The sequence below is a fragment of the Acomys russatus genome, chromosome 13 (genome assembly GCF_903995435.1).
Source record: "Acomys russatus chromosome 13, mAcoRus1.1, whole genome shotgun sequence".
Classification (NCBI taxonomy): Eukaryota; Metazoa; Chordata; class Mammalia; order Rodentia; family Muridae; genus Acomys; species Acomys russatus.
In genome coordinates, this window is record NC_067149.1 from 19,178,914 (window position 1) to 19,322,638 (window position 143,725).

At 49.3% G+C, this 143,725-nt stretch overlaps 2 protein-coding genes across 2 annotated transcripts in view; one reads left to right on the plus strand and one right to left on the minus strand.

Moving 5' to 3' along the window:
- Positions 1 to 6,991: 6,991 nt before the first annotated feature.
- Positions 6,992 to 97,300, minus strand: Nup210 (nucleoporin 210). Its single transcript, XM_051154908.1, has 40 exons — positions 97,105 to 97,300; positions 86,310 to 86,446; positions 83,649 to 83,780; positions 75,344 to 75,440; positions 73,053 to 73,203; positions 71,345 to 71,477; positions 64,281 to 64,439; positions 63,670 to 63,738; positions 61,996 to 62,102; positions 61,135 to 61,275; positions 59,823 to 59,960; positions 57,763 to 57,918; positions 56,755 to 56,953; positions 52,745 to 52,890; positions 50,138 to 50,359; positions 48,694 to 48,867; positions 43,099 to 43,291; positions 42,299 to 42,405; positions 41,480 to 41,584; positions 41,281 to 41,382; positions 34,679 to 34,807; positions 33,415 to 33,542; positions 33,163 to 33,298; positions 31,714 to 31,776; positions 31,418 to 31,597; positions 28,795 to 28,875; positions 27,576 to 27,707; positions 26,043 to 26,201; positions 23,749 to 23,840; positions 22,305 to 22,479; positions 20,938 to 21,113; positions 19,070 to 19,290; positions 17,304 to 17,440; positions 14,284 to 14,407; positions 13,044 to 13,190; positions 11,712 to 11,962; positions 9,871 to 10,087; positions 8,588 to 8,683; positions 8,426 to 8,509; positions 6,992 to 7,107 (listed from the first exon to the last, which is right to left on the minus strand). Exons 1-40 carry the CDS (start codon positions 97,272 to 97,274, stop codon positions 7,010 to 7,012), a joined length of 5,664 nt encoding a protein of 1,887 aa, XP_051010865.1. The 5' UTR covers positions 97,275 to 97,300; the 3' UTR covers positions 6,992 to 7,009.
- Positions 97,301 to 138,750: 41,450 nt separating this feature from the next.
- The window catches only part of Hdac11 (histone deacetylase 11), an 18,085-nt gene continuing 13,110 nt past the window's right edge, over positions 138,751 to 143,725 (plus strand). Inside the window, exons 1-3 of the mRNA XM_051154911.1 lie at positions 138,751 to 138,888; positions 139,448 to 139,596; positions 141,199 to 141,299. Of these exons, the coding sequence (XP_051010868.1) occupies positions 138,887 to 138,888; positions 139,448 to 139,596; positions 141,199 to 141,299 (252 nt within the window). The 5' untranslated portion in view covers positions 138,751 to 138,886. The remainder of the gene's footprint in view (positions 138,889 to 139,447; positions 139,597 to 141,198; positions 141,300 to 143,725) is intronic.

Consider the following 143,725-nt stretch of genomic DNA (forward strand, 5'->3'; position numbering starts at 1 on the left):
CCCAGCAACCACATGATGGCTCACAACCATCTAGAGTGAGATCTGGTGCCCTCTTCTGGCATGCAGGGGAATAAGCAGGTAAAAACACTGCATACATAATAAACAAATAAAGCTTAAAAAAAAAAAAAAAAAAAAAGAACGTAAGGGCAGGAGCTGAGGATGGCCAGTGGTTAAGAGGACCAGAGTTCAATTCCATGCACCTCCATGGCTGCTCACAACCATCTGTACTCCAGTTCCAGGGGCCCAGAAGCCCTCTCTGGCTTCCACAGGCAGCAGGCATGCAAGTGATGCACAGACAGACATGCAGACAGTTGTACATATAAAATAACAAATGGGCAAGGAGAAGACAACTACTCAGATTTTCCACAATACAGCCCTGTCCCTCTTCCCATAACTGACCATCCATGCTGTCCACTGAGGAGGTCTCTTTCACACACACCTCCCCCCAAATAATCTCCCTTGTCAACAAACACTTCACATCCAGGCCCCAGCACCATCCGTGCTTCCCTATTGCCTAGAGGGATTTAACAATCGTCTGTTTGCTCCCTACAAACTCTGATGAAACTGCACCCCCTCACAGCTCCTCTCAGTGGCATCTGTAATTTCTCTTCCTGTGTTTAGTGGTATATTTTTATTAAAAGGAAATAGAAGCTATTGAGCCATTGACAAGTTGAAACACAATGAGGATTAACTGTGATTAGATTATTTTATGACATGACTTGATAAAATAGGTTTTAATTATCAAATTAAATAACCCACTTGGTCTGAAATCATGTGGAATTTTATCGAGTGGGTCTTATCAGCCGTGTGTTCTGAGAACGCGCACAGGCTCCCTCTCCAGCTGACCTGCTCTGTGGGCGTGTGTCTGGCGCATCCACCTCACCCTGTACAAGTCAGGACTGGATTGGCTACTATTTTACTTCTGTGTGTCTGGTAAGTGGCTCAGGGTACCACTCAAGGAACAAGTCCTGAAGAGGGAACTAGGGTACTGAGGCCTCAAAAACTGGGGATGGTGGTCCTGGAACTCCAAGGAAGAGGAAAGAGAAAAATTCATATTCAACACATGAACAGCCCTATGCATCCGCTTACAAGGTAGACAGGGTTGTGAGGGCTCATGGCTGTAGTCTACGTCACTTGACCCACTGTGGTAACATGAGGTAGAGCAAAGTAGCTCACCTCATACTGAGGGGAAGGGGAGGGGGAGGAACACGGGTCCAACAGCCCATTCAGAGCACATCCCCAGGGACCTAGCTTACTTCCTCTGGGCCTCACCAGGTGTGGATCTACTACTTCCCGAAAGTGAGTGCCACAGGCTGACAACCAAGCCTGTACCACATGGGCTCTTGTGGGACATTTAGGATCCAAACCACGAGACCCACACAGAAAACTTACAAAGGAGGGAAACTAAGGCTCGGATGGAAAGTGCTCAAGGACACCCACCTGATAACAGAGACCAGACTGTTACTCACACCTTACAGCCTGCCCCACAGCCCTGCACCCCAGTTCACCTGGCCTTCACTGAGGACTCCAGAGAAGCCCCTGTACTGGGAGACTGGGTAAGTGGCCGGTCTTCAGATTTCAGTTTCCTGGGTCTTATAATTTGCTTTTATTTGCTTTCAGTGAATACTAAGCCACTCATTTCAGTAATGAAAGTGGTCACCTGATGAGGCCGCTGCTGAAATCCTCCACAGACTTTTATTTGCTAACTACATACAACATAAAACGCAACAAAGTAATAGCCAGTCCCAAGCCACTGCCCGGCTTTGGCTCCCTGTGCAATGGCTCCACATTAAGAACTCAGCTCTTGTGCCTGGCATGGTGGTGCATGCCTTTAGTCCCAGCACTTGGGAGGCAGAGTCGAGTGGATCTCTGAGTTCTAGGCCAGCCTGGTCTACAAAGCAAGTTCCAGGAGAGACAGGGCTACACAGAGAAACCCTGCCTCAAACCACACCCGCTCCCCCCCCCCTAAAACCCCAAACCAACACAGACCTCAGCTCTTCATCAGAACTCAATGCCACTGCACAGCAGAGCTTGCTCCCTAACGGCTGAGCTTTTCTCCATCAGCCTCTCTCCTTCCTTGATTGGTACTAGTTTGTGGTCTGCTCTAGACCTTGAACAAAAAAAAGGAAGCCCACCAGGAGGCTCCTGAGAAGCTGACCTCTGACCTCCACAAGCACCTGCAGCCACAGGTACACCACCCCACACACTATTAAAAAAAAAAAAAGAAGAAGAAGAAGCTGGAAAGATGGCTCAGTCATTAGTAACACTGGATGCTTTTCCAGAGGAACTGGATTCAATTCTTAGTGTCTACATGGCAGCTAGCAACCATGCCGATTCCAGTTCCAGGGGACCCAATGCCTGCTTCTGGCTTCTGCAGGCACTGGGCATCCAGGCACAACACCTCTACCCATAAAAAATAATTAAAATAATAAAATAAGTCTTTGAAAAAAAGAAGAAAAGTTGCTTTAGGAATTCTGGCCCAAATTTATTAGTTAATGAGAAAAATGAGACAGAAGGCAGATGCTAAATGAGATTTAAGTTATAGTTTCCCATCTGCCTTTAGGGGAAAAAAGCAAAAAAAAAGTGCCAAAACCAAACCAAACCCCACAAAACTCAGAAGCCCAAGGTTGTACTACCAATTAGCTGTCTGCAGAGCGCGACAGACACTGAGTCTATCACGCCGGTATTTGTGTTCTTCTGTCACTTTCTTTTATGAAAAAAAATTGCCAAGGATAGTGGTGCACACCTTTATCCAAGCACTCATGAAAAAGACTCATGAGTCCAAGGCCAGCCTGGTCTACAGAATGAGTTCCAGGTTATGCAAAGCTACACAGTGAGATCCTGTCTCAGTAAAACAATGAAACAAAAAAGCTGAAAGGATCCCCCCCCCCCCCCCCCCGCCCTCCAAATTTTGAGACAGGGTTTCTCTGGCCTAGACTTGGCTGTCTTAGAATCACTTTGTAGACAAGGCTGGCCTCGAACTCACAGTGATCCGCCTGCCTCTGCCTCCCAAGTGCTGGGATTAAAGGCGACTGAAAGGCATTTTAACGTGGAATTTTACTGAAAAAATTTCATGCTCCTTGACTAAAGGTACTCACTGCAAAGCCTTGGTGACCTGGGTTGGATCCCTCAGAACTCACATGATAAAAGGACAGACCCATTACTGTGTAAGTTGTCCTCTGAATCCCTCAAATAAATACATTTAACAGTAACATGTTCTTATTTTTTTCTTTTCTTTTCTTTCTTTTTTTTTTTTTTTTTTTTTTTTTGAGAGAGTTTTTGTGTTAGCCTTGGCTATCCTGGACTCATTTTGTAGACCAGGCTGGCCTTGAACTCACAGCGATCCGCCTGCCTCTGCCTCCCGAGTGCTGGGATTAAAGGCGTGTGCCACCACGCCCAGCATGTTCTTATTTTTTCATGAAAATGTTTGGGGAATTGTTTCTTTCATAAATTAAAATCGTGTTTCATCTGGCCACATGGTCCTCCTGAGCAGCCTAACTAGAGACTATGATCTGTGAGCAACCACCCTCTCCTTCCCAGGTACTATCTGCAAGTAGGCACATGGGACGAGGAGGGAACACCGGAGTCCCATCTGTCCATTCCACCACCACCGGGCTTCCTGCCCATGGCAGAACCTTGGGACAGACCTTGCGCATGCCAATGAAAGCCACGTGACCAACACGCAATTTCTCTGGGTAGGAAGCCCTTCGTTCTCTGCAGAGGCTGCCACACAGAGGCCAAGAGGCTGGGAAGAGGGGTGCAGGCCTGCACTGCTGCCCATCTCCAGGTTTTAGGTTCCTCAACTTAGATCCTTCTGCTTAACCTGTGTCCACATTTCAGACTCATGATGAAGGGTTTCCAGCCAGCCTGTGTGCTGTTCAGGTTTTCTGTCAACGTGATATTTATTAGTCATCTGGGAAGAGGGAAACCTTGAGAAAACACCTCCATCAGATTGTCTGTAGACAAGCCTGTGGGGCCATTTTCTTGATTGATGATTGATGTGGAAGGGACCAGTCCACTGGGGGATGGCACCTGGGCATGTGATCCTGAAGTATATTTTGAAAAGCAGGCTCAGAAAGCCCTGGAAAACAAGCCAGTAGCATCATTTCTCCATGGCCTTGGGTTCCTGCCCTGACTTCCCTCTATGATGGACTATAACTTATAAAATAAACCTGTTCCTCCTTGAGTTGGCTTTAGTCATGTTTTATCGCAGCAATAGGAAGCAAACCAAGATATAGCCAAATATATCCAACAGGTGAACATGCAAAGAGCAAGGCTTTGAGGGTTAATTTTTGTTCAAACAAGAATTCTAGAGAAAAACACCTCTTTGCAATTCTGTATCTTGGTGCTAAAAGCATCTGCTGGCATCCTCAGTGAGCACTGCTCAGCAGGCGTGGGAATCCACTCAAACTGTGTGGGTCCCTCTGGGCTGTCAGCATCCCAGTCAGATTTACTATTACAAAGACTTGGCTGTGTTCCCCCAATGTGTTCTGAAAGGCTGCTGGCCCCATCAGGTCCCCAGTGTTCCAGATGGGCAGAGAGAGGAAACTCAGTACCCTAAAACAAAGGTGACTGGTGGACACTGCAATTTTTCTGTTTCATCTGGGAGGAGCCAGTAGTCAGCTTCGTGACATCTAGAGGCCCTCAAAATATGGTCATTGCACTGTACTCTCCAGCCACAGACTTTAGTGATGGTGATAGTGAAACTGTTGAGCCCTGAAGAGTACCTTCAGTCCTTAGGAGACAGGAGAGTTTCTGTTCTTCTGGACACTGTCATGTCCAGATGTGATGTGCTTGCTGCCTGAATACTGGCAGCCATCTTGTGTTTCAGAGGGGTCGTACCTAAGGGCAACACCAACACCATGTATGTTGTACCAGGAAGGCATGTGTACAATCAGTACAGTATCAAATGTACTTAACGTTCAATATTGCAGACCTTCTCATGTAGTGTCCTGGAGATGACAGCTGTCATCACTCACATCGAAGTCCTATTTGGGAATCAAAGTGGGGGCCACATGATGTTTTTAGCATGGGCAGTGCTGTGGTTAACGGGTTCCTGAGACTGAAGAAGCACCTACACCGCTCCGCCCTGCCCCCCAACACCCAAACAAATGCTGCACGAAATGGAAAGAGGAGGGAAGGCAAAGCACAGGGAGACAAGGACACAATGGAGCAAGGCCTGCTGGGATCCTGTTTGCTGTGTGTGGTGGCCAAGGTTGAATGGGCAGCACCCAGCTCAAGTGCAGAGGCCCCAGGAGGAATGTGACAGGGCCAGCACTGGATCGAGCTGGGCCTGTGAGAGCTCCAGGAAGACAGGTGAGACCAAGGGTGTGTGGCTGTGGAAGAGAACAGGGAGGGTGGCAGTGTTGATCCTTTGAGGCATTCAAGGTCTTGTGAGCATACCCGTGGTGGGCAGGATAGGGGAAGACATTTCAGATGGCACTGAAGGAAGGCAGGAGATGGAAGAGTGACAGGTGCCTGAAAGAACTGGCAGGCAAGAGATGGAGGCAAGTGGCGGGGGGTGGGGGAGGTGTTATGCAGTCCTCCTGCAACAAGGCCCTGCTACTGTCCCAGGCCTCTAGGGTAGGGAGGCTCCGTGTCAGAGAGGAGGGATGGCACCATTGGAAATAGGTCATCAGTCACAGTGGACACCTAGGCAGAGTTGGCACCCCAAAAACTACAGCATTCTTAAGAAACTACACAGAACTTTATTAAACAAACAGAGGGAAGGCTCCATAACAGCTCCAATGGGAGATTGGGCGGCAGGCTGGGCACAATTCCTCTGTCCCCAGCTGCAGACAAGTCCATGCCGTGGCCCAGGCTCAAATGATGCAAGGGATCACACACAACCTTCAAGGCCAACTGAACTCCTAGAGATGTGGTGCCCACACACGTCCACTTAGAGGCAAGTCTCCGGCTCTTTCTGATGGTGGTGCAGCATCCAGGCAACATCCGGACCCAAAGCAGAGAGGCCATGTCCCTGAGCTCAAACGTGAATGGAAGTTGTGTTCCCCAGGCATCCCCTTCTATTCCTGGGCCAGCTAGGAGAGCACTGACGGCAGAGAAGAGGGAGAGGAGGGCCAATGGGGTGGCTCAGATCTGCTGAGGTACTGTATTAGGTGTCTTCCAAGAGAGAAGAGCAGGTCACACTGGGTCTCTGTGCTCCGCCAGGCACAGCAGCATCTCAGAACAAACGAGAAGATCAGAAGATCCCCGTCAGTGGCTGTATGGCCAGGGCTGACGATGCTCTGGCTATTCCCAAGCTGCCCCAGGGAGAAGGAGAGGCACTCCAACACGCCAGTGACCCTTCTGCCGTGAAACAACACTAGGATCCTCACAGGGCTCTGAGGGGAGGGCCACTCTGCTGAAGCTCAGTAACTATCACAGTAAGAAGGCTCAGACAGCACATGGCTCTGGGTATAGTGTCCCCCAGGGGACACCCACACCTGCTTGTCCCCCACACTTCCTAGCAGTAGTAGGACAAGGAGAAGAATGGGTTTTCACGAAGGAAAAAGGAAAAAAGCCACACAAGAGGGCTAACGTGTGCATGTGCCCATGGACAAGCGCTTGCCTAGCAGACATGAGACTCAGGCCTCCACGCCCAGCACCACAAAAACCCCAGGAGTAATGAGAAAACCCTTTCCCTGAGATCGCTACAGTGACATCATCTGTAGACAATGTAGAAACAGCTTCCAGCTACTCAAAGCCATGAGTGGGGAGAGAGCTTCCTCTAGCAGGAGAATAAACACAGGACTAAGCAGCACCCCCAAATCCTGCATGCTGCTATACGGGAAAAGGGGATCCAGGAAGGACTAGCCTTCAAGACTGGGAAGGAGGTTTAAAAGCAAACAGATTAAAAACCCTTGCTCGTGTGAATCAGGCAGTGGTTCATTCAGCACGGCCAGAATAGTGAGGATGACCCAGGGCCCACGTACGGTGTGAACACGACCAGGACACTTCCACCAAGGTGTCAGTTTAGCTGCGCACCGATACCAGGCCTGCACATTGGCTAGTGAGAGGCATAGGCTGGGCTCCAGAGCCCTGAGGAAGGACTGGCTTTGCGACCAGGAGGCAGTGTGTTGAAAGTGGCTGGCGATGAGGCAAGATCTAGGGAGGAAAGGGAAAGTGAGCGCGGAGGAGTAACAGTCAACATCCCCACCACATTCCTCAGGAAAATACATATTTAAGTACATGCAGCATGCCAGGGGTTTGTACCTGAAACAGCAGAGGGAAACTGACAGGGACAGGGGAGGCATGGAAACTACACCGCTCAACCTGTGCTTCTGTCTCTCTCTCCTGACTCCCACTTGAGGAAGTCTGTCTCCAGTGAGGAATCTATGAGTTAGAGTGGGCTAATCCTGTGCGGGCAGTGGACGAGCTTTACAGGGATGTGTAGGGCTTCTCAAAGAGGATAAAATTATGGTCCTTGGGACCAAGGCCATATATATCCACCCAGCCTGGAGCTGACCCATGACCTTCCTGAGCTCAGGACATACTTGTGTTATATCTCTCTGTAGGGCCAAGAGGATGGAAAGGCCAGACTCTTAGGCACAATGCTGTAGTAACAAAAACCCGGAGGCAAGTGGAGGGTCCTTTGAGGGACGGTACAAAGACCCCATGGTGACTTTAACAAACACTGGGAAGAAAGGTCAGAAAGGGCTTGATATTTTAGCAGAACAGCTGTGCAACAAGCCAGAACCACGAGGACAGCCACCACGCAGCATGCTGGGGTACTCAGGAGTCCAGCCTTCCAGACCAGAGGCAGCAGGAAGAGGCTCTGATTCTAGGGTGTGTGGGTGGGTGATGGAGTCTTGTCTCTCAAGGACACTGCTTCTGGACATAAAACTGTCCTCTGTCCAAAACCCCATAACAGAGATGAGCAGACAATAGCTCAAGAGCCTCTTACACAGACTCCCAAATGGGAATCAGGACGAAAGGCCTGTTGGGTACTGTGGCATGGGCAGGTCACTGAACTGAAGGCTCCTGGAGAAGAGGTACTCCAGGTGCTGTGGAGGGTGGACAAGCCCTTAGGCTGCCAGAGACAAAGGGATTCCTGAAAGGAGTGGGCTTTCCCAGCATTCTCTGTCTCTATGTCTAGAATCTCCATCCTCCCACCCTAGCTTGAACTCTCAGTAGTCTGTCTGTCTGTCCGTCCTGGAATCCACCTGCTTAGACAGCACTGCCTCTACCAACTCCTCCCATCCCACAGCCTGCTGGGGAAGCCTTCATGGAGTCAGGACTAGTATCTGAATCCACGTAACACCCCCTTCCCCTGCCACATCTGTCCCTGGGGCTCGGCTCTAGTTGTCCCTGTTGCTCTGACACAGACAGCTGAGACTGGGGTTCAGGACCTGGATCCCACCCTTCCCCAGGAGATGACTATTGTGGAGGCTCTCCAGGCTGTGCCTGCGGCTGGTGTACTCACAGTGGGGGCTGTGCTGAGGGCTGGCACGGGGTGTGAGAGCCAGGGGCGGAGCAAGTTCCCGGGGTGCACAGACTGTATGGTAGGCTGCAAGAGGACAGGCTGGTGAGGGTGGGCAGGGTGAAAGGGTGCAAAGTGTCAAGAAGGATTCGTGGTTGGCCTCACCTATGATGGTGACCGCTGTCCCAGCAAGCAGGGCAAAGAAGGTGAAGAACATGACCTGGTAGGAGTCCAGGAAGTGTGACAGGAGGCTGGCTCCATCTGCAAGAGGGAAAGGGCAGATGTGAAATGCCAGGGCCATAGCTGGGTCCCCCTGGATTCCTGTGCTGCTAGACATCTGCATGGTCCTCCATGCCCCACTGCCTGGGATGCAGGGGCAAGCCTGTCTTAGATGTGAGGTGTCTCGTTCTGTCTTCGTTGGAACATCTCCATCCTTCCTTCCAGAAAGTATCCCTAGGTTCTGGCTTGGCACTTCAGGTTTTGGCGCCCGTTCTGCCAGGGGGGCATCTAGGCTACCCCAAAGAAAGAAAAGAAGCTCTGAAAAATGCCCTGTGGGCTTTAGAGCTTGAGGGATTGGTGGGACAGAGGCTCACAGGATAGGAATCCCCGCTTTGATTCCTTGCTAAGAGCCTCAGGCACTTCTGCCCCAAAGCCATCCACCTCGGTGCTGGAGCGGCCTGAGTCCCAGATCCCTGACACCTATCTGTCACAGTGTTACACCCTCCATTCATCCCCAAGTACTCTCCGGCAGGGAGACAGCGGGCCGCAGGGCCTTCCGCTGCGTACTGGTCCCTTTGATCTATGCCCTATCCCTCTGTAGCTCTGTCCTCTCCATGCCTACAGGTGGCTGAAGCAGGACAAGCTTTGAACTCAGCTGGGTAGGAAGTGAGTAGCTCTTGGCATCAGGAGGACCCTGAGGTGAGTGCTGTCCTCACACTGGACTTCCTGGGGCAGGAGTCCCACTCATGAATAAAGTTACTTTCTCATTGGCTAACACATGACTGGGAGTGAGACTCTAATCTCCCGAGTAATACTTAAAGGACAGTCAGCAACAGTTGGGGATGCCAGTCATTGGGTCCTCTGAGGAAATTGACATTGTAAGCAGAGGAAACAGCATCGCCAATGACTCAGGTTGAGGACTTTGTGTCTCAGAAACAGGCAAGAGGTTAGTGCTAGAGCAGGAAGCACAAGGGGAAGAGAGACCATTGGAGGGATGTGGGCTGTGCCCTTGAAAGATGGGGCCATGGTAGGATGTTGAGCAGAGGGCCTTGTTGAGGATGGGGTGATAGGGGGAGTGATGTGTGGTGTCGTGACTGTCACCTTGACAGACATTCTATGTTTCTGACTCCTCCAATTTCCACATTGCTGGTGCCTACCGATACCCAAGCCCCTCTGGCCTGTCTCTCCCTGCCAAGTCTAGGTCAGGTGATGCCCCATCCGTGACTCACAAGGACCAGGCCCACGACGATCCATCACAAAGGCCACAGTGACTGGAATGGTGATGGCCTGGTTAGTGGCTGGGCTGGAGAAGGTCAGGCCAGTGGACAGAGGGCCCTGGCTGCCAGCTGTGGGATCTGAGACACCAACAGTGTACGTGATGAAGCTGGGCAGCCCAAATGACTTCTCTTTCACAAAGGCCAGCACTGCTGGGGACCCGGATTTCACCTGGGGAAAAAGGCAATGGTGAGAAAGCATGCTCTGCAGAGGCTAGACCGCAGGTGTCCAGCTCATCTCTGACCGCACATGCTGGACTTCTCTCTCAGGACCAGGTGGGACCTCAGGCCCAGAAGCATGGTCCACATTCAGGGTCTGCTAAAGAGGACACAATCAATATTACTGAATTCTAGTTGAGCACAACAATGTTAAGCTAACCCAAAGCAGCATCTAAAGCCAAGTCCCCACAAAGCAGCATCCCTGGCTCATCTGGCTACCACAGCAACTACACACTTCTTTCTCACCTCTTGTGAGCAGTTGGCCATGGCAAGACAAGAGTAGCAGGCAACAGCACCCCTAAACTCCTCCATCCACACATCAGAGCTCTCAGTAGAGGCTTTCTGGACTGAAGTCTCCAAGACCAGTCATACATCAGCCAGAGGAAGGAGGAAGAGGAGGAGGAAGTAACACTAGCAGGAAGGCCTAGAGGGAGAGTGGAGGCCTAACGCCCACAGGGGACAGGGCACCAAGCCGGAATGCGCTCCTGCTCTGACTGTACCAAGCACATTCTACGTATGTGTGTGAAGTAGAAAATGAAACCAAAAGGACAGGCAGAGCACTACAGTACTGTGTAATAAAAAAAAAAAAATAAAGATTATTTCAAAATTTAATTTTTAACTTTGAAGAGCTGGACCCTAGGGCGCACGAGCTCCTTTTTTAGCGTCTTTCCAGATCTAACCCTAACACAAACCACAATCTTCAAACTCGAAGCCTGACCCCAATTTTTTTTTTCAATTTTGTAAATAATTTATTCAGATTACATCCTGATTGTTATTCCCTCACTTGTATCTTCCTATTCCCACCCTCCCTCCCTCTTTCACCCTATTCCCCTCCCCCTGGACATGTGACAGAAGAGGACCTCCTCCCTCACTGTATGATCACAGCCTATCAGGTCTCATCCAGATAGCCTGCTTCCCCTTCCTTTGAGTGCCACCAGGCTTCCCCACCAAGGGGAAATGGTCAAATAGGGGGTACTAGAGTTCATGTCAGAGGCAGTCCTGCTCTCCCTCCCACTATGGAGAATGTTCTGTCCATTGGCTAGATCCGAATAGGGAGTCTAGGTTTACTGCATGCATTGCCCTTAGTTAGTACAGCAGTTTGTGCAGGCCCCATGAAGCCTGACCCCAATTCTCATCTGACCCTAAAACCAACATCTAAATCTAAGTCCCCAACTCCAACCTAAACCTTAACCCTGATCCCAGACCCAAGTTTTGTTCCCTAACTCTAATATCTAACCTAGCTCCAGCATATAACCCTAACCACTAACCCCAGCCACTAACCCAGGCCACTAATCCCAACCACTAACCCCAGCCACTAACCCCAGCCACTAAGCCTAACCACAAACTCCAGCCACTAACCCCAGCCACTAAGCCTAACCTTTAACATATCCTATACTCTTAAGCCCAAGCTTTAATGCTAACCCCCCTCTGTAAACCCAGCAACTAAACATATTTCTAACTTGAAGCCCCAAACCGTAGCCCTAGCGTTAACTCTAGCCCTAGCCCCAGAACTCTAAATCCTAATCTTAACTGTAGCCTCCACTTCTGCCTGACCTGCAGCCGCTGCAGCCACTTACCTCCAGGTTTTCCAGAATCTCCACAGCACCAAAGATCTTGACCTCAGAGCTGGTATAGTGGTTGCTCAAAAGGATTTCTGCCTGGTTGGCATAGAGCCCTGGACTGAAGGGGACCTCAGCTCCCACCTTCTCTACAGAGGCGCGGCTGCTGGGCATGGAGGCAGTGACGGCCAGTGATGTCTTCTTCATGCTCAAGTGCTTCAGCTGCTTGTCTGTCAGCCTGTGCATAGTAACCAAGCAGAGGTACTGGCCTGTGGAGACAAGGCTTGTTCTTCTCCCGTGTGCGCACTTATCGCCTCCCTGGCCCCGCTCCCTGACAGAGGGCCTCCTAGACACACTTGAGAGTGAGCTGACAAGTCCTTTCCTCCAGGAGGCCTTCTAAGAATGCCCCTTCAGAGGCTCTGGGACAGCCTGGACACCTTCTCTGTAACCAGGGTCCTCTCACTGTCTCAGTATCCTCTGTGTGTGAGGTTTCCATCTTAATAGTACTCTTGGGGCAGGCATCATGTTGGGGCCAGCCTAGGCCAGAATGAGGACAGATAATAGCAAACAGACATACAATCCAGCCCTGGACTACAGGCCAAGGAAGAGCTGACTCCAAGATGCCCCTGTTCCCAGTGTAGCAGGAGGCTGTGTAGACAATGGATGTCCCAGGGCAGGTGAGCCAGGTGGAATGAGCAGGGTCTCGGGCAGCTAGGCAACCTCAATCTGGACTTATGGGCCAGACTCCATCAATAACACACCACTAGAGGCACCTAGACGAGTTACCTTCCTTGCTCAGCAAGGACCTCCTCTGTGCTAGATGCTGGGTGGGCCCGAGTGTGCCAGTGGGAAACACCTGCATACTCTCTGCCAGCAGCATCCCTTGCATGCAGTGGGGCCAGCAGGCTCACCAGCCTACAGTGCTGGTCACCAGCCTGGTCACTCTAGTGTCCTGAGCTGTGTCTCAGTATGCTCCAATAGAGCCCACGACTATTTCATATGATGCTAGTCACCTCTCGCTCTGTGCAGGCAGTGGAGGACAGGGCATCCTCAGTCTAAAGAGGGAGGTTTAGAGGGCGAGCCTCTATCCAGAGCTGAGTGGTGGGATTATGGGAGAAGGCTCCAGCCTGGGTTTGGTGCTGAGGTCTGCAGGGTGTGGGAGATGCCAAACACTATTCCCTCTTGGCAGGCAAGAAGCAGCAACAGAGACACTGCCTGTTAACAGCCTCAAGCTGGACTCCCAACAACCTCTGCCTGTCTGGACATATGGCCATCATGAAGTACACACTTATGTCCGACCCCAGACATCTAGCAGGCACTCATTGCATTTTAAATTATTTGCAAATTTACCCAGAGCAGCATCAAATCCTGGCTCCACAGTGAAGACATCACAAGCAGGAAAATCAAAGACATCTTGCTTGAACTGGAGTTGGCAGCTGATGAGGGATTCTGGGTGTAAGGTTTCAATGACTTCTCTCTGAGCAGGGGAGCACTCACCTAAAGGCACAGGGTGGAGGGCAGTGATCAGGTGAGAGAGAAGAGCTTGGACCAAGCACAAGGCCACCACACCCAGAACCACCTTAAGTGAGGGAACAGGCAAGCCCTGTGGAGGCTGGGCAGGCATGAATGGCACCGGTATCCCCTAATAATCCCATGTAGGGAGCCATGGAGCTTAGTAAAGGTTCCATGTCTTTCATTCAAGCTAAGGACCCTGACTCAGAGGATGGGCTATTCTGAATGCCAGGGCCACTTCAGATGACAATTCCTGCATGGGCGCTGAGCCTGCATAGCAGACGCAGTGACAGGCAACCTGCTGATGCATGGCCCTGCTGCAACCAGCAAGGAGAATGGCCACTGGGAGGGCAGAGGCTCTTCATAAACACACTGCACATAGTTCTGGCAATAGTAGACTATTTTCCCACTTGCACTAAAGGAAGAAAACAGCATTTCTATGATGTAGTAAGTGTGCCCCATTAATCACAATGAGAATGGGGGAACTTAATTCATCCGTTAAGTGGTCCAAAAAAAAAATCTGTATCGACATATTTATTTCTGGCACTTGCCATCCAGGGCTGTCATAGGCAAAGAGTGAGATGGAATGTTCTATGCATGACTTGGGAGAGGTAATTATAAAAATCAAAAGCAGCCACCAGTCTGCGATGTCATTAGTTTCTACCATCAGCTGCGGTGGACTGTGGCTTGCCCTGCTCAGGCCCTAGGGCTGCAATCACAGCTCTGACTCAGCGCAGGCAGTGTCTTGGAGCTGTGCTCTTCTGAAGGCACCTTTCATGCTTCAGCTTATGGAGGCCTCAAATTTCTTACAAGCTGCAAGGAGCAGATGAGCTGGGGCTGAAGGCTTTCTCTCTGGAGTTAGGGGCGAGTCTGAATATGGAAAGCAGGGCTGTGGATGTGATTCCGTGGTATAGCATGTGCCTGCGGTGTATTATGGCCCTGGGTTCCTTCAGTCCCCAACACCACAAAACAACAAACCCCAAACAGATGAAACCCTGCTGAAAGGGCACAGATGCTACTCCCCAGTCCCTAAGCCTGGCCAGGTAAGCCCAAATACCCGAGCCCACTCATTCTGTACCAAGCAGGTTAGAGCTCCTGTCTCCCACGCTGACGGTCACTTTGGAGGCTGTGGCTTCCTGGATACTGGTCCGGGCAGAATGGAGGCGACGGGCCACTATCTTCTGAGGGGTGCTGACAACTACCTACGGAAACAAGGCAGTTATGCTATATTGTGTGGGGTGTTTTTCATGACCTCACCTGCAGCTTGCATCACCTGTACCCCAGGCAACAAACCTAATGAGCTCACAGCTTAAACTGCTAGGTGGACTGTGACAGCGTGTCCAGGAGAGCCCAAGTGGCACCCCAACTCTCTCACCCTATGATGGCAAAGCTGGAACTGACAGCAAAGACCCGGCATGTGGTAGAGCCAGGACACCAGGAATAGCTGGGAACAACAGCGGGGCTAACAGCAGGCTAACCTACTTAGTGGTCCAGGCCAGGCTGCATGCTCCTGACATCACCTTTCCTCTGCTTACAGATCTGGTTAACTAATATTCCAACAAGGACAGAGGATGCATTTAGTTTACTATGCTTATTCAGAATGGATCAATCAGACCCAAATACCTAGAGAACAAGGGCCCCAGAGGCCAGTCTGCTCAGACACATCCCACCTGGCACCCCTTGGACATACTCTATCTCATACGCAGGCCTCACACCACGGGGATGCCCCTTTATCTGCAAGGCCCACAGCACCATACCCCTGTACGGCTAGAATGTTGGCTATCCTTTCTTGGTGAGGGCAAGTATATTATTGGAGGTGCTTCTTGTGGGCCTCTTTCTTGCAGCATAGGAAAGTCACGGCAGCAGGAAGGGGTCCCTTAGCCTGCAGCCCACAGCCCCACTGTACACATGCCTTGGTCTCTTCTGGCCTAATTAGCACTTCCAGCCATGACTGTACTGCCTCCTCCAGGAATGGCTGCTGCCCAAGGGACCAGCAGAGGTGCCCACCACTGCCCTCCCTGGCCCTGTCTCCCATTTTTCTCCTTTCGTCCTCGCCTCACTGCATCTTCTCACACTTTCTCTTCCTCTGTCTGGCCTACACCTAGTATACTCACCCCACACTCAGGTGTCTAGACAGTCCAGTGTGGCTTCAGCCTTCAGGGACTCTTCATCCAACTGTGCCCTACCCCCTCAGCTCGGGGAGCGTCACCCATTTCAAACCTTCCAGGACCCACTCGCTATCTTCTCCCAGCACCAGCCCCTATTTCTGTTCCCTTTTCGGAGTAGAGAACCATCCATCCATCACCTTTCAAGCCACTGGTGACAAACCCAGGAGAGTTGTTCCAAGCCCTCCTCCACACCATCCCAGTCCATCCAGTGCACGAGCTGGTCATCCTGCAGCAATGCCACCACTGTATGCATGGCCTTGATCTGCACCATTCTGATTTAAAAACCAAAGCTCTGTGCAGTGTGAAGTAAACTACCTCCCTGCCCTCCAACAGAAACAGCAGCACCTAACATAGGTGGAGCAAACCCTTGTGACACATTAAGTGACGTTTCCATTTGTCCCCTTCTCCATGTTAGCTCACTATGCTACATCACAGTGTGGTCCCTGTCCCTTGGGCACAGAGGAAACTTGCCCAGTGTCTGATCTTGGATTTATACCCAGACAGGACCACTTGGGTGTCTACGTTGCTACAGTTTCAGCCTCGCAAGTAAGTGACACTTGCAGGGATACGCCTGGCTGAGGCCACTTGTAAGCCACTGCACCCAGCTTCCTGACCTCCCCCAGCATCAGACCTTAAGTCCCTCCCACACGTTCTATGATCCAGCTCACCCAGGCTCTCTCTCAAACCCCATACACTTTGGTGCCTGCTGACCTCTCTCCTGACCATTCTCAGGGGCCTCTCCTGGGGAGAAGAGCTTTATTAATCAGAGTGCCTGCCTCTATCTGCAGCCACTCAACCGAACCGCAGCACTAAATATGCAAACTATTAGGTTAAACTGCTGGATTCGATAAAGCACATGCTGACTTTAAAAATGAGACAGGTTTGGAACTCAGCCAGAACAGGCCCATTGATTCATTCTTGGCTGGAGAGAAAGGTTTTTGTTCGTTTTCATAAAGCTCAAAGCTGACTTGCTGGGGGAAGTTTAACTTTGCTGGTGACACTAAATCACTAGGGTGCCTGTCCCATGGCCTGAACTCCCTCAGGGAAATGGCCACCCCAATGGCTGCACAGTCACACTGGCTGCCAGACGAGCGTGGGTGTAGGTGGATGGGTAGAATCAATCGACCAGATCTCTCTCCCCATGCTGGTTTGGACATGAGAGGGATGCTGGGGACAAACAGAAAACCAGTTCCTGTCTTACACTTGGTGGGTGGCTGATTCTCCTAGATCTTGACAGCTGCAGACAGCTCTGGCAGGAGGCCTGGTTATTTGTTTCTTAAAGAAAAGGGAATCAGAGGTACAGCCAGCCTTTGTACCTGCTGCGTTGGCAGCTTTGGATTCAACCAACAACAGATCAAAAATAGTCAGAGGAAAAAGTGCGTTTGTTCTGAGCAGGGACAGGTGCTTCCTAAACAGCACAAGCTAATAGCCACTCATACAGTGTAGCTCAGTTAGCTATTGTATGTCATCAGGGGCGATGTCAAGCATATAGAGTGTGGCAAACACTTGAAATGCATGCACTTGGGAGATTCAGTTCAAGGCTAGCCTGGGCTATACAGGAAGACCATCTCAAAACAGACACACAGACAAAAGACCATAAAACAAAACAAAATAAAAATAAGGTCTTATGCTTTTGTGTAAAGAGATCTGGTCATGATCATTTTCTGATGCCAAGGGGCAACATACTATGATATCCTGGGGATACAATGATGGGCTGTATATGTCTGTTTGCTTGCTTGCTTGCTTGTTTCAGTCAGTCTTGCTATGTAAGCCAGGATGGTCTCAAACTTAAGATAATCTTCCTGCCTCAGCCTCCCAAGTGCCAGGATTGCAAACGTGTGTCTCCAAGCCTTGTACAGACACACACTGAAGCTCTTACTGTCTCCAACAGGGTTGGCCACAACTGCCTCTGGCTGCCCTCAAGCCCTACCTCCTTGAATGTCTTCAGATGTCCAGCGATCTCGTAGTAAACAGTCACAGACCCTGCCTCTCGGGCCACAGCCACACCTGTCTTGGGGTCGATGTAGAGGACATTGCTGGCTGAGGAGCTCCAGGTCCCTGAGACACCTGGGACAACAAGCCCAGATATCATCCATTTTGTTCACATTTGAACACCACAGCCCAAACCTAGCTCCCCAGGTCCCTGTGCCTGTGAGAGTTTCCATCTTGAGCCTCAGGGAGAAATCCACATTGGCCACCTCTAAAATGGTCCCTCCACCTTCCCAGCTCTGGCCACCTGCAGCTCTTCCTCTGTACCTGTTCTCAGGGGGCACTAGCTCTCTCTACCCATATCCTCCCATCTGGAACTTGGTTTTCACATGAAGCTTTCCCAGTTCCGTGTACTGGGATGGACTGGGTGTTGTATCTCTGAGCCCCTGTCATCTCCCAGCATTATCAGTTCCTCTTTAGAAACAGCAGACCTCACTGGTGATGTGTTGATGATAAAAATGAGAAATCAGGCGGTGCACGCCTTTAATCCCAGCACTTGGGAGGCAGAGGCAGGTGGATCCCTGTGAGTTCAAGGCCAGCCTGGTTTACAAAGCAGCCGAGGATAGCCAAGATAACACAGAGAAACTCTGTATGGAAAAACTAAAAAAAATAATAAACAAATCAGTCTGGAGAGATTGAGCAATAGTTAAGAGTGCTCATTGCTGTTGCAGAGGACCCAGGCTTAGTTCCCAGGAGCAGGCAAAACACTCATACACACAAATAAAAATAAATAAACCTAATAAACAACAACAATAATAGACCAGCCCAAACCAACTGAATATTCATAAGATTGCTATTTGGATTAAATAGATAAAAATTTTAAATTTACTCTGTAAGGACTTGATTTAGTAACATTTTTATAATATATATTAACATATTTTAAATGCTGATCCTAGGCTCAATGCCACACAGCACAATAAACAATAAAAATTCAACAACTTCCTTTTATCTGTAGCAGATAACAGTTTTATTTCTTCCTTCCTTCCCCTACCTTCTCTTTCTTTTTTTACTCGTTTTGAGCCATGGTCTCATTGTAGGTGAAGCTAACCTGGAACTCACTGTAGTGACCAGTCTGGTTTTAAAGTCATGTCAATCCCCCAGCCTCAGTCATCCCAGTGCTAGGATTACAGATATGAGCTACCACACCCAGCTGGGAAATGTAATTTCCTTTGGAAATGAACTAATTAATAAGGCTAAAGAAAAAGAACCAATCAGGAGGAAAGCAGGTGTCTGTGTATGAATGATAGGCGTGTGGGATGGGGTAGGCACTCTGTTCTGCCCAGGTGTCCCACAGCCACACTGCTTGCGTGTACCACTAGCCACACAATCTACCTGATAGCAGATGTGTTCCCTAGCTACATCAATCACACGGTAAGCATGCACTTGCCAAGGCAAGTGGGTGACGTAGTATACATCCAGACACTTCCCCAACAGTAGAAAAATGCTACTAGGCAGTGCTCTCCATCTCAAGGCAGGGGCTGGCAGACTTTCCTCACAAACTACTAGATGGTGAACACAGAGGGCTACATGGCCAATACAACCACCACTGCTACCTAGCCACAAATGAACAGGCATCGCAGAGTGAAGGTAGCCTTTAGGCAGTATCCTCCAAGCATCCTTTAGGTTCCATTTGTCACCTCCCAAGATGTGGTGCCAAGCACCTTCTGGGAAGCCACGCCCTAGCACGAACCGTCACATCCCTCTTACCTCCCAGGCTAATGAGAACACTAGCCAGACAGAGGATGTCACCCACCACCACAGCTCCAGACAGCTCTGGGGTGATGGCCTGTAGGACGGGTAGTGGTACGAAGTCGGAGAGGCCAGGGTGCTCTACGTCCCACACACGAAGCAGAGTCAAGCCCACACTGACTGTGCGGACGATGCAGGTGCTGTTGATGGCACCCTTGCCAATCTGCACAAAGTCATCCCTAGGGACAGGGGAGAGGAGGACTAAAGCTCAAAAGAGAAACCGGAGCGAAAATATGGAGAACTACGCAGCCCTTCCCCCGACTAAGTGACACTAGGGCTCACTGACGCCCCAGATGTGGCTCTACTGCAGGGGGCACCGCCTTGACACCCTGCTCCTTGTCATTCTTGTGATGCAATCCACAGAACTCAGCAGGGATCTGCCAGCGCCATCATCCCCACACTCAGAAAGAGAGCAGAGGCCCAAGGAAGAAAATGACCCTCCGAGGACAGAAGTGCAGGCAGCCTTTCACCGTGTGGCTGGCTAAGTACCGCTGTGCTGTGCTGTCTGTCTGGTCTTGTGAAGCAGGAACAAGGATGGACATAGTGCATCTGCTATGGGGATCAGACAAGGCTGGCAGTGGGAAGGCACACCTGCTCAACCCTCACTGTGAAGGATGCCAGAGGCAAACTTGGAGCAGTTAGGGTGAGGGCCATGTTGTCTCTTCCCAGTCCTCCCCCATGCCTCTGATGATGACTCTAAGTTGGTTCCTATGAGTAGGTGCTCCTGGCTACACAAGGCCACAGTGACTTCTTTGGTATAGCAATGGTGGCCAGACCTGGGTTCTACCTCCCCCAGGGCAGACAGACAGATGTACTAAGTGCAGAGCTCCATAGCTGTCCAGAGGCCCTCAAGACCACTCTCCCTTATACCTGTCCTTCAGGGGTCTAGGGCAAAGGGGACACAAGCTTTTTCAGGCCCACGGGAGGCCCAAGTTGGAATGGTAACCAACACTTAGATAGCTCAAGAAGCCCCACCCTCCGCCAAAGTGTCTCTCTCACACTTCTGTAATGTCCCAGGGCAGTGGCCATCCACCTTTAAAATCATGTAGAAATGTATCCTTAAGCACCCACAGAGGATGCTGATGCCAGACTGGGGACCACACTCTGAGAGGTACTGCTATCTAGTGGACTCTGATATTTGGCAGGCCACAGTGAAGCCTGGGTCCTCTTGTCACCCTCACACCAGGACTGAGGCTGCAGCAAGGATTAAAAAGAGCCAGCCTAAGAAATCATGCTCGGAGCTGGGTAAATATGATATTCAAACCCCACTTCCTGGCTGCATAGCTCATGGCAAATGGCTTGACCCCTCTGGCCTCTATAACAGGGCTAGGTGAGGAGCCAGAGAAGTGTAGCAGCTGGCTAGTGCACAGATGCCCAGTGACTGCAGCTTCTTTCTCATGCGCATGCAGTGTGGAGTGATACTGTGGTCTTCTCCACCCACTGATGACAGGACCAGAGTGGCTGCAGATGCTCACATCTCCCTGTATTTCCTTTCCTGGTCACATGGAGAGCCTTCCACAAACCCTCCAGTGTCAGCTCTCAGTAGCTGTGCTCTGCTTCCTGCCCATTAGGGAAGTCATCACCTAACTACTTCCTGCCACATATAGACAGACAAAGGCCTGGGCCTTTCTTTGCCCTCACCCCCTCTGCTTCCTGATTGCACCGCTACTTCCAGACCTGGCCTGTGTGGTGGGTGCAGCAGGCCATCCCTTCAGCCATCCTTGCACAGCATCTGCCTTTCTTTCCTCACCCCTCTGTACCTAGATATGAAATCCAGACACAACCAAGATCAGCCTCTTGAGAAATGAGGGATTCCCATGCCCTACCTGTTAGTGGCAAAATTGAGGACTGAATTGTGGGCATGGAAGACATCTCCAGAGTTGTCGTGGAAGTGGACAGTGAAGGTCACGGTCATCCCCAAAGGCAGAGCCGCCAGTGCCTCTTTGTGCTGCGTGTGCAGGACTGGGCTCATGGAGATCCTCAGGTATGAAACAGGAGAGACCTGGAGGACACCATGCAGTTGTGGTGATATACCTGCCTGAGTGGGTCCCCATCTCGGGGACACTTAGGGGATGGGCTGACTTTAGGGTATGGAGAAGAAAGACTTTGTTTCTTAAGAGATCCCACCTAGTGACAGAGTTCCCATCGCCCAATACAGCTAATCAATCTCTAAAAGACCCAGTTGAGCCAGGATCCATGACTGAAAACTTAGGTCATGGCAAGAACACAGTCTGGGCTGTGCCTGTGAATGTTCAGAATTGTGGGAGAAGCACCTGAAGTAGAAGTAATGCTCACTGGACAGAGAGGAGACATCACTTGCCAGCCAGGGTGCTGATGAAGGGCAACAGTGGGCCTCTAGAGCCATCTCCGAGCCCTGTCCTCATGAATGGCAGGCAACAATTATCCTGACTCTAGATAAGAACCCCCGACCTGGCGATCGAAGTCCAAAGCCCACTAGGCAGGCTAACTGCGGCAAGGCTGGGCTATGAAGAACACCTAGTACTCTCTGTTACTCAAAAAATAGGTGGGCAGCACCTTCCAGGCCCACTACACAAAACACAAGTTACAGTCCAGACCTGAATCAAAGCATCCAGTGACTGAGTGAGTCAGGAGGTGGCTGCAATGAGACAGGGGTGCCCAAGGGGCAGGTGGAAGGCACAGAACGTCTCGTAATAAGCCCTTGAGCATGGTGGACAGAGCCCAGAGCTATCCTGTAGCCTTGAGAGACACCCTGAGTTAGTTTCCCTGGGGCAAAATGAGCTGCTATGTCCTCAGAGTTGATTCTATCATCTGCACATCTGGTACTGAGTGCACTTCTTGCTGGAAGGAGCTGAGCATGCCCAGGTACTGCGCTGACCTGGGCAGGCGTCCAACAGTGGGTGGTAGGAATGTCAGCGCTCAGTGCAAGGAAGAACATCAGCATGCTTGCCAAAACTGCAACTCTGGGACTTTTGTGGACTTCACAGTGCCTCAGTTTCCCCTTCTATGAAACAAGCTAGGTGGAATCAATAACTCTCTAGGACATTTGGCTCCAATGGCTCAGCATCGAGCCAGGGCTTCTGTCTGTGAGTGATTCCTGGATAAATTCCGAAGTAGAATTCCTCAGCTGGAGGGTGAGTCACTTTTACACCTGAGAGGAAAAGTGTCACCTCTGAGCGACTGCTCTTTTACCCAGTGTGAAAGGCTGTCTTACCTTTACAGCTGAGATGACAGTCTGGTTGGTGCCAAAAGGCTCCTGTGCAATCACTTCAAGGGTGGACACCCCGATTCCAGAGCCGGACACCAGGAACCCCTTCTCATCAATGTGCACAACAGGAACCTTCTCAGGCCCATCCAGGACACGGTAGCTTAGCACGGCCGCACCATCCCTTTGGGAAGCAAGATGATCTGTTTTTATGATGCATGGAGCGGCTGGGGCACAGGCAGGAGCCTAGCGTATTATCTTGAGATTTCACATTTGTGACTCTGGCCGCTTCTGACCTTAGTATGGCGGCTTAGCATTACCTCACACTGCTGCTATGCAGCCTGTCAGTCACCCACAGAAGCCTCAATAGAAAATTCACAACTTAGAGGAAAACAGAACATATCCAAGGGTCAACCAGCAGGAGGGGAGACCATGAGACCGGAGTTTCATCAACCACACTTTGTAAAAACCATGGCTTCTATGGCAAAGCATTTTCCCTAACTGAAATGAGGCAGCCTGGGTGGAGGAATCTGTCAGGGCTTTGAGTTGTATGGACCAAGGGCTAGCCTCTACTCGCAGGGACTGCTAAGGAAGTGTTCACAGCACTTCATGTGCTCTTTAACATGGTAACCAAGGAGAGATGTCCAGTCCCACTGTGAGCTCCTGCAGGCCCCTTGCCTGTGCTAGCACCACTCCAGATGAGCATAAGCAAATGTTACAGCCTCTCCCTGAGCTTTCTTACCATCCTTCTGCTGCCTCTGAAGGCACTGTATGCCCTTCACCTCTGTGGTCATACAGCCTCGCACAGCATCTGGTCCTGAGTTATTTCTGGCTGAATGAACCCTGAGTGCCTCATGCAACATGGTCGTGTGGCCCAGAGTCACCACTCACCAACTGCCGCTCAAGTGTAAGTCATGTTAGGAAAGGCGTCGTCCCTGGTGAATCCAAGGTGGAATCATATTTGCAGTCAGCCTTTAAAACTACATCATTGGCACTGACATGTGCTCACACCACCTGGGGACTTTGTTAAAGTGCAGCTTTTCCTCCAGGAGGTCTGGGGTGAGGGCTTAAGCTTTGCATTTTATCCTGCTCCCCAGCGCCACTGCTATTGCTAATTCATAGGCTCTTCTTTAAGTGGCAAGTCTTGAAAACACAGGCATTTGAAAAATTTAACACTTCTAAGTTGGTACTTTGGTCCGCTTTAAAGACTGAATTCAGCAGCGTTCGTAAAAACGATTTTTGGTTGCAGAAGAGAGATCCACGAGGGCTACGGTGGAGCAGAGGGTGTCCACAGGGAGAAAAGAGGGGCGCAGAAGGTGCCCTAATTGATGCACATCACCCAGAAAACTCCCTACATGCACCCAGGGCACCTGACGACTTTGACAAATGGCTTGTCGGATGGGACCAGAGTGCAGCTCTTGTCCTCACAGAAAACAAGAGCTGAGTCACATACCTGTTTGTCTGCAGCTTTATAAACGAGTTGGGTGACATTAGTATTTGTTCTGCTTCTATTTCAGGGTTCAGCAGCCGCAGCTTTTCAAATACCTGGGAAAGAGTGAGCCATATTTCCTACCCCAACCCAACTCACACCCAGTCTGAGCATACGCTCTCCCTCAGTGAGGGCTGGAAGGAGGCCTGAAGGCTGTGACAATGTCAGACCAGATCGGATCCCTTCCCTCATAGATGTTCTGAAGCCTTGATGGGAATCTGATCCTTTCTCCATATAGCCCACTGCCACCTCAGTCCTTTTGTTTAAGGTCTCCTAGGGCTGTTGGGTTCTAGACTGCTTCCAGCCTGGCTCAAGGTGCACCGAACTCCCAGTTTATGCTGAGACCAGATGGGCCTCCCTAAGGGTGTAAGCATCTGTCTGGGACAATCTGGATAATCCGGATTCTGAGCAGATAGGCAGCTCTCTGAGGAGAAACAGCTCAAGTTCTCCCTTTGGCATCTCTACGCTCATCTTCTACAGGGGATCCCCATATTCAGAGTGTGGGTGCTGGTACCTGTCTCTAGGAGCTGGGCCTGAGGCAAATGGCAGCGCATCCCAAAGGGAGAATGAAAGGGGGCTTTGGTGTCAGGTGCACCCGGGGCAGAATCACAGGCCGTCTCCACACAGGCAGATGGTCCTGAGCATGGAGTGGCCTCACTGACTGACTAGGACAGTGAGAGCTGTCCTGAGACCGCAGTGGGACCATCCACAGCTGGCTTTTCCTGTTCCCTTAGAGCATGTCCTTTTTCTTAGATGGAGGTGAACTCACTTTACCATCAACTGTGAGTACCAGCACCTTGGGAAGCGGCACCTATTGGTGCCAGAGAGTGGTGGGACCTTGTGGTAAACTAGGAAGGCTGGGTTTTACTCATCTGATGATTCTGCCATGTGGTAAAACCATACTGGCAACAAATAAAACACATCTTTTTGGGCTATCCAAGAGAGGCATGAACCTTTCTTTCTTTCTCCTGGTAGTTGGGATACCTTCAGTCTTTCTTTGCAGCCTACAAGGGTTCAGGGTTACAGAATCCCAGATCAGCAGCAAGATGCCCTTGAAGCAAAGCACCTTTTCCAGAGGCAAGTTATCAACTCCTCTATTAGTGATGTGTGTGTGTACACATGCGCACGTATACGTGTGCATGTGCCTACGAGGGTGTTTCTATGTAGGTTCATGCATGTGTTGGTGCAGAGGTCAGAGGTCATCTTCAAGTGTTACTTCTTAGGCACCATCAACATTTTTTTTTTTAAAGACAGAGACTCTCACTGGCCTGGGGCTTGCAGATTCAGAGGCTGGCCAGCAAGTCCTAGGGATTCCCCCGTCTTCACCTCCCCAGTACTGAAATTACAACCACAGCTGCCACCCACATGTACGTCCTACCCACATGTACGTATGTGCACTACATGTGTGTCTGGTGCCCACAAAGGTCAGAAGAGGGCATCAGATCTCCTGTAACTGGAGTTGCGGCTGTGGTGCCGGGAACTGAACCTTTGTCTCTCTAGGCCCACACTTGGCTAAGGATCAATCTCAGGTCCCCATACTTGCACAGTAAGCACTTTACTGACTGAGCTATTTCTCCAGCCCAACTCCCTTGCTTTACAGGGCCGAGAAATACAAAGTCTCTCATTGAGAAACAGGAGGGAAAGGTCTAAGAGAGAGATGGGAGCAGCAGGCTCAGTCAGGGAATTCTCTGGGCCAGACTGAGTTGGTGTCAGTGTTGGCCAAAGGCCCTCCTCCCTCTCTACAGGACAGAACACAGTTCCTCCAACCCTGTGTGCCCTTGGCTCTGTCCCCTGGGCTTCTGGTTCATTCACAGGTAGCCTGCCTGGGGGAGAAGTAAGCCTGCCTCTGTTAGGAAGTCTAGGCATGATTGTTAAATAGATGCACATGATTGAAACTCAGACATAATGGGCTTCTGTCCCTATCAGCAGTCCCTAAGACCAGATACTCCCAGGCCTAAGAGCAAGCTGCTCTTTCTGGAATGCTTCAAGATACTGCCAACCTCCAGGCCTCTGCACAGGCTATTGACAAGCCAACCCCTCTTTGGAGCTGAAGTCAGCCCCCATCTCTGCCTCCCCTGGCACCTCTAAACATCCTGCTCTCTATCTGCCTCCCTCCCTCATCACCACATAGGGTGAATGTCTCCAATTCCTCAGCAATCTAAGCGGCCCTCAGGGTTGGGGTGGAATAAGGCCCCTATCAGGCCACTGGTACCCCTCCCCACTTCCTTTCATGCGGCTCTCACCAACCCACCCCTTACCTGAATTTGGATCTCATCTGAGAGCTCCTTGCCAAGGCCATGCAGCTGCCCAGCTGTGGGGTCCAGAGCTTTGACCACCACCCGCAGTCCAGTCCGACCTTTCACCCGACCATGTACATTCATGGCAAAGTTGTATTGAGGAGGGAGCCGGATTGACACCTGGGAAAGACATCAAGTGTGTTTCCAGGACAGGGGCCTGGGGCCCCAGCATACCTAGAAGGTGACAGGTGAACACACTGGCCCCAGATAGGTGTCTGACTTTTCTCAGAGTCTTGCTGCTAGGGTCAGATGGAAAAAGCCAGAGTGGAACAGACAGTGTTCTTTCAGCACCATGAGCCACATTTCACCATGTGGGGCTGTTTAGAAAACTCCCTTCACACAAGAGCCACTGTCTTTAGAGCAGCATGTCCCAAGCCTTCTGTGTGCACAGTATGTCAGGAGTCACCCAGAGGCATGCTGGGCCATGCAGGGTTTCTTGCAGAACCATGATTACAGGGTATCTGAATAATCACACCGCTGGTGGCTAATTGAAACAATCTGGGCAATATCCTGGAATGGGTCCCATGTTGTATAACCCTGGGTGTTCGGAAATCCTTCCCCTGGCTTTGGCCTTCTCCTACCACCAGCTCCACCATCTATGACAAAGAGCAGAAGGGGTCTTCTAAAGCAACCTCACCCAGGACACTATAACCAAGGCTGATGTGGCCAGAGCCTGGAACCATAGGAGCCAGCACCCTGTTCAGTTCTCCCTAGCTCAGGCAAGTCCTTCCCTGTCCATGGGCTTTAATTCAAAGTCTGCCCTGTGCAGCCCCAAGATTTCAGGGGCGGCTGGGAAGAGGGCTGATGGACAGGGGTTTACCTTGAACTAAACCAGAGCAAAAACCCAGGGCTGCCTGGCACCATGACAAAAAACAGGAGCAAAGTTAGAGTCTACCCAAGAACCTTCTGGAACTTGGGTGACATTCCTGCAAGGTCAGCAATCTTGCTGCTTTCTGTTGTTAACAGTCACCTGCAGCTGTAGTTTGGCTACGGTTGGCCCCCCAAGGGTTCTTATATTGTAAATTTGGGCACCAGAGATGATGGAGCCCATGTAGATAGGGTCAGAGCAAGGTGACTGCTGTTGTGGTGGGCACTCATCATAGACTTCGAGGGATTCCTGTTAATCCCTAAGAGTGTGTTGCGATGTGTGTGTGTAGGTACACACATGGGGGTGGGAGTAGGGGGAGTGCTGTGTCATAGACTCTGCCCAAGCCCTGGCTTCCTGTTTCATCACACCACCTTTCTCTACAGATCTCATACCATAACATCAGCTGGCCTTCACCAGGGCAGTGCTAATACTGGTGCTATGCTCTGAAACTCTCCAGGCTAAGAATGAAATAGACTCCTTTTCTCCATAAAGTATCCCACCTCTGGTATTTTGTTTGGAAACAGACCAGAACAGCAATATGTAGACTCATGTGAGGCAATGTGGTAGGACCCTAACCCAGGAGGGATGCTGATTCAGGCAGGAAGTTGGGATTTCTGGGTGGTTACCTCATGGTGCCGCCCTCGGAGGTCCAGGACATCCCGCTTGGTCACAGACCAGTGGAAAGTCAGGCCTGGCACAGCATTGCCAAAGGAGAAAGGGCTCTGGTTGCTGGTGATCCCGGTGACGTAGACAGGCATCTGAGGGGAAGCAAGCTCTGTAATGCTGGTTCCAGCACTGGGTACCTCACTCCCCCACATCTCCATCCCCACTGGCCCCAAGCTTTCCTGACTCTCTTATGTAGTGGGAACTGTACCCTGGTCTTTCTTAACCTGACAAAGGCAGGGCAGAGGACCAGGAAGTCTGACACAATGCAAACAACATACATAGTTACCTATGTTAACCCCCCACCTTGTCACTGTCACAGGGGGCTGTGCAAGTAAGGTTCCTTTCTGGAATGGGCCCTGGAGCTCTAGGATGCCCAATTTGTCTTACAATACAACATACTGCCTCACACCCTCAGGCAGGCACTTCTCCTGCTCTTGGGGATGGGCACAATGGGGTAAGCATATCAACCTGTCTGCCAAGTGCCTGCTGTCTGGTGAGAGTGATGTGGCCAGCAGCCAGGAAAGGACACCAAGCCAGGTTGCCTCAGTCATGCACCAAAACAGCGCAAAAAAGACTGAGTCCATCAGGGACACTCACAGACTTTTCCTCATCTTTATTACCCGTGCAATATCGTCTGACAGCCACACAGAAGCACTTACAGCATATCAGATGCTGTAAGTCACCCAGGTATAACTGAAAGCACTCAGAGGAGATGGAAGAGAGTGTCACTCCGTCGTCCTTAGGAGACTCACATGTCCCCAGACACCAAAGAACCATACCCAGCTGTGTGACCCTGGGCAGAATGCCACCTTCTGCCCATCTGTGCCATGAGCCAACCCCACCTCGAGTACTACTACGATCACCCAATGGGACAAGTATATGGTGCATACACTGTGGAGCAAGTACCACAGACCAGGGATCTACTGTGCCAGGCTAGGTGTCAGCCTCGCTGCTGAAAGGCAGTAGCTTTAGGAACAAGCAGGTGTCAGTAAGGAAGGCCACAAACATGGAGCTTGAGGGAGAGTGTGAAGCCTGTGCCGCAAGTGACCTGAGCTCCACAGATGAACATGCTCCACAGATGAAGGGTAGAGGCGGCTCCCTCACAAGGCACGGTGCTCCAGCAGGCCTGTGAAGAGCCTGAGCCCAGAGCCTAAGGCCTCCTGACCCATCAGGCCTCACCTGGGTCCCGGTCCTCATTCGTGTGATCGGGGCACGGATCCTCACTGCCTGGAGCTGCAGCACCTCTACTTCCACGTGGTCCTAGAAGAGAGCTGGGGTTCAGGCTATCTGGGGTGTTGCGAACCCTCCAGGGGAAGGAGGCATCTGTCTAGATACAGGGCACCAGCAGCATACTCATTTGCTTGAGGAGGTCTTGCTTTGGAGATGGCTTACTCCATGGGACCAGCCTTTTCTTTCCCCACAGCCTGGGAGTCTAAGCTTTGTCCTGGGCCTGCAGCTTGATCCTGCAGGTTAGCATCATGGGCTGCAGACCACGACCTGGATTCGTTCTTCTCTAGGCTAGGTGGACCTCTCAGGATAGGCCTCCGACACTCCCAACTTCATACTCAGCCTATCTGCCTTTTGGACTCACCAGGATACGGGGATGAATAGAGGCGCCAGGCCATCTATGATAGACAGCAGCAAGTGTTGTACTTCCCTTTATCCTTAGCTCCATACACCAGCAAATCTGACCAACTTCGCTGGCTTCTTCAGATGCTGCTAACTAATAGGAGACTTGGGCTAATAAGTGTTTTAGCCCTTGGAGTCCACATTCCTTCCCTGCTGTGGTGGTTTGGTGAGAATGGCTTCCACAGATCCCTGTATTTGGTTGCTTGGCCCCCAGTTGGTGGAACTGTTTGGGAAGGACTAGGAGGTGTGGCCCTGTTGGAGGAGGCGTGTCACTGTGGGTGGGCCTTCAAGTTTCTAAGGCCCATTCCGTTTTCAGTCTCTCACTCTTGGCCCCATGGTTGTGGCTGGCTTGTAAGCTCTCAGTTACTATTCCAGCACCATGTCTACCTGCTTGCCATGTTCCCTGTCACAATGAGGATGGACTCACACTCTTGAAAATTAACCAAACCTCCAATTCAATGTTTTCTTTTAAGGGTTGCCTTGGTCATGGTGTTTCATCACGGAAATAGAAAAGCAACTAAGACGTGGACCTAGTGCCATTTTAGGCAACAGCTTGCTTCATAGGAGGGGCCCAGCAAGTCCTTTTCTCTGATCTTTCTCGCTGTTCAGTTCCAGCTGTTTCTGGGCCACCCGTTGGCCTTGGGAGGCTAGTGTGCTCCAGATTAGACAGATGGAGCCAGCAGCATCTGATAGAATCATATGCCTAGGATGGACATGGAAGCTACAGGCTGAGCCTCTCAGAATAGCTGGGGACACAACCCCCACACCCTGCCAAGGACTATGATGGGAGGGTGAAGGAGAGGGCCCAGCAAGGTGAGACCAGCGAGAAGGCACAGCTGGGAGTGCCAGGGCAAGAGTACAGAGAAGGGCCATGGGGAGGACCAGCACATCTGTTTGATGGGAGGAGAAAAGAAGAGCCCGTTTCTGAATCTGGTCTTTTCTACGGAGGCAACAGAGCAGGGGTCTTCCATTTTACTCTCTGGGATGCCTGCCTGAGCCCAGGCCCCACCGGGCTCACTGCTTCCTTGCGATCTCCACAAAAATCGATACACCGAATTGGGATGGCTGCCTCTGCCATTCAAAAAGACTTTGTGGTTTAACTTGGATTCTTGGAGGCAGATACTGAAACTGCTAGAAAAGGGATCCAATCAATGAACTCAATGTCGGATCAAAGTCAGCCTCAGGGTACCAGGATTACTAGGCCCATGGGGGTGGCCACTCATCAGGCCCCCAGGCATATGCTTAGAAGCTCCCAGTGTAGAGAGTTGCACAGGCTGCCCACAAGGGACCTCCTAGAGGGATGGGGTGACCGACCGAGACTTGAATAAACTACTTGTCACTGCACACCACAAGAGCCCTCCTGTGAACAGAACCACAGGAGCCTTCCAAGATGCCTGTGTGAGCCTCTGTGGCAAAGGAGGTGGTGGTAGGGAATCCAGATACGCTCTGGTTTTATCTTCAGGCCTTCCTGGGAGTAGAAATGATCCCCACTGCAACCCTGAATGGGAAGCTGTCAGCCTTTGAAAACTTGACTTTCACCTGCTGTCAGCAATCCCACTCGTGTGGGTCAGGGAAAGCCTCCAGGGGAAGACAACTGCTTCAACTGAGGCTCCAGCTGGCTAAAAAAAAAAAAGCCAGGCGTAGTGGTGCACGCCTTTAAGCCCAGCACTCAGGAGGCAGAGGCAGGTGGATCACTGTGAGTTCGAGGCCAGCCTGGTCTACAAAGTGAGTCTAGAACAGCCAAGGCTACACAGAGAAACCCTGTCTCAAAAAACCTAAGTAAATAAATAAATAAAATAAAAAAGCCCTCCAAGGAGCCTAGGCAGCCAGACCCCTTCCATCTCATCATCACATGCTCAGGACCCACTCACTGTTGGCAGTGCAGGAGAGGATCCAGAACCCTGACCTCAGGCAGTCCTGGGCCACGGCTCAGAACCACTACGATAGCCTTGGGCCACTAGCAGGTTTGTTATACAATTCATCTGCAAAGGAGGAGGGTAGCAAAACAAACTGATAGATCCAAAGTACCGAGGTCAGTGTTCCCCAGCACAAGTACCCTCGTCACATACCACAGAGCCTGCCTGACTGGAGACACCAGGGATCCTATCCCAGAGAGCAGCTGCAAGAACCCAGCAGTTACCCGAGAGCCAGTTACCAACAGCACATGTGATACCTGAGAGACTATGATGACCTTGCCAGTCTCAGCGTCCACAGCCTGCACAACCCCCAGAACAGAGCTGTTGCCAACTGTGAGGCCACGCACCAGTCCAGCGCTGCTCACTGCTGCCACGCTTTCATTGTTGATGGAGAACAGGATGTTAGACTGAGGCTGTGGGCCACCCTCGGAGGTGATCTGAGAAGTGAGAAACAGTGGCTCTGTCAGCACCTGCCATGCTGGAGAGCCCTCATGTCCCACTCAGGTGAGGATGCTAACAGTGAAGGCTTGTGTAGACCCGCAATGGCTCCTACCTGCATCATGGCTCCAATAATAAGTGTTACCTTCCTGGGTATCAACCTGAATGGAGGGAAGACCTGGATGTGGAGAAAGAGAGAAGGGACTGGCATCTGTAACCTGACATTGGCTGCTCATGACTGCACTGAACAAGGAGTATGAACATCCCTCTCAGCTGAGGGTAAGTGGCAGGGGCTGGGGTACTAGGCAGTGCTGGGGAAACCTATGGCCACAGAAATAAGGATCTCTCCCCTCCCCCCTCTGTGCAGGTCTCCACATGTGGGCCCCATGCAGCAGCACTTCCTGGTGGGGATCTGAAGACACACCAGGAACTTTCTGGTCTTATCTACCTGAGACCTATGGAGCCAGAGGCAGGACCCTGTGATGTGAGGCCTGACAAGTCCTCTGGTCATTGAGACTATCTTTCTAAGTTGTGACTGGCTCTCGTCACCAGCATTCTGACTCCTCTTTGAAGAAATAGGCCCCTGGCACTACTGAAAGCAAACTGTCTTGGGATGGCGCTCTACCTCAGCAGCTGCACCATTTCCCTGCAAGAGGAAGGGCTCAGGAGCAGTCAGCAGCCAAGGTGGATACCACAGCTCTAGAGCATCCTTGCCCCACAGCCCCCACAAGTTCCTGCTTGTCAAACACGTAAGAAGTGCTTCAAGGAGAGCATGGAGACGGCTCAGCACTGAGAATTAGTCTTGGTTGGGCTGCGCTATTTATAGGCAGCAGCGAATTCCTCACCACCAGTAGGAGGAAGGCACACTTCCATCTGGAGGCACAAACCGCCTCTGCCCCGCTTCTGAAGGCAGGTCAATGAAGCCTGCTACCCCTGTGTGGCCGAGGCGGCAGAAGATAGTGCTGTTGTTGCTGCCAGTGGGTATCTGGGGGATTCTCGGGTAAGGTGGCATGACCCTAGCTTCCCTGACCTCTGCCTACAGTGGGGTACCTGTGAAAACCTAGATGCAGGATAGCCTACATCACACTGAGAATGTGTAGGGGCCTTAGAGCTCAGCTGCTCCTGTTGAATAACATGCCATAGGAAGCCCTTTCCCACTCTCCTGACAAAGCTTGGCGGGTGCTCATGACCCTCCTGGACCTGGGCTAAGGCTTAGAACCGACTGCAGGAGTTAGCTCTATACAAGCTAAAAATCAGTCTACGGCTTCAGGGAAGATTCTTTGCCTGTCCCTTTGGCATGGGACAAAGCACAGTGTTTCTCTGAACTGCCTGGGCCCCTGTGGCACAGAAGGAAGTCAACATCTCATGCTCCCTCTGGTTCTGCATCTAATTGCTGCCATCCACATGCTTGGGAGCTGGTGACTATGCCTTCTGCTCACCACACATGATAAGGCACAGATTTCAATGTGGCCTCTCCTTGTAGCTGAAATCCTAGCCTGTTCTGTCACCAGAAAGACTTGCCCACCAAGATGCAGCCCACACAGAGCAAAAGGAGCAGAACTACCTCAATCTGCTGTGGGGTGGAGCTGACTCTCTGCCCAGATTTGTCCGTCACACTTGCAGACAGGCTGGTCTGGCCAATGGCCACACCATGTACGAGGAACGTGGCCGTGTAGCTGTCCAGAGCCTCATCCAGACTCCTGGGATAGAAAGACACATGGAATTCCTCCTCCAGGAAGGGCTGCTTGAAAGGCTGCAGTGGGAATCAGCCCTATTCTGGGACACCCCCCGCTCCCCGGCTCCCGTGAGGACTCACACCAGCTTGATTATCTGGGAGGCGGCTCGCAGCTTGAGGTCCATGAAGGTGAAGTACTTGGCCAGGAAAGGCTTCTTGTAGAAGTCCAGCACGCGGACATAGGCCTTGACTGCCTTCCCGATCTCCACCTAAAGCACAGGCTCAGGTGGTCTCTCAGTGATCACTGCCCCCAACGTGTAGCACCCAAGGCTTTCAGACAGCATCACCAAACTCCAGCTCAGAGCTTGGGAACCGGGGGTGGGGGTTAGGGATGGGGTGGGGTGGGGATGGGGGCCGTCACCCAGAATGACCTCTGGGCTTGGCGAGTCAATGAGTGAAAAATGATGAGCTTATAGTATACGGGGGCTAGGGAGTGGGAGGCTTGGCTACAGAAGAGGCTTGGACTCTGCTCTCCACTCGGGGGCAGCCAATGGAATTTAGGGAGACAGGACGCAGCTTAGAGCAGCAGGGCCCCAGAGGCGCTCAGAGCCTGAACAGCCCACATCTGTGCGATATATCAGCAGACATTTAGGAAAGGAGGACCTGGAGCGCCTACTGAAGAGGGATCTAGTGAGCAAGCTGCAGGGAAGCTGGCTGTGGTGGCACTCAGGAGGGGTTAGAGGTCAGCTTGGGATACACAGCCAACCTGTCTCCATAAGAGGATGCTAGGAAGTATGTGAGGCTGGGCGATAGAAGCTTACGCCACCTGAACATCCCTCTTTCAACGACTAGCCTTTCATCAGCACAGGCAAACAGGGACTGGGCGGCAAGCTCTGGAAGCCTCGCTCCAGCCGCCTCAGCTCTAAATCAGATTCCCGTTCACACAGAAGGGAAACCGGGGCCTGCTGTTTATTCACATCCCAGGAGCTCGTGGCACTACTGAGCTTTACTCATCTGTCCCCCAAATTCCTCATCCTACATCCTGGGGTGGAACTCCATGCTCAGCAAGCTGTAACGGCAGGCTGGTGAATAACCTATGTGAGCCGGAGGACATGTATTCCCAAGTCAAGGCTAATTCAGTCAGTCTTGCAGACAGGAGTTACTGCCAAGCTCTGCTGAGGACAACTGGGATGAAGAAATACAGCAGGGACGCCAGCCTGCATTGTCCACAGACGCACAGGGATCGTCAGAGATGGTAACCTAAGTTCAGCCACTCTGGAGGGGACCGAGGTGGGCAGGGCCCAGGAGGAAAAGCAAGGGACATGAGGACCCCCCCACAACCAGGACACATTGCCCCTGCTTTGCATCAGCGAGAGGGGGGCCATTCGGAGAAGCGTCTACTGACCTTGTCCACCACTCGGACATAGAGCTCTTGAATGTCAGAGACATGAATGACGGCCTTTGCTGGGGTTGGGAAGGCCAGGCATAAGTCATGGACCATGACAGTTGATGAGCCTGGGAGCAGAGGGTGTACCTATTAAACAGAGGTAGACAGGGTCACAAGACTGCAGGTCCCATCTCTGCTTAAGGGGTCATTAGCAGTATCTTGCCTCCTGAGATGCCAATTCCTGGGAACTATCTGACCAGAACTTCAAAGAAGTGGACACAGAAGATCCTCTGCCACCACTCCTCTGGCACCCCAGCAGCCAGGGCATGAACTGCAGAGGGGGGTATTACTGCTAGGGGACCTCAGGCAGTATTCATGTCAACTTTATGCATTCTACAAAAAGAGGGGGAATTTGACCAAAGTACGATAGATGAGAACACACACGGTAACCTGGAGGCAGAAGATCCAAGCCCAGGACCTAACATGCTTGCGGTATCTACTGCATTACACTTAGGGTTTCTTCTTCATTAGCTATTTAATAATGCCATGCATTTTCATAAGGTTAGATTATTGTTTGAAACATCTGTTTACATTCCAAATTCCAATCAACTTGTATTGGTATTGGTAGCAGGTCCATTTCTAAATGCAGATTCTATCTTGTCGTTCGGTCTGTGGGAACTTAAAAGGCAAATATGACTCTTCTCTTGATAGGATGGAGTTGAGTTCATAGAGCAAAAAGTAAGATCTTGGGCCAGTGACATGGCAGGTAAAGGCATTTCCTGCCAAGACTGAGACCTGAGTTCAGTCCCCAAAACCTACGTGGTAGAGGGAGAACGTGCTCCCATGATTTGTCGTCTTCCCACACCTGCGCAGTGGCGTGTAAACACACACCAATAAATAAAAGTTTTAAAAATCTTAAAAAAAAAAAAAAAGATCCAAGCCCAGGCTGGCCTGACAAGGTGGCTCTAATAACAACTCGGAATCTCATGTGAAGCTTCAAGCCAGAAGCTGGTAGCACTGGGGGAAGCTGCTTCCAAAGGAAGCTCTTGTCTGAACTCACAGCATAAGAGACCTGAGAACAAAGCCGGGCGTGGTGGCGCACGCCTTTAATCCCAGCACTTGGGAGGCAGAGGCAGGCGGATCGTCTACAAAGTGAGTCTGGGACAGCCAAGGCTACACAGGGAAACCCTGTCTCAAAAAACCAAAAAAAAAAAGAAAGAAAGAAAGAAAGAAAGAGACCTGAGAACAGACCACCCACCCAGTCCTGGGCTCCAGGGGGCCTACCCATCTCTGCAGCCCAGCTGGGCTTAAAGTCATGACCAACTAAGAAGTTCTAGGTGAATGAATAAACACAGGCTTGAATTTCCTAGTCTTTCAGCTCCACAGCACCCCTTTATCCCTTCCTCGCCACGCAGCCCCAGGGACTCTCCTAAGCAACTGCAGCTCCAAGCATTGGCCAAGCTGCAGTGGCTCCTCAGAGGAGACATCTGACTATCAAACACGAACTTGTCACAACATGTCCCCTAGGGGTGTGTGTGTGTGTTTCAGCTAGGTGGCTTCTTAGACTGAGCAGGCAGGGGCAGGGTGGGGAGCCCGTGACTGGCTTTGCAATTACATCTTGTCTTTTTAGTGGGGCTTGTGGGTATAAATGCATTCAGCAAGCAGCTCAGCTTTTGCAGAGCTGGAGTTCTAATACCAAGAATCTGTGTAGGGGTTGGGGGGTCGTGCGGGCAGGGGTGGGGGGAGATACAGGTTCTCCACCAAAAGGGAAATAACCAACTTTCTGCCTCTTCCTCTAGCCTTCAGCCGCTGGCTCCAATTTCAAGCCTCACTTCCCTCACCGGATAGGCGTGATCTTCCCTCCACTGGGCTGACTTCCCCTCATCACTGTTTGGGATTTTTCGGCTTGCCTTTCCCCCTTCCATGCAGGCCTTGGCCTTCCAGAACACTTGACACAGTCTGATGTCTGGCCCACACAGCTTTGAGCAAACTAGCTGGGTTAAGAATGTGACATTCTGAAGGACTCTGCAGAGACCGCAGACCCTGTGGATTCTAGCCCAACAGCTTCAAGGCACAGAAGAACAAAGCATGCCTCAAAGGGGAGCTGGAGACCCTACCTAAGTACCTCAGTTTCCCCACTCGGGGCGCTACCCCCTTCACAGGGAAACAGGGCCTGCAGCATCCAGGACAGGAGCAAAGGAGAGGAGGGGGGCCAACAGGGAAAGGCTAAGCTGAGAGAGGCCTAAGCCCATAGGTAGCAAGGGGTAGACAAAATTGGAAAGCTGGGCCAAGCTGCTTCATGTAGGTGTAACTGAGCTCCAGGGCACATCCAAGCAGATGAGGTGTGCCTGGTTTATTTAATAGGATGGCTTAAAGTAGATTAACAAAGATCCCAGGACGGGAAACATACGTACGTTCCGAAATGATGGCTGTGGGATTTGAGCTGTTGCTATTAGCCAGCCTGGCATTAAATATGGGTGGAGAAGCTACCAGTCATCTGGCTTTGCTGTGGTAGTCATTACATTTCCCCTAAAGAAAGTTCATGCAAAATTGCAGGGAGGAACAAACACCTCTGCGAACATGACCTGGGCCTTGGTCTGACGCTCATGCCGAAGCTGCTGCTGTCAGGAGCTGGCATGTCCTCTATAACCTGAGGAAATTACATGGTGCACACATAGCCGACAGACCCACGTAGGCAATGCAGGCATGAGTGGGCTTTTTCGTTTTCATTTTTCCCCTCTGTCCTTCAGAAAAAAATCACTTTGCACATTTTAAACAAAGGCATAAAATGGCAGTGGGAAATCAATTCCTCTTCCGCTTGGTTTCCCGGAGGACGGACTCTCAGCCACCTTCCGGATGACAAAGCAGGGAGGACAATGCCAGGCTGCATGTGTGGAAGCGGTGTAGTCCGGCCTGCTCCGCTCCTGGACTCACTTCAGCCCACTTTCCCTGTAACAAAGCTTTGAGTCCAGCACATGAGGTCACTTTGAAGACAAAGAAACAGCATGAAGGGCAGGAGAGAGAGAGCTGACCACTCGCTGGTAGCCACACGGGGACCCTGGACCACTCCTCACTAGACTGTGTAGGTGGGTCACCACACGCTTCTTGATGGACATTCAAGAACACCGAGACGAGGCAGTGGGGGTGTCTGGAACAAGTTCACATTTCTGAGTGTTGACAGTACCACTGAGAACATCATCAAGAACTGAGCCCGAGGGAAAGTCCTGTCATCAATTTGGAGATGATGAATGCATTACCACTCATTAAGAAACAGTATGGCCTATGAGCTCACCAGCCCCGCCTTCCCGGGCCCCATTCACACTTCAAAGTTGTGGTGGCAGGTGACATTTTCAGATGAATAAAGACCTTAGTAATGTTTCTGACCATCACTGGGGCCATTAACTCCTCTCACTTCTGATGTGCTCATCAACGCCGTGAAGTAGGCCAAGCTAGCATGTAAAAGGACTGGGACCTCTATCTTCAGTCTCTCACCCCGCCATCACAGGGATGCCCAGGGATGCTCACATGAAAACCACAGCTAGCTAGTTGTCAACCGGGATAAAACTTCACACTGTGGTCAACTCTGACAGTTCCCCAAAGGTGAGAATGGGCAAGGCACCACACCATCCACAGCCAGCCTCACAGAAGATGCGGGACACCTGGACTTACTTCAAGCCAAACGACCTCCTACCAACTCATCCCCGGTGTGTTTCTGTGTATGTCCCTGGGCATCCTGGAGATAGAAAAGCACTACTGTGGCTTACCAGAGCAGAGCCTGTGAGCCTTACTCCTTGTTACTGCAGTACTCTGCCCTAAAGTTTTCTCAAATGAACACAGCAAAAGAAAGTGTCAGGTGCTCAGGGCACACCAAGCTCTCGGTGACAGGCTGAGCTCAGAAGAATCATGAAATATGAGGACTGTTGAGAAGGAAGAAACTCTAAGTTTAAATCAGGTAAATATTCTTCTGTGTAGGCCAGCCAAAAATAAAATAAAGGCCCCTTGCTGAGGTTTCTGGGGGCTGTGTAGCAAAGCTAATCAGCCCTGCTCAGACTGGAGTTCATTGTGTGGGCATGAAAACCTCCACCACAGCCTGCTGTATGCATCACGCACTCATATCTCTCCCAAAGACACTGAGAAGCCAACTACACACATACAGGAGCCACCATGGAGCCTCAGCTACCTATCAATAGGGAAGAAGGAAGCATTGTCTCAGGAGCTACGTGAGAACGGCTGTGGGCTTTCTTGTCTGCGAAGAAGAGAAATGAGAATGCTGCTAATTAGCAGCTGCAAAATGCCAAAGAAATGTGCAAATGTGTCCTTCAGAGACAGCCCTCTGGAAGAAGCTGGGAGCACCCGTCACAGCCCATCAACACTCTGAAAGATCCTGCAGGTTCTGGAGGAGAAGGAGAAGGAGAAGGAGATAGGACCCGATTTCCCCTTGAAGCAGTTGGAGGAGAACGCAGAGACCCAAGGTCAGTGTTCCACAGAGCCGCCGGGACAGAAGCCACACTCAGGAGGCCTGCCTCCAAAGTGCTGCTTCCCAGGGTACCAGACTGGCCATGGGACAGAATGGCTGCAGCCCACTGTGACCCTGTGAAGACTGGGAGGGCGCAGATAGCCACACAGAGGTAACCCCAGATGACAGTGTCTGAAGGAGCTCAGAGGTATTCTAGAGGAAACTGCAGTGCTGGAATCCTTGGGTCTCTCAAAGATTCCAGCTTCGATTTGAATACCTCCAGATATGGTGCGCTCACTACCCACACACGGAGCAGAGCCCTAGAGTGACTCTCAAGAGCACTTGCTCCTGGATGAAAGGTCTTTCTTCTCGCCATAGGTTTACCCTCAGCTTACTCAAGAAGGGCAGCCTAAAAGAAACTGTTGTTGGTTGCTGTGGCAACAGACATACCTCTCCTGATTTCAAATTCCCTTTTTGATAGTGGGAAGTTATTTTTAATCTCTAGAACACAAAGATAAGGTATGTTTCCAGATGTGTGGATGAATTTCAACTAAAGCTTTTCCTTCTAGTGTCAAGCTTTGACAAGGCACAATCAGACCCAGGGCTGTGCAATTATTCCTTCTTTTATAAAGGGAACAAATGAAAATGCTTGGGAAAAGCACGGGTATCACACCTACAGCTCCAGCTACTCAGAAGCCTGAGGTGGGAGGAGTACTTGAGTCGAGAAGGTCAAGGTCAAGAAATGTAGGAAGACCCCAGGGTCTTAAAAAAGCTGAGCTAGGCACTACGGTCCACATCTGTAATCCCAGCACTTGGGGAGGCAGAGGCAAGCAGATCTCAGTGAGTTCAAGGCCAGCCTGGTCTGCAAAGCGAGTCCAGGACAGCCACAGCTACACAAAGAAACCCTGTCTTGAAAATACCATAAATAAATAGACAGACAGACAGGTAGATAGACAGGCTGGAGAGAGGGCTCGTTGGTGAAGAGACTGGCTGCTCTTCCAGAGGACAGAGGTTCTATCCTCACCACTCACATGGTAGCTCAAAGCACCTGCCACTCCAGTTCTAGGGGATTTGACGCCCTCCTCTGGCTTCTGCAGGCACTGCATGCATGTGGTGCACACATACATGCAGGCAAAACACTCACACACTAGACTGAAAAAACAAAAACCAAAACTTTAGAAGCAGAGTTTGGGCTCAGAGGTGTCTGGTGGCAAAGCCCTAGCTGGCACGTGCTGACACTGTGTGGGTGGGTGTCACTCTGGACCTCCTTTCAGGAGGAACTTTCCATTGAATGACTGCATAGACAACCCAACAGACACATATGTAGACAAATAGAACAGTTCTCTGGTTCCATTCTTTGGCTCTACTACAAAAAGAACATTTAGGGGCTGGAGAAATGGCTCAGTGGTTAAGAGCATGGCCTGGCTGTTCTTCCAGAGGATCTGGGCTCAGTTCCCAACACCCACATGGCCTTTCATAACCAGCTCCAACTCCAGTTCCAGGTGATCGGTCGCCCTCTTCTGGCCTCTGAGGGCACTGCAAGTACTTGGTACACATGCATGCTGGCAAATGCTCAAACACATAAAATAAAGCTAAATCATTGAAAAGAGGGGGAAGAAAAAAAAAAAAAGAGACCCTAAAGAGTTTTCTCTAATCCTGTGTAATAAAATGGGGGCTAAAGGTACAGGTAAAGTAACTGCAGGCTACACAACAATGTGACAAGAAAGAGCGACTCGGAGCATGAGGATACCAGGGTGCTCTATTCTTTCATGCCAGAGGTCCGACCAGGTCCTTGTCTGTAGGAGTGGGAGAGGGTGAAGTTGAGCACTACAGAGATGAAGGAGACGGTGAAGAGAGTACTGGAGAAGCTTTGAAGTGCAAGTTTCTTAGGGTTACCACAAAGCCGCTTATGTAATAAAAGAATAATTAAAAGACGAATCAGAAGATTGATTGAAAGGAAAGAATTAGGTAATTAACAGTGCGGGTAATTGTAGATACGGAAGAGAAAGCACAGAGGTGGTGGCACGGGAACGGCAGAGGCTCCCGAGCAACTCAGAATCTCAAGGCCCTGCTCAGTACACAGTGGGTGTTATTAAGTGCCTGCTTACTTACTGGAATAATGCCAACCTGACTAGATAGCTGGAACCCCAATGCCCAAGCTTACCATAGCCACGCCTCGGGCGTCCTGGTAGGCCACCTTGATGATGTCCGGGGTGCTCGTGTTGAGGAAGAAGTAACCAGAGCCTTCTGTAATGTGCAGTTCTACCTGGAGGGAGATGTGGGGATGAGAGTGGTCGGGCTGGGTAGCACAGAGTGCACGGAACCTTGCTTGGAAGGGTGGTGGGGACAGAGGGTCCTCATACCTGGACACCAGGGTGGTTATAGATGGTCATTTCTTCTGGGCTGACCCTTACATCCTCTACAAGAATAAGCTCGACAGAGGCGGACACAGGTACGAGAGGGTCATGCTGAAAGAGAAAAGACAACACTGTCAGACCCAGAAGAGCACAGACAACACCAGCTATCTCCGAGGAGAGCTGGGCTAGATGCTCCAGGTAATGGCCTCGTTCCAGGAAAAGAAGCTTCAAGCAATATCAGGACCCAAGGGAGGCCTGAAAGGCAGAGAGCCTCAGAGAGGTCAGAACCATATGTAAAGGTCTTAAAAGGGCATTTGTGGGGTATAAAGCTCCAGTGGAGAGCCCAATGAGGCCACTCAAAAGCTAGCAGGCTCCTAGAAGAGGTAAAAATAGAACGGAGTGAAGACATTTGGAACAGGGATAGGTGACTATCTGCCTTCAGCAGGCCACCTCCTGCCAAATGGGGCCAGCTTCCTCTCAACATCTGGGCTCTTAGGGGGCAAACCCCCACTTTCCCTGCCCACAAGTGTCTACAGCCTCCACACTATTTCAATAGCAGCTAGGAGGTGGTCTGACAGGATGGGTATCATCCAGACAGGACCACTCTTGGGGGACCATTCAAATCCCTCAATGTATCCATTGCCCCCCTCACTGGCCCCCCCCCAAAGCAGCACATCTGCCTGAAGCCCTCGGGAGATGTTGGGGGAGGGGAGAAGAAATCAACCAGGTAGTGATTCCCCAGCAAGGGAGGTCAGAATCTACATAAAACCAGGAGACCTCCTGGTCTTGCCCATGGCCCCGCCCACTGTGTCCTCTGGGAGATACCTGCTGTTCCACTCTGGCTGCGCTCAGGTGGGACTGCTGGTAGCCAGTTGCCGTGGCAGAGATGGCTGTGGTTCCTGACGCCTCATGAACTGACACTGCCTGCAGACCTGAGGGCACAGATGGGAAACAGATGCTGGTCACAAGCCCCTTGGTTACCTTGGGGCTACCTTCTCCTGCTGCTGCTGCAGACTCAGTTTTGTTGTTTAGAAACAGGTAACTGGGTTTAGGGAGGCTATTAGTCCTGTAAAGATTAACAGGGCCAAAACAATTGCTGAGGCAACAATGGGCTGCTGAGGAAGTTTGTCAGCTGTCACAGCACAGCAAGAGACTTGGGACTGGATCTGTGTCCTGAGACCCTGGTTCCTACCTCACATGCTTATATGGGATTAAAGGGACACAGTGGAGCTGGGTGTACTGGTATAGGCCTGGGATCTCAGCATTCAAGAGACAGGAAACCTCAAGTTAGAGACTGTATTAGAAGACTTTGTCTCAAAACTAAAAAACCAGTAGCCAGCTGTGGTGGCATGTACTTAATCCCAGCAATCAAGAATCAGGTGAACCTCTGAGTTTGAGATCAGCCGGTCTATGTAGCGAGTTCTGGGTCATCCAGTGTGACAGTGAGACTATCTCAAAAGAAGGGGGTGGGGGGGGGCATGGGACACGAGCGCTCTCCGCAGCCCACGCTCCAGCGCTGAATGCAGGGAAGCCTCAGGCACCTGTGGTTCTAGGCATTAACTTAGAGCAGATCTGCTTCCCCCATCCTCTCCACCCCAGGCCCTCTGGCTAAAGACCTGGCTTACCATGTAGCTTCTTTTGGCCATTCCCATCATCCTGAAATACCAGCTGCATGGGCTGCTCGGGCTCAATGCTGGCCAGCAGCGGCCGGGAGGACTCCCACCGGATGCTCAGAGAGCTGAAGTTATCGAACCGCCGGCCCTGTTGGTCATAGGCACCCAGGTCTAACAGGGGATTGCGGTGACTGGATACCGGAACCTAAAAGAAATGACAATCAGATGCCGTGGCTACGCCCAGGCCTCTTACACTCCTGTCCATCACAGGTACGCCATGAAGCAAGCGGATTCCCTAGTGGGCTCAGACAGTCCCATTGAAGGGGTGGAGATGGACCACAAACCAATGCTCAGGCATTCCGCCACTAAAGTGCCCAAAGCCCTGCTCAAAATGGCTCCTGCTTGTCCATGGGTGATAAAGATTCCCTTTTTCCCTAACAAAATGACACAAAGAGTACATGGCAATGGCAAGGAGGCAGCCAAGGAGAGGCAGGAGCATCTCCCCAAGCCAGGACCAACCCTTGGCTCCAGCTCTTCCTACCCAGGATGACACAAAGGTCTCCATCTTCAGCTGTTCCAGGCTGGGTAGGGAGCAGAACCCATCTGCTGGGACTTTCTTTTTAAAAACATTTTTTTTTTAGATTTACTTATTTTATGCGTACTGGTGTTTGGCCTGAATGTACATACGTATGCCTCATGCCTGCAGGGGCCAGAAGAGGGCACCAGATCCCTTGTGACCCACTATGTGGGTGCTGGGAATTGAACCTAGTCCTCTATAAGAGCAACAGTATTAACCGTTGAGCCATCTCTCTAGCCCCAGGACTTCTTTTTAAATGTGAATCCTGCACTGTTGTTTTGGAGAGACAAATTCACACTGTGAGTCACACTGAAGTAGCTGGACAGGATGGGCTCCAGTGTAGTTTGCAGATGAACTAATCTATTCAGGTACCACCCAGAAGGAAGGACTGTCCCCTCCAACCTCAGGGTAACTATCACTGAGGCTGGTGAGTGAGATGTGACAAGTGATTTGTGACAATTCTGGAGGACCCTTTGAGGCCCAAGCACATCTCTCTGCACAATGGCTCCTAGTGATGGACACGCCGAGACTCTTGCGGCACACGGGCAAAAGCAGAGCTTGCATTCCATAGTTAAGATGTGGGGCTACAGGGGTGGGGGCTGTTACTGCAGCACGGCCATCCTGACTGACGTTCCCACCAAGCTCCCTGCCTCCACCTCGAGGGTCCCTCTGTAACCTCTGGTAGCTCTCCTGGTTCCAGACAACTCCTGACCAAGCGCGTGGCACCTCAGAAGGTGCTCCTTCATGCCAGCAGCTCAGCTCTTCACCTGGGCACATCAAGTGTTTTAACTGTACAGGACACAAGCTGGGGAGCAGAGCATGGGGAGGGGCTGCAGAGATCTGTCCCCAGACATCTTGCCCTTTCTCCCAACCTCTGGTAGAAAATCAGTGCTTTCCCAGGAAAGACATCAGCTCTTGGCAAGCATGCCTGCAGGCTGACTGGAACTTTCCCACTTACAACAAAATGAAAAGCTGTGGCTCAGCCACTTTACAGTACTTGCTCAGTCACATAGGCTTAAGGCAGAATATGGAAGGTTGGATTCTCCAAGGACTTCCTATGACTTTGGTTTCTCCTTAGGCACTAGCCTAGCCCAATCCTAGATGAATTAGTCCCTCATACACAAGCTTGGTGAGAGGAACATTGGCCGACCTGCCCGGAGGACCTAGTCTGACTGTAGTGTGCCATTCCCGCTGGTGGACTCCATTCTGGTATCTCACCTTGTCAATAATTTACTCTGCAAACCCATCCTAGGTGGCCTTTGGATTTGGAGAGCTATAAAATTAAATTGATACTGCACCCAGATGCACCTCAGGGATATATCTTCTTCAAGGTCCCCTAATGAGACCATAAATCGCAAGGGGCCACGCCTGAATGGCTGGCTCATGGCTCAGGAGTGCAAGGGCTGATGGATCACATGGCAGTTCTGTGTCCAGGGCCCATTACTTCTTGCTGACACCAACAACACATAGTCCATTCTGATTCAGGCTCCGAAGTCACGCCGTTACCTTTCAATCCACAGCAGCTCTGCGCTACCCCAATCTGGCTGCAGAAAGACCAGAACCCCTTGCAGCTCCTTGCCAATGCTTAAAGACAGGGAAGACACACCAACTTCTGGTTTGGCTTTTACCCTGCAGCAGCTCAGTGGCACAGACTGCCCAACACGAAGGCCCCTGCGCTCCAGGCCAGCACCCACTCCCCACGCTCTTGCTGTTTTAGTGTGTCTCTCAGTCTATAAGAGGGTGCCTCCCAGAGGGACTCAGCCACAGTGTGCTCCTGGGCTTCTCACTTGCCCAAGGTTGTCTGCTGAGCTCTTGGGAGAAGCCAGGCTCTGTTCTGGTGACTGGTAGAGACTAAACTAGGCAATCAAAGTCTACAGTGATAGGTCACCGTGGAGGTACTTGGGAGCAGGGGAAGTGGGAGGGCGATCAGGTATGCTGAAGCAAGTACATTTTTAAGTGAAGCCAAAGACAAAGGAGAATCTGGATAAAGAAATGAGGGAGGGCAGGGCAGGGGCAGTGGGGGGGGGGGGGCGGCGGGCATGGGGCCAAGGCCCAGGGCTCAGCCTATCTAAGCCCCAAGCTCTGATAGCAGGAGAGGGGGATGACAAGGCATTCAAGCATGAGAGGCATAGAACCACTGGTAAGAGTAGCCAGGGACCAGAGAAGCAGGGTCCCACAGGCCACTGTAAGCCTCAGGCAGGTTTAAGCAGAAACCCCAGACCATATAATGGCCGCTCTCTGAACTTTGCATCCCAGTCACATGACCCACCATCACTGGCCTCTGTCACTACCAATAGCTGTCTCCCGCAGCAGGTTGGGCTTGAAAACAAGCCAATGAGTGCTGAGCTCATAGTGGAACTTCTGTGCTGACTCTTGTTCGTTACTTCTGGCAGGGGACCCAGCAGGCAGGTGTTTCCTGAGGATCCAAACTTAGCACAATGCTGTTCCCTCTACCACGGACAATTGCACAAAGCAGATGTGAATTAAAAGGTAAACCTTGCAGACAAACCAGGCAGAGAGAGAGAAAGAGAGAGAGAGAGAGAGAGAGAGGCTGTCACGCATGTGTGGTAGCTAAAATGATCTCACAGAAGCAGAGTAGAGCGGGTGTCACTAGAGGCTGGGAAGAGAGGGGAGGGGCAGGAGGAAGGGAAACAGCTCGGAACACAGGGAGCAGTAAGCTCTGGGGTTTGGCAGTACACAGGGGGCAACCAGGTACCAGAATAATACACTACATAAAGAACGGCAAGGAAACAGTCTGAAGCCTCCCAACACAATGGAACCATCGATGCTTGAGAGGGAGGGCTCCATGTCATGATTTGAGGGCTCACATACATACATGCATGGAATTAACCACAGTGCGTGCTGTAACGTGCAATAATGTGGCAATAAAGAGCTTAAAAGGCTGGAAGCAGGCAGCAAGTTCCGGATTTCATCTCAACAGGTCTCCAAGTCAAGATGGAGAAATCTTTCCCTGAGCACCCCAATCTAAGGCCAGAAAAAGACGATCACTCACTCTGCAGCAGACACTGTGGGGGCTCTGAGCGCATACACACAGACACACACACCCCACCTCCTTGGTGAGAGGAGGAAGGTACATAGTCTACAGGGTCCCTGTGGGTTCAGTGGAGAGCGTACAGAGCGGGACCTCTTACTCCACACCACCCTTACTGGCCCAAGTAAAGCGAGTGGAGGAGATAAGTGCGGATCTGTGGAGTGTTTATTCTCAGCTCTGTTGACAAGCAAGGGCCAGAGAAGACAGAACCACCCCACAGATCACACCACAGCAGCAGGGGAAACAGCTGTGCTTGACTCCAACAGGAGATATGAAGGTTTGGCCCTCAAGCCCCAGGCATTTCAGCTGTGCAGCTCCCCTAACCAAGCTTTGAACAGATGGGTGTGGCTCAAAGCTATCCTTCACCCACCAGGGACAGCACCTGCCCCACAGCTGGAAAGGCTGTGGACATACTCAGTATCAGAAGGGTCATTCAGGTGTGCAGGAGGCCTGGGTGCACAGACGTGAGCAGTACCTACTCTGAGATGGTTTCAGGGGAACACAGACCGTAGGAGGGGTTGCTGCATTTGGAGATGGATAAAGCTGCATCTTTGACTCAGGCCACCTCAAAGATGGCTATGGGGATGGGTAAAGGAGGCTAAGAGGGGAAAGTTCCAAGCCACCAAGTGAACAGGAGGGATACTGGAGACCATGGCCTGACCCTAGAGTTGTTGCTCTCACTGCCTTGCCTCCCTGGGGCTTTCCTCTGACTCTGCTAGGCTGGCGTCTCCTTGTCCTGCTCCCCCTGCCACCCCTCTGTGGCCCTCCTCCCTGCCTGGCAGTACTGGCTCCGTCCAGCTGAATTCCCTGTAGCATTCCTACTCTGGCCCTCTTGTCTCCTGGTGCCCCCTCACCCTCCTGGTGCTGAGGGGACAGGAGGACCTGCTGGACAAGTATGTGCTGGAGGGAATGGGGGATGACGTCTTTCCTCCATTCAGGGCTGAGGCCACTTTCTCCTACATCCCTGAGCAGGATACATTCTGGGCCCTGGGCTATGGCGCTCCAGAGCTGAGGATTGGATGGGTCCCGGCTTCTGGGGAAGGCAACCTGTAGGTCTGACCCCCATAGTTGCTGTTTGAAGGCCCCAGGAACTTTCTTCCCATCTTGACACTCACTTTGGAATCCCCTGCCCCATGACTAAGCAATGCTGGCAGATGCCCCTTCTCCTCATGGCTCCCAATGCCACTCTGACCACACACAAAGACAACACCCCATGGGAACAGACAAAACCACAGAACACTCCACAAGGACTCTCCAGCCCCTCACGTGCCCAGCAGAGGGCAACAGCGAGCCCATAATCAGAAGTGGCTGGGAGGAATTGCATCTTGCCAGGCCACTGCAGAAGCTCCTGGATTTAGGATGAGGTCGCACTCCAAAGAACCCATCATGAGCTAACGGGCCACTCCATACACAGCCTACTGTGTCACCCCACACTAACAGACCATTCCATACACAGCCTAATGTGCCACTCCACTCACCCAGTCTGACCCACATGTGCAATGACATCAGCTGACAATACACAAAGACGGCACGCTGACGTGGGACTGACTGCCCATAAGCCATATATATGGACTCCGGAGCTCCTCAGAGCATCAGTTTCCCCCTGTGGTGGTGATGCTGACTGTGGAACTGTGTCTGGTTCACTGTGCACAGCATTAAGAGAAGATGAAATACCTATTACTAGCCTGGGAAAAGATCAAAACCCCAAACAGACTTCTAACAAGCAGTGTCACCTTCCTAACCCTATAAAGTAGAAAATCAGTAAGTCTCTGTAGGCCCAGGACCAACTGTGCCCCTGGACTCTCCCACCTCTATAGGCCCCAGAGTCTCCCACACAAGGAACAATTGGAAACACCCAAGCACAGCTTTGGCTGTTGAGATCCAGGTGCTAGCACGTGGAGTCCCAGCTACTGGAACATCAAGGCCACAGATACAGGAGGCTAACGTCTCCCCCGTCCCCACGAGTGGCCATACTTACCACCTGCTTGTTCTGCTGCAGCAGTGGGCAGGACAGGTCCAGCTGTGGGAGGGCATAGACGGGCCTGAGAGTGAGCCTGGAAGGCGGGGCACAGACGGACTTTACCACAGTGGGCTCCACAGCAGGGAAGGGGTTAGAGAGGCTTGGCCGGTTCCCCACAGACAGGGCGATGACCTAGAGGGGCAGGAGGAACAGTCAGACACCTGAGCGCAGAGCCCTCCTCTCTGAGCCGAGACTTAACATATACAGGATGGTGATAACGCCTGTACAGCCCCAAGTACCATTTACAGACATCTCAGAGAAGAAGCAGGTCTGGAGATGCCTCTGGTTCCCCAGGACATCCCCCTCCAAAACAAAAAACAAAAACAAAACCCACAGCTGAATCTGGTCCTGGAGATTTGAAAGAGGAGTCTGTGCTGATTTCATACACATCAAGGTGAGGCACTGATGCGAGAATCCGTACACTAAAGGTTAAGGGACCTCACTGTGAAAGAATAGGTCAGAACAGGGACCATGCAGGACAAAGCCCAGTGGAGTCCAGAGACACAGTCAGAACCACCCCACTCCATGCCTACTTGCTCCTGAGGCAGGGGAGAGGCCACACTCACCACCTGCAAGTGCTATGCAACAGCACACAGCACAGGGGTGGAGCTAGAGTAGGGCCTCTCAAGTCAAGTGCAGCCCCTGGTTTTATGTGCCACACAGCTGACAGCTGCACCAGAGGGAGCGAGCAGCCCCGGACTCCTCACTGACAGACAACTGCTGGGACAGACAGAGCAGTCTGCTCTGAGACGGGAGGAGGGAGGCACCTCCTGACTTTCAGCAGGCTGTCTGCTCATGACACCACAAGTTAGGGAGCGCAGAGGCCTGGGAGTGTGTAAGGCCTTAAATGGGACCTTGCCTGGAGTCTAACTTCTATAGGCTGTGATAGGAGTTCCAATGACCCAATCAAGCCAAGATAATTCACTGCCACTTTGTCTTGTTATTTATTTGGTAGTATGCATTTATTGTTCTTTTATTTTTTTTAAGATTTGTTTATTTTATGTGTATGGGTTAATGCCTGCATATATGTGCACCAAATGCATGGTGCCATAGAACTGGAGTTATATACAGTTGTGAGCTGCCATGTGGGTGCTGGGAAATTGAACCCGGGTCCTCTAGAGGAGGAGCCAGTGCTCCTCCAGCCTTTCTTGTTCTTAATATTTCCTATACTTCTACTAGCACCTGTGGTGGGGTCTTTCTCCATGCCCTGCCTTGACCAAGGCGGTCAGCTTTGGATTGCTGATGTCAGAGGGCTCAGTCAGGGTGTGCATGAGCATCTTCAGTTGAATCTGTGATCTCTTCACTAGCAGACACGCAGGCATCATTCTCTTTTCAGTTTACGGTTCTGCCTGCTTTCCCTCCCTATTAGGCAAGGTGGAACTAAGGGCAGCTGTCCACTCACCTGTTCACCCAAGGCCTGGCAGGTCACAAGGACCCAGTGCTGCTGGTAATTTCGGGACGCTGGAGGACCCAAGAGAGCCAGGCTGATGCTGCCCGTGTCTTCAGAAGTGACATTCCGGAAGAATTTAGAAGGTTCTAGGACCCATGGCCTGGGGCCTCCTTCAAACAGCATCTCTTTTGAGGAGCCCAGAGTTACCACAGCAACAGAAGAGGGATCCACAGCCTGGAGACAGAAGGGGAAGGCTTAGCATTGCACTAGGAGGAGGGGCCAGGCAACGCCAGGCAGGCAGAAGTCCGGTCGTCCTCCTGCTTGAGTGGGCAAGCCTCTTTAAAATCCAGTCTCCACGTGGGCAGCACACACAGGGTTGCCATGAATTAGGGGTTTGGGAAGAATTAGGCCGTCACTGGAGCAAGCAGAATACGGGAATACTGGGCACAGTGGGGCAGAGTTTAATTCCAGCGTTCAAGAGGCAGGGCCAGAAGCAGGTGGGTTTCTATGAGTTCAAGGATGGCCTGGTCTACATAGTAAGTTCTAGGCCAGCCAGGGTTACATAAAAAGACCTTGTCTCAGAAAAAAATAAAATAAAATAAAAAAGTAAAACCCAGGAAATTCCTACCTGGGATCTATCCTAACACAGACTAATTGGGAGAGAAACAACTTGGTGAACAAAAACACGCTCTTCGTGGTCATGCCTCACAGCTAAGAGCCTGCTGGTAGCCACTGATAGCCATCAAGAGGCTTCTGAGAAGCCATGATGCACCTCACACAGTCCTAACACGGTGCCAGCCAAATGCCGAATGCAGGACACAACACTAAACTCATGCGTTCAGCCCGACCACACAGCTCATCATCATCATCATCATCATCGTGTGCTATGAGCATTTTACCTGCATATATATCTATATACCACCTGTGAGTGACACCGTGTGGAGTCTGGGAATTGAACCTGGGTCGTCTGGAAGAACATCCAAAGCTTTAACCACGGAGCCATCTCTCCAGCTCCCCCACCCACATATACGTACATACTCACACACACACAACCGCTCCCCCCCCAACACACACACACACACAATCTCTCTCTCTCTCTCTCTCTCTCTCTCTCTCTCTCTCTCTCTCTCTCTCTCTCTCACACACACACACACACACACACACACACACACACACATGGTTTGGTTTGGTTTTTTAAACAGAAACCAGCTAGTGTAGAGTTATAGGCCTGTAATCCCTGCTATTTAGGAAGCAAAGGTAGGAGGCGTTTTGAGCTTAAGGCTGGCCTGGGCTATGTAGCAAACCCATTTCAAAATAAAAATAAAAAGGTTTGAGGATTTTGTCATGTACTTTCCTGGCATGCTCAAGGCTTGCTCTTCAGTGCAGAATGCTGGTGGGGCGTGGGGCATAAGACAGCTCTCACGGGAAGCATAGCTGTAGACAGGGAAAGCACGGGCTTCAAGTGCTCCTGGCCAGATCACTGCCCTTTGTGCTCCACAGCTCTCCTCACTTTCCTTTTGTTTTCCTGTCATTTGGACTGTTCTCTTCTCTTTTTAAAAACTGATTGATGATTGACTGATTGAATGGTTGTATATGAGGGCTCTGTCTGCATGAATGCCAGCAGGCCAGAAGAGGGCATCAGATCACATTATAGATGGCTGTGAGATGCCATGTGTTTGCTGGAGATTGAACTCAGAACCTCTGGAAGAGCAGCCTGTGCTCCTAACCGCTGAGCTATCTCTCTAGCCCCATGTTTTCTTTTCTTTTATCTTTTGCTTTCCTTTTTTTTTTTTTTATCGACACCTGGCATGGAACTCAAGATCCTCCTGCCTCAGGCACCTGAGTGCTGGGCTTACAGGTGTACATCACCACACCTAGATTTATGGCTTTATCTTCACCAGCGTACAGAGGCACCTGGCACAAGTATCTAGGACAACTTTGTACTTGGCAAAGAACAGTGCTCAGCACACTGCCGGCTCTCAACGTTCACTGAAGCAAACAGTGAGTCGGTAAGTAAGACAAGGCCCTCAAGTCTCCAGCAAGCAAAGGGAAAACTCACAGAGATTTTGACAGAAAGCTCCCATCTGTTCTTATAGACTAGGGCGGCTGAGGTGCTAAGGGACTCGGGGCCTGCCCACAGGCACCAATCACTGCACTTGGGATCTGTTCTAGTTTGCTTTCTATTGCTGTGATAAATGCCATGACCAAAATCAAGTTGAAGAGGGAAGGGTTTACTTGGCTTACAGGTCCCAGTCACAGTCCATCATGAAGGGTAGGGTAGGAACCTGGAGTCAGGAACTGAAGCAGAGACCTTGGAGACCAACCTTTCTGCGGTTTGCTCACTCTGCTTTTTATACAAACCAGGACTACCCACATCAGTATTCCCCAAAGTACCCCACTAACTTGCATACAAACCAATCTGATTGGGGCATTTCCCTAACTGAGTTTCCTTCTTTCTACATGGCCCTAGCTCTTTGTTAAGTTGGCAAAACAAAATAAAACAAAACAAATGCCAGTACAGGATCTACGGAGGGAGGCTACCCTCACCTACCCTCCGGGAACATTCAAGAGAAGGTCAGGACAGGACAGGACAGACGACAAAGGGCAGGCACAACGCACCTTGAGGGGCAGGTAGGCAGCGAGAGTGATCTTCGCATCCAAGTGCACATGGCCATGAGTGTAGCTCACAAGCAGCGTGGTGGACCCCTGGGCATCAGCTCTCACCTTGACCCCACTGCAGTGCTCAGGCCCCGGCAGCAGCCTCCCTGCACCAAAACATCCCAGATGTTAACGTGAACTTGTTCTTCAAGGGAAAGACATGGCAGGCCAAGGGCCCCTTTTCATTCTAGACTTTGCATACACTTGATTTTGTTATGATTTAAATCTCCCAGGGGCTATAGTTGTACCTCAATGCTAAACCGGTTGCCTAGCACAAAGAAGGCTCTGGGTACCATCTCCAGCACCACAAAAACCAACCAAACAAAAGCAAATTAAAGTATAATCCATACACAGAGAGCTGGTACACATACAACTGGAAATGACTTCCCATCTCTCCCATGTGCTCAACACATCCAGGTCAAGAGACAGCCAGTCTAGCCTCCCCTAGAGGCCTCTTCTGGTCTCCAAGCCCCTCACTGTGCTGCCAAATAAATAGGGGCGGGGCGCGTGGGCTGCGTTGGTCAGCCACGCCCACCCCAGAGTCCTCAGACTCTTTGTGGTCAGGCAGCCTTTCCTTTATTTCTGCACGCTGTTGTGCTGTGGGGATGAATGCACACTAGGATTTCTTCATGAACATTCCAGGTGCTTCCAGCTTGGGCTGTGTTACACAGGACCAACGTGGACCCCCGCATTTCTTCTGGCTGTGTCCAGAGGAAGGGGACCAGTGGCAGGCAGGCATGCGTGTGTGCAGTGAAGTGTCTCTCCCAGTGTGCCTGCTAGCAGCTGCTTTTCGTCTGTGCAATCATTTTATGTCAAATTTTAACTAAGTTTACAAGAAATGTATTAATGTCGTGGCAGGTTTGCTTTTGTCAGCTTGATACAAATTAGTTGCTCTGGGAAGAGGGAAACTCACTTAAGAGACTGCCTCCACCAGGTTGGCCTGAGGACAAGTCGAGCAAGTCTGTTGGGGCATTTTCTTGGTTAGTTACTGATGTAGGAGGGCCCAGCCCACTGTGAGTGGTACCAAGCCTGAGCAAGTAGCCTGGGCTGTATAAGAAAGTAGGCTGAGCAAGCCAGTAAGAAGCATGGTTGCTTTGGTTGCTGCCTCCAGGTTCCTCCCATGGCTTCCCTCAATGACGGACTGTAAACTGTAAGCCACATAAGCCCTTTCCTTCCCCAGGCTACTTTTGGTCATAGTATTTATCACAGCAACAGAAAAGCAAACTAGAACAAATCTGAATTATGGTGAAACACACAACATATAAACTTCTCAAATCAAGGGAGTGGGGTTGGGCAGTCGCGGTGGCGCAGGCTTTTAATCCTGGCAGTCTGGAGGCAGAGGCAGCAAGCAGATCTCTGAGTTCAAGGTCAGCCTGCTCTACATAGTGACTTCTAGGCTGTTCAGAGACTAATAGTGAGACCTGGTCTTAAAAAAAAATCCACCTCAATTTTCTTACGTACTGTCACATGTCACAGGCCACAGGGTTGTACAGGTCCCATCACCAGCTGCCACTCAGACCCTTTGAGTTGCAAAGCTAAAATGTCTAGTGTTAATGTCTCCATCCTGGCACCCACTATTCTGTCTCTATGAGCTTGTCTGCTGTAAGCAGCTCACTTAAGTGGAAGCACACATAGCACTTATCCTCCTGACCCGGCTTAGTTCACGTGGCACAATGTCCTCAAGGCTTCTCAGTGTGGCACCACGTCAGAGCTTCCTTCCTTCCTAGAACTGAACCTGCCCTGTGCCCACTCCTCTACTGATGGGCTCCTGAGCTGCCCACACATGTGAATACTGCTGCTATAGGCTGACAAAAGACGTCTTTGCGTTTGCACTTTCAGTAACCTTAGGTCTGTCTAGAAATGGACTTCCTGAGTCATGCGATGATTCCGTTTATGGTTTTCAAGAGCCCATCATCCTGTTTTCTACAGTATCTGCCTTTAATATGCTCCAATAGAGCATCAATTCTTGTTTCCTCACAACCTAATGTTTTCTGTTGCTGTAATAGTAGTTGCCCCAACGAGTGTACTTTTTGTTGTGTTTCTTCTCTGAGATTTATTTTTTAACTGTATGAGTGGAATGTGCATACATGGAGGTGATGCCGATGGAGGCCAAAAGAGGGCACTGGATCCCCCAGAACTGGGGTGAGGTGGGTACTGGGAAACAAATGTTGGTCCTCTAAAAGAGCAGCATGTGCTCTTAACCACTGAGCCAGCTCTCTAGCCCTTTCCTGGTGGTTTTGCTTTGAATTTCTGTGATGACTGATGACGGTGGGCATCTCTTCCTACAGGAGTGACTACCACATGTAACATTCACAGAAATAACTGCTCAAGTCCTTTGTGCTTTATTCAGTCATGTATCTGTTTTATTGTTGACACACAGATGTTCTTTACATATTCAAGATCTTAACCTCTTACTAGGAAATGATCGACAAATACTTGCCCCACTCTATAGTTATTTTTGCCCAATAGGGAACCTAATACGGTCCCTTCCTCAAAGTCCTGTTACACGTACCCTGGGTTGGAGGGGTAGACAGTACTAACTTATCCTGAGCACTCTATCTGCCCCATGGGTCGTGTGTGCGCTAGGGTGGCCCTCACACATATATCTGTGCTCCTTCTGCAGAGTCCCAGAGATTCCCATGGGCACCTGTGGGCTCTGACCCAAAGTAAAAGTTCTAAGATAAGTCCTACACCCTGTACAATGAGGGAGAACCCAGCACTTTTTAAGGAAAAATTTGACCACATAGGATTTGTTTTGGCTGCTGACTCCTTAAAAAAATCCTTGGGATGTTGAGAGGGAGGTCCACCTGCAGCCCTCACGGGATGCAGAGGCTCTTGTACCTGTTCCCTGTAACGCATGGAGAACCCAAGGCTGGAAGAGGTTGAACAGTAAGTGAAGTAAGTGAAGAAGCATATCAGCCCTGGGGCTGTTGAATTACTTGTGTACTAGCCCCTAATGACAGAGTAGAGCTCTACAGATGCCCTGTGGGATGGGCATGGGGCCAGTACAGGGGTGGTCCATCTCTGGCTGTTAGCCGTCCCTCTCCCTCAGTGCCACTTCTTCCATCCACAATAGCTAACATGTGGAAACACTGGATTTTCCAAGGCCACCAGCCAGTGACTTTGTTTGGGCACTTTTCAGAGACAGCCTCCTACTCTGTGTAGCTCTGGATGTCATCACAACCACAGGGGACACACAGCTACCTGGGAAGCACCTGTGCCATTAGAGGCTCACACCCCTCTCTGCCTCTAGACTTGAGCCCTCTGTGATGGAATAGTCCTGACATTCTAGGCTCACCATGTGACAGGCCCTGGCAGAATGCCCACCTTTGGGACATGGGCACACCCACTCACTGAACGCTGTCTCTGTTCTTGCCAACACCTGCCTACAGCCTGCAAATCTGAGCTAATCCTCACCCTGCCTGGATCTATACCTCTGAGAGGTCACAACTCACAGAACTGGAGCTGCAGCTCTGTGCCCCATCTCTTCATAGGCCACATGTGGCCATAAGCAACTAAGCTGTGCCAGGGTCTTCACTGGCCCACCAGCAGCTCCTCCTGTTACAGGTGTACAGTCTAAATGAGGTCAGCCAGGCAAACTGCTTGCCCCACACATACAGGCTGACACTGTCACAGTCACCACCAATTCTACCCCAAGACGGGGGAGGCTGAGAAGGATGTACTCAAGGGTAGCCTGGGCCTGTCACAGGCATTATGACTGAACTAATCAAAACCTCATGTACACATTATAGTCTGAGCACCTGTTGCATTTCAAGAAATATGACTGTGAACAGGAGATTCCACTCAGGCATGGAAGAGACACAGAACACAGAGATGGTTTGTCAAAGGTAACATAGGCAGGTGTCAGAATAGACATGTTGTGCCTCCCCCCCCCCCCCCCCAACCCACCCCCTCCCCCATGCCCACAGAGAACACACACCATTCGGGACCCCATTCGACTAATGGTTTACCTGGTAACGGCTGGAACACACCCTGGTTCTCCACCTCCACCACCAGGTCAAAGTGGGAGCAGTCGCTTAGGGTGACCACCTCATTGGCTCCACCAGGCATGAAGCCACTGATTATCAGGGGCAACTCCAGGGTGTGACCCACTCGAGCCTCCACCTGGCACGGGGCAAACTCCATGCTGCTGGGCTCAATCACATACACCTAGAAGAAGAGAGGAGGCCCGGGCCCATCAGCCTCCACAGGAGGAAGGCTCGCTCGCTGGGCTGCTGGTCCTTACGAAGTACTACAGCGGGTGGGACAAGGCCACTGTCTGGGAAGGGTGGGGTAGCAGCAGGGATTCTCTCCCAGCCCTCTCCTCCCCATCAGAAAGGTAATCCCAGTCTCCATCTGCTGACTGGCAACAAAGCACAGCTGGCGGGAGCCCCCCACCATGTTCCATGTAGCCACGCGGTCAGTCCTAACTGGGGCACACGCTGCCTCCTGACCTGTGATGAAATGTGTCCCAGTTACAGAGGAGGAAGGGACTGGGGCAAGGGACTCACAACTGATGGGCCAGTCGCACTTCCTCTGTCAGGCCCAGTAGATACACCTGTATCTGTGTAACTGAGGATAGACCTATGTTCAGCATATGTGTGCGGATCCCACTAAAAACCCACATCCTAATAACGTAAGAAAAGTAAGAAGGGGAGCTCAGCTGTAGGGAGCAACTCCGCCTGCTAACCAGTCAGGATCCCATTCCAGAACCAGTAACAGGCACCTGAACTTGCACCTTAACCGGGAGCAAGGGGAAGAGGAGCCTGCTGGGAGCCAGGAAGCCCTCGTCCTCTGCTCTGCCACTGTCTGGTGTGCGGTACTCTGTCATCCTTATTGTGGGGCCCGACTCCTTGGGGTCAGAGCTGGGCTGCACCCATCAATCCCCCACATAGCACAACGACTGAGGAATAAGAGCTCTGAACAAGGCCTGAGCGCTGCCTTGAGCCTCTCCACCAGATGTCCTGTCACCATCTTACCTTCATCTCACCAACATGGAGAGGGTTCTGAACATCATGTGCCTGGATCACACTGAGTCCAGTGTCACTGCCTGTGGTCATGACACCCTTGACGGTGACTGTGGCAACCATGGAGCTCGACGAAGACCAGCTGAAGTTCCCACTGCCCCCATGGGCCTAGGGAGAAAATGACCATGGGATCTGTCAGTGTCTTGCCTCTCCCTGCCTGGAAAATACAGGGTTGAGGCAAGTGCGCTCTCTCTCTCTCTCTCTCCCCCACTCTTTCTCCCTCTCTCTCTCTTTCTCTCATTCACTCATTACCACACAAATAAGCTCATCTATTCAAATTCTAGGTGTTAGCTGCCTAACCCCCCCACACACACACACAGTCTGCTCACAAATCCCTACTGCCACACATTCACACACCTGTTGACGCTCACCTTCTGCTTAAGTCTCCTTACACTCAGTCACATCTGACTCCTACATTCATATTCACAGTCACACTGTAAACTGACCTCTCTCTCATGGGCTCACACTCACGTTAACATACCACGTACACACATTTTCATACACTGAAAATTACACCTACCCACATAGGCAAAGTCCTGCCCATGGAAAAATGTGGCACAGGCCCACACTTCCTCAGGGTTTCCCTTTTGGCCTTAACTTTCTCCATCCTATCTCGTTTTCAATCCTCCTATTCTAGGGACCTTGGGGACTGACACACAAATACACAGCTATGATAGTGTCACCTCCCACAGCCCAGAGCTGGGCAGAAACCACTTTGGTCATGGAGCCACCTGCATAATTCTGCTCTCGAGCTGATAGGAGCACACCCAGCACACAGCTCTGCCTGCTCCTAACCATCTTCAGGGAATGAATGAAGGCACTCTTTGAGGTCAGGGATCAGTCTGTAACCCTCAGTCAAGACATACTTTAGTATGCAGGTGCCAGCGCAGACAGGACACCTGTCATTGTTTCTGCAAGTGGACCACAGGAGTGATGGGACCAGGCTGATGGCTGAGGCTTGAGCCCTAGCCAAGGGCAGTCCCAGACAACCACCACCATGTGGAATTGGGAGCATCGAGGGACACTAATGCTAGGCATGTGGTAGGGAGGGTGGTGTTTCCACTTGATTTCAGTTTTTCCTATAATTGTATTTACATTACTTTCAAGAATAGTATCTTTTAGAAAAAAGACTGCTAAGCAGAACTCAGGCCTAGATTCCACTTCTGTGTTGCAGTTACTGCCCTTGATTGCTCTCTGTGGCTGTGACAAACACCAGGACCAAAAGCAGCCTGGGGAAGAAAGGACTGACTTCATCCTATACTTCCAGGTACAGTCCATCACTGAGGGAAGTCAGGGCAGGAGCTCAAGCAAGGCAGGAAACTGGAAGCAAGGGTTGATGCAGAGGCAGGGAAATGCTGCTTACTTACTTGCTACCCTGGCTAATTCTTTTCTTTTTCCTTTCTACTTACTTGTTTGTTTGTTTTGAGACAGGATCTCTCAATGCAGCCCTGGCTGTCTTGGAACTCCTTAAATAGACCAGACTGGCCTTGACTTCTCAGAAATCCGCCTACCTCTGCTTCCTGAGTGCTGGGATTAGAGGAAGTGCATCACTGTGCTCTACTCAGTTTGCTTCCTTATGCACCTCAGGACTACCTGCCCAGTGGCTCAGTCATCAATCAAGAAAATGTACCAAAGCCTTACTCACAGGCCAATCTGGCTACCTCTTCTCATATGACCCCAACCTAACTTGACAAAAAACAAAACAAACAAACTAACTGGGACAGTTACTATGGGACTTTTTATCTTGTTAGTTGCACTGCTATGATGGACACCTCAGAAATCATGAAAATCATAGGCTTGCCTCTTCTAAAACTGTCTTTTACCTCTTGAGAATAAAACTGAAGACAAGAGGATAGCCAGACGTGGCAAACCCCTGTCTCAGCACTACACAGATGGAGACAGCAGGTAAGTTCATTCTAAGCCAATCTAGTCAGACCTACATAGTTTAGATCCTGTCATTAAAAAAACAGCCATTGTCAAGGAAAAACCCCCAAAGAAAGCATCTCACCTACCTTTATGGTATACTGATAGGCTCCTGTCTTTGGTTGCCATGGAAATGTCAGGATGCCGGGATAGAGTGTGATGGGGATATGAATGTCCACTTCTTGCTGGTTCCACACAGGTACCTGAAGCACATGGACCCCTCCATCCTATAAGGATGAGATTGCTGCATGTTACCATGACAACCATATTATCACACGTTATTTTCCTGTCACCCAGACCCTGCCCCTCGCTGAGGACCAGGCCAAAAGGTAGCTTTGTGCTCCTGAGAATATGGACAAAACCCAGCAGGCTTGGTCGAGGTGGCTTGCTATAGATCTTTAATGACCATTTGTGTAACTTCCATTTGAGTACTTGGGTGTCCTTCACAGGATGGATGGGGCTGTCCTCACTTTGTAGATAAGGAAACTAAAGCCTGGAGCATCTCACCCCAAACCCAGAGCTGCAGTGCAGGTGATGATGCATCACCACTGTCTGGGGCACAGGCCTTTCCTGTCTCTCCACATGCTATCCCTCACAGGTCAGGAGGGCTTGCGTGAGACAGGGGAACACCTTCGACACTGTGCCAACTGGTGAGATACTGCTCCCTACTAGGGATGAGGAGGTCTTTCAGCACAAGACAAAAACAAAAGCTGGAAGACTCAAGCAGGCAAAACAGTTAATGGGGTGCCGGTGGGCCTCCTTGCCCCCAAACAAATTCTGTACTTCATCTTAGAAGACGCAGACCACTTTTATAGGGATGGGTATAGGGTGGTGGAAGAGGAAGCCTGTGGCAACAGGAGGATCTCCTACGCCCACAGGTTCTGGACAGTCAAGAGCATCTCGAGCTCAAGCCCAAAGCAATAAAGTCTCTATCTACAGTGGTTTGAATGGAAATGGCCCCCGTAGGCTCATAGGGAGAGGCACTATTAGAAGGTGTGGCCTTGTTGGAGGAGACGTGTCACTAGGGGTGGGCTCTGAGGCTTCAAATGCACAAGCCAGGCCCAGTGACACTCTCTGTCCCAGCTGCCTGAGGATCTGGATGTAGAAGCCTCAGCTACTTCTCCAGCACCATGTCTGCCTGCGTGCCACCACACTGCCCACCACGACAGTAACAGACTAATCCTCCAAAACTGTGAGCCAGCCCCAGTTAAATACTTTCCTATGTAAGAGTTGCCATGGTCATGGTGTCTCTTCACAGCAATAGAAACCCTAACTAAGACAGTCTCCTTAGGTACTAGAGGAGTGGCAGCAGGTGGGTCCTGGGGCCAAAGTACCCTCCGATTGACATTTCCATCCTCAGAGTTGAGTTATGGGCGCTCAGAGCCTAGGACGTCAGCTCACCTGGTCCACCACAGAGGTGAGGGTTGCACTGATAGTAGTCTGGCCACTCTGGATTGCTCTGACGTGATGGTAAGACCCATTCTGGGAAGACGACAGGACCTCAAAAAACTCACCAGGAAGCACAGCTTCAATTTGGATGTTCTAGAAAGGCAAACGATGGGTAAGGGGAGCTTCTAAAAAAGCAATTGTGACATCAAGTGATGGCAAGAGCTCCAAAATGGCAGCTGGGCCACGCTGAGAGAGCCTTTGTGGCCCCGATGCCTCTCAAACAAAGCAGGAATGAGGCTTCAGGGCTCTGACTCCTCCCCACACAGCACAGTCAGGCTCCAAGACCCAGCATCGCCATTCTAGCTGGGTGTGTGATGCTCAGGGCAGCTGGTAGCTTACTGTCACTCTCCCAGGTGCTGGAGTTGCAAGAAGGAACCAGTGAATATAAAAGAGAACTGAGTTCCCGAAAACCGGCTTCAAACATGGCAGCCTTGGTCACCTGAAAGCTTCTTGAAAACAGAGGGTATACCTGACACCTGATCCTCTCCAAAGCAAAATGGACTGTCAGCCTCAGGGACACCATGTAAGAAACAAGGAGGCCAGTGCTCAGAGAGAACCCCCCCTCATACACACACACTCACTCCACAGGCCCTGTGCCTGGGTATCTACCCCCAAACCCTGCATGAGGAGATAATGCAAACTCACAACCTAACAGGGTCTTGAAGTGCTTCAGGGGTCCCCTGACATTATCTCCACAGCCCTAGGAGTATGGCAGGAAGCTTTGGTCTGCCTATATGTGGACCCTGTGGCTTTGGCTGCTCTTGATCTCACATGATCCCCACCACCACCATCAGAACCCCAGCAGGCACTCACATCAGATAGGTAGACCTTGTTGCTGGACCTATCAAACACTTCGATGGTGATTGCATATAGACGTCCAGTCTCAAGCACCCATCTGTCACCAGGGTGGACTGTGAACCCTAGAACAGGAAGTAGGGGTTCAGCATGCAGGTCACAAGGACGGCAGGGCTGAGGCCAAGCACTACACACACACTTACCCACGTAGAAGGGCCCAGAATGTTCACCAGGCCCCTCCTTGGACAAGGCCTGGATGAGGGGGATATATGGAGTATGGAGCCTGATGGGCATCATTATTCCTGACCTAGAGAACCACACCTGATCTTTCTGATTCCTGGCCCCAACACTGAACATACCCACTCTAAACGCTCATAGACTCATCATGGACTCATTAGAATCTGACCCTCAGCAGATGTAAGCTCTGAGGCTGACTTCCCAGTATGTTTGAGGCTTCAGTGGCCATACCTCACCTAGATTCTGAATCCTCATCTGGTCCAGCCATTGGCCAATACAAGTCCAGCCCAAGGCCACACTGGTGGTCCACTACAGACCATGGCACTCTAGACTCTGAGGCTGAAGCTTGTGTGCCTGTGGTGGTGCTGTGTCTCGCCTGTAGCCACAGGAGGTCTAAGCTCTCAGGCATGGCAGGTCTAGCCTGAAGCTAGAACAGGTTTTGAATCCCAAGCTAAAGCATTTGAGAGCTCTGGACAGGTGTGTCTGGACCTGGGCTCTGAGGGTACTGAGCTAGCCCTTTTCCCACACAGGATGCCACACTCACTACTTCTATTCCCAGGGTGCCATTTTTTCTCATCTCCATAACTCCAGCTAAGCCAGCCCCGCTACCAGGGTGCCCTTCCCAGCACATAAGTTGTCTGACACAGCACCTGTCTTACAGGAAGCCTCCAGAAGGCTCTCATCTGCCCTGGTGTTGACTCCCACCATGTTCTTGCCACCTGTTTGTACCAGCCTTTTCTGTGAAGCTAAGTCTAATCATAGGCCAATCAGGCAAAGGATGCTGCTGAGACACAAAGCGTCACCCTCCCTGGGGTTGCTGCTTGTCAACTGGGTGCTGCACCACAAGAAGCTCTTCCCTGACAAGAGGATCTTAAGGTTGGCCACTGCTTTCTGGACTGAACTCTGGCAGTGTGGTCCACAGGTGAGTTGCCTCAGACCCCAGGAAATGCTGCCTTGGTGACTCCCATGGCTCGTACATCCCAAGGGTCTCGGTGCTTCCTATCACTGCAGCTCCCAGATCTGCCTGGGCCTCAGAGTCTTTTCCTGCTACAGGCAGTTCCCTCCTCTCTCTGATGCCTCCTTCTACCCTGCTGAGGCACACTGCCAAGTGTCATGTCAACCTAAAGATGCTCAGTAACTCGGCTAAGCACAGGGTCCCCAACCTTGACAGGTCCATAGCCACAGTCATGTCTATATGATGCTAGGGCTGAGGACTGATGGTGCTGAGCCTGGCAGACAGAGGCTGTGGCCGGTGTGAAAGCTGCCGTACCTCTTCAGTTCTGTGGGTTTGTTCATGCTTGTTGGTCCCAGGGATAGAACTCAGGGCCATTCTCATATTAGCTAAGAAATATATTGCTGAAGTGAACCTCAGCTCTTACTTTTACTTTTTGACTTCTTGAATTGATGGAGTCACAAGCAATCAATGTCTAAGAAACCCCAGAGGGCCACACTTACCTAGGTACCCAGCTTCTACCACATAGATGGTGCTGTTGGGCAGCCTGGAAGCTCCTTGCATGCGGATACCTGAATTCTTAATTAAGGTACAAAACATAAGGTACAAAAACGTAAGCAGCTGCGACTCCTGCCTGACTCATATGGCTTGAGTATCATGCAGACATCATGTGCAGAGGTGGGTGAAGAGCCCCTGGCTTAGGCCACTTAGAGCAAAGATGCTGGTGAGTCAAGACCCTTACTGTACCATTTACCGTCTCTGCAAGGGACCCTAGGGACCAATTGGCATACAATCAATCTTGGGTTATCGACAACCCATGCGCCAGTATTCACACAGCCTCTGCCAGGGCCCCTGAGAGGGGGCTGTGGTTGCTGAGAAGCTTCCAGAGGCCTGGAATGACGTGTGCCTCTGCCACAGACTCCTGTCTCTGGGAATCTCTGTGAGTCACCCACAGAGGTGAGCAATTCCACTCAGCGGGTTGCTATTTAGGTTCTTTCTGAGTTTCAGACAGATGGGGAAAACAGTGCTATTTTTAGTCCTTGCTGGCTTTAAGGGAGAAAAACAACTTGGCTTCAAAGCAGCCGGCATGACACGGTGCCAGAGCGGAGGATATTCCTGTGGCCCAGGACCAGGTTGCTCTGTCCCATTTGCATGGCAGTGACTCTTGATGTGTCTTGTGTCAGGATGGCCACAGGACGGGCAGGGTCTCCCTGAGGATCTGGGATGCTGTTGTGAAGCTGCAGCTCATATTGATCAGAGGGCATTGAGAGTTCTGGATGTGAAGAAGACAAGAAAGGGGGGGGGCAGTGAAGGTGTGAAGTGCTGCATACCACTGCAGCCATCTCCAGCCCCGACTCTTGAGGCCTGCTGGCAAGACAGCTGCTTGAAGAATGCTAGCATTGGCTGGCGTCTGACCATTCCCTGAAGTGAGTAAGCTCTTCCCTCTCTCTGCCCCAGTGGGGTTCTCACTAGTTTTACTAAAAAAGCTGTAGCCAATGGTCTCCTACTGAGTTTCAGATGCTCAGCTTACCATGGCAAGGAATGACTCAAGTCCTGACCACTCAGTGTGCTCCCCCTGTGTCTGTTTTGTGTTAAAACAAAACAAAACAAAATAAAAAAACATTCCCAACAAGAGCCCAGGACACAGAACAATTCCCCGGGAAATCACAGGTTCTGGGAAATCCACCATCTTCCCCATTGGGGCAGAGAACATCGCGCTTTTGTTTGAATGACAGCTGTTAGACATGAGTTCAATTCCCAGAAAAGGGAAACGTGAGAGCTGACTCAATGAAGGTGAAGGTGCCCTGGTCTTGCTTAGGTATCTCATGGCCAACTTCCTTCATCTCATCTCTCAACAACCCCAGGAATAAGGACTACGGACACCCCTACTTCAGACTGAGCCAAGCAAGTCACGTGAGAAGCTAGCTCACGGTCTACCATGACTTCCACTGCTTTGACTGAGAACCCAAACTTCATGTGCCAGAAAACATATCCCCCCTCAGCAAGACAAAAGGTGTGGCCTGGGGCTGGAGAGATGGCTCAGTGTGTAAAGCACTTGCTGAGTAAGGATGAGGATGGGTGTTCAGGACCAAGCACCAACACAAGGCTAGGAGCAGAGGCATGTGTTTGCAATCCCAGCATTCCTATGGCAAGTTGAGAGACAGGTCAATCCCCAGAAGCTTGCACGTTGGCTAGCCTGCCGTATTTAACAGTGAACAACGAAAGCCGCTGTTTTAACCAAAGGGGACAACAAAGACCAACACTGAGGTTGTTCTTAAACCAGCGGTAGATATATCCCCATGCTCACATGCCGAGAGAGAGACAGAGACAGAGACAGAGACAGAGAACGAATGAGAGCGGGAGAGCAAGACAGAGAGAGTGGCGGGGGGCAGGGGGGTAGGTGATTGAGGGCTGGAGAGGTGGCTCAGGAGTTAAGAATGCAGAGGAACTGAGTTCAATACCCAGTGCCCATTTGGGAAGCTCACTCCTGCCTGCAACTCTAGCTCCGGTGGAACTTATGTCTATAGCAGGCACCTGCACTCACAAAGCAATACATAATTTTAAAAACTTCAAGGACAAACACAAGAAGATTTAGAGAGTAAACTAACTTGAGCCCATGGGAGCTCACAGAGTCTTACCTACCAACAGAAGAGCATGCATGGGCTAGACCGTGGCCCCCTACACATACGTAGCAGATATGCAGCTTGTTCTTCATGTGAGTACCCTAACAATTGGAGCAGGGGTTGTCTCTGACTCTGTTGCCTGCCTTTGAATCTCTTTCCCATAGTTGGGCTGCCTTGTCTGGCCTCAGTGGGAGAGGATGTGCTTAGTTCTGCTACAACTTGATGTACCATGGGAGGGCCTCCCCTTCTCTGAGGGAACAAGAGGGAGGAATGGGGCAAAGGGATATGAGGAAGGGAATGGCAGGAGAAGAGGGAGGGGTCTGCGATCAGTCAGTGAAGTGAATAAATAAATAAATTAATTAAAAAAAAATGCAAAACATGTGGCCTCGGGGAAGGTGGTTAGGTCACTAGGGCCTGGCCTTGAAAGGGTTGAAGGCAGGTCTAGAACCCTAGTTAGCTCCTGACAGAGCGGAATGTTATAAAAGAGCAAGCCTGGCTCATGAACTCTTGGCTTCCTCTCTTACCATGTAATCTCCTCCTGATGCACATCGTGCCATATCATGATCCACCTGCCTTGAGGAGAAGCAGCCAAGGAGCTGCAAACAAAAGGCAGAGCTGAACAACAGGAGCAGCCTGGAGTATTTTGTCTAACAGATTAGAGACTAAGATATGGTCCTATAGCTAGTTAGGAGCAGACCAGCACCCCTTGACCCCAAGCCTAGGCGCGTTAACTTCCCTCCCCTGTACCCTTAGCATGTGCTAGGCGGCCACCCACTCACTATCAGCAGAGCTGTAGCCATGGACCACTTCTTGTCCTGGAATAAAATATGGCCAGAGAAGGATCCTAAGGGGATTTGGGGAAAGAGGCACCTTGCCTACCTTCTGCATCTCTTGTGTACGCCAGTCTGACGGAGTTGTCTTCCCAATTGAGGTCCCCTCTTCCCAGATGGGACTAGCTACTATAATGTTGGCAAACCCCTAGCCAGGACAATGACAAAGCTGTGGACTTCCCTTGAGGAGTGGCGGGACATGGCTACTGTTTGAGGACCTTCTAGAGAATGCTGGAGAACTGCAACAGCCTGGTGTTCTTGGGTGCTGCATGAACAAACCTGAGAAAATCTCCAAGCTAGGGTATGGATTTGGGTTTTAGTGTATAGCAGAAGACCCAGACCTAAGTGAGTGGCCCAGTGGAGACCAGCCAGGGAGATGAGGAAATATTATTGGCACACTGGCATCACTAATAGCAACAAGTCAAATAAAGAGGTGGGTAAGTTTCACTGAAACTCAGGATCAAGGTCAACCTGAGCAATAGAGCAAGACACCAGATGCTAAAATGCAAGAAAACTTCCTGTTGTAAGTGACATGACAGGAGCCAGCATCAGCATTGAACTGTAAGAAAAGACTGCCAGAGCTTTCAACAGAACCTCAAACTCTTTTGGTATCAGAAATCCCGTAAAAGTGCCGAACACAGGAGCACGGCATAGGGAAACACACGGCTCACGAGCGTGTGCTTCAAATGTTCACGTAGAAGCACCACAAAAGTACACAGTGCAGAAAAGGCATTCTGCTAACACACACACACACATACACACACACATGCACATACACACACACAGAAAGAGAGGGGGGTGGCTCAGAGGTTAAGAGCACTGTGCACTCCTCCAAAAGACCCAGTTTCAATTCTCAGCAATCATACGGTAGCTCACAACTATCTGCAACCCCAGTTCCATGGGCTCTGAGAACCTCTTCTGGCCTCCATAGGTACCAGGCACACAGCAGTACAAAGATAAAACACTATATATATATATATAAGATTAGGGGGTTCTGGGGCAAGAGAGGTGGTTAAAAGCACTTGTTAGATTTATCCCCAGCACCTACATGGAGGCTCACACCATCCATGACACCAGTTCTAAGGGATCTAATGTCCTCTTCTGCCCTCTGCAGGCGACAGAAACACATGTGGAGCACATACATGCAGGCCAGGTCTGGTTTTCCCGTCAGGGTATCCAGGCACCTTTGCACATTGGGCTGGACTGGAGGGAATGGATCTCAGTGGGCATGAGTGTGGGAGAAACAGCCTTCTCTGGAGACAGTTTTCAGTGAAACAGCTTTCTTTATTGGGGGTAAGGGCTATAAACCTTGGAAACAGGTAGAGGTTTTGGGGGTGAGTATACATCATTGGCCTGGCCTAGGTGCTGGGAATACTTCATTTGCATGAAGAGGAATTCCAGGTGCTTGCTAGATCATCCTTATAAGAAGGAAGATTAACCAGAAACCTGGCCACCAACCTATGAGATACCTCAAAGGTGGCCGAGGTAGGGGTTGCAAGCAGGCCCAGGGCAAGGAGGAAGTACTCCTACTCCTGCCAGCCTTAGGATGAAATTTTGGGGATTTGGACACATCTCAACCTCACTCTGGATCCAGACTGGCAGCCCTGGTCTCGTGGCCTTCCAGGTCGCACACATACATGCAGGCAAAGCATTCATTCATACACACAACTAGAAGGTCTGTGTAGGTCATCCAGACCGTCAGCATTTGGACTCAGCCCAAAGCACCTAGGAAAACAGTGGTAAGTTCAGAATCCCTGCCTGAGGTGTCTCTCTGTTCACTTTCAATGAATCTTCATACAAGGCCTTGATCCATAGCCCAGACTGTCTTTGAACTTGCATCTACCCCAGGCCCATTCATGATCTGGCCAATGTTCAGCCATCTTGTCAGAACCTACACCTTTAGGCTCCTGTTTCTCCAGCAGTCTGTCATTTACCAGAAACCAGCTGACCCTGTCGTGGTTCAGCGGTTAGACACCTGTTGTGGTTTATTGTGGGGGAACAATCATTCTAAAACCCCCGAGCTCATAGTAAGAGCTACTCCTTTCTGGCTATAAACTAGCTTTTCCAGTAAGACTACTGGTAAAATCAGATTAAAGGACAGCTGCCTGCGAGCAGCAGTTCCGGGAATTTTTCCCTGACTAACCAGATCTTTTACAATTTCCCTTTTTCTCTGGAATTTCTTCCTCTTCTGTGATTATAGCAGCTGTAAAGGTAGACACCTGTTGGAGCATTCCAGAGTTAGGCGTCCATAGCAACCCTCGCTCACGCAAATACCCAGGCCGCCCCCTCCGGCCCCCCCCCCCCCCCGTGCCTATAAAACCTTCTACCTGAAAAATAAAATTTGAGAGCCTGATCAAAGACTTGCTCTCCTTCTTTGTGTCTTTTGCTCTGTCCCTATACAGGAGAATTCTCCTCCCGAGCGTTAGCTGAACCCCGGCAGGCCGGGTCACACTTCATCCTCCTGAGGGCCTGATCAGAGGAACACTCATGTCCATACTGAGCCACGGATAACTTTAGTGTGAAAGTTTCAGTGAAATTCCCAACTTCTAAATGTCAGCTAGTGTAAGTTGAATGGTAATTCAAACAAAGTGGTCAAATTCAGCTTTGGAAGGTAAAGGATGTCCCAATGACTAGCCAGGGTATCCACCTGGAAGCTCTCACTGGCCAACACCATCATCCATCATACAGACAGGTACCCAACTGATGAGAGCAGGGGATGAGATGGGGGGTGAAGGCACGGCTACGATGATGATGATGATGATGATGATGATGACGACGACCACGACTCGTCTCCTTTTGGCTCTGGGATACCTCTCATGGGCTCTCACTCCTCAACCTCCATGGCAGGAGAGTCACCAGGGTTTTGGGACCTTTGTAGGTGTAATTCTCTGAGCCATAAACTGCTACGTTAGCTAGTTACCAAAAGGCCTCTGAGGAAGGAAAGACTTGGGCTCACAGTTTGAGAGGCATGGCATTGGAAGTGTGAGGTGGCTGGTTGGTCACAGGCATTCGCAGTCAGGAAGCAGAGAAGGGCAACTTCGAGTGTTGACTTAAGATAAGCTCCTTACAATGTCAGCCCGGGGCCTCCTAACCATGCTGGCTCTCCCTCCTAACTGGGCAGTTTCATCTCTCATGGACCCTGTGTAGTAGACCATCTCCACCTTGTTGCTGAGAGGAAGCCCAGCCACTGTCCTGAGCACGGTTGTCTGACTTTCTTTTGAGACAATACTCAGTTGTACTGCACAGCTCCATGACTTTCAGGTTTTCCTCTGTGTCTCTGCCTACACCACGGGGTCTTCATGAAGCTCACTTCCCAGGGCTGTTGAGTCCTAACAGGAAATGTTCTCAGAGCTTCAGAGGTGCTCATGTCCTAGTGAGACACTATTGGCAATGTCTACCTTTTGCTGAAATCCCTTCTTGGGGTGGGGCGGGGAAGTAAGCAACAGCCACCTCTCCTCCCCAATGACAAACTGAGGCAGAAATTCACCAAAGTTCACTCTGGGAAACTGTTGGAGGAAGTTTTTGTGCACTGTGTATTCAAATGCTGATTTCTGTACCAAGAAATCAGGTTATAGTCAGACGTTAGAATTGTCAATCTTATGAAGCATCTCCTGTCTCATATTGTGTAAAAATTGTTTACCATCATCTTCTGATTGGTTAATAAAGAGAGGAGAAGGTGAAATTTCCTGGGCCCAGAGAAATAGAGAGTGTCTCAGGTGGGGACCAGAGAGCCTCCATGAGAGCTACCATGAGGACAGAGATGAAGAAGGAACAGCCAGTGCGAGACTAAGATGGCAGGTAAGGCAGGTAACCAGGGAAGTAGGCCAGGCTAGCACACTCGGGTTAGCATGCTCAGTATCTGCCCAGCTATAGTGCAGGAAGCTTATAAAAAAAAAAAAAAAAACAGGTTTCTGTGTCATTTTTCAGGAGCTAGGGCAGGCATAGAAAAAAAAAATTCTATTTTTACAAAGATCTTGAGGGCACAGCCAATGGCAGCCCAGTCACAGACCGAGCGCACAGGACTGCACGTAACTGAGGTCGCCACAGGAGCCAACTTCATGAGACCGGGCTTGTAGGTACTGGGTACAAAGGAGAGGGATTGGGTATGTTTAATGAGGCCATCGGTTCAGATGGGGAAGATGGACAAGTTCTGGCGATGGACAGTGGTGGCTGTTACAAAAGGCTTTGAAGCAATGTAATGCTACTGATCTGTACACACGAAAACTTATGGTGGTAAACTTCACGCGTATCAGAGTAACAAAGCGGGAAGCAGCTGAAGTAATAGCTCAGTGGTTAGCAACATTGGCTGCTTTCACAGAGGATCCAGGTTCAGTTCTTAGTACCCACATAGTGCCTCACTACCATAGTAGCCAACTACAATTCTAGTGGGATGCACTGCCCTCTTCTGGCCTTCTCCGGTACTGCTTGCACATAAAGCTCCACCCTACCACCCCCCCAACCCCCCTTTAGGCAAAACACCCAGACACGTTAAAAAAAAAAAAATAGATAAAACCTTTTTTTTTTTTTCTCGACACAGGGTCTCTCTGTGTAGCCTTGGCTGTCCTGAACTTGCTTTGTAGACCAGGCTGGCCTCAAACTCACAGCGATCCCCTTGCCTCTGCCTCCCGAGTGCTGGGATTAAAGGCGTGCGCCACCATGTCCAGCTAGATAAAACCTTTTTAAAGAGAGAGAGATCTAACATGACTTTTGAGTCGCTGCTGTACCTGTAATCTTGCCCTGCCTGATCTTCTGAACCTTGTAGCGAATGGAGGTCCCCACCAGCAGGTACACATCATAGGCTGGATTCAGAAGGATGTTCTCCAAGATCAGCAGCCTGACTTCCGCAGGACGGACATTCTGAGCACAGAGAAAAGGAGAAAGAGGGTGAGGTGGGGTGGGGAGTCAGGGCAGGGGAGTAGTGAGCAAGACAGTTTGTTTCTATGGTGATGGTGATGTGCCTCTGTGTGTCAGTGTGTGGGGGTGGATGGGTGTGTATGTGCGCATGTGTTTTAATGTGTATGGGTGTTTAGCCTACATGTATGTCTGCACACCACATGCATGTCTCTTTCCCGTTGAGGCCAGAAGAGGGCGTTGAATCCTCTGGAATTGGAGTTACAGATGATTATGTGCTGTCATGTGTGTCCTGAGGAAACAAACCTAGGCCCTCTGGATGAACAGCAAGTACTCTTAACTGCTGAGCCAATGTTTTGTTGTGTGTGTGTGTGTGTGTGTGTGTGTGTGTGTGTGTGTGTTTTAAAATATTTATTTCCTTTTAAATTACATGTACACGTCTGTAACTCTGTGTGGATAAGCCACAAGTGTATGGGTGCCTATGGAGGCCTAGAGGGAATTGGATTCCCTGTATCTAGATTTTTGAGCCACCTGATGTAGGCACTGGGAACTGGACTTGGGTTCTCTGCAAGAGCAGCAAGCGTGCTTAACCACTGAGCATCTCTGCAGACCCATTTGTTCTGTTTTTATGCAGTGCTAGGACTCAGGAGGACCCCGTAAGTATGGTACCAGGATGCACTCAAAACTGTCACTGCCAAAAGCATATGACCACTCCCCGTACCTTACATATGCTCTATTTTTATTTAAAGTGACACTAACTACACTGCAGGGGGCTGGGGGGGGGGGTCAGGAGCAATGTCTATGGATGCTGTAGCTACCAGTGTGTAAGCTCTCACTTCACAGATGCTCAGAGGTCCAGGATGACCTGAAAGGGGGAGTACTGTGTGTCCTCAATTGCCATACCCTGGTCTCTTAGCCCTCAGGAAACAACTTGAGAGACTGAGCCAGGACTGCAAAGCCTCGTGTTCAGCATACCCTGGATGTCAGGTGCGCCAGCAGCCTGTGGCTTTCACTGTTGAAGAAAACTAATGGCAGGAACAATCCTTGTTGACAGAAGTGCCAATAGACCTAGACTGTTCTTGGTGGATTTATGGCCATTTTCAATCTCCATAAATTTGCTTCAGCACCCTGATAGCCTACACAGGTTTGGACTCAGGATGGGTGCTGCCAAGCAAGGCTGACAGGAAAAGCCTTCTGCTAAGTGGAGACAGGGAAGAAGACAAAACAAACCATCCACAAATGGCCACCGAGCCAGCCTCAAGGCCCCAGCTAGAGCGCAGGGGGATGCAACCTAGGAGACAGACAGCTGAGGCCCCAGAGTTGAGTCTCAGATGGTAAGGTGTGTCCCTGCACCAGGATGGGGAGCACTGCCCGGAAACGAGGTAACTCCTTTAAACCGAGGAACACATGCTGTGACCTCTGACATGTTGACTTTTGAAGCCTCGACCCTTTCCTTATACCACAGCTCACAGAAAGCAAACAAACAGGAAGATATAGAAGCCCTAACACCCTAGAGCCCGAACCTAATCCACTGTCATCCGTACCCCACTGTGGGGACAGCACAGTTGAACCTAGGCCCACCTTGTACACAGCCTCCTGAATGCGAGCCTTGAGCTTGGAGCTTCCAGTCTTCATCCCAGACACTAGGATGGTGTCGCCCTGCTTGGCTGCCTTCTCCATCTCTGAGATGTAGGACGGCGGGATATACGTAGACTCCAAGAAGGTGAGGATTCTGAAAGGGGAACGCATCATGAGACTCGAACACGAAACTCCCCAGAACCCGGTGTGGCATTCATCTCCAGCTGAGGGCTGGGTCCCACAACAGATGCTGACGTTTCGAATCATGCTGCTTCGCAACACTTAGAATCACATCTTTGGCACGGCGTGCGTCAGTGGACTGGCTCTGTGGAGTACACCTGGCCTTGGAAATGGGCACCATAGCAACACCCATATGTGGTGACATGCATTGGAATTTGAGACCATCAGCTGGGTCCACATTAAGATGGAAGCCCAAGGCCCCAACTCAAAGAGAGTCAGTCACCCACGGGGACTGAGAGCACGCTGACAAGCTTATAGAGTCCATACTTCGTCTCTCTTTCTACCTGTAATTCACAAGAAGCTCCCTGCTCTTCCCAAGAAGGAACAGCCTGCAGGACACACTTGTAGTCTCACCAGGATAACCCAGCGCTGCCCTATGCGTTGGTTTATTGTCCAGTCAGCCAATGACAGAGTGCAGCAAGTATGCACAAGGCCGAGGTCTCATGCCCAGCATATACCACCTGGACTGCTGTATTCCTAAGTATCAAGATTCTGAAAGTCAAAGAAAGACCAAGAGACTGTCCCAGGCTGACAGACAAAAAAGAAAAATGACAGCATGCAATATGTGACCGCGGGTTGCTATAGTAAGGTCTGAAGATAACATACATCTGGGCAAATTTCTTGATATATATAGATAGATAGATAGATAGATTTAGATAGATAGATAGATAGATATTTAATTTTATTTAATTATATATATTTAATATAGATATTAATTATATGGCTACTAAGAACCAAGCCTCGATTTTTTGGTAGAGCAGCCACTGCTCGAAACTGCTAAGCCATTTCTCCATCCCCAATTTCCTTATCTGGATAACTTTATTGTAGATGAGAAAACATCCTGATGGTGTTGGAAGCATAGTAAATAATCAAAGGCGACAAGACATCACACTGGCAATGGGCCCTCAAGCAATTTAGTTTTGTTGTTTGTTTGTTTTTGTTTTTGTTTTCCTGTATTACGCTGATGTTTTCTCTACGTTTTAAATAAAATTGCTCCAGTGCCACTCTGGCCAACAGATAGCCTTCAACCATGGCTTTAAATATAAGAAGTATGTCTCAGGAAAGAAACTTTACACTTTTTTCTTTTGCATTTATTACCCATCCCAGGGGTGGGTGGGTGGGTGGGTGGGTGGGTGTGTGTGTGTGTGTGTGTGTGTGTGTGTGTGTGTGTGTGTGTGTGTGTGTGTGTGCGTCTCCCCGTCCGTCCGTGTGTGTGTGTGTGTGTGCGCGCGTCTCCCCGTCCGTGTGTGTGTGTGTGTGTGTGTGTGTGTGTGTGTGTGTGTGTCCGTCCCTCCATGCATGTGCATGCTCATGTCACAGCTCAAGTGAAGTGAGTGGACAATTTGCAGGAGTGAAGTTTCCCACGCTGTGGCATGACCTGGGGACTCGGGTCATCTTGTGATAAGCTCCTTTGCCCACTATGCCATCTTGCCGACCCAGAAGGACTGTTTACTCTGTCAAACATCCGTTTGATTCAGAATGGGCTCAGCCGCTCCATGCTGCCTGGGTAAAGCAGAGCGACAAGGATCTGAGTGCAAACTCTGCCCACTTCGCACCTCTCCTCAAACCTCAGTTTCCCTGGCCAGAAAGTGGAAAGGTCAGAGGTGGGCAGACCAGACGTAATGAGTTCAGATGCTCTGACGCCCCCTCTCTCAACGAGTCTGTCTGTATTCTATGCTGGGGACCCAGACCATCCTAAGAACTGATTTCACTGCTGGCCTGTCCCCTTAACCACGAACTTGCTCACCAAGGAAGTACTGCCCTCTAAGGCCACCCACATGTCTCTTATACCTCAAAGATAGCCTTCCAGAGTTCTGTGTCTTCTCTGTCCAGTCAGATATCCCAATGTTTCTGACCAGTTCCCACAGAATACACCATAGTGAGCCACAGAGGCTGCCAGTTGTCCACACTAAACTCTTTTCCCCAGTCAGTCACTGTGAGTAGCAGGCATCCTGGGGGCGCTCTGGCCTCTTTACTGACAGGAGGAAGCCTAAGGACCTCCAATTTCCTACATCCACCCAAAGGTAGCCAGGCCTTGTCACTGAGTCTCTTACCGCAGTGCATTGTGGGAGTCTGAGAACCCATTGGCCTCTGTATCCTTCACAATCGTCCAGTCAAAGACCAGTCCTGCCAGAGTGCTGAAGGTATTCCCTGTAAAAGAATTCAGAGGCAAAAACACGTAAGTTTGCTCCCTAGGGTCGAGGGACAGGAGATGGCCACTCTGACTGCATACAGCCACTGTGCGCAGCACCACACCCCTGCAAGGTGCACATCCTGTCCTCTACTTCAGAAAGGAGAAACTAAGGATCAAAGAATGGTGATACTTGCTATTTACCATAAAAGGCTGAGCCAAGGTTTGAACCTAGGCCTGGACCTTTCCATTTAACCTTGAACCCTCTGTAGGTGTAAACACCTGAGGAGGCTATTGAGACCTAAGCCATTAATCCCTCTCCTTGTATCTCCTGAAGAGAGAACGTCTCCCCTCACGGCACAGGAGTGCATCTCAGCCACAGGGACCACAAAGGGAGGGCAGGACAAAGCTTCTCACCTTCTGGAGTCAAGAATCAGGGGCAGTTGGAAGAAATGGAGGCAAGGCAGAGCGCATGAGGACATGCCCCCAGGGGCCTGTTCAGCCTGGTCCATCACGAATTTGCATTACTTCTCAAAAGTCCATCAGTCATGAAGCCATCAACCCACTGACAAGGTCAAATCCTTCAGAGGCCCTCCCTTCCCTAGGCCGCATCTCGGAACACTCCTCCTGCACCTGCAGTCTTCAACATGAGCCTATGAAAGACTTTCCAGACGCAAACCATAAACAGTAGGATCTCTATTGGAATCTCACCTTCTCCACCCAAGATCTCAAAGGCTAAATCAGAGGCTAAAAAGATGGCTCAGGGGGCTGGAGAGATGGCTCAGAGGTTAAGAGCAGAGGCTGTTCTTCCAAAGGTTCAATCCCCAGCAACCAGCTATAATGAGATCTGGTGCCCTCTTCTGGCCTGCAGGCATACACGCAGGCAGAATTCAGAGGTTAAGAGTGCTGACTGCTTTCAGGACACGCAGGTTTGGTTCCCAGCACCTACATCACGTGGCTCACAACTGCCTGTAACTCTAGCTCCAGGGGATCCAACACCCCTTGGATTCTGTGGGCACCTGCACACAGGAGGTGCAACTCATAAACTTATGCAAGCACACACATACACATAAAGACTAAACTAATATGTCTTTGTTTTTGAAGACCAAATCAAACCACGCTTAGCAAAAAGTCCAAAGAAATGTGGCCCATGTCTTTACTTCTCAGGGGAGACTAGAGGAAAGGGAATGTGGCAGTCCGAATGAACCGCCCCATATACTCATAGAGAGTGGCATTATTAGGAGGTGTGGCCTTTTTGAAGGAAGTGTGTCACTAGGGGGTGGGTTTTGAGGTTTCAGAAGCTCAAGCCAGGCCTAGTGGTTCGCTTCTCTTCCTGCTGCTGCCTGCCAATCCAGGTGTAGAACTCTCAGCCCCTCTCCAGCACCATGTCTGCCTGCACGCGGCCACACTTCCCGCCATGATGCTAACGGGCTAAACCTCTGAGCTGTAAGCCAGTCCCAATTAAATGTTTTCCTTTATAAGAGTTGTTGTGGCCATGGTGTCTCAACAAAAATGACAGAGAGCCTCTTCCTAAAGCTCCCCAGGGATCTTTCCACCTCTGTGGGCAACTGGTCTGAGTGAGGCAGGTAAGCCTTGCTCAGAACGGATGAGGGTACAGGGAGGTGTTTAACAGACAAAAAGTTGTGGTTCTCAAACTCTAAACCCTCACACCTAAGTAGCTTGTCTCACTAATACCCATGAGGCAGAGGCTGAGATCCACACCTTGAATACGCATGGCAAGAACACCAGAATCCTCCCATCAGCCCAGAGTGCTGCTTTCACTGCATGGTAACTCTCTTCCACGCCCAGAGACAAGGCACACACCACCTCACAACCCAGCTCCTTTCTCTGTGGTGCAGCTGAGACCACAGGACCCTTCTTTTTTCACACGGTGAGCCCACACAGGCCATCCCATCCCAATCCTACTTCCTTCATGGCAGAGCCAAGCAGGCTGACCCTGCAGGATGCAGAAGGAGACAAGAGGCTAGCCTGTGACCCCCCTTAAGTTGCACAATCACTACCAGTCATTCAATGTGATGACCTAGTGGGTGGTCTACTCCCTTGACTGTGGCTGTCTGCATACCCAAGAGTACCCTGAGAACTCACTCCAGACCTCTTCTCTCTACTATAAAATAGGAACAAAACTCCATTCTATGGACCTGTTGGATGGGTTCCAGCAAGTGTCTCCAGCAGGCTGTGGAGTGTCTACTGAGCTTACGGAGGATGTGCGTTTGATTTTCAGCACCCACACTGGGTAGCTCACAATCACCTGTAACTCCAGGTCCTGACCTCCAAGAGCACCTGCACTCTCATGCACAAACCCACATATACATATTAAACATAATTCAAAATAAATCTTAAGAAAGAAAGTGTCCCCAGTGAGCAGGAAGGCCTTATGAGGAGGGCAGGGGAGGCAGATGCCCTACAAGGGCTCGGTCTCATGGAATGTCTGCGGCTGGACGTATGGCTTCTGGGCTCAGTTGTCAGCATCTTCTCCCACTGTTGCCCATATTAACAAAAGGGAGAGGAGATAGACAAGATGACTCTAAGAATCGTTAGAACTAAGCGCTTCTTAAAGTTTCATCAATTCAGAAGGATGTGCATGGGGAACTGACTAGAATTCTGCCTTTCACATCCTATAAATATAGAATCCTCATAGAATCCTCGCACCCAACATGTCAACCTTGGGGCATCTTGCTTGGTGGTGCTTCCCTCACTCTCCCTTCTTAGAGAGCTCCGGGACACAGCAAAGGAGCTCTTAAATCATGAGCTATCACCATGACTGAATGCAGAGTTCACAAAAAATACAACAGTGAAACTTCTATATGGGGACAGCGACCAGAAAATAATGGAAAGTCAAATGTGTAATGTCACATGTGCCACACAACTTTTAAAAAATTATGTATGTATGTATGTATGTATGTATGTATGTATGTATGTATGTATGTGTATATATATTTTTTCTGCCTGCATATATGCCTGCACGCCAGAAGAGGGCAGAAGATCTCATTATAGATGGTTGTGAGCGGCTACATAGTTGCTGGGAATTGAACTCAGGACCTCTGGAAGAGCAGCCAGTGCTCTCAACCACTGGGCCATCTCTTCAGCCCCATGCCATGCAACTTTACTACAATCTCTGTTCTGAACACGCAAGGTGAACTTTGGTGACCCTTTTTGGTTTGTTTTCACTGAAACAGGGTCTCACTGTGTAGACCATGCTAGTGTTGAACTTAACAGGAATCCACCTGCCTCTCTCTTGTTCCCCAGAGATGGGATTAAAGGCATGGGCAACCACATCTGGATAACATGAGCACTCTGCACTGGGCATGCCATTGTGCTCAGATCTGAGCCCACCATGCGTTATAAATGCAGAGTTTTTACTATATGTCCAAAGGTTTCTGCTCTTAAAAAAATACATAATCGTTTAATTAAGAAAAACAAGGACTTTCCATATTTTCCCATCATTCCTCAGCACATATAAAATTAGTTGACGTTTGGGATTATACTGTGCTGTAATTTTTATTTTAAAAATTGTTCCATGAGCCGGGCATGGTGGCGCACGCCTTTAATCCCAGCACTCGGGAGGCAGAGGCAGGCGGATTGCTGTGAGTTCGAGGCCAGCCCAGTCTACAAAGTGAGTCCAGGACATGCAAGATAACAAAGAGGAACCCTGCCTTGAAAAACCAAAAATAAAAATACAAAAATTTTAAAAATTAAAAATTGCTCCTTGATGGGAGAGACAGGAAAAAAAGGGGTACAAGTCTTCTTCAGCTACAGTGAGTTTGAGGCCAGCCTGAGCTACGAGACCCTCTCTCAATCCTCCCTTGCCACAAAATATTGCTGTTTGAGTTGCTAACTAAAGTTGCCTAGAAAATCAGCATGTGAGTTTTGGCTTGGGATTTCTGAAATGGCCCTAAAGTGTATCTCTCCCATCTTGCACTATGTATTTATGCAAAGTGGCATTCTCAGCATGAGATCTCAAAAATCAAAACATTCACCAGCTCTGAAAAGCACAGCAGACACTCCAAGTCCCACAGTATCAAACACCCAGCTGGGATTTAACTCTTTATGCAGAAAGGAGCAAACTCACCCATCTTGTTGGCATGCAAATTTGCTTTCATCTTTAATAAATGGCAAAATTATATGAACACAAAAGCATTGTTTTAAAATAAATGCATGATTTATTATGAGTAAAAACTTGACTGGATGTCTACTTTAAGTTCTTATATACCCGAGACCACACAAAAATTGCTAGGGCAAAAAAAAAAAAAAAAAAAAGAAGAAGAAGAAGAAGAAGAAAAAGAAGGCTGCAAGAGAGATGGCTCAGAGGTTAAGAGCACTGACTTCTTCCAAAGTTCCTGAATTCGATTCCCAGCAACCAGATGGTGGCTCACAACCATCTATAATGAGATCTGGTGTCCTCATTTGGCATGTAGGTGCATTGTATAAATAATAAGTAAATAAAATTTTTTTACAGAGGGGGCTGCAAGAGGAGAACATTTAAGGAATCCTGTCACATTCCATTTTCAGTTCCTAAAACAGAACATATCTAAGACAGAACATTACAGTCTGGATCGTGAACTCCCCCAAAGACTTGGTCACCATCAAGAGTGGGGACATGCCATTGCAGAGGATACTGGAAAGGAATAAGGTCAAACAACCATATACTGAAGCTTCTGAACCCATGAGGCAAAGTAAACCTTTCTTCTTTATAAGTTGATTGCCTCAGGTGTTTAGTCTTAGTAGCATGCTAACACATCAGGTAATGTATAAAGGATATAATGTATAAACGGTGTCACATCTAGTGAAGACCTCATGTCAAGATGCTTCATGAGGGATCAGGGACATGGCTCATAGATACAGTACTTATCTAGCATACATGAAGCCCTTTGTTCACATCCCAGCGCCACAGAAAACTAGGTGTGGTAGAACATGCCTTATACTTCCATCACTTTGATGGCAAAGGCAAGGAGGTCTGAAGTTCAAGCTCGTCCTTAGCTACATGGTGAGTCAGAGGTCAGCCTGGGCTACAAATGAGCCTGTTTCACAACAAAAAGGCTTCTTCATAACATTATAAAAATGGTGAAAATAACCATTGAGATGTAACAAGAATAAATTAATTTTAAAAAAATGATGAAAATATAGAAGGACAGGCAGGCAAATGGCAGACTTGCCTAGGTATAAACTGCACAAAACAAAGCTAACCGTGTCAATGCAGCATGACCGAATCATCTCTTAAAGGGACCACCACTCCCGAGCACTCATACTCTGAGGACCGAGTTTCAGGCAGGCAAATCGCATTCAAACCACAGCAGGCAGATGGTCTGTGTGGAGTGCAGAGAGCTGCCATCAGCCAGGAAAAGTAGGGAAGCAGGAGTTGGAGCAACAGCAGCATACTCCGCCACCTATGGGCCTTAGGACCCCGGTAAGTTACCACAGCTTCCTTAACTATGCAACAGGCATTAGCCAACTTGCTCACAGCCTAGTCCCAGGGCTGGCACCCACAGGATCTCACACAACCTCTGATAAGCTGTAGAGCTGGTGTTGAGCAACACCACCGATCTAGAGAAGGGCTCAAAGCTTACAAGGGTCAAGTTCACTCACAGAAGAGGCCTGGAACTGATCACACCACAAAGGTCGAAGTGCGTCTGGCTGAGGAAAGCCAGTCTGAAATCAGGTCACTTGGACATGTCTTAAAGATTCACTTATGTTTATGAATGTGGTGGACCTAGTGTCCAGAGGAGGCCAGAAAAGGGTACGAGGCCCCCAGGAATTGGGGTTACAGATGGTTGTGAGCCACTGTGTGGGTACTGAGAATCACTCCTGGGTCCTCTGCAAGAGTAGCCAGTGCTCCTAACTGCTGAGCCATCTCTCCAGCCCCACTCATCTGTGCTTACTCAAGAGAACCTAAAACATGTGTTTACACAGAAGTTCACAGTCGCAAAGCGGAAACCCCAAAATTCCATCAGCTGATGGCTGGAGAAACAACGCAGTTTGTCTACATGGTGGAATGCTGTTTGACAATAAAAAGACCAAGCTGCTGTCACATGGTATTAAATGCACAAACTGGAAGCACCAGGCTCAGTGGCAGTGAGAGGAGACAGTCAGAAGACTGTGGCTGTGCTGTGTAACCCCACTTCCAGAAAAGTCCACAGCAAGAAATGCAGATAGCGGCTGGCTTGTGGAAAGCTGCCATAGGGAGGATGGGGGGGAAGGTGCCATGGGTTGGGCTGTGGTCAGCTGGCAATAAGTGTCCACAGGTTTTGGGTTTCCTTCTACACTGATGGAGCAGGTTCTAAAATTAGAAAGTAATACAGTGATGATGGAACACTTTTGTGAATTAAGCCAGAACCCACTTTCCAAAAAAGTGAGTGAGGTCTGGAGAGATGGCTCAGTGGTTAAGCACTGCTCTTTATAACTTGTTGCTCTTGCAGAGGACTGACTTTTTTGTTCCTGGCCTCCACATGGAGGCTCGCAGCACTAACTCCAGTTCCAGAAGTCCACTTCTGGCCTCTGGGGGCACTCCACACATGTGGTGCACACATATACATGCAAACACTCACACACATAAAATAAATAAATCTTTTTAAAAAGTGAAAACAAGGTGAATGAATGCATATAAATCTCAGTAGGAACAATCTTTAACCTTCCAGCAGAAACAGGAAGGGCTAGTAAACTACAGTCCCTGGAACAAGTCTGGCGCCTGCCTGCTTTTATAAATAAAGTTTCGTCAGGACCTAGTCACTCATCACTGCATCACCTGTGGCGGCTACTCTGGAGCAACAAGGTCCCAGGTGAAAAGATGTAACAGAGACACCTGCCCAGAGAAGCTTAGGCACGTTCACTATGCGGTCCATCTTAGAACAAGATGGCCGACTTCTGACCCAAAGCATGACCCCTGGAGCCAAGTTATAGCTAAGATTCCCGCTCAGCTACAAGGCAACTACATGCCTGCCTGACCTGCACCCCAATGTATACCCACAGCTGGCAAACCCACAGTCCTCACTACTCACCTCAGCGTCATGTCCTCCTCAACAGTTTTCGACCTGCATCCTGCACACCCACCTCAGCTGTCCCCACAGTGTCCTCCCCAGCTCTACTGTCTCCCACACTTTGAATATAAACAGCAGTGTCCAGCAGATGTCTAAAACAGGAAGTGATTCTGATTTTGTAGTTTTTAGATCTGGGGATATTTGCATAGACTCTTCCAAGTGCTTCAAAAAGCCTAAGCCTGAACACATTTCAGATTACAGATTTTCCGACGTGGGCTGCCTATGCCACGCACATGCCTTGTTTGTTCATAGGGAGAATCCCCCACTGCCTGAGGTTCTGGGGGCAGTGGTCATGTATCAAAGGCTTAGTTAACAGCTGGCACTGCGCAGAGGTGGTAAACTTTTAAGCAAATTTAGGTCACCAGGGGCAAGGGCTTAAAGGGGATTATCAGGACCCCACTCCCTCTTGCACCTCTTTGCTTTCTGGCTGCTATAAGGTGAGCACTCTCCTGTGACTAAAGTGCCCACTAGGATGCTCTGCCCCACCATATGGGCCCAATGATATGGGCTGAAACTGCTAAAAATATGCATCAAAATTAAAATGTCCTGTTCTTGTCTGTCCCAGGTATTCTGTCACAACTATGACAAAATGAAAGACACACTCCTCTTGCTCCCTTCCAAGAGGCCCAGCCTCCAGCCAAGACAGTCTGCCTATCACCAAGCAAGACCACCCATAAGAATCCCATCCCAGAACCAGTCACTACCCATGCGAGTCAAGAAGCGACACCCAATACTCTGAGCCAGCAGCCCACAGGTGCCCTCATCCATACATGTGTTTAGGGGTGTGGGGTGCTTAGAAAATCAAAAACAACCTGGAAACTGAGCAGGAAGAAGGGTTCCTACTGTCCAGTGTGGTCATCACCTCTGTGGGCGGCTCTCCCATTTCCACTGCCCAGAAGTCAGCTCCAGAGACAGCGGTAACAAGGACCAACTCTGCACACAACTCTGTATGGACGTCAAGCCTATCCCACCTAAGATGAGCACACACAGGCCAGGCTGTGGGGCCTCTGCACATGAGGAGGGCTGAGGCTTGATGCCACCAGGTAATACAGCCACTTCAGAGATACCCTCCATGTCTCCCTTGGCTGTGGCTCTCCCTTCCTGGCTGGAACAGCAGCTGGTCATACGAAGACACAGTAACAGGGACTACGGCCAAAGGGCAGCAGTCGCAATCACCTTCTGAGTCCAGGGCCTGGATCTTCAGCTCCAGTGGAGAGTCTTCAAGATAGAGCTCACGGGTAGTAGAGACGATCTGAATGCCATGGATGAGGTCAACAATGGCGTCACAACGCAGCACCTGGCCTGTGGCTGCAGAGACAGAGAGGAGTCAGCGCTGAAGATGCAGCCATCATCCCTCCCCTCCTCCGGGGCCAACTCCGGTGGCAGTGACTACAGTAACCAACCAGTATAACACAACAGGAACCCAATTCACCCCACGAGCCAAGCAGTACACCCTGGCAGTTAACCTAGCCACTCAGACAGGAAAACTCTGGCTTTCTCATCGTTACCTCGTGAACCCACATTTAAAGCTGTATGGGAAAAGAATTCCTCCAGGAAAATGCAGTTGTGCCCCAGCTGTAACCACAAAGGGAAGTGGCAAAAACAATGGCTGTGCACCAAGATCAGGACTCACGCTGCCGCTGCTGCTGCTGCCGCTGCTGCTGCTGCTGCTGGTGGCACTACTACTACTACTGTGTGGATGATGGAGTGGCATGCTTGGCACAGCATACACGTGGACACGGGGGACAAATTTATGGAGTCAGTTCTCTCCTTCCTCCTTTACATGCGATCTGGGGTCTGCACTCACGTCTCCAGGGTTGTGCAGCCATCTTCCTGGCCTCCCTGCTTTGCTTACATCAGCGGTCCATAAGACTACCCACTATATCCCAAGGGGGATGCATGGGTAGACGCACAGATTTTTTTTACTTCCTCATAAACAAACCAGATAACAGCATTGGGCCTAAGAAACTCTCTAGCGTGAGGACAATAACAACACTGGTTATTCTAACCATTCTCCAGGTACCAGATAGAAACACTTGCTCTGTCCGATTAGCACCTGTACCTAGAACCTTAAAAATTCTTATGTGGTTGGGCTCAATGGTGCACACCTATAGTCCCAGCTATTCATGGGCCGAGGCAGGAGGATTGCTTGGGTCTAGTAGTTCAGAGCCAGTCTGGACCCACCTCAAAACAAAAACTATAGCCTGCACAGAGGCCTGAGCCACTTGTAGCACATCTTCCTAAGGGCCCAAGTTCAGTTCCCGGCACCCACGTCAGATGGTCCCCAACCATCTGCAACTCCAGCTCCAGGGGCATCTGAAGCCACTCACGTCCATGAGCACCTGCACTCACACACATGGACCCACACACAAACACACACCCATCCGCATAATTAAAATACAATTAAAAATAAACAAAATTTATATGCTGCAACCCAGCAAAGCTGGGAAAGTATGCTAGGCAGGAAATAAGCTAAATAAGCCCAAGTTGTTCTGTGCCGGCTCTAAAGGTTTAACCCAAGGGAACATCTGTGAGATGGCCTCCTGGTAAAAACAGTACTCATTGCACTGGGCTCATGACTTTGATCCCAGCATTGGGAAGCAGAGACAGGTGGATCTCTGTGAGTACAAAGTCAGACTGGTCTACTGGTCTACACAGGGCATCCAGGACAGGCAGGACTACAGTAAAACCCTGTCTCAAAAAAAAAAAAGCATAGTATTCAGCATTTAAAATGTAGGGTTGGAGATGACTTAGTGATTAAGAACATGTATTGTCCTTGCAGAGATGCAGAGAACCTAAGATCAGTTTCCAGCAGCCACATTTCCTGTCTCACAATTGCCTATAACTCTAGGTTCAGGGATCTAGTGCCCTCTTCTGGCCTCCATGACATGTACACAGAGCATGCACATATACATAAGTAAAAAGAAAAAAAAAATTTTTTTTGGTTTTTCGAGACAAGGTTTCTCTGTGTAGCCGTGGCTGTCCTAGACTCGATTTGTAGATAAGGCTGGCTTCAAACTCACAGCAATCCGCCTGCCTCTGCCTCCCGAGTGCAAAATAAAATATGTTTAAAGGAATAGTTCCATGCTCAGCAGGGGCTGAACATGTAACCCAGTGATCTAGCATTCCTTAGCACATACAAGGCCCTGGGGGCAACCTCAGCACCGATGGAAAATACCAATGACACTAAACATAGTAAAATGGAAATCATCACATCATGGTGCAGGAGCATAACTGAATGTCACATGGTTTTCCTGGGTCAATCTGCCTTATGTATGTATCTATGAATTCACAAACACACTCCACCAACCACGGGCTGAAAACACTCAGGAAAAAAAAATCCTCTGTGCCAAGCACACACACACTTCCCCCATATAGCCTTGCAATCTGCAGAGCATTGCACCATAGGCATGTCGGCTAAGACGGTTTAGGAATACCATCTTAGGGAGGCAATTCTAAGCCAGAACACACGAGAGACTGGTCCCAGGAGTACAGCATCCCAGGAGACCCTACAACCAATCCACCATGGACACTGAGGAAGACTGTATTCCGCATCTATGATATGATGATTCAAATATGGAGAAAGAAAAGGCATAGTTTTCTAGACTAGGTCAATTTTTTTTTTTTTTTCATCTGACTGGACAACAGTTAAGAGCATCTGGATTAACAAATACTAATTTATGAGTTTAGAAAGTCAGGCTCCATAAGGGAAAAGGGTGTGAATCAGTGATGAAGGACCAGGAAGGATGTTTCCTAGGTTCCAGGTAGAGGTCTCACCGGGGTGTTTCCCTGATTCACATCCCCACCAATGATCCCCACAGCACATAAAGCCCTTACTGATGTCTTCTGCAAAGATGATGCTCGTCAGGCGGGCTGGCTGGGTCAAGCGGGCCTGCACCACTGCCTTCTGGGAGCACTGCTGTTCACTGGGGCCCAATGGCTCTATGCTGGCTACCTCTGGCCGCGTGGAAGACCTGTGGTGAAAAGAGGGGAGATCATTTCTTGGAGCCATACTGTAAGGCACTGCCAGGCCCAGAAGCCAGAGCAATAGCTTCCATCTGGGAATCTGGGTTCAAACTGAGCAGAGGTGAGGAACCTCATACATCAACCTAAAAGAAAATTTGAGAAGGAAAGAGGCCAAGGCAAGGCCTTCCACAGTCAGCTCTCCGCAACCTGAGGTGATGAGTCACTGCACATAACCCCCATTAAGCTAAAGCAAACCAGACACTGGGCAGCTGAACAAAGATTTGATATTCAATAGTCACCAACCAAGATTTCTCCACAGAGCTATATGAGGCCTCCTTACCTCATGGGGCAGCCCCAAGACCCCAGATACCTGAAACCACAGCAGCCCCTCTCTCTATGCCACCCCACACCAACACACACAAACACCTATAGTGAATTTTAGTTATACATTAGGCCCAGGAAGAGAGTAAGAATGGTAGCATAATAAAATACAAGTTATAACAAGACTATAATGAAAGTTATTTAAAAGTTATCAATTGAGTGGTTTGCTTCTGGAATTTTCCATGTAGTATTTTCACCCTGTTAGTTACTCAGGTAATTCGCCATCAGCAGGAAAAGGATTTATGCATGAGGAACAAATATTGGAGCTGATCCAGGATGGACTCAGAATGTCCACCAGGATGTTATCCTTCGTCTCCGTATGGCATTTAGGGACCTGCCACTCACCAGCCACATGAACCACCATATGCTCATCTTCAATGGGACCGATGTCTAGCTACAAAGGACGAGCACAATGCAAAGCTCTTACTTAGCTGCTGATCTCGGACACAGGCCACATAGAGCTTTCTGACCGTCTTTGGGAGGGCACAAGGCTCTTCCCCACTCCCGCTACGTCTGACAGCTCTTCCCTGATTAGTGCTAAGACTCACCCTACTTGCGTGTCCACATTTAGCCAATCAGGGACCAGCTTGGCCCAGCACGCACTCTATAGATATGGATTCAACCCAGGAAGAGTGGGATGCCTTCAGGATCTGCTGGAGATGGACTTGCCAGAGACCGAAGCCCCCAGCACCTGAGATTTCTGCCATCAGGGCCAATTAGTCTTCTGAACGGAGGCAGCCATGTGGTTTTCCTTTTTTTTTTTTTTCTGCTAACATTTTGTTTTGTTTTCCTTCAGTTTGCACTCCTGGGATTCATATTGAACTAGTCCCATCATTTCTCTGGATTTAACACTTGCACTATGGTTTTCCTTTTCCTAGACTGGTTCTGTCTATGGGCATCTGCTGTACTATGGACTCATGAACTGCATTAGGTAATGTTTACTGCCCTTCCCCGACTGGAGTCTAAGCACTGTGGTCTGCCTCCTCACAGGTTCACAGGACACTCAGGTGAGGAGTTTTCTTCACGCCAAAGCTTTTGGTCTTTCAAGACAGGTTTCTCTGTGTAGTCCTTGCTGTTTTGGAACTCGCTCTGTAGACCAGGCTGGCTTCTAACTCAGAGATCCGCCTGCATCTGCCTCTCAAGCGCAGGGATTAAAGGTATGTGCCACCACCGCCCAGCTACACCAAAGCTTTTAAGCAGAAAGTAAATTGTAGCAACTGCACAGAGTAAATCAGAAAGCCTTGGAGGGTGTTCAGCTTTCCAAGTGTATTCAGAGCCAGCCCCAAAATTGTACCCTGTAAGCAAGTCCGATGACAGCCTCACAAATGCAGACACTAGGTTCAGTGACTGTCATGCAGCACGCCACCTCCTCACAGGCCCCGCCTTGTTCCAGCATCCCCAGATGGCAACAACTTCCTTGTAAGACCAGGTCCCAACGTATCCTCTCCCTACCAACAGCCCAGTAGACAGGCGCAAGAAAGACACTCACATCTGAGTCTCACTCACACAGGGGATACCCTTGATCTCTATCTACCTTGTCCTGAAACAGCACCTAACTCTTCAGTGTGGACCTGCCTAGGATGATGTGTGTCTCTCAAGCTCTCAAATGACAGAACTGGGGAGTGATTAGGTTATACGGACAGATACTCCAGGAAAGGCTCATGTCATTTAAAGAGGTCTCTCAGAGCTCTCTGGTTCCCTCCCTCCACCCAAGGACACAACAAGAAACTGGCAGTTTGCAACTGGGAAGTGGCCTCACAACACAGCCACTCAGACACCATCTGTGACTTCCAGCACTGAGGGAAGAACGCTCTCGTTATTTCAAGCCCCTCCTCCATCTATGGGTTTGTTAACAGCAGCCGGAAGAGAGGGAGGCTTCTTCCTCTCTCAGTACCGGAGACTCCAGAGCACTCTGGTCTGTGGACACTGACAGACACACTTCTGCGACCTGCACCAGAAAAGCCTTGTGTACCCTGGCCATAGAGAGGGGTTTGGACTGTCACATGTGCTAGGGAGGGTCCCAGAACAGGTGCTGTGGCTTATGCCCACAAAGATTGGAATGTAGGAGGACATCAGGTTGCAATGGCGTCTTGCTACCTAATAGAGGGCCAAGAGGCACCACAGCCAAGACCTAAAGACGAAGGAGCAGATCCTGGTGACCATGCATTCATTCCCAATTCCAATAAGGAAACATGAAACAAATCCTGCCTAAGAGCCTTTCTCCTGTCATATGCAGTATCAAAAGGCTAGGGAGGTGAATTCTTCAGGCTGAGCTCCTAACGGTTTGTAGAAATGCTTCCTCCAGACCCAGTACTATAAAAAAAAACGCCACCATAGCAATGTTCGTTATTATATGATTATTCTGTTCTGTGTCAAGCAGTTGTGTGCACAGCTGTGTCTCCAGCTGTCCTATTAGAACCCAAGGTGACACATGAGGGAAGCCTCCACATGATGTCACCATAGCCCTAGAAAACAATGGACTCAGCACAGCTCAGCCCAGAGAGGTAAGACACAATCCTGCTCCTTTGTACTGGGTACAGCATTCAAACAGAAAGCTGAGGATTTCCCGCCCTACCTTGTGCTGCCCACAAACAGGGCTGGGCTCCTAGACCCTGCAGAAGATGGCATCAACTACCACCGGATCAGCCCCACCGGTAAATGGACCCTCAATGCTGCTTCTTAAAGTTAACTGATTTTTTTTTTTCTCTCCAAACTTACTGAGGAAGCCAAGCAAGCCAGGCACCAGCTGAGGAGCCCTCCACAGCCCAGCCACCTCCTGCTGGGAGGTCCAGGCCTCAGCCTCCTGAACTGTGGGTAGCATCCCTCCAGAGCCAGTTTGGGGGCCTTAAAAAAATAGTTTTAGGATTGACTGAGGAATAATATTTAAGGAGATTAGAAGACAAACTAGCTTTACCATCCTGGTTCCTGCTGGGCACCAGCAGGGACACAGCTCTCCTTCTGGTCCTGCAGTTTCTGGCTACCAGGAACAGCTGCCTGGACACCAGCACCTTCTCATGACAGTCCCTGCTGCTGTGGTCTGGCTCCTAAATGTCCCCAGAAAGCCTTGTCCTGAACACTTAGTCACTGAGAGACAGAAGAACCTTAAAGAAGTTACCCCTAGTTCTATGGAAGTCAGGCCATCAGTGTACACCACTGAGGAAGCTACTGGAACGCCAGCCCCTTCCTCTTCACTCCCCTTCTTTTTACTTCCTGGCCACCATGAGGTAAGTTGACCTTGGCCCACCACACACTCCCACCATGATGTCCTGCCTCAGCACAGTGCCAAACCACTGTGGCCTACTGTCACTTCTGAAATGTGCACTAACACAAAAAATGTCCCCACCCGATGCTTATCTCTGTCATTTTCTAATGCCAATGAAGACCCAGCATACCCACCGTAGGGTCCTCCCCACCACCTGCCTCAGCACAGTCACATCCAACCACCACTAGCATCATTTCATTATTTTCTCTGTGTGGGTATCTTGGCTACTTGTACGTCTGTGTACCACCATATGCATGCCTGGTGCTTACAGAGGCCAGAAAAGGGCATGGAACCCCCAGAACTGCGAGGCACCGTGGTGAGTGCTTGGAATTAAAACTCAGTCTTCTGGAAGAGCAGTCAGTGCTCTTAACTGCTAAGCCATCTCCCCATTTCCTATCTATTTTTTTCTTAAATTAATTCTCCTAGCCAGGCATGGTGGCCCACACCTTTAAGCCCAGCACTCGGGAGACAGAGGCAGGCAGATCTCTGTGAATTTGAGGCCAGCCTGGTCTACAAAGCGAGTCCAGGACAGCCAAGGCTGCCCAGAGAAACCCTGTCTCAAGAAAAAAACAAAACAACAACAACAACAACAAACAAACAAACAAATAAAACCTTAATTCTCCTTTACTGAAAAGGCGAAATAAGAGGAAAACCCTGCACACTCTGTTGGGCTTCCCAGAAAATCAGATGCAAAAAAACGTTCTGAACTTGGGGGCCAGTGCTTCCCAAAGAGGCTCTCAGAAACAGGCAAGCAGGTAAGGGTGCTAAATAAGGAGAAGGCTATGAAAGGGACAGTAACTTAGGAAATAAAACTTTTGGTTAATTTTTTTTAAAAAGAAAGTAAGAAGGCAGTTGCCAGGGGCTGGTGTAGGAGGAAGTGGGGAGCTAGTGTTTAACGGCTAAGGAGTTTCAGTTTTACAAGACATGAGCTCTGAGATGGGTGTCAGGGTGCTCTGATGCACTGAACTGGGCAAACAGTTAGGAGACAAATGCTGTGCTACATATTTTTTTTGTTTGTTTGTTTTAAATAAAAGATGGGCTGGAGAGACGGCTCAGCAGTTAAGAGCACTTTACTGCTCTTGCAGAGGACCCAGATTCAGTTCTGAGCACCCACATGGTGGCTCACAACTGCCTTTAGCTCTAGTTCCAGGGAATCAACGCCCTTTTCTGACCTCCTCAGACACCAGGCATGCATTTGGTGCACGTACATATACACAGGTAAACACTCATATACATAAAAGAAAATATATTGTGGAAAAAAATGTTTTAACTGTTATCAACATACTGACTCATGAAAACCTTTCAGCAAGTCTAGAGGATCAAGAATGAATTCTAAAATGGGGGGAGGGGGTGTTCTCGTGGAACACTGCTTCCCTAGAAGGTGCAAGGTCTTGTGTCCTAGTGCACTGCCACTAAATAAATAACAAGGGAGAGTGAGCTTTGAAAGGGTGACCCTTTCTCATCACCATGGCTGCAAGAGACCCGCTGACAAAGAAAATGTCCCAGTTCTCTGAATGCCACTTTAAGAGAGAGCTGTCCCCTTTTCAGAACACAGGCCAGGGCCTGGGAAGGTGTCAGAGAAACACAGAGACTAAGGGACAGTGAGTCAGAAAACAATAATAGAGAAAAAACAAAACAAACAAACAAAAAACCAAAAGGGGAGGATGAGAGAGACAAAAGATGGATGTGAAGGTTGGACTGATGGTCAGCCCAGCCCACCCTCCACATACCTGCAAGGCCTACCTCTCGTGAGGCAGCAGAGTAGAAGCCACCTCAGGGTCAGGCAGAATAGGGGAACCCCAGAAGGGAAGTGGATGCAAACCACCCAGGGCTCCAGGTCAGCTCAAGTCAACAGATACTTTCCAGAACCTCATTTGAACTGCCTAGTGAGGTGAGCGAGCAGGGCTGCCTCTTAAGAGTCTAGCTCCTCAGGAACCTCAGCACCAGGCAGGTCTCAGAGCCAGCATGTATGGGTCTCAGGAAGCTAAGCCCAATGCCTGAACCTGGCAACCCTTTTCCTGTCCCCTAACCACAGTCCACAAGGTCTCACATGACCTGGGCCTGCCAACCTCTCTGCCTTCACCTTCTAATACTCTCGTGAGAAGCAGGGTTTGTTTTGTTTTGTTTTAATCAAAGGTACTCAAGCAAACAAGAGTCCATATTCTTGAACAGGCCTCCTACCCTTTCCCCCAGTTAACCAATCAGACTGTAAAGTCAGCTCCCACTGATGAGATGAGACAGTCACCACCTACACCTGGGATAAGAGGCAGGGCATTTTTTGGGGGGGTGGAGGTGAGGGGAGATGTGTTAGCTAGCTTCATTTGGGTTCTGACATTCCCTTTTTTGCAAAAAAGAAACTGCCTTACTGAATTACTTTCACCACTTTGTTCATGTGTTCTCCCAACACCCTATCCTCAACAAATGCACTTCCACTTTCAAGAAGCCTTAGCCTACTCAAGGCCCAGCTGGACTCCAGGGAGGTATATCCAGAATACATGTCTCAGATTGCCATCCATTTCTGCCACAGGCCATGTGCAAACGTTCTCACAGTACAAGAGGAAGTCAGGGCATCACCCACTCCTTCACTGTCACGCCTTCTTGAGCAGTGTTTAGTGAATAGTGACATCATCATTACTTGTCCTCTGTTTGTTAAGTGACTCTTTGACCCAGAAAGAGCTCTGACTGATCTAAGAATCTTTATTGCTACAGTTTGGGGAGCAGGGGCAGGACATACAGCACCCTACTGTCACTCTCAGCAGCCTAAGGAGTTCCTAGACTTTCACGCACCTGACATAGCCAAAGTAGAGACTCATGGCTTCAATACATAAAAGAATTCTAGGACCAGCTAGTCTATGAAGGCAGTTGGGGTTTATCTTAAGAGTTTCTATTGCTAACTGGGGGAGAAAAGGGTTCATTTCAGCTTACAATTCTAAAGTCACACTCCATCACTGAGGGAAGTCAGGGCAGGAACTCAAGGCAGGAACTTGGAGGCAAGAGCTGATCAAAGACCACGCAGGAATGCTGCTTACTGGCTTGCTCAGCCTGCTTTCTTATAGCACCCAGGACTACCAGCTCATGGGTGCCACCGCCACCAGAGAACTGTGCTATCTCATATCAAATATCAATTAAGAAAATGCACCACAGGCTTACCCACAATCTGATGTGTGTGTGTGTGTGGGGGGGGGGGGTATTTTCTTACTTGAGATTCTCTCTTCCAAAATGACTCGAGCTTGTGTCAAGTTGACATAAAAACTAGCCAGCAGAGGGTTTATTACATATCTTTTACTCTTTAAATAAATTATCTTTTCTAATTTATTTTATGGGTATGGGTGTTTTACTTGCATGTATATGCATGCACCATGTGTGTAGAGTGACCTCAGAGGCCAGAAGAAGGCATCAGATCCCCTAGAACTGGAGTTGCAGCCGTGAGCCTCCATGTAGGTACTAGGAGTCATACCTGGTCCTCTGGGAAAGATGGTCATGGAGCCATCTCTTCAGCCCCCAGATATTTTAAAGTAGGCTTGAGCACAAGGTTTAAGACAGAATGCCCAGAGAGAAAAACAAGACATCCCCAGGAGCACGGTCATCACAAATCAGACCCTAGTGTGTATGCCAGCTCATAAAGGGACCGTCACCTTTGTTTGTCTTTACAATAATCATATACATAGGGGCTAGAGAAATGGTTTGGTGATAAAGAATACTTGTTACTCTTGCAGAGGACCCAGGTTTGGTGCTCAGCACCCACGTGGCAGCTTATCGCTAACTGTAACTCCAGGGATTTGACACCCTATTCTGCCCTCCTCAGGTACCAGGTACACACACATAAAATAAATAAACCTAAAAATAAACTACGTGTGTGTGTGAGAGAGTGTGTGTGAATGTGTGTGTGTGAGAATGTGAGTGTGTGTGTGTGTGTGTGTGTGTGTGTGTATGTGTGAATGTGTGCTGTATTTCAGTGGGTCCTGATGCCACCATCTTCAAAGGGTTCCTAAGGACTTTAAATCAGATCACAGAAGATTCCTGAGGGTCACCCGACAGGACTTTAATTGGTAAGGTAAAAGTCTAGCTCATGGGAACAGGAGATAAAAAGCTCATAGTTTTGTTTGAGATTCTGGGGGAAAGAATGAAGCCAAAGTCATTTACATTCAGGCCTTAGGCCTGGTTAACCAGACAGACAGACAGACAGACAGACAGACATCTATATTCAGGCTATAAGCTTTGTTCACTGGATAGACAGATAGGGACAGAGAGATAGATGTTAACTCTATGTTGACAGTCTTCACAGCAAAAGTCAACTGTAGTGAATTCTTACTCTCAGCCAAGCCGAAGCTCCCAACAGACTCTGGATGAAGGACTCTCTTCCTGTCCACTTCCCCACAACTTTCCCTACCTTTCTGTCTTAACTCACCTATCTCTTAGATTCAGGACCAAGCTAGGCAAATGTACCAGGCAGGTTTCCCTGCTGCCTTAGGTAAAGGTGGCTCATCCAGCAGGCTGGGAAGACGTAACAGGTGCACACAAGCAGCTTGGTGTCCCCTTACCTTAAGTACAGACCAACTCCAGAGAGGGCCCAGACCTTACCTAGGCCTCACCCCCATCCCTCTCCCCTGCCTGACCTACGCCATCTCCCAGCAGCGCTCCCTCTTAACAAACCACAGAACTGAAAGGAAACCACAATGAGCCTGAGTTTGGAGCTGGGTGCGGTGGTGCACACCTTTAATCCCAGCACTTGGGAGGCAGAGGCAGGCGGATCACTGTGAGTTCAAGGCCAGCCTAGTCTACAGGGTGAGTTCCAGGACAGCCAAGGCTACACAGGGAAACCCTGTCTCAAAAGACAAAAACAAAAACAAGGAAGAATAGGGTGGGGCTTTTCTTTTTTCCTCTCAACTATCCAAATGGGCATCATTTGTCTATAAAAGGATACCTTTTAAAGGAACCAATAAAGCAACTTTCCATATCGCTTTCAAAGCAAGACAGCTAAGCTACATCACAACTTGTTAAGTAGCAAGGCTGGCTGGGTTCAACTGGAAAGACAAATGAGCCTAGCAAACTACCCAGTGCTGCCCCACCCAGACCCACCTGCCCTATCCCCCTGCAGGGGCTGGAAAGCCTTCTGCCTCAGCACCACAGTCACTACTACTCTATGTGAGCAAGCTGCCATCCCTTCCCTCTCAGCCCTCCCTCAAATGCAGCAAGGTGGACTACCTGACCTCCCAGGAACGTGATGCTACAGGTCAGAAACTAGGAAAAGTAACTTTGAAGCTACAAGTTCAGACCTGCAGCAACTTCAGAGGACCTGGAGCTCAGCAGTGAATCCCAAGGCTGAGCAACGCCCCCAGGGCCTGGCACGGGTTAAATTGTCTTTGTTTTTCATCTCACACACCTGAAGTACTCCTGGGTAAAGAAAGAGGCCTTTTCCTCCCAGGTGGAGGTGAATGCAGGCACTGAGTCTCAGCTGCTTGCCAAGTCCCAAAACCTCCAGAAGAGAACTCTCAGAACTGTGAAGCAGTGAGTGACTTGTATTCAGAATAACATTTCTGAATAGTGCTTGATTGACAGGCAGACCATCTTCCTGTGAAGTAAGGGGGAAACTGCAACCAAAGCCCTTCAAGAAGACACTTAGCTGGGCAGTCAACCACACCTTAGGATGAAAGCCACCAGACGCTTAACAACCCGGAAGGTACTCAGCACGCCTCTGATGCATCCCAGCTTTTGAATGCTTTCCCCAGTCCTCCTGCTGCGAAAATAAAAAATCTGCCAAGATCCATCAGCAAGTCGAAGGAAAGTGCAGTTGGGGGAAAGTAAAGAAAGAAAAGGTTGTTATTTAAAAAAAAAAAAAGTATGACTACAGAACTTCATAGGAAGCAGTACACAAACACATGTGGGGAGAGTCACTTGGAGGCAGCTGTTTTAAATAGTCAGCTTCCTCTTTCTTGCCCATCCATTAAGCATCCAACTTCAAGGAGAGTGAGAGTGCGTCCCTCTGGAGTGTTAACAGCTGATCTCCCCAGAGAGGGATAGAGCGCCTCCTCGTGGGTAAAGGTTTCCCTCCAAACAGCAACCGAATGACTACCTCTTCATAGTTCAGAGGCCAACCTAGAGATATGGTCTCATAACCCAGACTGACCTCAAACAGTCGATCCCCCTGCCTCAGCCTCCCCACTGCTGGGATTATAAGGGTGCAATGCCACCCTTGTGAAGCAGACTTTTAAAACAAATAGGTTTGAGAATACTTGCAACTGAATACAGGCAGAGCTCTGGACATCATATAGAAAGAAAACACACACACACACACACACACACACACACACACACACACACACACACACACACACACACCCTCTAGCCTCAACACATCCTTGAGGCTGGCTGTTAACTGTTGCCTGAGGGATGGGCACTTACACTTTTATCACTAGTGAGGTTAGGGTGTGGGTCAGGGGTGCGACCTGGTCACACCCTCCCTACTCAGCCTGCACCCAGCAACCAGAAGCTCTCCCCTCATCTGCCTAGCCAAAGGCTGGACCACAGCACTCTGCTGGGTCAGAGCCTGGCCAGGCAATCAAAGCAGATGCCACTCCACCAGCTTCTCACTTCTGAGTGGACCCCTAGAGCCTTTCATCCAGGACTTAATGATCCTCCCAAAGTGGCCCAACGGGTATGATGTGTCTCCCACTGACGCCTTGCACAGGTCTCCACAGACACGGTTCCTACACTAGTCAGGCGCCAAGGGGTGAGCCCCCGTCTCCCACAGACTCCAGAGCCCGGGCTGTTCAGACCGGAGCTCCTCAGGGTCCTGACAGCAGGGGGCTGAGGCCACGTGCGGCGCTTCCCTCAGCAGCCAGCAACTAGAGCCTCCTCTTCCCGCGCAGCCAAGACACGAGTGGCCCAGGCGCCATGCGCAGGCGACGAGCGCGCGCCGCGGGGGTCACGCGGGGCAGGCTGGAGCGAGCACGCCGCGCACCTGCCGCCCAGGCCCCCTCCCGCGCACCTGCCGCCTCCCGCCGGGGCCCCCGCGTGCCTCACCAGCGGTAGCAGCCCTCAGAAGCTTCCAGAGTGAAGTTCACGCGCGTGGCCCGCGTGAAGGGCAGCAGCACTTTGGGAATGTTAAGCTTGGCGGCCGCGGCGGGGCCCAGTGTCGGCAGCAGCAACAGCAGCGCCCAGAGCACCCGCTGCACCCGCCAGGCCCGCGCCATCCTCCCGGCCTCGCTAGCGCCCCGGCGCGCGCTCCCGCGCCCTCCGCAGGCGCGCGCTGGGCAGCAGGTGGCCGCGGGGGGCGGGGCGAGTGCAGTGTGGGCGGGGCGCGCGGGGGTGGGGGGAAGCAGAGAGCGCGCCCCGGTGCTGCGCCCTTAGAGCCCGGGTAACCTTGCGCGCTTTTTCAGCCCTGGTGTCCTAAGAGCGTGGCCTCAGGCCGCCGCCGCGCGCGCGTCACTGGTCGCCGGTGGCGGCTTTCCAGCCGGCTCGCTCTTGTTGTTTATTCCGCCTTGTCTGGAGCCTCTGGCGGTGGAGCCAGGACATCGCACTAAGACAGGCGCCCCAGGACTTTGAGGGTTGCCACGAGGAGAGCCCACCGGGCCCTGGTTTCAGGCCACACTTCCGTAGGGGCCAAGGTGGTCTTGGGGGCCTCCCAAACCCATAGATGCTCGGAGGGGAGTCATCCCAAAGCTCAGTTAGGGTGCAACACTGCCCTGAAAGAAAACAGCCTGAGTTCAGCTGCAATATGACCCTGCATTCATCCGAAACTGGATAGAATAGCGAGATGTGAAGAGTGACAGACAGGCCGATGCCACAGACAAGGACATGAAACTGAACTTCAGGCTGGCTGGAGAGAAGCCTTCTGGAGGAGGAAGCCTCTGGAATGGACACTTAACATCTCACTGGGTTTCTGAGAGGTCGCCATTTGTGGTCTGTTCTAGTTGGTTTGGGGGTTTTGTTTGTTTGTCAGCTTGACACAAACTAGTGTCTTCTGGGGAGAGGAACCTTAATTGAGAAAATACTCTATCAGATTGGCCTGTGGGCTTGTTTATGGGGGCATTTTAGTGATCGATGATTGGTACAGGGAGGGCCCAGCTCACTGTGGGCAGTGTTACCTCTGCAGGGGGTGGGGCGGTTCTGAGGTGTGCAGGAAAGCCTGGGAGCAAGCCATAAGGAGCAAGCCCATACGTTGCATTCCTCCATGGCCTTGGCCATTGAAATGCCTGCCTTGCCTGAGTCTTGAGTGTCTGCTTTGGTTTCCCTCAAGGATGGACTGTGGCTGGGATAAGTAAAGACAAAGAAATAAATCCCTTTCCTTCCTGAGTTGCTTTTGGTTATGGGACGTTTGGCTAGAAGGAGGGGTATGTGGAGAGCATCCTCCGGGCCTGAGGACCCTGGACCAGGACTGCATGTGTGAGTAGTTACCCAGAAGAGGACATGTCTTCCAGGCTTGGTACCAGGCGCTGTGGGAGGGAAAGCTCCACCGGCTTCTTAGAGGAAATAAGGAAGTGTGGAGAAGTCCGCCCCAGGGTGTCTGTGCAAAGTCTTCCTGGGTGTTCTGGATTTTGTTTTGTTGTTTTTAATCCCCAGTGCTGGAGATCACACACAGCGCTTCCCTCCTGCGCCTTTTATGACTCACTTTCCAGCAGGTACTGAAATCAGGTGCCTAAGATTAAAGAGGTTCAAAGAAATTCATGGTGAAATATCCGTCTTCTGTCATCCTGTCCTTTCTGTGGGCAGCCGGTGTCTTCCACACACAAAGCGTTGTAAGGCTGAGAGTGCCTGGACCCCATGGCAGACAGGTAAGCAATGTACATAAAAGCGGCCTGGTGGGGCACAAGGAGACTTTAGTCTTTTGACCGTTAGGAATACAGTGCCCTTTGGTTCCAGCCCTCTGGTTATCAAGTCGTCAGATATAAATATAGAAGATTAAACTTGCCCCAAGGAACTGGATGCCCCTACTCAGCAGGAAGTAGTCTAACGATAACGACACCTTCTTTTCCATCTATCCTTCTTTCTCTCCTACCTGGTGTTGAGAGAGGGTTTGAAAGGGTGGACTAAGGGTGGCGAAGCATGAAGAGAGCAAAGAAACCTACAAAGTGGAAATCACCAGCTACTTCCTCTCTGTGTTTTTCTGCCGTGTAATGCATGTAGCAGTCAGACGGGGACCTATGGGAGCTGGTCCTCACTTTCCACCATGTGGGTCTGGGGATGGAACTGACATTATGATGCTTCATGGCAAGGGCTCTTACCCACTCAGCCATCTCCCTGGACTCAGTAATGGATATTTAAGAGAACATTAAGACTGTAAATGCTGGCAACTCATATATATATATATATATATATATATATATATATTTTTTTTTTTTTTTTTTTTTTTTTTTTTTTTTTTTTTGGTTATTTGAGACAGGGTTTCTCTGTGTAGCCTTGGCTGTCCTAGACTGGCTTTGTAGACCAGGCTGGCCTCAAACTCACAGCAATCCGCCTGCCTCTGCCTCCCGAGTGCTGGGATTAAAGGCGTGCACCACCACGTCCAGCTCTCATTTATATATTTTTACATTTTTATTTATTCACTATACATTCCTATTGCAGCCCCCACCCTCTACGCCCCCTTTCCCCCTCCTTTTCTCCTCAGAAAAGGGGAGGCCTCCACCAAGCTGCCCCAGCACAGGACTAAGTGCACACATTTGGTTATTTAACACATTTATCCCAGAGAAACAGAAATTGATGTTCTTACAGCCCTGTGGGTAAGAATATTCATAGGTTAAGCCCAAACTGGATGCAGCCCAGAAGTCCTTTGGTGGATGAGTGCACTGTGGCATGCTCATAATGCGAAATATTATTCTGCTATAAAAAGGAATGGATTGTTGACCTGTGCAACAACTTTGATGAATCGCCAGAGAACTGTACTGGATGGAAAAAAAAAAAAAAAGATTCAGGTGACTGGGGCTGGAGAGATGGTACAGCAGTTATGAGCACTTGTTGTTCTTGCAGAGAACTTAGACTTAGCCCCAGCACCCACAGGACAACTCCTGTGTGTAACTCCAGTGCCAGGGACTCTAGCATCTCCTGCGGCACAGCCAGTGTGTGCAGGCCAGAGATCCACTTGCAGGAGTCAAGGTTCTCCTCCTGGTGTGTGGGCCCTGGAAATGGAGCCGATGTTATTAGGTCTGGCAGCAAGTGCCTGTACCCACTGAGCCACCCTGCTGGCCCTCCCATATAGTAGTCTTGACATGACAAAGCACAGGAAGGGCAAACAGAGGAGCGGTGGGTGCTGGGATGACAGGTGGAGTGTCGCTGCCAAAGGCAACATGCCTGCTTTCAGGGTGATGGGAATGTTAATGTCTTGACCTCACTCGTTTTGTTTTGGTTTGTTTTGGTTTTGGGGGTTTTTTTGAGACAGGGTTTCCCTGTGTAGCTTTGGCTGTCCTAGACTTACTTTGTAGACCAGGCTGACCTTGAACTCACAGCAATCTGCCTCCCAAGTGCTAGGATTGAAGGTGAGCCCCACCACACCCGGCAACTCCCTGGTTTCATAAGATGTTACAGTTGGAGCCAGGCACAATGGCGCACACCTGTAATTGCAACACTGGGAAAGGCAGAGGCAAGCAGATCTCTGTGAGTTCAAGGCCAGCCTGGTCTACAAAGTGAGTCCAGGACAGTGAAGGAGAAACCTTATCTCAAAAAAACAAACAAACAGAAAGATGTTACAGTTAGAGAAACAGGTGGGGTCCATGTATCCTTAAACTCTACATGAAATCACCAGAGAGAGTGGAGAGAGGTAGAGCTATAGTTTAATCTGGACTTGCGGATGCCTTCCCATGATCCCAGGGATTTGATTTCTAGTGTGGGCCACATATAAAGACCCTGTTATGCAAACAGTAAAGGGCAACTTGCTGACTGTGTGTTCCTTGGGTCACCAGGACATTTTCCTAGCCCAAAACAACCAGTGACTATCAGGAAATATCTAAGAATGTATCCTTCACACTGTATACCCTCTTCCCAGAGTTACGGTCATTTACAGGCAGGGTAAGGAATGATGTCTGATGCCCATGGGGGAAGAGGCTTGCCTCCTATGCAGAGATCTCAGCTCCCTCCCACTACTCTTTTCCCCTGGGTGTAAACACTTCATCTGAGAAGGTCTCAGAAGGTGGCCTGAGCAGTCCCTGTGGCCCCCAGCACAGATCCCCGGGGACAGGAGAAAAACAGATTGTGTGCGGACACTCCGTCAAGCTGATAAATAAAATAAGGAAATATTTCCTGCAACTTGTCATCCGGTTCCTCCCAAACTTCTGTCACTTCTTTAACACCCTAGAAGGAAAAAAAAATTTTTTTTTACGATATCTGAGTACCACCTGCACTGTTACTTCCCATGTGTCTTTGAATGGAAGTGTTTACATCTATTTGTTTAAGAAGTAGGCTCTGCTGCTTCTCTAAATAGAAAACCAGGACCAGCTGCCAAAATAGAAGCAACCATGAAATAAACAAAGAAAACAAAGGGATGCCCTGATATCCAGACAGTGATCCCTGCAGGAGCTCAGAGCCAAAGCCCTGGCCTTGGCATGGAGGATGCTAACCCAGGGCCAAGAGCCATGGCAGCAACCTGGGTATTTGTTTAAAGCACTGAAGGACAGGAAGAAGTCTCACACAGCTAACTTTTCTCATGGGTTGTTGTCCTATTGGAGGGTATACAATACCTTTTTTTTTTTTTTTGTAACAGTTCAGTAATTTTGAAAAATCATTTTATAGTGGAGTCACAACAGGTAACAAAATAGTATGACAAGGCCTGGGGACCTTAAGACTCATGACTGTCCAGTGCTGTGCCAGCTACCCCAACCCTGAGTCAACCCCACACCCCTGCGGCAACTTCTCTGTTTTGATACAGAGGATAAAGACAATGGTGACTCCATCTGGACTTCACTGTAAATCTAACAGGCAAGGGCCCCTTTTGTATAGGCTATAATCACAGTCCTGCTGTTGTTCCTGAAAAATTAACAGCAATCTATTGGTCATAAAACGCACACACCGAGCTAGGCATGGTGGCACACACCTTTAACCCCAGCACTTGGGAGGCAGAGACAGGCAGACCTCTTTGAGTTCAGAGCCAGCCTGATCTACATAGTTCTAGGACAGGCAGTGATGCATAGGAGACCTTGTTCAAATAAATAAATGTGCCAGGTGGGTTGGCACATGCCTTTAATCCCAGCACTTGAGAGGCAGAGGCAGGTGGATTGCTATGAGTTCAAGGCCAGCTTAGTCTACAAAGCAAATCCAGGATGGCCAAGATAATACAGAGAAGCCTTGTCTCAAAAAACAAAACAAAATAAAATAAAATAAAATAGGGCTGGAAAGATGGTTCAGTGGTTAAGGGCACTGTCTACTCTTCCAGAGGTTCTGAGTTCAATTCCCAGGAACCACATGGTGGCGCACAGCCATCTATAATGAGATCTGGTGCCCTCTTCTGGCCTGTAGGCCTAATGCAGGCAGAGCATTGTATACATAGTAAATAAATAAATCTTTATAATAAAAAAAGAAAGAAAATAAATAAAATTAAATAAATAAGTGAATGCACATATAGAAGGTCGGAGAGTTGACTGGGCAGGTAGGTACCTGCTGCCAAGCCTGACAACCTGAGTTTAATTTCCAGGATCCGTGTGATAAGAAGAGAGAACAGGGGCTGGAGAGATGGCCCAGAGGTTAAGAGCACTGACTGCTCTTCCAGAGGTCCTAAGTTCAATTCCCAGCAACTACCTGGTGGCTCACAGTCATCTACAATGTGATCTGGTGCCCTCTTCTGGCCTGCAGGTGAACTTGTAGGCAGAGCACTGTAAACCTAATATTAAATAAATAAATCTTTAAAAAGAAGAAGGAGGAGGAGAGAAAACAGACTTCCACAGGCTATCCTGTTGTTAAATTACCAAGAGGACCTAGTAATGTTTATTATCAGGCCTATAATTATTATTATGGCAGTATAACCTGCTAGCAGTAAACCAAGACACAGACACCTGTTATATTTTAAAATAGCCTTAGTTAACCTGGGGCAGGGCATATATTAATACCCTAAAGTACTTCCTATAGTGGGGCAGGTATACCTGTCCCTATCCCATGCTATCTGCTTCTAATAATTTCTATCAAGTTATGTCCCATCCATGATCCCAAATACTTGCTAATGTTCTTCATCTGGGCCGGATTCTCCATCCACGCCGGCCATGTGCTTCTCTTCCACCTAACCCATGATGGTGCGACCTTCTTTTTCTCTCTTTTTTCCCTTCGGACTCTCTTCTTCCCAAGATTCTCTCTGTCTCTCCAAGCCCGGGAACCTTAGCCACACCAATCTCATTTGCCCTGCCCAGGTGTGATGGCTTTTTATTAATTAGCATCAAAATACATCAGACCATCCTCCAACACTATGCTCTGACTTCCACCTGAGTTGTGACACACGCACACCCATACATGTACACATGCAAATGAAAGTGTAAAAACATCAAAATATACACATAGAACTGAAATGTTCAAGTATCTCATAAATCCATATATATATATATATATGTATATGTATAAAATTTATTTTAAAAGTTAAGATTGTTCCAGGTATGGTAGTACATCTCTATAATACCAGCACCTGGGAGGCTAAGACAGGAGGGTTGCTGTGAGTTTAAGGCTAGCCTGGGCTACATAATAAGTGCCGGGATATCCATGGGTATATGGCAAGACCCTATTAGAAAATAAACAAATAAACAAGTAAAGGCTTAGCAGTGTGTATTTGTGGCTTATAGTCCCCCTTAATCAGGAAACACCTGGGTGTTGGAAACCCTTCACTTTGGCCGAGTGCCTTCTAGAACTGTGCATACTAAATACAATGCAGTGCTTAATTAGAAGGCACTGTTTCTCAGTGCTGCCCAGACGTGCTCTGCTGGAGGGTCCATCTTCCCCACTGCACTGTCTCACTGAAGGTTGTCGGTTTTTAACCTGATTAGCCCCATTACCCTCTGCCAGGATTAATGAACGTTTGCTTCCAGCAACAGCTTCTTTTGTTGTTGTTGTTGTTGTTGTTGTTGTTGTTGTTGTTGTTGTTGTTGTTTTGAAACAGGGTCTCTCTGTGTAGCCTGGCTGTCCTGTACTTGCTTTGTAGACCAGGCTCCAGCAACAGCTTCTTAAGGGTAGTGGCTACAGAGTAAGAAATTGTAAGCAGTGGGCTGGAGAGATGTCGTTGGAGTTCAGAGCACTGGCTGCTCTTGTCCAGATTCAATTCCCAGCACCCACATGGCAGCTCTCAACCACCTGTAGCTTCAGTTCCTAGGAATCTGATGCCCTCTTCTAGCATCTGAACACATGTGGTGCACATACAGATACAAGCAGGCAAAACACACACACTAGGAAAGGAAGGAAGGAAATAAATAAAGCCTTGAGCCCTCTACAAGTATAGACATGTAACCAGGCATGAGGGAACACACCTGTACCTGCTGGGTCTGAGGAGGTAGATTGAGAGAAGCAGAGCTGGGCGTGGTGGCACACGCCTTTAATCCCAGCACTCGGGAGGCAGAGGCAGGAGAATATCTGTAAGTTCAAGGTGAGCCTGGTCTGCAAAGTGAGAGAGAGAGAGAGAGAGAGAGAGAGAGAGAGAGAGAGAGAGAGGGAGAGGAAGAGAAAGAAGCTGTCTAAAGCTGACTCCCTGCTGGTCTTGTCAATCAGTCCCCAGGTTCCCCTACCTACCCCTTGCACTGCAGAACTGCCCCAGTGCTTGGCAGTGTGCATTCTGTTTTTACGACAGTTAAGTTTTGCATGTGGACCCGCTATGGGCTGTACCGCTGGCTGGGCAAACATGACTCCTGGATGTGTCTATGAGAGATCAGTCGAGGAATCTGTGGACCCCTCTGCTGCACCATCGAGGGACTGGGTGTCATCCAGCCCACCGAGGGCCTACATAGAAGGAAAAAGTAGAAGGTTTCTGTGCCCTGCACCAAGCAAAGGTTCACACTGGTAGCAAAGGCCTGACAGGAAGGGTTCATCCACAGCTGTAGCAACACATAATTAAGATGAATGTCGGGGGGCTGGGGAAACAACTGTCAGGAAAATACTTGTTTACATGCATGAAGGCATAAATTCATCTCCTCAAAACTTTCAAAAAAGCTGAGTATGGTGGCTCCTAGCCCTGGGGAGGTAGAGATAGGTGGATTCTGGGAGCTCCCTGGCCAGCCACTCCAGTCAAAGCAAGTTCAATGAGAGACCCTGTCTCAGGACAACAACAATAATAATACACAAACATGAGGACTTGAGTTTGAATTCCCAGGACACACGTGAAGCTGGATTCAATAGTGAGTACCTAAAATCCTAGTGAGCCTGCTGCAAGGTAGGAAGTGGAACCACCACAGGCTGTCCACTGACCTCCACTAGTGCACCATGCCACATGCATGGCCACATTCACGCACAGGAACACACACCCAGGGACACACACACACACACACACACACACAAGAACAAATAAGGTGGAGAGTGATTAAAAAAGACACCCAATGGCCAGGGGTAGTGGCATACACCTTTAATCCCAGCACTTGGGAGGCAGAGGCAGGCAGATCTTCGTGAGTTCGAGACCAGCTTGGTCTACAAAGTAGGTCCAGGACAGTCAGGGCTCCATAGAGAAACCCTGCCTTGAAAGACAAAAAACAAAAAAGAAAGAAGGAAAGAAAAGAAAAGAAAGGAACCTAATGTTGATGCCTGTTCTCCACCTGTACATACACCTGCACACGTAGGGAGACATACACATATACACCACCACAAACTTAAACTTTATTTATTTATTATAGTTTATTCATATTACGTCCCAATTGCCACCCCCTTGCTTGTATCTTCCCATTCTCATCCTCCCTCCCTCTTCTGCCTTATTTCCCCTCCCCTAGACCTCTGACAGAGGGGGACCTCCTCCCCCACCATCTGACCTCAGCCTATCAGGTCTCATCCAGATAGCCTGCATCCCCTTCCTCTGTGTGCCCGCACTTTCTCCCTACCAAGGGAGGCAGCACTAGAGTTCATGTCAGAGGCAATCCCCAGTCTCCCGACAACCAACATGAATGTACTATCCATTAGCTAGATCTGAACAGGGTGTCTAGGTTCACTGCATGCCTTGTCCTGGTTGGTACAGTTTGTGCAGGGTCCCCTGAGTCCAGATCCACCAGTCTTGATGGTCTCCTAGTGGGGCTCCTGATCCCTCTGAGTCCTTCCATGCCCCGTTTTTCCATATCCCTCTCTAATTTTTAATTTAATTATTTTTTAAATGTGTATGTACAATTTTCCTGCATGTATGTCTGTGCACCATACATATGCCTGCTGCCCGAGGAGGCCAGAAGAGGGAGTTAGATTCCCTGAGCCTGGAATTACAGATGATTATGAGCTGCCATGTGGGTGCTGGGAATAGACCCTGGATCCTCTGGAAGAGCAGCCAGGGTTCTTAACTGCTGAGATATCTCTCCAGCCCCATAAATAAATAATACATTTTTAGCCAAGAGTGGTTGTGCACACCTTTAATCCCAGTACTCAGGAGGCAGAGGCAGAGGCAGAAGAATCTCTGTGAGTTCGAGGCCAACCTGGTCTACAAAGCAAGCCCAGGACAATAGCCAAAGCTACACAGAGAAACCTTGCCTCAAAAAGCCAAACCAAACCAAAATAAATAATAACATTTTTAAGAAAGAGAAAGTTCAGTTCCTTTTCCATACTTTCTGTTATGTTCACTAAGGGAAGAAGCCAGCTTTTCTGTCTGTCTCCCAGTTTTCAACTTGCCCCTTCTCCACCTGAGACTTCTTGTAATTGCACAGGTGACTTCCTGTCATAGGAACAGTGACTTCCTGTAAGATGTCCTTGTCTTCTTCCTGGCCAGAGAAGGAGTCAAACATTGGGCAAAGCATAGGGAGTCTAGTGGGACAGTGGGGGGAAGGATAAAAGGACATAGAGGTGACAAGAGCTCCATGAGAAATGCAACAGAGCCAACTACCCAGGGCTCAGAGGGGCCTGTGGAGTCTGAAGCACCAACCAAAGGACCATGCATGGACTGGACCTAGGCCTCTGCATAGATGTGGCCAATAGGCAGCTCAGGCTTCACGGGGGTCCACTAGTAAGGGGATTAGAGGCTGTCTCTGAAATGGACTTTATTGCTTGCTTTTTGATCATTTCCCCCTGATGGGACTGCCTTGCCAGGCCACAGGGGAAGAGGATGAACTCAGTCCTAATGTTACTTGCTGAGCTGGGGTGCGTGAGGAGGGTCTCCCCTTTTCTGGGGAATAAGGGAGGAGGATTGAGGAGGGAGGGTGGGGCTGGGAGGAAAGGAGGGAGGGGCTACTACTGGGACATAAAGTGAATAAATTAATTAATTTTAAAAAAATCAAAAATAACACTGCTGGGCGCAGTGGTGTGTGCCCGTAATCCCAGCGCTCAGGGAGACCAAGGCAGGCAGATCTCTGTAAGTTCAAGACCAGCCTGGTCTACAAAGTGAGTCTTTGCCAGGACTGCACAGAAAAACTCTGCCTTAAAACAAACAAAAACAAAGAAACAAAAACAAAACAAAACAAAACAAAAAAAACAAAAAACACTGAAGACAGAAGTTAGCTGCGTAAAAGGTTTTTACAAGGGGGATCCAATGGCTCTGGTCCAGAAGAGTTCATGCTCTTATCCTGGCCAGTAACCAGAGAAAAAAGGTCAGCTCTAGGTGAAGACCAGGGACTGAGAACCTAATAGAAGGGTGAAGTGGTCCTGCCGATTTGGAGAACTTTTCCTTATACATGTCTTTTTTTAGTTTAGAAGACAAACAATGAGGTGCTGTTTTTTATATTTCTACTCCCAATGGCAGCTTCCTACTGTCCGCATGCTGGTCTTGACACAGCAACAGTAAAGGTCCAGTAAGAGAAAACCAGTTCCTTCTGGTCAATGGGATGAAATCCGGCCCAAATGGGAACCCGCTATTACAAACTACCCAAACCATATACACATTAATCCAGCTGGACAGGTCATGCTCCTGGCCAAGTGACTGGCCCTAGGAATGTAGGCCTGCCTTAAGCCATGCTAAACGAGAAAAAAAAAAAAAAAAAAAAAAAAAAAAAAAAGACGTGCTAAAGAGAGAGGAATAATTATCCTTTTAACGGCATAATGTATTTTCCTTCCCAGAATTCCTACCCCTTAGGATGGTCCCTCCAGCCACCATGAAGTTGGGCTGGGTTCGTCTGCCTATATTTCTTTCAGACGCCAGAGCCCAAGTATGCCTTTTGGGGTGTTTTGGGCTTTCTTACTCTGCCTATAAAGCCCCCCTCCCATGTAGCTGCTAGCCTGCTAAAGGGTTGGCTTCCATGCTGGCTTAACTCAAGTGCTATGGCTTTTCTCCTTCCCTCCTCTCTCCTCCTCCTCTGGACAGGTGCTAAGCGTTACAGCTTGCCCTCCCGCCCTCCCTGGGATTTCTCTTTTCAGCTCTAATAATATCTTCTTTGAATAAGCTTTGGCCTTGCTTGACTTTCAAACTCCCCCTGACTTTAAATTTTTTAATTTAACCAAGGAAAGGAATCCATTCCTGCACATGGAGGGTATCAGACTTTCTGCCTTGGAGCTTGTGTCCTTGCACCCAATGGCACTCAGCTCGGTTCAGGCCACTTTTCCCTGCCAAGGAACAGTGCTGCACATTTGAAGGACTGCGGCTTCAGAGCTTTTTGCTGTCAGGATTGTGGCGAGAAATCCTGAACTACATACAATAAATGTGAACGTGGATATGAATAAACTCCAGTAATTCACATCCCAACCAAATTTCTTAGGGTAACCAGGTCTGAATCCAGAATCAAATACAGTTCATACTGACACACACATTTAAGTAAGTGAGATGTTCAGTAAGTTAAAAATAATAGGTAATAGGTTAAGAAATTCTTATTTGACACAGGGTCTTGCTGTATTGCCCAAGATGACACTGAACTCAGAATCCCCCTGCCTCAGTTTCCCAAGGACTTGGACTAAGAACATGCATCACCAAGCCTCGCTATGAAGGAGTTTAATGGAAATTCTGATACATGCTGCAGCATGGATGATTCCTGAAAGAAAGCAATCCGAGAAGGGATGGTTACCATAGGAACTGGTGGGTGAGAAATGTCCAGAATGAGCCAAAGCACAGAGGATGGGGATGGTGGGAATGGGAGTGGTTTGCTCGTGGTGGCAGGCTTAAGGGGCAGGGAACATGTTCTAAATTAGACTGTGGCCACTGTTGCACAGCCCTGTGAATTTACTAAGAAATACTGTAAGTGGGTGAACTTTACAATGTATGAACTATGTCTCATTAAGATGGTAAAAAAGCTGGGCTCGGTGGTGGCTGATGCCTGTAATCCTAGCAGTCAGGAAGGCAGAGGCAGACAGATCTCTGTGAGTTTGAGGCCAGCTTGGTCTACAAAGTGAATCCAGGACAGCCAAAGGCTACAAAGAGAAACATTGCCTCAACAAACACACAAACAAGTAAATTGAACAACAACAACAACAAAAACTGTTTTAAAAAATTGATCTGAGCTCCCAGGACACAGTCTGAAAGGACAACTATAATAGCGGCACGTACAGTTCACACAAAAGGGACAGTTAATTACCAGAGATGGTGAGGGCGAGCAAGTTGGAAGAATCTTCCTTTCTCTACAAGATCAGCACGGCTAACTAGAGCATGGAATAATAGTCAAGGCAGACGCTAGAGCACAGCAGTTAAACAGATGGCTCGAATCGACGGATCAATATGGTTAGATGACAAAGTTGTAGCATTGTCTGCTAAAAGCATATTGTGAGACACAGCGTGCTGATTGCACTCCTTTATTCCCATCGCTCAGGAGGAGGGGGCGGCAGAGGGACCTCTGAGTTCAAGGCCAGCCTGGTTATATTGGGAGGATTTTTCCATTCCTGTGATAAAACACCATGACAATAAACAACTCGGGGAGGAAAAGGGACTGCATCACAGTCCACCGTGAAAAGAAGTCGGGGTGGGAGCTCAAGGCAGGAACCTGGAGGCAGGAACTGAAACAGAGGCCACGGAGGAGTGCTGCTTACTGGCTTGCTCCCCGTGGCCTGCTCAGCCTTTTCTCTTTTGTTTGTTTCTTTGACTGTATTTTAATTTTAAGTGTGTGTGTGTGTGTGTGTGTGTGTGTGTGTGTTTGTGTTTGCGTGTGCGCGTGCAAGCGCGCATGCAGTGCCCACAGAGGTCAGAGGAAGGTACCAGATCTCCTGGAGCTACGATTGCTGGTGTTTGTGAGCCACCTGATAATGGTTGCCAGGAAGTGAACTCCGGTTCTCTGGAAGAGCGGTGTGGCTCTTAACCACTGAGCCATCCTCCCACCTGCAGCTTGTTTTCTTATACTGCCCATGACCAGCTGCCCAGGGGTGGTAGTGCCCACAGTGGGCTGGGCCCTCCCACATCAGTCACTAATTAAGAAAATGCCCTCACAGGGTTGCCTGCAGGCCAATTTTTAAATTGTTTTTTGTTTTTTTTTGAGGCAGGGTCTCTGTGTGTAGTCCTGGCTGTCCTCGAACTTGTAACATAGACCAGGCTGACCTTGAACTTGCAGAAATCCTCCAGTCTCAGCCTCCCAAGTGCTGGGATTAAGGGCTTGTGTCACCATGCCCAGCTCTACAGGCTAGTCCTTTGGGGGCATCCCCTTGGTTGTACTTCTGTCTTCTCACATAATATAACTTGGCCAGAGCTTCCAGCCTCAGACACTATTCAGGGAGGTAAGAGCAGCTGGCAGCTTGCCGCAGCAGGCTACTGCTGTTGAAGAAACTGCCTGTCTTGTGCTTGGATTCCTAATGCCCGTGAGTCTGTGGCCGGCACCCCAAGCCTGCCTAGACTGCAGGACTGTAGCTAGAGCAGTCACGTAAACTGAGGCAAAAGCAAGAGCATCTGCACGCTGAGGGCTCATTCCCCAAACTGTCCCCACTTCGGAATTGAGCTGCTGCAAAGCCTGCGACTCTGACCCACAGACTATAAACTGGAGTTCCAGTCCCATGTCTCAAGAATTAATTAATTAATTAGCAATATAAATAAACAAAAAGCCTAAATAAAACCAAGTTCAGACCTGCCGGTGGCAGGGGACAGACAGAAATTGTAGGTGCTTTCCCCAACTTTTCAGGTTTCTCTTATAACATGGGAGGGAGGGGAGAAAAGGGAATAGAGTGGTCTACCTGATTGAGACACCCTTAAATTTTGCTGGGTTTTCTCTTACCCCTCTGTGTTTGACAGCTCTCTTTTGATTACTCCCATTTTATAACTTATCAACTCCCACACAAACCCAGCCGATTAGCACCTCAGGAATGTGTGTGGGTTTTTAAAGAGGAAGTGATTTTTGCTTTCTTATTCAAATTGTTATTCTATTGTGGAAATATATGTATGTATATATAGACATATATGTATATATACAAGTAAATATGTATACACACACACACACACACACACACACACACACACATCCCCCCTTTCCCTCCTCAGTCAGCCCAATTTGTTCTTGGAATGAGGACAGACAAGAACCTGAGACAGGAGAATTGATTGTCTTAGTTCATTACAGATCTAGTCATGTAAGTGACAAAGCCTGGTCCTACTTGTTATGGATGAGGACGTGCTGGGACTGGGCCTTCACCCTGTACTGGCAGGAAAGATGGTAAAAAGCACTTTGGGAAACTATTCAGGATACTTTTAAAGGTTAAACATTACACCCATTGAATAAGCTAGTAATCTCTTGTTTACACAGGAGAGTAAAGCATAGGACTCACAAAAACATATATAACAGCATGGCAGCACACGCCTGTCATACCTGGGCTCCAGAGGCTGAAACAGGAAGACGAGGATTTTTTGTTTTGTTTTGTTTTGTTTTTTGAGATAAAGTTTCTCAGTGTAGCCTTGGCTGTCCTGGACTCACCTTGTAGATCAGGCTGGCCTCAAACTCACAGTGATCCACCTGCCTCTGCCTCCCAAGTGCTGGGATTAAAGGCATGGGCCATCACCACCCGGCAAGATGAGGAATTTGAGAGTAGCCTACACAGGGAGTTCTAGGTCAGTCTCAGTTCTGTAATAAGACCCAGAGGGACAAGATCTAGTGGTGTTGGTAGCTTTTTGAAATGACACAACCGCTGTTTTAAGACCTATTTGTCAACTTCTCATGAAATTTAATGAGATCACTGACTCACAAAGGAACTCCCATACATCAGTGTTGGTGAGAGCCATGCCTGTTCACAGGAGAAAGCCTATATGGAAGGGATACTTTAAAAACAATAGTAAAGGAACAGACCAGACTACTGGTAAGCAAGAGTTTTACCTGCTGTTCTATCTGTGGGGACTGAAAACGAACTGGAGTTTCATAACTAGACACTCTGTCAACACAATGATTTACTCTTGTCCACGTCTTTGAGTCAGCTGAATAGTTCTGCCCTGGGCCAGGTGTAGCTGATTCTGGCTGAGTTCTGCTCCAGTCACCTAGCTCTCAGCTGGGCTAGCAGGCTTCTGAAGGACTGAGATACACTTCTGGCAGCTGGCCAGCTGGTGGCTGTGCTGATGACGTATCTCTACCCTCTCAGGGCACCTGGGTAGCTCAAGTGAGACAGTGGACGCCTGTGGGGCTTTGGCTTGCAACTGGGGAGACATTGGTCCTGTTGCAATGTAGCCATCACAGCAAGGTATAAAACCCCTAGAGGTGGCACTGCAGGAGGCATGAGTCTTTCACACCCACAAAATGGACAGCCTCAAACACAGCATCAAGTCCTTTAGTGGGGGCATGGAGAATTCAAATCCCCTGTATGCTGCTGGTGGGAAAATGGTGTAGCCATTTTGGAAAACAGTATGGATTTCCTCAAAACATTAAATAGAATCATCACAGCCTTCAGACATATCTCTTCTCAATATATATTCCCCAAAACTGAAATCAGGAGCTTTAAGAGATACAGCCACATTTATAGCAGTGTTGGTCACAGCAGCACAAGGCAGAACAATGTGGCCAGGGGCTGTGAAACATTTATGGCAAGTTTGCATTTACCTTTCAAGGGGATCTAGGCATATATCCCATGAAAGAGCAAGCAGAAACATAGATAAAACAACATCATTAGTCTACAACCCACATCAGTCTTACCTTCAGTGGATCTTCTCAGGCCTTGGTGGTACTCCATTTTTCTGCAGCCAGGTCAATCGTCCACTGTGACATGCCTGGCCTGAGAGTGATATATCCAATGCAGACATGTCTACCTTAACAGCAGTGCTGGTGGTCAGGACGGCAAGGTATGAGCTCTTCCAGCAGGGTCTCAGTTTCCTTTAGACCTAAAATCCCAGCATTTTGTTGTGGATCAGGGAAAATGTACTCTTTTCTGTGACTGCTCTAAGCTGAAATTAGGACATTCTTGTCAGGGCCCAAGAAAGCTGAAATGCTAGTCAAAGGCCTAGGAGTAGGGTCTCAGGTGGGTGAGGGAGGGCATGCTTTCATCGGAAGCATCTGTTCCCTGACCCAGCTGAAGAGGCAGGGAGCAATCACACTGGCTGGACTGATTTACATCACCTTTGGAAGGTCCAGGGCTCATGGCCATTTGGAGCAGTTTGTAGTGTGCATCTGGTTCACGGGCGCTGTCTATCAGCTGAGTAGCAATCTGGAGGGACAGATATGATATATCTATGTACACACACACATATGACAGAGATGGTTTTAGCGTGACAAGTAGTACCTTAGAAAACAACCAAATGAAAATTTTAAAACTTGAGCTTTCTATTTCAAAGATGATGGGCATCAAAGAATCTCCTTATGGAGTTTGCTTCGGATGTGGAAAGCCAGCCAATGGGCAAGAAACTTCCCTCGCTTCAAATGCTGACAGTATGTTGTCCAAATGGACAAACTGGGTGCAGGGAAGTCAACTGCCAAGCTTTACCAAGACCAGGTAGACAATCCTTCGTAATTCCTGCTTCACAAAAGGTCTGTCCAATATTTGGGGCGAGACGGCTAGGATAATGATCCAATAGTTCCTGAGAAACTAGCGTGACTGTCCAGATAGCCAGCTGCCTCTGCCATTTTATTGGAAGCTTCTTGCACTGCACTTCCTGAATACTCAGGTAATATTTATTCCTTCTCAAGTCTCTGATGGGGTGGAAGACTAGACAGTTATAGTCCCACAATTAAGCTTAAGTATTTAGGATTTAAGAAAATGTTTTACAAAAATAATTTTAGGTCTAAATCCATATTTTTTTAGGTTGTTAAATACAAACTAAGATAGGAAATGATTTAAGTACAAAACTTTAAAGACACCAAGATAGGACAAATAGCAGAGTATTTTCTCCAAAGTTGTCAAATACAAATGGACTGAACCTCGTGAATGTAATTCTTACACGATAGTTTTCATATTTGTTCTTATTGTTTATACTCACTAAAGTAAGGGAAAGAGCCTTTTATTGGCCTGGAAGGGGGAAATGGAGAGAGAATCTCTTGTGTACTGTATGGAATCATCATCACCTGTCAATAAATAGGTGAAGGCCTATCAGCTGAGGCAGGAAACGAAGTGGTGGCAGTTCTGGCAGGAGAGATGAATTCTCGGTTAGAGAGAGGGAGGAGAATCACCCCGGAATGCTGAGAAAGATGAAACTGAGGAGAGGTAACTAGCCACATGGCACACATAGTATAGAATAAATGCGCAATTCAAGTTAAAAGTTAGTTGGGGAATGAGCCGAGTCTTATGGCCTATGCATTTATTCATATATAATAAAGTCTCAGGGTCATTATTTTGGGAACTAGGGCATGGGAAGGTACCATGTGGCTACAAATGGTGTCCAGTGTGGTGGCTGGAATCCAAGCTTAAGGCCTGAGAAAAGTCCCAGTTACAAGAGACAGCCATAGGCTCTTGCCAACGGCTTAGGCCATTGTCCTGCTACCCCACGGGACAGGAATAGCTCAGATTTTGGTGCTCCTCCTTGTGGTCCTAACTCCTTAGTGTCTCATCGCCTTCCCTATGCTTTTAATTTTTCTTTTATCACTTTATCATATTTCACCCTCTTTTTCCAGCCTCTGTTATTCTTTATCTAGAATAATAAAGCTCGCTGCTATCTTCGTCTGTCCAAAACTCTCTGTCAAACCTCTGCTGGCCTTTTTTCCAAGTCTTTTTGTTTTGTTTTGTTTTCCGAGAAAGGATTTCTCTGTGTAGCCTTGGCTGTCCTGGACTCGTTGTGTAGATCAGGCTGTCCTCGAACTCACAATGATCCACCTGCCTCCTGAGTGCTGGGATTAAAGGGCCACCATACCTGGCCCAAGTAATAATTTTAATCAATAGATCTAACTAGAAATGCCAGATAATGACTTTCAGATTGGGTTTTCTTTCTTTTTCTTTCTTTCTTTTTCTTTTTTTTTTTTCTTTGACAGCTTTCTTTATTGCGCTCTCTCTCTCTCTCTCTCTCTCTCTCTCTCTCTCTCTCTCTCTCTCTCTCTCTCTCTCTCTTCTTTTTTGAGACAGGGAACAGGGTTTCTCTGTGTGTAGCCCTGCCTGTCCCGGACTCACTTGTAGACCAGGCTGGCCCCAAATTCATAGAGATCTGCCTACCTCTGCCTCCAAAGTGCTGGGATTAAAGGTGTGCGCCACCACCACCCGGTGACAAACTCCTTTGTGAAGCTTTCCTACTTGGTTCTACTTCTGGTACCGTTTTCTGTTTTGGCCTAGTCATCTGGGTCCTGAGCTGGTGTATTCTATTAGCTTATGTATGTGTCTGGCAATAGGCCTCTGTTTAAAGTAAAAACTAGAAGGGCTGGAGAGATGGCTCAGAGGTTAAGAACACTAGCTGCTCTTCCAAAGGTCCCAAGTTTAATTCTCAGCAACCACATAGTGGCTCATAAAGTAAAAACTAGAATTGGCAAAATTACTAGAACAATCTTTGCATCTATCAAACCACTGACACTTGCAGACATAATGAATTTTTGAGAACATTCAAGGACAAACATTTTGGGTTAACCCAAGACATCATTCTGAAATAAAGCAGACACATCTTAAGACCAGTTATTTAGCCATACTTTTAAAAGAGCAAAGAGTTTCTGAACAAAACCTCATTTATGTTGCCCTGATTGAAGAATAACAGTTATTACATGTATAATCATCATAGCCTTTTCAGTGTTGTTTCCCAATTTGTTTCAATAAACCTTGTTTTTATGATTTTTCTCCTCCTGTTATTCTTTTTTTGGTTTTGTTGTTGTTGTTGTTGTTGTTTTGTTTGTTTGATACACATTCTCAGGACAAAAATCACCATACACAAAGCCATCCCAATCCAAACTATCCTGTAGACCCTGTTATTCATAAACATCCAAGCCTTTTACACTAAGAGTTGAAAACAAGTTACATATAGTCCACTGCAGTAAATTAAGATTATTGTTAGGGTCAGGAATAGCCACATACTGACCACTCGAACACCGGACTCAGATGATGGAAGTTTATTTGAAGGCTGAACAAGAACTGACAGCCTGTAAATTCAGACAGTGATATATGCAACAAGAACTGACCAGTCAGGGCCACGGTTGGTTGATGTTGGTCTGCTTCTAAGGCAGGCTTTTAATAAAAAACTGTAACCAGGTAACAACCAGGTAACCAGGTTGGAAGCAGAGGGGTGGGGGTGGGGGAAACAGCATTACATCATTTTGACTAGTTAAACACAAGTAGAATCAATTGTGTTCTAAGCACAAAGCATTTTAAGCTGATTGGCTGGGACTTAGGGTAGGGAAGCTCTTGGGGGCTTTCCAGCTGTCTGGGAGCAAGGAGCACAGCAGGATGTAGCAGCCTTAACTCTAACAGAACATCATTTATCTTAAACCCAAGCAGAACATGCATTTATCACCTATTGTTTTATTCTAAGCAGCAAGTGTTGAACCTCCCTGGTTTCGGGCACGTAGGGCCTGAGAACTTGAACTTAATTTCACCTTATAGTCAAAATAGAGACTTGGAGTCAACATGGTTTCTCATATGCTAAGAGCTGCTTGTTAACAGAGGAGCTACAGTCATGCTAGGAACTAGGGTAGGTCTCAACGGAGGGGCTGTAGAGTTTAAGCAGGTCACAACAATTATCTACATATAGACTTTCAACCTTCAACCCTCATGCTATAAATTTTAATTTAACATTTCATTAAAGATTTTATAGATCTTTAACCAAAAGCAATAAACTTACAAGTCTTAAGGTACGGATACTTGCTATCTTACATAATAAAGTTTACACAATAATCTTGCAAATCTTGAAATGAGAGTCATACTTCAGCAAAAGTTTTCGAGAGTTAAACCAAAACCAAAGAGTATGAATCGAGTAGCAACAATCCCCATTGGGAATAGTTATCCTTTTGTCTTGTCCCCGCCTCCACTCCCCCACTCCTTCCCCCCCCACGTCCTCTGTCACACAGTCAGGTGGTCCTCCTGGGCTGGGACAGAGATCTTGGAGGAAACCTCTAAACAAGCATGCTTAGCTCTAGAGGAGGGGGAGCCGTGACTCAGGTCCAGAACCAGCTTTTCGTTGAGGTAGAACAGCATGAAACAACATTGTAGTGTCACCCATACCTAAAAGGCACCTGAGTCCCTGCAAAACTGAGCCCAGTGACCAGGGGGAGGGAACAGAGTAGGCTGAGAGCAAGGAAGGCTTAGAGATAAGACATTTTTGAGCCTTGCCTAGAGACACAGGAGGCAGTAGGAGGGCCTGAGAGACGCACGAGTCAGGGAGGATCGTGGGCATGTTGCAGCAGTCTACTCCTTTTTAAGAGAGAAGATGCAACACTTTAAACGCAAAAAACTTCAAGCAACACAAAAAAGATGGACACAACTCAACAATTTGGTGGCCACCAAGACAAACCAAACCCCACAGAGGGCCCTCAGCGACCCGGCAGTCCCTCCGACTTGGAAATTGGTGCTGCGTCCAGCTCTTGCGAAAGTCTCACAAATGCATGCTACAATGAAGATCCTTACCCATATACCTTAGGAGCTTTCCTGATGCCTCTTTTCTCATAATCTAAGCATTGAGAACGGGCCAGTGTCTTCCTCCAAACACTGGACCTATCTGATTTCTCACTTCCAGCATGACTGGCCAGAAAAAGAAGGTGGATCTGGCTGAATGCCCAAATCCCAAATGAGCTGGGCTCTGGGGTCATTCAGGTATTTACCTACTCTGACCATCAGTGCAGTTTTACAGAGAAGGAGCTTTGCTTAATAATGGCACCAGGGCTATACCCAGGACTCAGGATTCCTGAATACAAAGCCCCGCCCCCTCAGTCAGGAATTTAAAAAGGCAAAGAATACAAATTTACAATTTGTTCTCCTTCAAGCAGAAGGTCTGCTTCTGCAAACCAAGCTTGTTTACAAAGCAGAAAAGGAAAAAAAAAAAAAAAAAAAAAAAAAACCAGTTAAAATGATCCCTTAACAGCCCTTAACTTTTGGAGGTCTAATTTTGCTTTATAGTTTTCTTAAGCACAGAGATTTTAAACTTGTAAACATACAATTAGCTATTAACATTAGTCATCACATCACTTACAGCTGAAAGAGGAAGTCATAGCTGAAATCCCAAGAGTCTCTTGACCCTCCCAAGGGAGCATCAATAACTTTATCACTATGACCATAGACCTGTCTACTACTTACTACTGTCTGAGTCTGCTCTGGTTGCCATGGCTACAGGGCACCGTCTAAGATGGCATGTTGTTATGATTGGTGGAAGAAGCCCCATGCAACATTCTATTCTCACCATCATAACTTCCTGCTTTCTCAACAATTTTTTTTTGTTGTTGTTGTTTGTTTTTTGAGACAAGGTCTCTCTATGTTAGCCTTGGCTGTCCTGGACTCTCTTTGTAAACCAGGCTATCCTAGAACTCACAGCCATCTGCCTACTTCTGCCTCCAGAGTGTTGGGATTAAAGGCATGTGCCACTACACCCAGCACTACTGAGTGTTTTTAAAAGACACAGATATTGAGTCTGGTGTATTAAAACCACCTTTGTAAACAACTCTGTACAGTTGTTTTCCAGGCCAGGACCTTCTGACCTTTCCTAACCTCTCTCTGTATCAGTGACCTTGTCTTTAAATCAAAGATGAACTTAACTCCTGTGCTGGTGCTGATGCTGGGAGAAAATGGGAGCTAATTGCTTTGACTACTTCCCTGGCAGAGCCTCCCCCTCCCCCCTAGCCCCTGCTCCATGAATGGGAGGTAATTAAACCTTCCCATAATGAAGCTGGTGACAAGTCAAAGGAAATAGAAAGCCCAGGTGTGGGCCATGCCTAAAGGGGAAAAAGAAAAAACCTCACAACATAACAACAAAATTATGGAGTGGCTTGTGCCTTATTTAGCAAGGCAGGAGGATCTCTGAGTTCAGGGCCAGCCTGGTCTACAAAGCAAGTCCAGGACAGCCAGGGCTGTTACACAGAGAGACCCTGTCTCGAAAAACAAACAAACAAACAAACAACAGAAGTTTTGTGTCTATGGGTGTCTCTTCCTGAATTTTAGGAAATAAGATCTTTCTCACTCAGTCCAACAATTCAAAGTCAGTCTCCCTCCCTCTCTATCACCCTCTTCATTCCTTCACCTTACTTCACTTCCTCTTCCTCCCTAGTTCTCTGGCTTTGGGTTTTGCTGCTGGGGATAGAAGCCAGGAGATCTCTCTCTCTCTCTCTCTCTCTCTCTCTCTCTCTCTCTCTCTCTCTCTCTCTCTCTCACCCACACCCACACACAGAAACACACACGCACGCCACATTTGTAGTGAGAATTTTATAATTTTTGGTTTCTTTAAAACGCAGGAAAAAAAAAAAAAAAAAACAGGCGTGGTGGCGCACGCCTTTAATCCCAGCACTCGGGAGGCAGAGGCAGGTGGATCATTGTGAGTTTGAGGCCAGCCTGGTCTACAAAGTGAGTCCAGGACAGCCAAGGCTACACAGAGAGACCCTGTCTCGAAAAAGCAAAATCCAAACCAAACCAAACCAAACAAAAACAAAAACAAAACAAAAAAGACTATGTTTTCATTTTAATCCCAGATGTGGGGATATGAGGCTGCTTTGCAGCAGCTGACTGTGATTTGCCTCGTGCTCTAACAGAGGCATGGTTTTGTCAGCTGCAGATAGTTTCTGCGATTGTGTGACCTTTGGAATTCTGGAGAGTTTTCAGAGGGTATATAAATGTTAGGGCCCCAAAAGGTGTGTGGGTTGTTGGTTGGTTGTTGTTTGCTGTTGGTTGTGGACAAAGAAGAAACAAGAGGAAGAGGACAGGGGGAGGAAATTAGATATTCTGACTTGCCCCAAGGATGCTCCTAATCAACAGGAAGTAATCCTGTGGTAACCCCTTTCCTCTCTATCCTCTTGTCTCTCCTATCTAGTGTTAGGGAATTCAGACAGAAGAAGAAAAGGGGTGGAGAAGGGTAGAAGAAAGGAGAACCCACAAAGTAGCAAACACCAGTCACACACGCTCCATTCCAATTTGGCATTACAGTCCTTCTGAGCCATTGAGCCTCACTCCTGTGCCACCAGTTCCATTCTCATGCCTCGCTATTTGGACCCGTTGCTGGCCATGAACAAAGCTGTGGCTCATGTACAGCCGCTGTGCCCACCACGCCAGGGTTTCTAGCTGTGACTTCTACCAAACACGGACCAGGCACTGGGCACCAGCCACTCACTGTATCACAGGATATTCCCGTAGGTGGCTCTCTGTGGCTATTTCTGCAAATCTCATTCTTTTAATATTTTTAGGTTAGCATTCAAAGTGATTGGTTTCATTCTGCTTGCATACACATGTTGTTATACTTTTAAAAAATTATGTATACAGGGTTCTGCCTGCATGTACACCTGCAAGGCGGAAGAGGGCATGAGATCACATTATAGATGGTTGTGAGCCACCATGTGGTTGCTGGGAATTGAACTCAGGACCTCTGGAAGAGCAGGCGGTGCTCTTAACCACTGAGTCATCTCTCCAGCCCGATATATTGTTATACTTTGTCCCCTCTCTGCCCTCCCTCAGATAGCTCCTTTTTCTTCCCCCTCCTAGTTACTCCCAACTTCTGCTTCTTACATGGATTACAGGGTTATTTTTAATTGCGAGCACCCTTTGTGTGTCCAACAGATTTGTTTTAGTGGAATCTCCTAATGCCATGAGATAGATTTTTAGTTTGTTTTCGATGCTGTGGCTGGAACTCAGGACCTAGTACCTTGAATACGCTATGCGGTGCTGCACCACTGAGCCGCACTCCCAGTCCCTGTGTCATGTGTCAGTTTCTTGTGGAGACTCGAACAAACATCTGTTCACCTGCAGACAGGGAACTGATGACAAGGCGAAGTCACAGTGCTGAGGTGGTCATTCTCTGCCTGCAAGAGTGGAGTGCGCAGAGAACAAAGGGACTTCATTTGCAAGCAGTGATGGTTCAGCAGGAACTACAGATTCAGGGAATAGAAAGGCAGCCACTGAGACCTGATGACAGCCAGAGGCAAACTGATCACGTCTCCAACCCACCCCCACCCCCCAACCCCCACCCCAGCCCCCCAACCTCCAACCCCTCCGCCCCCATCACCCCCACAGGTCTTAGAGGCTGGAGCAGCAGGTCTCAAAGGCTGCAGACAGCTGCAGGAATGATTCAAGTCTACAGCAGAAAGGGGCTTCTCTGAGGACGGGCCACTGGGAGCCCTAGCGAGTTCCCTGCGACCTCCCACAGGTCTGTCTCTGGTATTTAAGGTTAGCATCCTCCCCTCTAGAGCCAGCTGGAGTCCTCTAGGAACCTGGCCCTGAATTCTTCTTTCTCTTTCCGCAGCTGAGGATCTTGGATACTAGCCTCAGGTCATGAGGAACTGGGTCAGGCTGTGCTGTGTGATTGCCCCGCTATAAGGAAAGGTCTCAGCCCCACTTGCAAAAAGCAACATGTCCAGGTAACAAAAGCCGTTCATGCTGCCAAACCACAACAACAGTTCTAACTTCCTGGTGGCTTACCTGTGTGTGTATATGTGTGCCCAGCCCCTCAAGACCCAGTCTTCATCCCACTGAAGGTTGGGGCCCCTTGTCTAGCACGCAGAGCCTGGCAACTGAATGTGTGTGCCTGCAAATACTGTGCAGATCTGGACCAGTTGAGAAAGAGATGTCAATCCTGGGAGGGGAAAGGGAAAGCCCGCCAAAACTTGAAGGCCGTGCCACTTAGGTCTGTTCCCCTCCCTCCATGTTGCCAGGGGAGGGAGGGCTGCGGCTTCTCTTGTTTGGGTAGATAAACACAGCCTGCTATGTCCAGGGGCTCTTGTGTGTGTGCGTCACTCCCTTGCTGCCACAGCAGCTGAGGGGAAGTAGACATTTGGTTTTCCGAGGACGGCAGCTGGGACCTGTCCAGTCACTCATGGTTGTAGGCTATCAGAACGTCCACCGCTAGTTCCTTGCCCTCTGGGCTGTCAGCCCTGTATTGTGAGAGGAGGAGGGGCTTTTCTATCCTCTATTAGTTCCACCCATGTCCAGTGTGGTGGATCAGTGAGTGTATTACGTTACTTACAGGAGGTGGGTAAGGAGCATCTTACAGGAGCATGAATGACACAAAGCCAGCTACATCGCTGAAAGCCCACTCCAGCCCGGGGGGTGACACAGCTCACAAAAACTAGGAACCTGGAACTGTCCTCAGGACTTGCAGGCAGCAGGATAGGACAGATTCAAGCCCTCCCCTCACTACACACTGCTTATGTAACCGGGAGCTGCTGCCACACCTGCGAAGGAGGGCCCTCGGCTGAGGAATTCCCTCCTTCAGATTGGCCTGTGGGCCCTCCATCAGATTGGCCTATAGGCATGTCTGTGGGCCATTTAAAAAAAAAAAAAAATCAATAATTCCTGGTGAGGGGTTCAACTACTTGTGGACAATGCCATCTTTAGGTAGATGGGCCTATGCTGTGTAAGAAAGTCATCCAGGGGGCTGAAGAGATGGCTCAGAGGTTAAGAGCGCTGCTGCCCTTCCAAAGGTCCTGAGTTCAATTCCCAGCAACCGCATGGTGGCTCACAACCATCTATGATGTAACCTGATGCCCTCTTCTGGCCTGCAGATGTACATGTAGACCATTGTATAAATAATAAACAAATAAATCTTAAAAAAAAAAAAAAAAGTCATCCAAAAGGCCTCACATGGAGGGACTGGGACACCAACCCAGCCACAAAAACATCAGCCTGCAGTTTGTCCTGCCTGCAGTGTCCTGGGACTGGAGCCAAGCATAACTGTCATCAGGGAGACTCCATCCAGCAACTGCTGGGAGCAGATGTAGAGTCCCACAGCCAAACGTTAGGCGGAGCTCCAGGAGTCCTGCGGAGGAGGGGGAGGAAGGATCAGAGGAACCAGAAGGGTCAGGGACACTAGAGAATAAGGCCCATAGAATCAACTGACTGGGACTCTTGGGGGTTCACAGAGATCAGGGAGTCTGTCAGGGTCTGACCGAGGTCCTCTGCATGTATGCTATTGCGGAGTAGCTTGGTGTCCATGTGGGATTCCTAACAGTGGAAGCAGGGCTGTTTCTGACTCTGTTTCTCCTACTGGGTTGCCTCATCCAGCCTTGATGAGATGTATGTGCCTGGTCTTATTGTGGCTTGTTATGCTGTGTTTGGTTGATGTCCCTGGCGGAGGGGAGGGTGGGTGCTGCCCTCTTCTGAGGAGAGGGGATTACCTGGGGGAGGGGGAAGGTGGTGGTGGGGAAGACTGCTGGGGAGAAACTGCAGTTGGGATGTAACATATTATAGAAGAATAAAAAAGAAAAAAAAGAGAGAGAAAAAGTGATGCAATATAATTCATCAAATAAACTAATTTACCAATCAATTAATAATTACATAAATAAACAAGCATAAAGTTAGCCAAGAGAACAAGCCCATCTGCAGTGTTCCTCCTTTGAGTTCCTGCCCTGGCCTTCCCTGGTGATAGGCTGGGGTCTGTAAGCCAAATAAACCCTGTCCTCCCCAGTTGCTTTTTGGTCATGGTGTTTATATCACATCCACAGAAAACAATAGAACAATAACTTCACTTCGGGCTGGAAGGGTACTTGTGAATCTGCTAGGTTTCAGAGCTTTCCTGGGACTTGTTAGTTGTTTATTTCCCTTTTTGATGCTATGTTTTCATTGGAAAAAGATTGTTCCACAGCAATCCAGGTTACTCTGAATTTATGTTCCAGTGCGTGCAAGAGCCTCCTGTTTCTCTCCGCTGCGGCATTGCTGGGTCACTCCCGCCCCCATCCCCCCCTCCCTTCTGACCTTGCTTTGTTTGCATTTCTCTGACAGGAGCCACTCAGCTTCTCAAAATGAGTGTTCTTCAGTGTTGTTGCTGTTGTTTAGTTTACCTAGATGACAAAGTAACCTATCACTTCTAAGAAGCAACTTGTGTAAATTAAAAACAAATACGATGAGGCTGAAGAGCTGGCTCAGCAGTTAAGAGCACTTGCTGCTCTTGTAGAGAAGCCCAGTTTCTCCTCCCAGTACCACATGGAGGCTCACAAGTGTCCCTGGTAACTCCAGTCCCAGGGAATCTGATGCCTTATTTTGAACTCCATGGGCACCAAGCACACATGTGGTGCATATACATGCATGCAGGCAAATCACCTATTCCTATAAAATAAATACATCTAAATTAATAAAAAGTAAAAAAAAAAAAAAAAAAAAAAAAAAAAAAAAGGTCAAAATAAAAAACAACAAAACAAAACTCCCAAACCAGAACAACCCTGAGTCTCTAGTTAGTTACATTTTCATCACGTGACAAAACACCTGGCAGAAGCAACAAAAGGGAGGAAGGATTCATTTGGCTCAAGGATTCGCCACCCCCGCCCCAGCCGCCCCCTCCCCCAACACACAGGGTTTCTCTGTGTAGCCGTGGTTGTCCTGGACTCATTACATAGACTAGCCTGGCCCCAACTCACAGAGATCTGCCTGCCTCTGCCTCTCTGAGTGCTGTGATTACAGGCATGTGCCACCGCCCGTGGCTCAGAACAAGTTTTTTTGGTTTTTTTTTTTGTTTGTTTGTTTGTTTGTTTTTAGGTTTTTCGAGACAGGGTTTCTCTGTGTAGCCTTGGCTGTCCTAGACTCGCTTTGTAGACCAGGCTGGCCTCAAACTCACAGCGATCCACCTGCCTCTGCGTACCGAGTGCGGGGATTAAAGGTATGCGCCCAGCTCAGAACAAGTTTTTAAACACCTGAGCCTGTGGGGTACATTTAATAGTCAGACCATACCGACCAGATAGGATGGCTGTGACATTAGCCGCTCAAGTCTCAGCACCCATTGCCTCTAGTGACTTATGCCTGTTTGTTCTGGTTTAGGCCACCATGAGCTGATTTAAGCCATCTGAGATGATTTACTGACTAGAATTGTAAGGACCTCTGTGCCCGCAGAGAGCCCCCAGCTCTCTGCATTCTGCTGGACTGCTGTTTCACAGCGCCACCTTGTGGCAGAAAGGAGAGCATTAGAGTTACAGTGTGGGCGTGGCTCCTCCTTCCCCTGCTTGCTGTTAGTGCCCAGGACTGACCCCCTTGTTTCAGAGGGTCCTGGATCTAGTGATTAAGAAGAGAAGGTTCTAGAAAGATATTTAAAGAATTCTGTCTTATGTGAAGCTTCGGTTCTGAATCCTGTACATGAAACTCAAATTCCATTATAATTAACTTATCTTTGGCATTTACCCTTAAATTACCCTCTACAGAAAATAGGACTTGAGCCTGGCAGTGGTGGTGAACGTCTTTAATCCCAGCCTCAGAAGGCAGAGGCAGGTGGATCTGTATATGTTCGAGGCCAGCATGGTCTACATATCGAATTCCCATATAGCTAAGGCTACACAGAGAAACCCTGTCTCAAAACAAAACAAAACAAACAAAAAAGAAAATAGGCCTTGATATAATGTGGATTCTGGATGATCTGAGAAATGGATGTAGGTTGTTTGGGTGTGCCCTTGAAAGAGATTGGGAGACCCGCCCCCAACCTCCTCTCTCTCTTTTCCACTTTCTGGATGACAATGCAGGTTGTTCGACCCACACCTTCCCATCATGATGCACTGCCCTCTGGACCACTCATCCCTGGACTGCAGCCTCCAGAGTCACGGGCCAAGATAAATCTCTCGTTTTTATTTCTTTTTATTTTGTGTACAAATCGTTTACCTGCATGCTCATTTGTGTACTATGTGAATGCAGTACCCACGAAGGCCGGAAGAGGGTGTTGGGTCCCCTGGAACTGGAGTTACCACTTATTGAGAGCTATCTTGTGCTTGGTAGGAATTAAACCCCCAGTCCTCAGGAAGAGCAGCCTCTTAATCACTGAGCCGTATCTCCAGCTTCTTCCTCTTTTAAAGATATATTATCATATTTCAAAACTATGTGAGTATGTTTTGTGTATGGGTATGTGCAAGTGAGTGCAGATACCCATAGAGCCCAGAAGAGGGCGTCAGATCCCTTGGAGATGGAGTTACAGGCTGTGTGAGCTGTTGAGTGTGGGTGCTGAGAACCAAAGTCTGCAAGAGCAGCATGCACTTTAAGCTACTTAGCTGTCTCTCCAGTGCCAAGCACTCTCTATTTATTAGTTCATTTTCTCAGGTATTTTGGCATAGTAATGGAAAACTAACAAATACATTGTCCTTCAAAAAAAAAAATAACAGTTAAATGTTTTCCTCTTTTAACTTTGACTATGGCTTTGCCTTTCCTCAGCAAAAATCAGGTGCAGTTTGAAGGGACCTGGGGAGGAGTTTTGCATTAAAGTTCCCTTTCTCCTCTTCCTCTTTTGATTTTTTTTTCCAGTTGAATTTGCATATGACAGGACAGTTAACAAGTACCTGTCACTGGCAATAACTCAGCAGTGAGGTTCTGCAGTGAGTGGAGTTAGTCATTTGGTCTCACAGCTAGCCTCAACATGAAGCATACTATCTATATTTGCTTTCTTCCTTCCTTTCTTTTTCTTTTTTGTTTTTTGTTTTGTTTTTTTTTTTTTTTTTTTTTGAGACAGGGTTTCTCTGTGTAGCCTTGACTATACTGTACTAGCCCTGTAGACCAGGCTGGCCTTGAACTCACAGTGACCTGCCTGCCTCTGTCTCCCGAGTGCTGGGATTAAAGGCGTGCACCACCACGGCACGGCCTTAAATTTGCTTTCTATTGCTGTGATGAACACCATAACCAAAAGTAGCTCTGGGAGAAAAAGTTTTATTTGGCGTACATAGCTCTGTTGTTTAGGTAAATCAGAGCAAAAAACTAAAGGCAGGAACTGGAGCCGAGACCATGGGGAATGCTATTTACTGATTTGCTCCCCTTGGCTCGCTCAGTCTGTTTTCTTATGTGACCTGGGGGTGACACCACCCAAGCCCAAAGTGAGCTAGGCCCTCCCACATCAGTCATTAATCAAGAAACTGACCCCAGCTGGGCGTGGTGGTGCACACCTGTAATCCCAGCACTTGGGAAGCAGAGGCAGGTGGATCACTGTGAGTTTGAGGCCAGCCTGGTCTACAGGTGAGTCCAGGATAGCCAAGTCTACACAGAGAACCCCTGTTTTGAAAAACCAACCCCCCCAACCCTCCAAAAAATAAAAAGAAAGAAAGAAAGAAAGAAAGAAAGAAAGAAAGAAAGAAAGAAAGAAAGTGTCGCCATAGACTTGACTCCAGGACAATCTGATGGAGAAAGGTCCTCAATTGAGATTTCTCCAGATCTGTCTGGGTTTGTGTCAAACAGATAAAAACTAGCGAGCACACATTATCTCCCACCTACCCTTCCTAGATGTGGGAAGTAAATCTCAGTGAGGACCTCAATGTCTTGAAAGTGACAGTTAGTGGTCTCTGCCCAGGCTCCTGACTCTGATCTCTGAGGATATCACAACATACTCTTTTGAGTTTGGGTCAAGCATTCTAGGAGGCTGCCAGAGAGGTTGAGAGCTTGTTAGGAGAAAGTCCGGGGCATGCCTAGGGAGCCATGATCGGTTCACTTGGCTCAGAGTTTTAAAAGTTCCAAGCCATGGGCACTGTGCAGGGCCTGTAGAGAGGCAGCATGTGCTGGTGGGGAACAGGTGGAGGAGATGGCTGCTCACCTCATGGGTGTTGGCCCAAAAGACAGTTGCAATAGGTGAGGGCCTAATATGTCTTCCATGGGCATGTCCATGTGATCCAGTCCTGTATGTGCTTGTAACCACTGAGCCACCATGAATGCTTTGACCTCACACTCATTTACAGTCGGCTAACTCAGAATGGCACTGACAACAAGTCACCTGCTGTGTTGACCCTGAAGGAATCTGGCTTCTTTGCCGGTTGTTTTTAATTTACTTATTTTTGTTTTATGTACATTGATGTTTTGCCTTCATGTGTGAGGGAGTCAGACTCCCCCAGGAACAGGAGTTATAGACACTGTGAACTGCCATGTGGGCGCTGGAAATTGAACCTGGGACCTTGAGAGGAGCAGCCAGTGTTCTTAACCGCTGAGCCATCTCTCCAGCTCCCATTTTTTTAAAGGATGTATTTATTTTTACTTCATATGTATGGCTGTTTTACCCTTATGTGTGCCTGTGTACCTACCACAAGCATATCTTGTGCCCTCCGGGCCAGAAGAGGGTGTTAAGATGCCCTGGAACTGGAGTTACAGATGTTTGTGAACTGCCATGCGGTGCTGGGAACTGAACCCAGGTCCCCTGCAAAAGCATCCAGTGATCTTAATCACTGAGCCATTACTTCGGTCACCCTACTTGTTCTTGTATGATGGTTCTATCTTATTTACATGTCCCAGCCCATCTCTGCTGGCGGAGTGCAACAGGCTATCCAGTGCAGTGGAGTTGTGGGATAAAGCCCGGGACGCCTGTTGAATGTGTGTTTCAGACAGCAGCGCTGGTGGCAGGCAGCCTGTTCTAGAGACGGTAGACACAGCCCAGGTGGATCCACCTAATATTATAAAATTACTTGTCGCTTTTGAACTTCAAATGCAACTGGACATCTTGCAATTTTATTTGGTAAACCTGATGAGTCCAACTTGAGGAAGACGTTCTGTGATCACTGTGGCTCAAGACTTGGGGAGTTACGGGCAAATCCAGCCTTAAGTCTGCCTGCTGCACAGGGCTGGGCTCCCCGGGTGCCTGGGAAGCCCTCTGAAGTTTCTGCTGTGTGGTGGGAAAAGCAACTTCCTCCTCATGCTGCCTGCGTGTCCCGACCCCTTCCACAGGGGCTTTGCTGGGCAGGACTCCGAAGTTGAACACCACCCCCCCCCCCCCCCCCCACCCCCCACCCCCGCCGCGTGGAAACAGGAGATCTGAAGAGTGAGGTCACACCGATTTAGAGCCGATGCTGGCGGTTGAGATTTCCAGACAAGGAGCGCCGGCTGCTTAGGAAGCAGCTAATTAAGCAGGGGACTCTAATTAAGAAATGGAGCTTTCGCTACAAAGCTCAGTCTCTGCCCAGCAGAGCAGAGAGAGCCCGGTGTTCAGCCTCCTCCTGGTGCAGAAGCTCCCTGGGAACTTCGGGCAGCTCACACAGCCTCTCCAGGCTGCTGTTTAGAGGCTATTAACTGAGGAGGAGGCTGGGTGATTCCAGACAGGTGTGATGTGCTTCTGGGATGCTTTTCCTCTGACACTGAATTCCCTCTGCATCCCTGGCTCCTCCTCACACTCCATGCATTCTACAGAAGGCCAATTATCATTTCTAAAGGATTAAGCTCTGTATAGCCAGCTGTGGTGAATTGTACCTTTGTTTGTTTGTTTTGCTTGTTTGTTTGTTTTTATATCTAAGCTTAACTGCTGTTTGTAGATTCATGCCTGTAGGCTGGGATTCCAAGGCTCCCCTGGGATGCACCACACCCTAGGGACTGAATGCCATGTCCAATCATGTGTAGGCAGAGGTCGGAAGCCCATCTGGGCCTCAGGAGTGGTCCATGGCTGGTTGCCATGGAGACTGCATTCCCATCTGCTGAGGATGCAGCTTGTGGTGGATGATTACAATAATGGCTACAATTATCCTTGCTTTCAAATGTTCTTGTCCCTTGGTAGTTCCCGCTCCCCAACACTGGCTACAGGCTGGGCCATGTGACTCCCTCTGGCTAATTGATCAGAGGGAGATCTAATCTATGCAAAAATGGAAAAACAACAACAACAAAAAACCGAACCTTTGATGATTGCAGCTTTGTTGCTTGGAGACCGGGCACTGCTTAGGTTAGCTTCGAGGAACAAGGTAAGAAATCCAGGTTAATAAAGACAAAGCTAGGGTCTGAGTCATCCCAGGCAAGGCTGACTCACTAACTGACCATAGCCAGGTATGATTCAGATTAAAAAAACAAACAAACAAACAAACCAGAAAACCAACAGACTCGTGAGCAACAATGCATGTTTTCAATCTTAAACGTGTGGTTATTAGTTAGACAGTAAAAGCTAGCTGGCACACGGCTTTCCCCTACACTTCCATGTTTGCACCTCCTGCCTAGGTTTGCAGACAAGGTATCGATGAAGCCTTCTTACCACGTATAGAACTCTGTAATTCAAGGCATAAGTTGTCCCATCTTATAGTAGTGAGCAAGGAAGGTGCTCTCTCAATTTATCATTCGTAAAATGTCATTTGGTAAGGAATAGCTTTTATATCATTGTCATTGTTTTGTTTGTTTGTTCATTTTTTTGAGACAATGTCTTCTATAGGCCAGGCTAGCCTGGCGCTATGTAGACCAGGCTAGCCTCTAGCTCCCACCTCACAAGTACTGGGATCATAGATGTGGTCACCCATCTGGCTTCATGGTCACTCTGTTTTATTTAACTTAAAAAAAAAAAAAAAAAGATCTGGCCAGGCGGTGGTGGCGCATGCCTTTAATACCAGCTCTTGGGAGGTAGAGGCCAGCCTGGACTGCAGAGCTAGTTCCAGGACAGCCAGAGCTGTTACACAGAGAAACCCTGTCTCAGAAAACCAACCAAGCAACCAACCAACAAATGATCTGAAATATGAGGGAAAATCTAAGACATAGGATCTTGCTATATTACCCAGTATGCAGTCTGGTCCTATACTGAAGAGCTTAAATAATGCCCCTGCTTCAGACTCCTGAATAGCTGAGGTTTCAGATAATGCCACCCCTGCACAGATTTAAAAAAAAAAAATATCAAATCTCTGTACAAAACAATTTTGATGATAGTGTCATTTGTACTAGCAAAAAATATGTCATTTAAATGTCCAACGACATAGCAAGGAAATTATGCATTTGCATGCCCACAAATTATAAGGAATTTGCAAACCTACAACAGTGTTGGAGTAAAGTAAGCTATTGGGTGCATGTAAAACCATACGCGACACAGACTCTTACATATTCAAAAGCAGCAGAATGTTGGTGCTGGTGACATGGCTCAGCAGGTAAATGTATAAACTGCTGCCAAACTGATGACCTGAGTTCAGTCCCTGAAACTCATCTTGGGGAAAACTGACTCCCAAAAGTTGTCCTCTGACCTACACATATGTGCTATGGCATGCATGTGCATGTGGACACACACTAAATAAATGAACAAACTTTTTTTTTTTTTTTAAAGTGAGGGATTGTTAACAGCCATTGAACTGGGTGGAAAAGCTGTGGTTGCTCCTCATTTCACATATATTTATGTTTCTGGATTTTCTACACTTTGATGGGTAGGTGCCATTTTTATGATCTGCATGTCACAAATGCTCTACATGAAGTCAGAAGACAGATGGCAAATTATGCGATTATAAATTATCTCCCTGATTAGTAATTTGGACACCTGAAACAACCCAATATTAAAGTCAGCAAAGTATGGTAAATTTACATGGCTCATAAAGACACTTAGCCTCACTCAGAACTAGAGGAAAGAGATGTTAAAACAAGACCAAGGGCTGGAAAGGTGGCCCGATCAGGAAAGCATTCAAACATGAGCATTGATATGCTTGATGCCCAGAAACAGTGTGAAACGTCGGGCGTGATGGCACACATACATACTTGTAACCTCAGTCCTGGAGAGGTGGTGACCTGTGGCTCCCCCAAAGCTAACTGGCCAGCCAGCCCACCTGAACTGAGGAGCCCCAGGTCCCAATGAGAGATCTTGTCTCAAAGTCATCATGGGGGATGACTCCTGACAAATGACACTCAAGGTTGACCTCTTGCCTCTATGTGTACTTATCTACACCCACCTCCATAAACGTGTACACACACACACACACACACACACACACACACACACACACACCCTCCCATACATCAAAGTTTTGGCTTTTTTGTTTTTTCGAGACAGGGTTTCTCTGTATAGCCTTGGCTGTCCTGGACTCACTTTGTAGATCAGGCTGGCCTCGAACTCAGAGCAATCTGCCTGCCTCTGCCTCCCAGGTGCTGGGATTAAAGGCGTGCGCCACCACGCCCGGCTTATACACCAAGTTTTTATCCAAGAGAAATGAAAACCTGTGTCCACACAAAGACTGAACATAAATAGTCACAGCAGTGCTACTCACCATAGCCCATAACAACACATGCCCACGATGCAGTGTTCCTCACTACAACAAGGAGTGAAGTGTTGATATGTGTTGGGATATGGACAAACCTTGAAAATGTGGTGCTGTGTGAGAGAAGTCAGAACCTAATGCCCCATATTATACAACTGCACATATATAAACCGTCTAAGGCAAATGTTCAAGGCGGGCACCCTCCACAGGAGCACAGAAGAGCGGGCAGGGACGAGGAAATGGGAAATGTCTGCTAGCACAATTGAGGCTGACACAGGCCTGTAACCCCAGATGCCTGGGCTATGTGGAGTGAGTTCACAGCCAGCCTGGGAAGACCAGCAAGACCGTGTTTGAGGATAACACCAAAATTAAATTAAATTAAAAAGAGAGCTAGGAATGGGTAAAGTTTTGCTTACCATCCACAAAGACCAGGGTCAGTCTATAGCACAATAAAAACAAACAAACAAACAAAGTGATGATGGTTACCTAGCCCTGGATATAAAAAACAGTGCTCTGTACACTTTCTGTGTGTGACTTGTCTGACGGTCCCTCATATGGATATAATGAACTGAAAAAAAAACAAAAAAACAAAGACATTACAAGTAGAAGACAAAATAAATAAAGATAAAACAATAATGTGTTAAAAAAAAAAACCAAAATATAATAAAAACAGAAGCAGGAGAGATGGCTCAGCAGTTAAGGGTGCTTGTTCTTCTTTCCCGAGGACTTGGGTTTTATTCCCAGCGTCCACATAGGCAGCTCACAACTGTCTGTAACTCTAGTCCCAGCGGATCCAACACCCTCTTCTGGCCTCCGAGGCCATTGCACTCAAGTGGTGCACATTTATACGGGTAGGCAAATTTCTTATACACATAAATGAAAGAACATTTAAAAATAATAGCAAGTAGACTGTCTACTTTGTCATAATCCCCTAAAAAGCAGTGTAGCCACTGTTTACACAGTGATGTCACGTTAGGGCTTGTAACTCATTCAGAGATGATTCAAAGGGATGAAGCTGGGTGTGGTGGCACATGCCTGTCACCCCAGCACTGGGGAGGAAGAGGCAGGAGGATCCAACATTTAAGGTCATTTCCCACTATATAGGGAATTTGAGACCAGCCTGGGCTATATGAGACCCTATCTCAAATTGAAATTAAAATAAGATTAATAATTAATGTTAAGCAAGGTACACAGAAGGCTTTGGGTATGTGCTATGTAAAGCCCATGCCACTGTATAGAAAGGACACAGGCCTCCATGGATTTGGGACCACACAGCATCAAGTCCTTGAGTCTAGTGAAGGCAATGTGCACACTATATAAGTTGCTATGCTAAACACACACCAGGAGGTGGCGCCACCTGTCGGGTTGGTAACACCTGTAAAAGTGTAGACAAGACAGGCTTCTGTGTTACTGATAAAAGTATAAAATGATGTCATTTGGGGAGGATCTTTTAGCGGGAATGAAAATTTCTGACTGTTCCTGTGGATGTCTAGGTTTGCAGGATCTGCTGCAGTGTGGAGACACCTGGGAGCTGGAGATGAACTTGGTCCAACAGGGGACACAGTGTGCAACTAGGAGTAGAGGAGTAGACACTCTGCTGTGCGAAGGTTTGCAAAGATGGGTCTTAGGTGACGATAGCGTGTAATGTGAGAGCCTGTTTTAGGGGGTACAGGGCACAGTTAGAGTTTCCACAGATGGACATTCCTCACAAAGAAGATTTGCTAAACTGGTTTATGTGATATAGGCTGGGTAGTCCAGCAAGGCTGTGTTCACACTGGAAAAGCCAGGACAGTAGCTGCTCAGTCTCTGAAGCCAGGTACCTCAGCAGCCCCAATCTGATGCTGGGGGCCTTGAGAATTCCAGAGAGCTGCTGGCTCTTAGTCACTACTGGAAGGCTAAAGAAACTGGTTCTGATGTCAGTGATGGCATCCCAGAGGTGGTGGTGGCAGCAGCAGCAACATCAGATTAGATGTACTTACAAACAAGAGGGGAAGGCAAGCAGACAAAAAAAAAAAAAGTCACAGCTTTGTCTGGTGAGATGGCTCAGTGGGTAAAGGCATTTGCCACTAAGCCCAAGGATCTGAGTTTGATCTCTGAGACCCACATAGTGGGAAGAAAGAACTGATTCCTGCAAGTTGTTCTCTGACTTGCACATGCATTCCGTAACATGGGTGCTTGTATGTATTCTTTCTCTCTCTCTTTCAATCTGTGTGTGTGTGTGTGTCTCTATCTCTCTGTCTCTGTCTATCACTCTCTCCCCACCCTCCTTCTCTCTCTTTCTCCAAGAAATGTAAAAGTTTGTAGAAGTCACAGGTTTTCCCCCTTGGACCTCCTTGTATTTGGGCTGTCACCAGAAGGTGTCATCTACTCTGGCAGAGAACCTTCCCTGCCTGTTAGTCTTTCTTACAGATGCTCCCAGAGGCGAGCCTCTTCCAGATTCAGCGGACTCTGCAACCCAGATAAACCGTGACAGAAGGGAATCAACAGGAGGGAGGCAGGTGCTGCTGCTCTCTGGGAGACTGGAATTCAAACTTATGCCCTCCCTCTCCAAGTCTTGGTTCCCTTCCTGTAGAATAAGTAGGAAGTTTGGGCAGGACAGGATGGGGTGCACAAGCAAGGGTGATTGTGAGCTGTAAGGGGCAGAGGCTCTGTCCACCCTATCCTGCCCCTGCCTCTTTCGCCAGGGCTGATGGGTCAGAGAACACATACCAGTCAGCCACTTAGCTCAATACGAGTGAGCACAGCCTTTCTGAAGGCCGCTTCCATGGAAGAGTAACCATGTAAACAGGAAGATAAAGACTCTGGAACCCTCGATGCCAGCAAGATGCCATCGGGGTTGGGGGCGCGGTTATGCCACAGCCCTTGCGTTCAGCAGCCTCCGAGGTGCTAACTGAGGGACTATTGAGGTGGTCGAGAAGTGTTAGAGACTGAAAGCTCTTGGAGGGCCTTGGGGGTGCCTTTCCACCAGAAAGGAGGCCACCTCACCGATGAAAGCTGCAGGAATGGCAGATTTCTTCTACAGTCAGCTGCAGGAACCAATGCTCCTGTGTGACCCAGGTGTGGTGGTGTCTTGGCTCCATGAGTCCTCCCAATGGGCCTGTTTTAAGGCAAGTCCTCAAATGGTTTTCTTTCTCTAAAAAGCATTCAATGCTAGACCCTGTGGAGCGGGAGTCCTCTAGAAACCAAACTCTGAAGCCATTCTTTTCTTATTCTGAGAAGTGCTTCAAGGAGAGACTGGCCCCTCCAGAGAGTATCCGCTCAGCAACAGGGCCAACCGAGCTCCGAGCTCCGATTGGCTGAATGCGTGTACACACAAGTAAGGTACAAAATGGGGCCAATCAGGGTACAGCTGTCAAACCCGAGTGGAGAAAGAGGAAAGCCTACCCAAACTCGAAGGTGCTCTTAATTAGGTCGACAGGTCCCACGTCCCTCACCCCTGATGTTAAGGAAGTGGGCACTGAGCTGTCAAACCTAGTTCCCTCAGTTTCTGGTTGCCATAGCAATGCTTTGATCACCTTTGCACCAGAAACTGCGGCAATGCCCAAGAGCCAGTCGTTGCTGTTGTTGCTATGGTGATGTTGCTAGGGCAACGGTGTGATCCTTGAGGATCTGCAGCCCGCTACCCAGCCTCAGGTGTATTTGGCGCTCTTCCTGTCAGTTTAGTCTGGAGTGGGAGGGCTGTCAATCAGCGGTGGCGCCAGCTTAGCCTTGCTTGAGCTTGGCAGCTGTCAGAAAGCTCCACATGGGAGCCCCTAGGACCCCTACCACCTATATACTGCATAGGAAATTCTGTGTTCCGATTGGGTGGTGGTGGTGGTGGTGGTGATTGTGGTATTCAACCCAGGGCTAAGCAAAGTCCAGTGCTCTACCATAGAGCCACATCTGCAACTCCTGTTCATTTTTAATTGAAATACATCCCAAGATGACTTGAATGGTGTGAAAGGAAAAGGATAATAAACATACAATGTTCAGTAAGTCAGTGTCTTATCATGATGACATTATAAAGATGCACTACTCAAATTGAAAACCCACAGTAGCCTTCTGTGATCACTGTGGGCCAGGGCTGCATCACTTCCTCAGAGCCTTAGCTTGAACAGTTTACAATAATACTACATTTAGTAATTACGACCATTGCTTCCTAGCTTAAGGTTTGCCCCTCCCGGGGCCTGGAGAGATGACTTGATGATTGAAAGCACTGCGGCTCCTCCAGAGGACCAGGAGGTCAATACCTCACACCCCATGGTGGCTAATAACTATCTGTAACTGCAACTCTAGGGGCTCTGACACCCTTTTCTAGCTTCCATGGACACTGCACACAAGTGGTGCACAGACATACATGTAGGCAAGAACCCATGCACATTGTAAAACATAAAGATTTGTTCCTCCCACTAACCCTTGGGCTTGGCCGAGGCTCTCCGCTCTGTCTGCTGTGGACACAGCTGTGGCCCTGTTGCTGGGTCTTAACAGGTGTGCTAGAGCCCCCCCTCCATTCACCTGCTCAGACCACACAGCTTATTCTCACACTCATGACAGTGCAGACAGACAGTCCAGCCTGCTGTGACAGTCTGAAGGGATTAACAATCTCCAGCGCTTTTCAGGCCATCTCCCTCCTCAGCCACAAAAACAAAACTTAGGTCATATTCTTACACTGGTTCTGCTCTCTTGGGCCTCAGCTCCTAGGTGCTGCATGCTCTGAGTCATTTTCTCAACCTGATACTCACCTGGGTTGCTTTCCCAAACTCCAGAGCGAGTCCCCTGAGATGAGACCAGCCTCTCTGGCAGTATGTCGTGTTTTTGTCACTAAGTTTTACACATTTATCCACGCCCTTGATATTTGGGCAAGTGACTTCACTTCCCATCCCCTTGGTTTCTTTTGTATAAAATGGGGACAGATATTCAGGGTTGCATGAGGCTTTTGGGACGGACCTAGTGCTGTATTACCGACAGGCACACAAGTAAGATCTGATGTCACCCTGCAGGCTCTCAGCTTCTGCGCAAGGTGAACAGTCAACATCACCTTGCTCATCTCTAGATGCATCAGTGAAAGCTCAGAGAACTGATACAACCTCCCAAGGCCGAGATCCTGGCAGATGGCCCAGTCTGGGCGGCATACAGGCTTGAGAGCCTCGTGATCACAAAGGGATAAGGAAGACTCCCCTCCCACACTGTGGCACGTCGATGCCATTTCCTCTTCCTGACCAAACCCAAAGCAACCTTGATCTACAGGTTCTCTGTCTTATCTACTGTGGTCCAGGCTCTGTAACTCCTAGCTCATAGCCTAGGTCACGTGGTATGGAAACCCCCAAACTTCTAAGAAAAGAAATTGCCTTTGCACTGCCCCCAACTGAAAAGTCTGTCTCCTCAGGCTCTGCCTCACTACCTATGGCTGGTGCAGTAAGTCGTGACTGACCTCACACTCCTATGGATAATTTGCCTCAGCATCTTTCACAGTCTATGTGCTATTTTCTGGAAAAAAAATCTAACAGTAGACATACCACAGGCAACTAACAGTAGACACACTAGAGGCATTCATCAACACTGTCAGCCCAGGATAGGACTCAGCTGGCAAATACATGTTGTTGGTGCTCAGGCCACCGAACCTGAGTTCAGTCCTTGGAACTCACACAAAGGTGGAGGGCGAAACTTGTCCGCACAGAGTGATCTTCCGATCTACACATGCGCACTGTGGCACGATGCCCCACCCTCAAGCAAGCAAACAACAAAGAAACAAAAAATGTCGCTGATTCCCTTAGCATGACCCTGGAGCCCCAGCTATCATGCTAGCTCCTGGCAGCCCTCGGGTCAGCTGCTTCTGTTTGGTTGATGGACACAGCTGGGCCAACAGAAGCCCATTGTCTCTTCTGGGGCTCAATTGTTGGGGCCTCCTCCCAGTTCCAGCCACACAGACAGCTGTTGGTCAGCTTCCAGGGTCAGGATGCAGGGGGGAATGGGCACAGGAGAAATCTTCAGATCTATACGACTGTATACCCTAAAGATGGCATCACCCAGCCTCTTCTACAGATAGGGAAACTGAGGCTCAGGGAATGTTATGACAAGTGGGGAGTGCTCGCTTATACCATGGTGAAGCAGCCACGGATGGTACAGGAATTGAGGGCTTCATCCCAGGAAGGAACATATAGCGGGGATGTAGTCCTAGAACAGATCTACCACTCCCACACTGAGGCCTCAGAAGCCCGCAAGGTGCTGAGAAGCCCGTGGTCACGTCACCTAAGCAAGTGTCTGTTTATTTCTTCCCTGAGAATGTGGGCGGAGCTGCACATGACCACGCCTCCAGGCGGCACGCCATTGGTTGCCTCTTCTTGGCCAGCACCGTCCAGTCGTCTGTGACGTTACTGCACGCCAGAGCTCCACTCCCAGCTCCCAGAGCCCTGGAGGCGTGTTCAACGCCGGCCCCGCCTCCTGCACCCCTCCCACACCCCTCCCGGTGCGGAGAGGAGGCCAGAGCAGGCAGGGCCGGCTGCGGGATGTGAGTGTGTGGGATTGCGCATGGGGCCAAGCCTGGGTTCTGGGTATCTCTGTGGGTGCGGCGGGACAGTTGGGGGCGGGCTGGGAGACCGCGCGGGCGAACGGTGGGTCTCCTCTCCCCGGGGCACCGCGGTGGGCTGCAGGGCTGCTACGAAGGCACAGCCTCTTGCCATTGCGATCTACACGCTACTCCCCTACCCCCAGCGCATTTTGTTCCCAGCTTCACATATGCGTGAGCCGACTCGTGAGACAGCCACATTCCACCCCGCTTCACCCCACACCCCGCCTTCCCCAGTGCAGGCCTTGGGCCTTGGCGCCAGTACTCCTGAATACACCTGGCACTGGCATGTGACCTTGGGCACACCGGGTCCCCAGAGCTGCTGTGAGGACTGTGCTGGAAGCCGGTTTAGTCAAAGGCAGCTAGGGCCCAGGAAGAAGCTGTTTTCATTCTTGTTGGTGTTAAGTGACCTGGTGCGAGTGGGGAGGGGGAGACTGCTTTCCATAAGGAGGCTGCCCTCCATATCTGCGTTTCTCTCTCTCTCTCTCTCTGCACATCGAAGGCCGCACGCAACGCAGCTGTACCAGCATGTACCAGAGAAACGCTGGCCCATCGTGTACTCGCCGCGTTACAACATCACCTTCATGGGCCTGGAGAAGCTGCACCCCTTTGATGCTGGGAAATGGGGCAAGGTGATCAACTTCCTGAAAGGTAAGAAGGCCCCCCTTACACTGGCATCTGCCTCATCCATCTCCCTATCCTCACTTACCCCCTCAGACTTGCATCTGCCTCCTCCATTTCTTTCTTCTCTCCGTCCTTATCACCCCCCTCAGACCTGCATCCCCTCCTCCGTCCATCCCTGCGTTCATCCCATGCTTATCTGATTTCAGCCCCCTGATTGCCTTCTGTCCTGCTCTTAAAGTGTCTCTCCAGGCAGGCTGCTAAGCACGACGGCCCTGTCTCATATTCCCTCCAGTTAGAGCTAGTACCTGTCTGCCTTCCTAAAAAAAACCAGAGCAAGCTTTCAGCTCTGCATCGTGCAGAAAATAGGATCGGATTAGACGCTAATAACACAGCTGTTTCTGTTGGGTGTGTTTTTGTTCCCCTGGTGACCTCCTATCTACGGCAAGTGGTACAGCTTTTCCTTCCGCCGGAGGGACCAGCCTGAACATCCAAAGGAAAACATGGAGTAGAAAGCACACAGCTGATGCGTGGTGTTGGCGTAAGCCTGGGATGCTAGCCTTGCACGCCTGTTGCCTGCACAAATGGTTTCCTGCTGGGCCTCTCTCTGGCCCCTGGGTTCCTGCCTCTCCCAGTGGCTCAACAGAAGGGCTCCTCATCTCCCTCAGCTGGGAGCGAGCAGCCTGTCCCTTCTACTCCTGCTCCTCTGAGGATGAGGAAGGATGGGCAGGCTCCTGGGGCTGAGTCTGGAGGTATCAGAGGTCATGGGAATGCTGTGAGAGGGAGCCCCTGCCTGGATCTGTGTGTAGAAGTGGATGGGACTGACTGGTTGGTTTCTGAGCATGACTCATTGAGAATAGACCCTAGATTCTGATTTCTCTAGAACCCAGAGCATCATGGCCCAGTCTCACAGTACTCTGGGGGAAGTGCCTGGTCTCAACCTCAGTTTCTCTTGAAAAATGACATGAATCTTTGGTAATCATATACAGAAAACAGACACTAAACACCCTAAGCCACACAGATACCCTGATGCCCCCATGTACTGAGCTTTGAGAGTTTTTAAAACTTTAAATTTGTTTTAGAAGGAAACCCATGTTATCAAAATGGGAAAAGGCAGTTTCACTTGCCATAAATAGAAGGTCGCAGCAGGAAGGCAGTACTCTGAAAACAGCAGTTGTTCAGCCCTGGCTTCTGCTGCCTGGGAGCCGCTGCTCTCCTTTGGTTAGCAAAGGGGATTGAGCAAGGCTTGGCCGAGGTTGAGGAGAGGCAGTACTGCCCTGAGCCACCTGTGGAAGAAGGGTTGCTACCAAGGGCCTTTTCTACCTTAAGAACATTCCTGTTCCTTGTGCCATCTGCTGCTGGAAATCAGTTGTACCTAAGTTCACCTGGTGGCTGTCAGCAACACGGAAGTATGGAGACTGCTGTGCCTTTCAAGTTCAACATCCCCTGGGGCAGAGGGCCCAGGCACTGGCCACACTGGCCTAGGGAGGCACTCATTCTCAGAATACCCACAAGTTCACTGTGTGCTGAGGGGCTGCCAAGGGGCCAGCCTGGAGCCTGAGGGAGGGTCTTAGTGGGCCCGGCCTGGCCTGAGAGTTGGAAAGGAAGCAGGGGCTTGCTCTGTGGTTCCAGAAGAGAAGCTGCTGTCGGATGGCATGCTGGTGGAGGCGCGGGAGGCCTCGGAGGAGGACCTGCTGGTGGTGCACACGAGGCGCTATCTCAATGAGCTCAAGGTACAGTACAGGGATCTGCGGGCTGTGGCCAGGTGCAGTGGCTAGGGGAGGGAGGAGCTCAGCAGTGGCGGTACCTACTCCTGCCCCTAGCACCGGGGAACATGGGAGACTGTAAGAGGATAGTTAGCTCCCCATTTTCAGGGTATGTGAAAGCAAGGGTGTGCAGAGCCCCTTAGAGGTTTTGGGCATATTAATGACTTTCAGCCTGTGCCCTGAAGAGGCCTCAGAGGCCCCTGCTGGGATCACCTCAGTGGGAGGGGGAGGGACACAAGGCCTTGTCCTGTCCGCTAAGGCTACTTCACTCCTGTTTTTGTAGTGGGCTGAGACGCTATTCTAAGGACTCCTTGTAAATGAAAACTCTTGGGCAAAAATGGTTTCAAACAACCCCAGAATCCCTCAGGGAACATAAAGACCAGGGTGGGGGCAGGTGGAGGTATCTGGGGTGAACTGCAGAAGACCTTCCCCTCCCGCCGTGTGGGCCGTGTGGGCCGTGTGGTTGGTTGTCGCACAGTCGGACCCAGCATCACTACAGTACCTGCTTTCTCAAGAGAAGCCAGAATGCTGATTATTAAATGATGTTCTCAGATTTCTTTCATTTTCATTTTCTTTTTTTTTTTTTTTTTGCTCTGGGCTTTCTTGGGGGGGTGTTTTGTTTCTGTTTTTTTAATGATTATTGGGATTGAACTAAGTGCCTCATGCATGTTAGGCAAGCACTTAGCCTCAGCCCTAGCCCCACCCCACCCCCCACCCTGATTCTGAATGTGCTAACTGTAAGATTTTAAATCCCAGCTGCAGACCACACTGGGCTACCACTGTGCCCATGGCCACTTTGCACAGGAGGGAGGCAGCAAGCTCCTATTGGGAGTCAAAGTCTTTAGTACATCCTTTATGCGAAAGGGTGGTGTGGGAGGTCCATGGCTGCCAGCTTGCCCTGGCTGGAACTGCATCAGGGTGTCATTGAGTCTTTGCCTCAGAGCGTGGGAGTCCCGCCCCCTCCCCCCCCAGCTTCCTGTCAGAGTCATCTTGACCTGAGGACTCCACAGGTGGCAGAAGTCAACAAGGTGCTCCAGTCTGTCTGAAAAGACTTTGGCTTCGAAGTAGGCTGTGCCTGCTCAAGGTCACTTCCTGGGGGAGGGGGTGGGTAAACATGGGGAGGACCCTTGCAGGGATCTATTCAGGACTAGGGCCACAGCTGCTGGCCTCTTTTCCTGATAGCCGAGGCCTGAGTTGTGAGAATTCTAGATGGGCCATGACAGTGTGAGCTCATGAAAGATTGCCAGGAAGACGCTGAGTCCTGACTCCCAGGAGAGAGGTGCGAGGCGTTGGCTGGAAGCCCAGTGCCTGGCTGCCCTGGTTTCCTGGGGCTGAGACATGCGTGGTTAGTGCATAGCCCAGGAGCCTAGCCAGGGGTGGGGGGGTGGGGGTGGGGAATGGGAAATCAGGGGTAGGACACTCTGAGTTTGGACAGGGAGGGAACCAAAAACAGAGTGGGCACTGGATGAGGGGGGCTGGTGGCATAGTTACCAGGATCCCGCCCATTTATAAAAAACCTTCAGGGAGTCCTATAGGGCAGGCTGCCTGCCTGCTTTTGGTGCCAAAATTCTTGAAGCAGTATTGTCTGTGGGTCCCAGACAGAATATAAGAGCAGGGCAGGAGACTCAGATATATCAGCATAACACATAGGGGTTCACCAAGATGACGGTGAAGTAACATATGCCTCAGAGCTCTCTGGAAGCCAGATCAAAGGGGGAAAACATAACTTTTATAACATGCCAGGTCGTGTGTTACCTGGTCATCCAGCACCAAGCCACATTGAGTCTGGCATGCTGAGGAGAAAATGTGGATTTTTATCCCAAGTACCATGTGGGAGAGTGATGGGTGAGGTGCTGTTGCCACTCAGGTGAGACCCATTGTCTAGTGCCACAGCTGAAGCACACTTCTCCCACACCATTTCTGCATTGTCTGTCCCTTTTCTCTGCTGTGGCCATCCCCAGCCGTGCCTGGAAGGTCCGTCTGTGGTTCCCAGGGTTGTTATTCTTGGGTCATTCTGTTCATGCTGTGGACCATCCCCTCTCCCTCTGCCTCATCTGCTCTGCCCACACACCTTCCCTGGATGGGAACCCTGCAGTGCTTGCAGCCTCCCATCCCAATGACCAGGGTACCAAAAGAGGAACATAACATTGGTGCAGGAGCATCTACTGTGTGTACAACCTAGGGCTGGGTGACCTCTAGGATTCTGCCCCAGGAAGGAGGTCACAACTGGGCAGCTCCTGATGTTTGTCCCTGAGCACCGTTAGCAAGTCCATAACTGGCATGCACGCTGTTCTGGGTCCTGCAGGGAAGAAATGGAATCAGAGACCAAGTCCCTCTCCAATGGAGAGCAGAGAAGAAACAGCTAGCTGACCATGTACCAAGTGCCCACAGAA

What these genes read in the sequence shown, in the direction of transcription:
- Nup210 (XM_051154908.1), bottom strand. Translation starts at nt 97,274, where the DNA reads ATGGCGCGGGCCTGGCGGGTGCAGCGGGTGCTCTGGGCGCTGCTGTTG. An exon ending in TCTGAGGGCTGCTACCGCTG is followed by an intron (nt 86,447 to 97,104) that starts GTGAGGCACGCG and finishes TTTTCACCACAG; the next exon opens with GTCTTCCACGCGGCCAGAGG. An exon ending in TGCAGCAGAACAAGCAGGTG is followed by an intron (nt 43,292 to 48,693) that starts GTAAGTATGGCC and finishes CATTTCTTTTAG; the next exon opens with GTTCCGGTATCCAGTCACCG.